General features: G+C 40.8%; 5 protein-coding genes, 3 long non-coding RNA genes and 1 other non-coding gene across 11 annotated transcripts; 5 read left to right on the plus strand and 4 right to left on the minus strand.

Annotated features, from left to right (window-relative positions):
- Nucleotides 1-1,282: 1,282 nt before the first annotated feature.
- On the minus strand, nt 1,283-69,303 carry LOC138967274 (G-protein coupled receptor 157-like). 2 transcript variants are annotated; one of them, XM_070339807.1, is made up of 7 exons: nt 68,614-69,303; nt 14,906-14,998; nt 4,680-5,004; nt 4,160-4,370; nt 2,915-3,126; nt 2,223-2,426; nt 1,283-1,802 (listed from the first exon to the last, which is right to left on the minus strand). In XM_070339807.1, exons 3-7 carry the CDS (start codon nt 4,896-4,898, stop codon nt 1,473-1,475), a joined length of 1,176 nt encoding a protein of 391 aa, XP_070195908.1. In that variant the 5' UTR covers nt 4,899-5,004; nt 14,906-14,998; nt 68,614-69,303; the 3' UTR covers nt 1,283-1,472. The 2 variants fall into 2 exon arrangements, with proteins under 2 accessions (XP_070195908.1, XP_070195907.1); XM_070339806.1 differs by having other exon boundaries at nt 14,902-14,998.
- Nucleotides 24,988-26,531, plus strand: LOC138965888 (uncharacterized). Its single transcript, XR_011455549.1, has 2 exons — nt 24,988-25,198; nt 26,133-26,531. It is a non-coding gene; the product is annotated as an uncharacterized lncRNA (long non-coding RNA).
- Nucleotides 27,426-37,145, plus strand: LOC138967251 (uncharacterized). Its single transcript, XR_011455886.1, has 4 exons — nt 27,426-27,734; nt 29,434-29,645; nt 30,492-30,649; nt 36,995-37,145. It is a non-coding gene; the product is annotated as an uncharacterized lncRNA (long non-coding RNA).
- On the plus strand, nt 40,197-46,323 carry LOC138967287 (uncharacterized). Its single transcript, XR_011455900.1, has 3 exons — nt 40,197-40,211; nt 42,962-43,188; nt 44,615-46,323. It is a non-coding gene; the product is annotated as an uncharacterized lncRNA (long non-coding RNA).
- Nucleotides 66,790-80,962, minus strand: LOC138967282 (ATP-dependent DNA helicase PIF1-like). Its single transcript, XM_070339816.1, has 13 exons — nt 80,719-80,962; nt 79,602-79,751; nt 78,946-79,116; nt 78,231-78,474; nt 77,465-77,554; nt 76,306-76,459; nt 75,771-75,882; nt 74,969-75,075; nt 74,431-74,570; nt 73,871-73,977; nt 72,920-73,007; nt 71,082-71,227; nt 66,790-70,500 (listed from the first exon to the last, which is right to left on the minus strand). The coding sequence occupies exons 1-13, from the start codon at nt 80,869-80,871 to the stop codon at nt 70,240-70,242; spliced, it is 1,923 nt and encodes a 640-aa protein (XP_070195917.1). The 5' UTR covers nt 80,872-80,962; the 3' UTR covers nt 66,790-70,239.
- Nucleotides 80,963-84,358: 3,396 nt separating this feature from the next.
- On the plus strand, nt 84,359-88,942 carry LOC138967277 (tetratricopeptide repeat protein 33-like). The gene is made up of 5 exons (XM_070339810.1): nt 84,359-84,475; nt 85,124-85,377; nt 86,190-86,271; nt 87,142-87,273; nt 87,956-88,942. Exons 2-5 carry the CDS (start codon nt 85,151-85,153, stop codon nt 88,286-88,288), a joined length of 774 nt encoding a protein of 257 aa, XP_070195911.1. The 5' UTR covers nt 84,359-84,475; nt 85,124-85,150; the 3' UTR covers nt 88,289-88,942.
- Nucleotides 88,943-89,415: 473 nt separating this feature from the next.
- LOC138967264 (histone H2A deubiquitinase MYSM1-like) lies at nt 89,416-120,722 on the minus strand. Of its 2 annotated transcripts, none has more exons than XM_070339791.1 (22): nt 120,588-120,722; nt 119,582-119,691; nt 117,587-117,764; nt 115,788-115,879; nt 111,994-114,313; nt 107,821-107,914; nt 106,462-106,532; nt 104,462-104,630; nt 103,076-103,174; nt 101,021-101,906; nt 99,912-100,095; nt 99,249-99,379; nt 99,011-99,120; nt 98,432-98,509; nt 98,114-98,224; nt 97,620-97,806; nt 96,947-97,074; nt 96,068-96,200; nt 95,216-95,376; nt 93,303-94,796; nt 91,593-92,328; nt 89,416-91,370 (listed from the first exon to the last, which is right to left on the minus strand). In XM_070339791.1, the coding sequence occupies exons 5-20, from the start codon at nt 112,041-112,043 to the stop codon at nt 94,593-94,595; spliced, it is 2,796 nt and encodes a 931-aa protein (XP_070195892.1). In that variant the 5' UTR covers nt 112,044-114,313; nt 115,788-115,879; nt 117,587-117,764; nt 119,582-119,691; nt 120,588-120,722; the 3' UTR covers nt 89,416-91,370; nt 91,593-92,328; nt 93,303-94,592. The 2 variants fall into 2 exon arrangements, with proteins under 2 accessions (XP_070195892.1, XP_070195893.1); XM_070339792.1 differs by having other exon boundaries at nt 120,508-120,722.
- Nucleotides 120,723-121,116: 394 nt separating this feature from the next.
- Nucleotides 121,117-121,189, plus strand: Trnar-ucg (transfer RNA arginine (anticodon UCG)). The gene has a single exon. It is a non-coding gene; the product is annotated as a tRNA-Arg (tRNA).
- A 2,565-nt stretch (nt 121,190-123,754) lies between these two features.
- LOC138967252 (GDP-fucose protein O-fucosyltransferase 1-like) lies at nt 123,755-134,107 on the minus strand. The gene is made up of 8 exons (XM_070339774.1): nt 133,827-134,107; nt 133,089-133,183; nt 132,502-132,685; nt 132,127-132,226; nt 131,370-131,565; nt 130,819-130,943; nt 129,795-129,897; nt 123,755-129,450 (listed from the first exon to the last, which is right to left on the minus strand). The coding sequence occupies exons 1-8, from the start codon at nt 134,020-134,022 to the stop codon at nt 129,283-129,285; spliced, it is 1,167 nt and encodes a 388-aa protein (XP_070195875.1). The 5' UTR covers nt 134,023-134,107; the 3' UTR covers nt 123,755-129,282.
- Nucleotides 134,108-141,039: the final 6,932 nt, after the last annotated feature.

Consider the following 141,039-nt stretch of genomic DNA (forward strand, 5'->3'; position numbering starts at 1 on the left):
TTCAATTTTGATTTGTACGATAATTATGGACACATTTTGACATTGACAATCCGCATAAGAAATTTGCGAGTGTAAAAAGTGTAGTTACGGAGTTAAGAGTTAAAGCCGCTCTAAAAGAGCAAATCTTGTGGCCACCCGCTGCTGTCAAGTCAATTTTTCGTTGTCGTGTTGTTTATGACACAGAGGCCTTTTTCTGCACATGGTTTTTAGCGTCCGAACGTCCACGCTCGCAAACACTATGACACCCGCACAAAGAGACAAACAGAAGGAAAGAGCAAAAGGGAGAGAGCAAGTGAGAAAAAGATAGAGGGGGGGGGGGGGGGGGCGGGGAACTAAGATAGACAGACGGAGAGGGAGAGACGGACAGACAGAAATTCAGACAGGACACGCAACTGCACTTAAAATCACACAAACTGTTACTAAAATGGTTTTATTTCTCTGTGAGCATCCACACCGTACCTCGTATGTAACATGATACATTGTTAAAACACAATTTCAGATTCCCCCATTTAAGACCTTGGTTTTTCAAATTTTCTGTCAATTACATCAGTAAATTTACCCCCATTTTAAGACACCTTAATTTTGAAGACATCATTCTGAGATTTGTAGAGGTCTTAAAAAGGCGGTTTCACAGTAATACAATTAAATACTGTATATTGAATTAGTTTTACTTTTTGCTGAGCCAACTTTTGTTGGCAAACCTGTCCTCATGGAAAAGTTGTCACAATTTGTTTGAGCCTTCTTGTAAGTCCGCATCGATCGGCTTTCTCTCAGTGTCCGTGTGTGTGTGTTTGTATTTTCATCAAGGTGGCCAGATGATTATGTAAATATCATATTGACATCCATTTACATCAAAAGTTAAAAAAAATAAAAAAAATAATGAGCGCATTAAATCATTAATTTTATTATACATTACTTCTGCACTAGAATTATGCAGTACATGCAGTTGAAAATAATTATGTCCATGCAATCGTGAAAGGAATTGTTCAGCACGTTTCATCTCCAAATGTTGTCAAACTAAACGGACGAGATCTTCGAACAAATCAGACATTCAGTCACACGCATACCCCTCCCACCCCCTCACACACACACACACATTCTCTCTCAAGCACACACACACACACACACACACACACTGACACACACACACACACACACACACACACGACACACACACACACGGCACACAATCATACACACACACGACATACACACAAAACGACACACTGACAATTGCTATACATTTGCTTAATTGGATAATTATAAATAAAAAAAAGGTCCGTTTGAGAGTATTGTACTCGTCTTCGCTGTTAAAAGTTACGAAATAGACGAAGTCCGCTCTGATTTCAAGAACTAGAAGTATAACCGCCAAGAGTACAATTTTAAAATCCAGTTTTAAGACCGAGTGGTCATCTTGACAAAACTGTCGCCAAGAAACAGACGACTGGTGTGACCTTCCGTGACCTTGACTTTCACCGTTCAAAGAGGACCTCATCCTCAGTGTACTTGACCTCTTCCAGCTCTTCCGCAGTTGAAGGTAGTTCAAGTGAAATACCAGAAATGTCAAGGTCACTTCCGTCAATCGATCTCCGCTTGTTGACTTTGTGGATGGTTCTGCGCATGCGCACGATGGGCTGTGGCATCCATTTTTCTTCCGCCAGGCGGCGCTGCTGCCTCTGACACCACGTGGTAAAGCAGGAGCAACACTTCCGCGTGCGTCGCGCCACCATGCGGCGAATCTTTTTGGTGGTTACGCAGAACAGGATGCAGTTGGCCAGACCTTGCGCATTGTCGCCGAAAGCCTGAAAGCAGAGAATTTTAATGAGCTAATATATATTTTGTATAAAAGACAAATCTCAGGGCTGGGTCTGAGGGGAGTTTCCTGGATTCCGGAATCCCCACCCCCCCCCCCCCCTCCCCTTACCCGGCAATTGTACCTTTTTTGTCTCAAGGAGAGATCCAAAATACCCCTTTCAGGCATAATTTTGATAGCAGCTAAATGCCATGGCCCCTCAGTCCCCCCCCCCCCCCCCCATCCCGCCTGGCCAGCCCCTGTACCCTTGCCTCATTTGGGAAGCCCCTCGAGTCCCTCTTATACACTAGGCCCTGTCCTGACAACAACAATACCGATTTTAACTTACTGTATCTATTGGGTGTCCAGCTTTTTTTCTTCTTTTCATTTTCTTTTTTAAATCAGTGACTAGAACTATGGGCAAACTTACCCGAATGATGAGCAGCCAATCAAAAGCGCGCAAGTGTCGCTTGGTGGGGTACTCTGTGAAGAGGAAGTGCCCGGTGCCCCAGACCCTCAGCAAGCAGTAGATGAGAGGGACGTAACGAAGCTGTCTGGCCGCCGTCTGGATAGCCATGTCCTCGATCACGTCGTCGTTGTCGCTCGCGTTGTTCAAGCCTTTTGTCTTCCGGGACTGAAACAGTTAACAACAAAACTTTCAGAGCTTTTGACTGCCGAGATTGAAACAGTTAAAACTAATTTAAATCAAAAACAAAAATTCAGACCTTTCGACTGCCGCAACTAAAACTGAGTTTACAATTCAAATACACATAAACAAAAAAAAACACCTTTTGAACTTTTGACTGCCGAGACTGAAACGTCAGACCTTTCGACTGTCGCCGTTGACAAAAACTTGAGACATTTCGACTGTCGGGATTAAACAAGTTTACAAAAGCTTCAGACCTTCGGCTTCCGAGACCGACTGAAACAGTTTTTAAAATCTTCAGACCTTTCGACTGCCGAGACTAAAACGGGTTGACAAAACCATCAGACTTTTCGATTGCTGGGACTGAAACGGTTTAAAAAGGTTTCAGACCTTTATTTGTCTTAGCACCGCGCGAAAGTTCCATGCAGCCAGTGGCACACAACTTTAGTGCACCGTGTATCAGGGGCCTAACTAACCTTGCAGTAGATGGAGCAGTTGATGACGACGAAGAGGACAATTGAGAGGTAGTAGGTCGCGATGACCCAGCCCTCCACAGTGACCAGATACCAGTCCACTGTGTTGGACACCCTGTCGCTGATCCAACACGTCGTAGGATGCTTAAAGTACAGGATGTCCGTCACGTCGTACCCGTACACGTCCGACACGCCGGCCGCTGTGGCCACGATCACTGAAAACAATGGATTTTGTTTAAGGATCGTCACAGGTCAAATCAGGTCATAGCTACCTCAGAGGACGTAAAACCCCAATAGTCAGTCAGAATTATCGTTGTGTAATATCAATAAAGGAATTAAGAAACAAAGAAATGTGTCTGATGACCTTTGCTGAAATTGGGAATTTATTAAATTGGAGGTTGTATAATTATTATTTGTTATTTGAAGTTAATCTACAAATTGTAATGTGTAGCTGTGATCAAAAATTCCGGTTTTTTGTTTTTGTTTTACATCAAAAGGGGTTATAAGGTGAGAGAGAAAAAACCTGTTATCTTATTTTGGCCAACTATCGGTGCTTGGGAAACATACAGCTATGATTTAGGTCTTTTGCTTCCTTCACCGTGCTTCCTGGGTCGTGGACGACCCAGAGCCTCACAAAAGTGTCTGTATCTCTAAAACTATTGGGAGTTTTGGATTGAGACTTCATGTAATCCTCAAAAACCATAGCACCTTCCTATCGACCAATGTTTAAAAGATTATCTATGTAAACAAACAAATAAACAATGACGTCCTTTGAACTACACAGTTCGGATGTTTTGGGTCGTGGACGACCCATATGGAATTAAAGAAGGTAATTTACGGTGTTTCTCCCTATTCGGAAGACGTGGGTCGTGTACGACCCATACTCTGCACAGAGGGGGTAAAGAGTTTATCCCTATTCGGGTGGCGTGGGTCGTGTACGACCCATACTTTCTACGTTGAATCCTTCTTTAGAAAGTATGGGTCGTATACGACCCACGTCACCCGGCGGACTGTGTAGTCCAAAGCGTGTTCAGGTGAAGGTTAAACCTTTGTCTTCGTTCTTAGTGTGAGTTGACTTAATTAGGCGGTTTTTTTTCCCTTTCACAATTCTGTCGTAAAGATTATTTTGTCAGTGTTTTGGTTGTTTGCTTGTTTACGAGTTTGTCACGTTTTGTTTTGTTTCTTGCTTTCATGCTTCAGATGTTTATATTGCATGGGCAAGGTCAAAGGGGTACATGTATAGCTTACGTGGCATCCCAAAGCAGAAGACATAGAAGAGGTAGACCAGTTTGTTTGCGAGAACTATCGCCCTCAAACTGACCGACAGGAACAGGTAGATGGTCACCGCGCATGTCCACAGAGCACTGGCCACCTGACCTATGACGTAAGTGGAAGCGGCGCCTTCGCAGAAGAACTTCCGCTCGTTTGGAAACTGTATGGTTTTGTAGTATGTGGCCGCCTGTACGGGAATAACGATTAATTTTGATGACGAATAAAAACAAAAGTGCTGGTTCTTTATCTTTTCTTTCATTTATTTAGCTTGGGACGAAAGCTAAAAAAAACAAGTTCTTAAAAATGATTTACTATGACTATCTTGGAAACATCTGAATAACATTCTAAAGATAAGTGGTATAGCATCATTATTCCTGTTTGTTGTGTACACACACACGCACGCGCGCGCGCACGCACGCACGGACGCACACACGCACGCGCGCATACATCACACATAAAACACATTTAGTGAACTTAACAAACACAGATGCCATACCTGCAATAGTCCTGCGACACACTGTATGAAATTAGCGACGCTGAGGCACACCAGCAGTTTGCGGGCCGTGGTTCTGATATCCGGGTACATGAGGTAGAGACCGATGATGCTCAGACATCCACAAATGGAGGTCACACACGTCAGATTGGTCGTGATGATGTAAGCCGCGTCCAATGACGTCAGCGTGAGGTTGGTGGGATACATGCTGACGTTACGCATTTTGGTTGGTTTGTAGCTTGCTGGTTATGCCAGAATGGTTACTGATGGCTGCTCATTGGTTGCTGGTCAGTCACTGAGTGACGATGCTTTTGAGTGAATCCTGTCCCTGTAAATAAAGCGGATTATACTTTCACAAGAAAAATCTAGTGCTACACGAAAGAGATGCTGTTTGTAAGAAGGTTGAGACGTGATTGCTGGTGATACCAGATTGCTGGGGAATTACTGATGGCTGGTTATTGATTGCTGGTTAGTCAGAGGCGATGATTGTCAGTGAGTCCTACCCCTGTGAATAAAGATTATTGTAAATTAACAAGAAACATAAAGTGCTACACAAAACATACGATGTTTGTAAGAAGGTTGAAATGTACAATGATTTGAGTTTAAAAGTGACTTTGTTCGACGTTTTTTAGTTAAGTTCATTATCTGTATCATAAGTGTGTGTCTGTCTGGTCTACTTAAAAGACCACTGGGTCGACGTACTGTAAATGTAACGTTTTTTGGGGTCAATAAATAAGCGTTTTAATAACCTACCTTTCTTGTTTTATGATAATGATTTGATAGAATCGCAGGTGTATGGCGTTGGGTGTGATAAGCCTTTGCCTGATGTTTCTTTGAGATCAAACAAATACCCAACTGAACCAGCAATGTGTAATTGAACACATTAATGACTGAAAAGTACCGGAACGTAAACCTAATTGTTTGAACGCAGGCTTCATGTAAAGCCACATACACCGATGGAGTAGTAAATCTGCAGTATCATTGTCAGATATTGGATACTGATTAAGAAAAGAAGAAAATTACAGGTCTGAAGTCGACGAAAGTCTTTGCAGAACAAGAATAATCTGTCATTTTACAAGAATTGGCGCTTGAATATGCATGTTTTGATGTAACCCATAAATATATATATTGATAAGACAAATTGATGACTATGTCTGCATGGCAGGGAGCAACGGCTAGTCCACTGTCGCAGTGTTTTTTCTAGACATACTGCGAACCCCCCCCCTGTGTGTTGTAATTGTCCACGTGTGATCTCGTTTGTGAGTTTGCTCCCTTGTCTGTGTCTTGTAGCGTAAAGCTTATATACATGTATATAATAAAATAAAATAAATAAACCTCCCCAAAAAGAGATTTTTTGTTTTTGATAAAATATAAATAATCTGTTCATGTTGGTGTGTGTTTTTCTGAGCACGAATTTAGCAACTAACACAACAGAACTGAAGAGACATTAAGAAGTTAGCAAGGCTTAAAAAGTCAGATAGAATCAGGGACAAGACTTGACAGCAATAAACAATTACTTGAAAAGGCCGACAACAGTAGACATGAACAAGTCGCGTAAGGCGAAATTACTACATTTAGTCAAGCTGTGGAACTCACAGAATGAAACTGAACGTAGTCCGCCGCTAGTGCAAAAGGCAGTGAAAGTTACGAGCCTGTTTGGCGCGGTAGCGGTTGCGCTGTGCTTCATAGCACGCTGTACTGTACCTCTCTTCGTTTTAACTTTCTGAGCGTGTTTTTAATCCAAACATATCATATCTATATGTTTTTAGAATCAGGAACCGACAAGGAATAAAATGAAATTGTTTTTAAATCGATTTCGGAAAGTTAATTTTGATCATAATTTTTATATTTTTAATTTTCAGAGATTGTTTTTAATCCAAATATAACATATTTATATGTTTTTGGAATCAGAAAATGATGAAGAATAAGATGAACGTAAATTTGGATCGTTTTATAAAAAATGATTTTAATTACAATTTTCAGATTTTTAATGACCAAAGTCATTAATTAATTTTTAAACCACCAAGCTGAAATGCAATACCAAACCCCCGCCTTCGTCGAAGATTGCTTGGCCAAAATTTCAATCAATTTGATTGAAAAATGAGGGTGTGACATTGCCGCCTCAACTTTTTAAAAAAGCCGGATATGACGTCATCAAAGACATTTATCGCAAAAATGAAAACACCGTCCGGGGATGTCATACCCAGGAACTCTCATGTCAAATTTCATAAAGATCGGTCCAGTAGTTTACTCTCAATCGCTCTACACACACACACGCACACACACACACACACACCACACCCTCGTCTCGATTCCCCCCTCTACGTTAAAACATTTAGTCAAAACTTGACTAAATGTAAAAAGACAGACAGAGATGGTCCAATTATGAAAAAGGATTGAAAATATGTACACAGAATCGGTGTAAAATGAACAGAAGGGGGGAATTATGAAGTACTGTGAGCTGAGAGATATGAAAACGAAAGAAATGACAAACGGCTTGCTGTATGGCGTTGGTGTGTGTGTGTGTGTGTGTGTGTGTGTGTGTGTGTGTGTGTGTGTGTGTGTGTGTGTGTGTGTGTGTGTGTGTGTCACGTTTCAATATATCACTCAAGGTGATTATGAACCGGTTAATTACTACTAATTAACTAACCACACCACGATCCACTCTCGCAGGCATACAATTAAATAGAGTCAACAAAAGTATAAGTTTCAGACGCCTGTTTATGTATAAACTCTCCACCTCCCTCGAGCCTTCACTCAAAATATGTTCCTTTTACGTTCTCAACACGTAAAAAACCAGTGTTCACTGACAAAATGCCAGTACTATGTAGAAAATTATAGTAACACGCTGAACCCGTGTAAATACAGTCGAAATGAGAATGTTCTGTTCGAAAAGCTCTAGTTCGTGCAGGTGTCACACACCCCACGTTGTCACTACTCCAATGAAATCATAGATACGAAAAGACAACGGTGGTCAACGGGGTGCGTACGACATGGTGCACTTAGCTTTATCTCTGCTGCTGCTGCTTAGCCGGTATGCTGGTTAGTCGGTTCGCTGGTTAGCCGGTCCGCTGGTTAGCCGGTTCGCTGGTTAGCCGGTCCGCTGGTTAGCCGGTCTCCTGGTTAGCCGGTCTCCTGGTTAGCGTAGCCTCAACAGTTCCCGCCAGAGTCAGCCGTGCCGATGTTACGGGAACGTAACGAACGAACGAAACGAACGAACGAAGGAAGGCTGCAAACAGAAAGCATCGGTGCACTAAACATGTCAGCTACCCCTCACCCACCACCTTAAAACATGTCATCTTTAAATATCTCATCGAGCACGTGGGCCTGCACAAAACTGACTTTTTACAACAACAAAACAGCCATTTTCCGTCCTTCTCTCCCTATCTGCAAAAACCATATACAGATTAGTATTTTAGCGTCACAGAGAGTAAATTATGCGCTAACCTGGAAAGAACAACAGAGAGTATTTCATTCCACAACACAGACTCATCAACAGCGTTAAATAATGATTTATTACCTCAAAAGCCTATGATTGTAACTCTCAATGGAAGCAAAGTCCGCCTCCTCCCTGGAACAGTCTCTGTTCGTCAACAGTGACCCAAAACGTCCAGAACCCCTTGTCGAATCCTTATGCGAAAGCCATCGCCGACGAAGGAAATGTGACGACTTGTCCTCAGCAAAATACGTGGCAGAGGAAAGGAATAACTTGTGGAAGTTCCCCTAGAGTGCCGAATATGATACTCGGTGAAAAACCATCATACTCTAGTAACTGTGTGTTAGGTCCTTCCCCTTCTGCCGCTGGGTGTCAAGTGTGTCGTCCTTGAGTCTCTGACAGACCACCTAGCCAAATACACGTGACTGACCTTGTCACCAAACCAGTCCAGCTATACACAGTTTTGCCTCCCCAAGCAGGAAAAAGACACGAGAAACTCAATCCCTGAAAATCCCGTGCGCGCTGTCAGCGAAAAAAACCGTCAGCCCTATGACAGCAGAAACCTGCACTGTGAAGCTCGTGCGTTTCAAAACATCCGTGCTCGGGAGCACTGTCAGCAAAAACTCTGCTGTGTCCAATATCACGCACAGGCGCTTTCTATCATACATTGACCCAGAACAGGCACTCCACTGAGTGACGCTTTCTTGGTCTCTGTCACCCGATCGTGACACACCTCCCCTCTTCAAGACGAAACCTCGGTTTCGCTCACAGTCATGTTCTCCTCTACAGCCCGAGAGAGAAAGTCAGCTCCAACATTGTTGGCGCCCGGAATGACGCGTACCGTGAATTGGTACGGTTGGAGAATCAACGCCCAGCGCATAAGTCTGGCGTTTGCCAACCTTGCAACCTGAAGATATTGCAGAGGCTGATGGTCTGTTTCCAGACAGAAAGGTCGTCCTCAAGAACGAGCAACCCCTCGTTTCACCCCTGATAACTGCAACCTTCTCTGTCTTCTTGTCTTTGTTCTTCTGGTCTTTGTTCTTCTCCCCGTAGGCTGTCCTCTCTATGTAGGCGCGCAGCAGGTTGGCATGGTACAGGCGTGCTTTCCCGTGCATCATGATCCTGTAGTCGTTCTGGCCCACTTTCGCTGTCACCTCAAAAGGTCCTTGCCACTGCAGTTGTAGCTTGTTGTGTTTGACAGGTAGAAGTAGCAACACCCGTTCTCCAATCTTGAAGCTGCGCGGCCGTGCCTTGCGGTCGAATCCTCGCGCGTAACGCTGTGCTGCTCTTCCCAGGTTCTCTTGAGCCAATTTGCAGGTCTCTTCAATCCTGTTCCTGAGTTCTACGATGTAGGTCGCTGTCGTCTGCACCTCCTCGTCAGCTTCTTCGTCCGTCCAAGCTTGACGCAGGATAGCCATGGGACCGCGTACCTGTCTGCCGTACAACAACTCAAATGGGGAAAAACCCAAGCTCTCCTGAGGAACCTCGCGGTATGCAAAAAGCAATGCTGGGATGTACCTGTCCCACGTGCGTGGTTTCTCCTGAGCTAGTTTCCTCAGCATGGTCTTCAAGGTGCCATTGAACCTTTCCACCAGTCCGTTGCACTGAGCATGGTAAGGAGTGGTGAAGTGCTGCTCCAGTGATAGCAGTCGTGCTGCCTCCGCCATCACTCCTCCCGTGAACTGCGTGCCTCTGTCGGTGAGTACCTCTGATGGAATTCCCAGCCGGGACCACATAGTAACCAGAGCCTCAGCTACTCGCGTGGCTTCAATCGATTTCAGAGGGATCGCCTCTGGGTATCGAGTAGCGTAGTCCACCATGGTCAAAATGTATCTGTTTCCGTCCTCAGACGCAGGCAAGATGGGCCCGATGATGTCCACTGCCACCCGACGAAAGGGTTCGTCGATGAGCGGCATCTTCTCTAAGGGGACCTTCCTCACCCTTCCTTTGGCAACCACCTTCTGGCACTTATCGCAGGACGCACAGAAACGTCGGACATCCGTGCAGATGCCTGGCCAGTAAAAGTGGCGCCAGACACGATCCGTGGTCTTCTTGGTACCAAGATGACCTCCCAGAATCGAGTCGTGTGCCGTTGCCATGACACCCTCGCGAAACTCGCGAGGCACGACAACCTGTTTGAATGTACCTTCTTGGTTGCTGAACTCACGGTAGAGCAACTTCTTGTCCCTGAGGAACTTTGACCTCCCATGCTTCCCGCTCAGCTTCACCTTCCCCGACTTCGCGTGCTCCCGAGGAGTAGCTAAGGTCGGGTCAGAATCCTGAGCCTTCGCGAGAAGCGCGGGGGTCACGTTCCCCAGGGCAGCTCGTGCAGCAGGTAGGGGTTTGAGAGGTTTGTCCTCTCGCTCCGCCTGTGCCCGCGTGAGCACTGAAATGACGTCGGGAGACCGATAAACGGGAACCTCCCTGGTGACGCCGTCCACAAACTGAACCCGGTTTCCAATGAGCAGGTCGCATGGAGGATCGTCCATGACGACGGCCACAATGGTCCCCGTGAACAACGGGGTTACGACCTTGATCACTGCCGTGTTCAAGTCGTAAGCGTGAGATGCCTCGGCCATTCTCACCCTGATGCTGTCTCCTGTGTAGGCCATAGCTGGAACTAGACTCGCCCGAACCACTATCATGTCTGCCCCTGTGTCCCGCAGACCTTCGCCCTTCACTCCGTTAACGTAGACGTTGCAGTGGGGCTGGAAATGTTTCCTGGAGCACGGAACGCAGAGTTGTGGGATGGTGCATGAGCTCGTGACGTCCCTGAACTCCTCACTGCCAACGAAGTGAACGCCCTTCTGGTCAGCCTGTCTCTTGTGGCAGTCCTTCTTCACGTGGCCCCGCTTGTTGCAGTAGTAACACTGGATGTCAGTTCTGGAACTCGATCCCTTGTGTCCCTGATCGTCCTTCCCGTCCTTGGGTCCTGAAGAACCCGAATTTCCCGTTTTTCCTGGCCGTGAGCCTGAAGATTTGCCGGAGATCGCCTGGGCGTCCTCGTGCACTCTGATCCAGTCGGCTGCCTCCTGAGTAGTCTTGGGCTGGTGCTCCTGCACGAAGGTCACCACCTCAGGTCGCAGGCTGGACATCAGTTGTTCCATGACTATGAGGTCGGCAAGGTCGTTGACGGTCCAGTCCTTTTCGGCCATCTCCACCCAGCGCCGCAGGTAGAGGTTAAGGCGTGCCACAAACTGATGACTCAGCTCGCCGCTCAGTCTCTTGCTGTTACGCAGACGTCGTCTGTAGGCTTCAGCAGTCAGGTTAAAGCGCTGGAGTAACGCCTTCTTAAGTGCCTGATAGTCTCTCGCCTCGTCGTCCTCCAAAGCGTTGTAGAGCTGCAATGCGCGTCCCTTTAAGCAGGTGCTAAGGCGGCTAGCCCACGTGGCCTCTTCCCACTTCTGGTCAGATGCGATGCGCTCAAACCGGCGTAAAAAGTCGTCGAGCTCGTCCTTGTCATCGTCGAACGTCGGCAGTCTCGTACGGTCGGCATCAAACGTCGGCGCGCTAGCCTGAGTAAGCGTACCCTTCTCGGCCTGCAGCCTAGCTAGTTCTAGCTGGTGATCGCGTTCGGCCTGTTTGTCCTGTCTGTCACGTTCGGCCTGCCGTTCCCTTTCTTGTCTGTCAAGTTCGGCCTGTCGTTCCTGTCTCTCAAGCTCGTCTTTCTTTTCCTGTCTGTCACGTTCGTCTTTCTCTTTCCGTTCTTGTCTGTCAAGCTCGTCTTTCCTTTCCTGTCTGTCTCGTTCTGCCTGTCGTTCCCTTTCTTGTCTGTCAAGTTCGTCTTTCTCTTTCTTGTCCTGTCTGTCACGTTCGGCCTGCCGTTCCCTTTCTTGTCTGTCAAGTTCGTCCTTCTTGTCCTGTCTGTCACGTTCTTCTTTTCTTGTCAGTCGCTCAAATTCTTCCTTCCGTTCTACTTCTAAGCGTTTTAGAACGCTTCGGGCTCTAACGCGTGCGTCTCGCTCAGTCGGTTGCTCACTACCAGGAGTCTCGAAAGTTATTCTCCTCGTCGGAGATCCCCCTGTAGCCATGGTTAGTTTTAGCAAAGCTTTATCACAAAAGTAAGTCTAACGCAGCTATAGCTAGAATACGCGGTGACGAAAGCGGTGGATACAAAAATCCAGCAACCGGAAAATGCAGAAGAAAAATCCAAACGGTGTAGAACAAATCGCGTAGCCTACTTTATGGCTGCTTTTTGCGGTGAAACAAAGTGTTTCCCACAGCCGTGACCTACTTTATCGGCTGCTTTTTGCGGTGAAACAGAGTGTCTCCCACAGCCTTGGTTAGGACAGAAGTCCTCGGACCCTTCCCCCCCAAAATTCCAACAAAGTCAAAATATGGAGAAAAATCCAAGTAAAACAAGACGGTAGAAAATGTAACCTGTTACGGAATGCGAAACAACAATGTAGAGAAAACTGAGTAAAACGAATAACAAATCCGCTAACCCCGCTCAGCTCTCTGCAACGGAAAACTCTGAACGTACAACAACAAAGATTCACAAACAAAGGAAAGGGAAGTAATCACAGTTAGCGCATACAATAACTCACAAATTACAATTTACATTTCCTGCAAGATGTGAATCGCTTAAGGTGTGGTATATGATCAAAACTATACAAAAAAGGGTAGCACCAAGCAGAAAATAAGTCGAGCACTGACGAGATTATCTGCTCTTAGTTATCCTTAATTGGTGGGTCTTTATCAGTTGGAAATTAACTGAGTAAATCCCGGCTTGGCCCCCACGTGTCACGTTTCAATATATCACTCAAGGTGATTATGAACCGGTTAATTACTACTAATTAACTAACCACACCACGATCCACTCTCGCAGGCATACAATTAAATAAAGTCAACAAAAGTATAAGTTTCAGACGCCTGTTTATGTATAAACTCTCCACCTCCCTCGAGCCTTCACTCAAAATATGTTCCTTTTACGTTCTCAACACGTAAAAAACCAGTGTTCACTGACAAAATGCCAGTACTATGTAGAAAATTATAGTAACACGCTGAACCCGTGTAAATACAGTCGAAATGAGAATGTTCTGTTCGAAAAGCTCTAGTTCGTGCAGGTGTCACACACCCCACGTTGTCACTACTCCAATGAAATCATAGATACGAAAAGACAACGGTGGTCAACGGGGTGCGTACGACATGGTGCACTTAGCTTTATCTCTGCTGCTGCTGCTTAGCCGGTATGCTGGTTAGTCGGTTCGCTGGTTAGCCGGTCCGCTGGTTAGCCGGTTCGCTGGTTAGCCGGTCCGCTGGTTAGCCGGTCTCCTGGTTAGCCGGTCTCCTGGTTAGCGTAGCCTCAACAGTTCCCGCCAGAGTCAGCCGTGCCGATGTTACGGGAACGTAACGAACGAACGAAACGAACGAACGAAGGAAGGCTGCAAACAGAAAGCATCGGTGCACTAAACATGTCAGCTACCCCTCACCCACCACCTTAAAACATGTCATCTTTAAATATCTCATCGAGCACGTGGGCCTGCACAAAACTGACTTTTTACAACAACAAAACAGCCATTTTCCGTCCTTCTCTCCCTATCTGCAAAAACCATATACAGATTAGTATTTTAGCGTCACAGAGAGTAAATTATGCGCTAACCTGGAAAGAACAACAGAGAGTATTTCATTCCACAACACAGACTCATCAACAGCGTTAAATAATGATTTATTACCTCAAAAGCCTATGATTGTAACTCTCAATGGAAGCAAAGTCCGCCTCCTCCCTGGAACAGTCTCTGTTCGTCAACAGTGACCCAAAACGTCCAGAACCCCTTGTCGAATCCTTATGCGAAAGCCATCGCCGACGAAGGAAATGTGACGACTTGTCCTCAGCAAAATACGTGGCAGAGGAAAGGAATAACTTGTGGAAGTTCCCCTAGAGTGCCGAATATGATACTCGGTGAAAAACCATCATACTCTAGTAACTGTGTGTTAGGTCCTTCCCCTTCTGCCGCTGGGTGTCAAGTGTGTCGTCCTTGAGTCTCTGACAGACCACCTAGCCAAATACACGTGACTGACCTTGTCACCAAACCAGTCCAGCTATACACAGTTTTGCCTCCCCAAGCAGGAAAAAGACACGAGAAACTCAATCCCTGAAAATCCCGTGCGCGCTGTCAGCGAAAAAAAACCGTCAGCCCTATGACAGCAGAAACCTGCACTGTGAAGCTCGTGCGTTTCAAAACATCCGTGCTCGGGAGCACTGTCAGCAAAAACTCTGCTGTGTCCAATATCACGCACAGGCGCTTTCTATCATACATTGACCCAGAACAGGCACTCCACTGAGTGACGCTTTCTTGGTCTCTGTCACCCGATCGTGACAGTGTGTGTGTGTGTATGTGTGTGTATGTGTGTGTCTGAGTGTGTTTGTGTGTGTGTGTGTTCAGCGCTCTTTCCGTTTTACTCGACTTCAAAATCACTACTTACCTCAAAACCAACCTGTTTGCCAAATTTCCCCATATATTTATGCGCATAAAGCCTTCAATGTCACTTCATTTATTCTAACATGTACCGGCCTTTTCTTTTCTTTTCTGTGTAATAATTAATGTACTCCCTCACAAAGATAACCAGTCCATGCTTGACAAACTTCTGTTATATAATGATATGCTACTGAACATAATGACCATAAATGTAGTCGACCTATTTACACGCAATCGGCACACACTCAAAGCAGCTGATCAAAAAATCAGACTAGAAGCAATATTTCATAAGCCACGGGTAAACTGACCAAAAAGGGAAAAAAAGCCTAAAGGGATGATCGTGATCACTATAAAAAGAAAGAAAACCAACCCACTGTCAACGGTGAAATGCGAAGTTCCAACCGCCGATGAATGAGATCACATCGCCAGGGTAGAGGCAGCCACGGCATACTTTTTGGGAAACAGTACTGAAATGTGTCGAACAGTTCAATTTCAGAGCGTTCAACATTTGAAGCGCAACCTGTATGATACAGTCGAACCTGTCTACAACGACCACTCATGGACCGACCAAAACTGGTCGTTTATGACAGGTGGTCGCTATGGAAAGGTGAACTGATGTATATAAAAACCAACCTTGTCGGGGGTCCGTTGGGGTGGTCGTAATAAGCAGGTGGTCGTGACGGGCGCTGTGGCGGGGTGGTAAGACGTCGGCCTCTTAATCGGAAGGTCGAGGGTTCGAATCCCGGCCGCGGCCGCCTGGTGGGTTAAGTGTGGAGATTTTTCCGATCTCCCAGGTCAACTTATGTGCAGACCTGCTAGTGGCTTATCCCCCTTCGTGTGTACACGCAAGCACAAGACCAAGTGCGCACGGAAAAGATCCTGTAATCCATGTCAGAGTTCGGTGGGTTATAGAAACACGAAAATATCCAGCATGCTTCCTCCGAAAACGGCGTATGGCTGCCTAAATGGCGGGGTAAAAACGGTCATGCACGTGGGAGTCTAAGCCCATGAACGAAGAAGAAGAAGAAGAAGAAGCAGGTGGTCGCTATCGAGAGGTTGTCGGGTTCGACTGTACCAGGGGAAATAAGCGTATCAGGTTTGACTCACAATATGTATGTCAGCGCTGTGACCAGAGAAAGTGTAGGTATCAGTGTGTCTTACATTTGATGCTGCTCAGCCCAGGCTGGTTATCAGGTAGTGTGATATTAGTAACGATATGAATGATAACTGAAATGCTCAAAGCGTGTTGACTAGGACTGATAGCGGAACTGTGCTAGCGGTCAGCCCACAGTGACAATGGCTTTAAAATTAACACTGACGAAGTGATTGTTGCGTGTGTGACTGTGTGTGTGTGATTGTGTGTGTGTGTGTGTGTGTGTGTGTGTTTGTGTGTGTGGTGTGTAGGTGTGTGTGTGTAGGTGTGTGTGTGTGTGTGCGAGCGTGCAAGTGTATGTCATTGTGTGTTTGTCTCAGTTTGTGTGTGTTTGTCTCAGTGTGTGTGTGTGTCTGTGTGTGTGTGCATGTGCGTGTATCTGTGTGTGTGCGCGTGTGCGTGTGTGTGAGTGTGCGTGCGTGCGTGCGTGTGTGTGAGTGTACAATACAATACAATACAATAATCTTTATTCATCTCTAAAAGAGAAATTACAAGCTTGACTGTGTGTCTGTAAAATCAATCAATTAATCAATCAATCAACCATGCATGTAGTAACATTCACATCGCATATTCACATCATATCGTTACACGCAAACATTGTACCCACACACTTACTAAAATAAGCCTACAAATAGAAGCAATGCATTGCCTGTTTAAAAATTATATCACATTATATCACATTATGTGCGTGCGTGCGTGCGTGTGTGTGTGTGTCTGTGTGTGTGTGTATGTGTGTGTGTGTGTGTGTGTGTGTGTGTGTGTGTGTGTGTGTGTGTGCTCTTGTCGGGCCGGCTCTTGTCCGCTGCTCCATAATGAGTACACTCGAACCTACAACTCTCCACTATAACGACCACCTGGCCACAACGACCACCCGAAAGATGTTCTATCTAATTCACCTTTCGACAGTGACCACCTGTCAAATGCGACAATAATAATACGAAAAACCGTGTCTCTCGGAAATTTATGTCCCAGTGTCCTGTCTGCGAAAATGCCAATACTATTGCAAAATGCTGACAAATAATAGTAACTCATGTTGTCAGTGACCGTAAGGTGGAGCAGAAATGATTTGTCGAGTCCGAGTTGGAATCAACACAAACACGTTGACACACACCGATTTAGGGCAGAATACTTCCTGTTAAAAATAAATAGCTCAAATAAAATTTTAAAAAGTTCAACACACATTCTCGGATCAGATAAGGCTTTTACTTGGGTTGATGAGGCCATCCTTTGACTTCAACACGTACCAAAAATCAACAACCTTTTTGAGGGATCAATCAATCAATCAATATGAGGCTTATATCGCGCGTATTCCGTGGGTACAGTTCTAAGCGCAGGGATTTATTTATTTTTTTCAATTTTTATTCAAGGCGCAGGGATTTATTTATGCCGAGTGAGATGGAATTTTTTTTACACAATACATCACGCATTCACATCGGCCAGCAGATCGCAGCCATTTCGGCGCACATCCTACTTTTCACGGCCTATTATTCCAAGTCACACGGGTATTTTGGTGGACATTTTTATCTATGCCTATACAATTTTGCCAGGAAAGACCCTTTTGTCAATCGTGGGATCTTTAACGTGCACACCCCAATGTGATGGGATGGTCTTATCCTGCATAAAAGTCTCACCAGATCTGAGATGGTGAGCGGAGTTGTTAACACGGGAAGGAGTGTGCCTTTAAAAGGTGTAAACTTGTACTTCGTATCAAACCCACACTGTGAAAATGTTATCAGTTGTGACTGCATAGAGCAAACACCAGTCGCTTATGCAAGGCTATGACAAACTGGGACTATAGCCTTTGCCCGGTGTAACACCCCACACACACTAACACGTGTGCACACACACACACACATACACACACACTCATACACACACACACACACATACACACACAAATATACTGTACGATAGCTGCTGGCAGGTTTCACAATCTTCAATCACAGACTTCCTTTTTTTTCAACAAAATCAATCTTGACAGAGATCTTTGAAATAGTGTTTTTATTAAAGCCTGACATCCTCCTGGATGGAATCAAGACAAAAACTTGTATGGAGACGCATTCTTGTCGACATAATGTGATAGCTTGTTACAGTACTCTATCAAACAAAGGGATAGACGTAAACAGAATTGGGTAACGATTTATTCAAAGAATATTGTCCAGAGGCTTTAATAAATTAAGCAATAACAATGCAAGCAAAATATCATTTCCGAGCTCAGTGAAAAAAGCAGCAAATAAGGACTAATTATGGGAATTCCGTTCTTCTGAACTGCTATTTCGCTGTGATGCACGTCATGAGCATACCTTCAAAAGTAACAATGTTAATTGCACTCCATTTCTCACTGTAAAAAAAAAGTAGAATCATTGACCAACAGAAAAAAACGAGTTTGGAATTTTTTTTGCATATTCTTGGGGAATAAATACCTGAAAATGTAACCCTACCCTCTAAATGGTGACATCATGACAGCGAAAAAAAAATATACAGAACAAGTCATGTGAAGTGATAATAAAACATTAAGTTGGTTTGAAACTAAAAGATCAACATTGGAATCAGGGACGAGTCATTAACAATGCTAGTGAGATTTGGCTAGCCGAAACCAGAAGACCGAGACGGGTTGCCTCCGCGAAGCATATGAACAAAACGGGCGATTTTTCTCATTTGAGCAGATTTTCACACTAAGCATGACATATATATCTGTTTATACATTGGGATCCAGGAAATCCAAAGGATACAATGCAATAACTTTTGAATCTGTAATCAAAAGTGTTATTGTTATTTGCAATTTTTAGAATGTTATGTACCAAATTTTATAATACATTTCATAACTTGACGAAATTTAAAACAAGTCGCGTAAAGCGATATAAAAACATGTAGTCAATCTATAGGCATCAAATTGAAGGATAAACTAAAAAAAAAACAGTCCGATCGGCGAGACTAAATTCAGATAGTCTCGGCTAACCATACCCGAAAACCGTCACGGATCACACTCATCTCCGCGAAGCATACTCAACCTGTTTTCTTTAATTCTGAACGCGTTTTTAAAGTAAACATAACATATGTATATATATATTTTAAATCAGGAGAAGATAAGAAGTACAATGCAGTAGTGTTTGAATCTGTAATGAAATATTCGTTTTTGATGACAATTTTAATGAGCGAACTAATTCACTTATTTTCAAGCTACCTGGCTCAAATGCAATATCAAAGTCCCGACTTAATCAAAAATTACTTAACAGGTCCGCCTCAACTATCACAAAAACGGAAATGACGTCATCAAAGACTGTGGCAGAGTACCTTAACGCAGTCCTAGTATATCCACTACTGACTGAACTGTGGCATAGTACCTGGACGCAGTCCCAGTATATCCACTACAGACTGAACTGTGGCATAGTACATGGACGCTGTCCCAGTATATCCACTACAGACTGAACTGTGGCATAGTACATGGACGCTGTCCCAGTATATCCACTACAGACTGAACCTTACTGTCTTGCATTTTCTACAACTACTCTGCACACATAAAAAAAAACCAACCCCTCTCGCACGCACACATGCAAGTACGCACGCATCAACACTCACGCATCAACACTCACACACACACACACACACACACACACACACACACATACGCTAACACAAACGAACACGTGCGCACAACGCTCGCGCGCACGCTTACACACACACACACACACACACACACACACACACACACACACACGCACGCACGCACGCACGCACACACACACACACACACACACACACAAACGAACACGTGCGCGCAACGCTCGGCCGCACGCTCACACACACACACACACACACACACACACACAGCTAGATAATACATCATCTGATATGTTTCCTTGTTCATATGCTTTTTTCAAGTCATAAACGTAAACAATGAATGGTTTTACTGGGATTTTGTGCAGCGTTTTGTATTATCTGCGTTGTTGTCGGATTTAAATACTCTCTCAAAAACTGGGTATCTAATCACGACCGATAAGATTTTCCCCTTTTCGATTAAAAAGTACAATGAGATTTAGTCAGAACCATAACATTATTCTTCCAAAAACACTTATTAACATCCATGTAAAAGAAACACAACTCTGTTCATCAAATTATCTCCCCCTTTGCAAGAAACGTATGGCGAAGGCACATTTCGCGCCGCGGTGCAGATGACGCAATTAACTCTCGTGACGAAACGATTGGTTCGTGACATCGCGTCATCAACCGTTCATGAATGGCCCTTGTATGAATGGCATTCTTTCTGTTGGGATGACGTGTGAACCTCATCATTAGTGACTTGGAAAATCGGTCGGATTTAGGTATCCCCGAAGTCGGTCGGAATTGGATACACTTACCAGGCTACACTCTTCCACACTGACAGGCGCGCACGCACGTACGCACGCACATATGCAACAATAACAATGACAAAAATCAAACTTTTAAAAGCACTTGAAAGTTAATACACAAAGCAACTATTGATTCCCTACGATTATATGATCGTGACTGGCTCTCTTTCCAAGTTGGAACGTTTTCAATCTGCTGTCTGACGTCATCAAAGTGTTGAAAACCGTACGGCAATGTCTATAAAACTCTCACTTGACCACAACATTCACAATGCAGTGCATTCAAGGATTGAAAAAAAACACTGGCGTTGATCAGACACAGTCACAGAATGTTGTTATTTTACAAATGAATCTGCTTAACATTTGGTAAGAAATGACCGTCAAAGTGCCGGGCGGTCGTGAGAATTCAAGGTTTTCAGAGACAGACAGTAAATAACGTGCTCTGAAATAAACACATGCAGAAAAATTCTTTAGTCAGCCAGTTGATCATCTGCCTGACAACGGATAGGAAGTATAAAATTGGTCGCATCATGGCAATTTGCTGTGTATGGCGGTCATAGCAGACGATTTGTCTTCAGGACGGTCGTGAGAAAAAATGAGACAGACACCTTGCCCGAGTGACTAGACAGTAAATAACGTGCTCTGAAATAAACACATGCCGAAAAATTCTTTAGTCAGCCAGTTGATCATCTGCCTGACAACGGATAGGAAGTGTAAAATTGGTTGAATCATGACAATTTGCTGTGTATGGCGGTTATAGCAGACGATTTTGTCTGCAGGGCGGTCGTGAGAAAAAATGAGACAGACACCTTGCCCGAGTTACTAGACAGTAAATAACGTGCTCTGAAATGAACACATGCCGAAAAATTCTTTAGTCAGCCAGTTGATTATCTGCCTGACAACGGATAGGAAGTGTAAAATTGGTTGCATCATGACAATTTGCTGTGTATGGCGGTTATAGCGGACGATTTGTCTGCAGGGCGGTCGTGAGAAAAAATGAGACAGACACCTTGCCCGAGTGACAAAATGACCAAGCGCAAGTAGAATAAGCCGTAGTTAGCCTTTCAAAACCCTTTCATGTCGTGATTTGATGGTAATTGCTACTTATTAAAAGCATGTTACGTCCAAACCTTTTAACAGCCATTCCAACTGAACAGATTTGTAATTAACGTTTTTGAGACAGACACATTTAGAAAAAAGACCGTTTACTTCACATGCGATTGTATCGACTAAACATAAACACATTCATTGTTTTTTTTAACTAAGTGTGTTCATCTATCTCTGTTCTTTGGTTTCTAATGTACTTTTAACTGGATTTCTTTGTGTGTTTTTGTACTGGTGCCTTTGTCTATTGCAATGTGGCTAAAAAGGGAAATCGTGTCTGTCTCATTTCTCACGACCGACCTACCTTTTTCGCTGGTGGGGAATACAAACTTGACTTAAATTCGATCAAAGTTTATTTTTCATATGTAAATTCCGAAGACATTCGACACAGACCAGTGAAAATTCACGACTCAACAAAACGAAACATTTTATTTGATATCAAAGTTAGGGACATACCCGACTCTGAAGACTGTGAAACCTGTCTGCTGTAAGTCGGTCCAGAAGTCCGTATTTCATTTGATTGTGGTCGGTCTGAATCGGCCCACTTCGGCCGACGTCCGCCTACTTCGTCCACAAAAAAAACGAATAAGGCCGACGACGGCTGAAGTGGGCCGATCCAGGCCGACTTGAGTCGACGTTAAGTACGCTTTATTGCCATATAAACTGCCAGTAAAATTTGTAAAATGTGTGCATTTCTGCGAAAATATACCCCGATTTGGCGACAGTTTTGACGAGGGGCAATATATGCAAACATCGACACATAGCTCGGCAGGTCAGGTCAAAAGCTCATCCCGGTCTGACATTTGACAAACAGACACGTGTTTATTGGGGTAAACGATCTCCTCCGACATCCTCAGTTTGCCCTTCCCTCCCAAAATGAAAAAAACATCTAGGGATATCATAGCCAGGAACTCTCATGTGAATATGCGCATACACAAACCCCTACACACACACACATACCCGCACACACTTTGTTTCCGCAGCTGCTGTTCGTTAACATACTTTATTGAATGACGTTGTTGGTTTAAACAGTGTTTATTCAACAATTCATAGATAGTTCAACATAATACATGTTAAGGATCAACAACAAGCTCAAGCTTATGGTGGCAGACTCTATTGAATGACGTTGTTTAAATGCAAATCTTCAGAGACAGAAAGCTTAGAAGCGAAGTATTTTGCATCGGTGTCCTCATTTGCTTGGTTTATTCTAATCAAGGAAGGCGAATAAGATTATTGGAATGATATTGTTATTTGAGTTTTAGTGCAATTGTTCTCAGCTCGCTGTCCCCAGTGTGAAAGCAGCCCCAATTTGCATGAGGGTAACCTCGACCACAGGACTTAGAAAGCGTGTCCCTATCTTATCCTTGCCTTATGTTCAAGCCGATGTGATGTGTTTATAATCTAAGCAAATGAGGTGAAGAAAGGGTTCCGCTGCATTAAACTAATCCCTTTCTTGGAGGTTTAAATTCTATGAGCTGTACAACACCTGTGCAGTCATTAAACCAAAAGTCTACCAAAATCGGACGGCGGTAATCCATGTAATAGCTGTTATTGTGAGTTTTATCCTTGTCCTTATCCGTAGTCCTGATCCTTTGCGCAAGAGTTTAAACCTGTCCGTGAATGCTATACCAACATATTGGGGTTGTGGTCTTAGCGAACGTATGATAATGCTTACACGCTTTATGAGGGCGGCACATGCACATCAAATTTGAGGCGAAACGGTTTGGAAATGCACGAGCTATAAGCGGAGGAAAGCAAAACTCAAAATCCTAATTAAAATTAAAGTTTTAGTAAGCGATCCGATTTTCACCCTATTCTTTATCATCTCCTGAATCCAAAACATATAGATATGCTATGTTTGGATTAAAAACAAGCTCAGAAAGTTAAAAAGAATACAGAAAAGCGTGCTTTCCATTAAAACGCAAACGCTACTGTGCTATTCTGGCTTGTCAATTTCACTACACTTTGCATGTAAACGTGTCAGCGGTTTCAGTCTTGGGTGCGTTCGTATCGACAAAGCTATATGTCGTCCTGGTGAGAGAACAACAAGTCGCGAAAGGCGAAAATACAACATTTAGTCAAGCTGTCGAACTCACAAAATGAAACTGAACGCAATGCAATTTTTCAGCAAGACCGTATACTCGTAGCATCGTCAGTCCACCGCTCATGGCAAAAGGCAGTGAAATTGACAAGAAGAGCGGGGTAGTAGTTGCGCTGAGAAGGATAGCACGCTTTTCTGTACCTCTCTTCGTTTTAACTTTCTGAGCGTGTTTTTAATCCAAACATTTCATTTTTCATTTCATTTTCATTACTTTATTGTCCCATCGCTGGGAAATTCGGGTCGCTTCCTCCCAGTGGAAAGCTAGCAACAACGGAGTCGCGCTACCCAGGTGTCTGCGTGTTTATGTGTATTCAGCCACCTGCACTTATGGCAGAATGACCAAGGTCTTTTACGTGCCATTGTGATGACACGGGGGTGGGACATGGCTTCCGTCTCTGGGTCTGCACATAAAGTTGACCCGTGTCCGTCCCGGCCCGAATTCGAACCTGCGACCTTTCGATCACAAGTCCAGTGCTCTACCAACTGAGCTACCGGGCCCCCATATGTTTTTGGAATCAGGAACCGACAAGAAATAAGATGAAAGTGTTTTTAAATTGATTTCGAAAATTTAATTTTGATCATAATTTTTATATTATTAATTTTCAGAGCTTGTTTTTAATCCAAATATAACATATTTATATGTTTTTGGAATCAGAAAATGATGAAGAATAAGATGAACGTAAATTTGGATCGTTTTATAAAAATTGTTTTTTTTTTACAATTTTCAGATTTTTAATGACCAAAGTCATTAACTATTTTTTAAGCCACCAAGCTGAAATGCAATACCGAAGTCCGGGCTTTGTCGAAGATTACTTGACCAAAATTTCAACCAATTTGGTTGAAAAATGAGAGCGTGACAGTGCCGCCTCAACATTCAAAAGCCGGATATGACGTCATCAAAGGCATTTATCAGAAAATTAATAAAAACGTCTGGGGATATCATACCCAGAAACTCTCATGTAAAATTACACAAAGATCGGTCCTGTGGTTTATTCTGAATCGCTCTACACACACACACAGACAGACACACATACACCACGACCCTACGTTAAAACATTTAGTCAAAACTTGACTAAATGTAAAAATGCAGTGCGTTCAATTTCATTCTGTGATTTGGACAGATTGACTAATTGTCGTAGTTTCGCTTTACCTGACTGGTTTTTGAATGTCTTATTGTGATTTGAATTTCAATTACAATTTAACAATTTTTATGAAAAAAATGATCAATTTGTTTTTAAGCTTCCGAGATTAAATGTTATTTAGTCTGGTCCAAACGAAACAGTGCGTGGCCAAAATTTCCATCAATTTCATTGAAAAATGAAGTCACCTTTGGTTTTGACAGTATTTTTTCAGATAGAATTTTACAAAGCCATGGACTGTATGGTTTAATAAGGAGCATAACAAGATAAACTTATGAATGTGCTCTTAGAGACAAAATAATAAATTGGCGGACGATATTGTAAATTCATCATTTAAACCAATCAAAACAACAATAAGAAGAATAACGAAAACAAAACTAGTACTTCAACAACACTAACAGCACAGAAACACGAAAATGGAGTATTCATATACAAAGAGAGAAAATGAGAAAGAGACTGAGAGAGAGAGAGAGAGAGAGAGAGAGAGAGAGAGAGAGAGAGAGAGAGAGAGAGAGAGAGAGAGAGAGAGAGAGAGAGAGAGAGAGAGAGAGAGAGAGTGCATCCACTACAGATCAATTCAAATTCTATCAAAAAATAGCATTAATAAGTCACCTTTGTGCGCCCTCACCTTTTTGTGAAAATGCAGATATGACGTCATCAAAAACAATATCTAAATAATGGAGAGCACCCGTCTTGGGATATTACCTGGCAGAGTGCACATGTCAGCTACTGGTGTATAATGCCTTGGCCGTGGCGTAGCAGCTTGTGTGCCCTGATGATCCAAAGAGCTATGCCGGCCGGAGCCTTCATAGTGCTTCTGGCAGGTTCTTTCTTTTTACACCCCCGGTATAGGGGTGTGTATAGGTTTCACTCGATGTGTGTGTTTGTTTGTTTGTGTTCGCATATAGATCACAAGAATGAACGGACCGATCGTCACCAAACTTGGTGAACAGGTTCTATACATTCCTGAGACGGTCCTTACAAAAGTTGGGACCAGTCAAACACACGGTTAGGGAGTTATTGCTGGATTAAGATTAAGAGTGACATATTAATGGTCAAAGGGAAATAACCTTCTCAGTTGGTGGCAGTGAGAATGGTTATTTCCCTTTGACCAACGGGGACGGGGGTGTTTTTCCTACTCGTCGGAATTTCTTGTTTTTATTTGGTGTTTAACGTCGTTTTCAACCACGAAGGTTATATCGCGACGAGGGAAAGGGGGGAGATGGGATAGGGGAAAGGGGGGAGATGGGATAGAGCCACTTGTTAAGTGTTTCTTGTTCACAAAAGCACTAATCAAAAAATTGCTCCAGGGGCTTGCAACGTAGTACAATATATGACCTTACTGGGAGAATGCAAGTTTCCAGTACAAAGGACTAAACATTTCTTACATACTGCTTGACTAAAATGTTTACAAACATTGACTATATTCTATACAAGAACCACTAAACAAGGGTAAAAGGAGAAACATAATCCGTTAGTCGCCTCTTACGACATGCGGGGTGCAGAGAAATAAGGATGTGGAAAAGAAGACTTTTGGTAAGTGAAATAAAGGTGATGGATCCAGTCAGATAGAAATAAGACAACAAGAAAAGAATTGGAAATCTGCAGGGAATAGTAGGGAGAGTTTTCTTGGAAGGAAATATAGGTGAAAGGACTGGTAAGGCAGAAATAAGACAAAAGAAGAGAAGTAAAGGGGTGGGGTAGCTCTGTGGAAACACTCCCGCCGCGTGAAGGCGACCCCATGGGAGCTTCTGGCAGGTGTAACCACGCCGGACAGGTCTGAGGTGAATGGGGCCAGACTAAGTATACACCCTGGCCCTCCAGGTTGGGGGGTTGTGCAAAGGGCTAACAACCCATCCATGGAAAAAAGTACTCGTTACAGAAACGCCAACAAGAGATAAGGCCCAGGATCGGAGTGCCTGGCGAGCTCTTGTTGGCGGCCTACGCCGGACGGGGTCAAAGGCATAAGGCCTAAAAAAAAAAAAAGGTGTGGTTACGGTAACCCGACCTACCCTATTTTTAGGGGCCGATCCTATAACTTTTTATTACATTTGTCAAAAAAAAAAAAAAAAAAAAAACCCGTGCAAAAAACGCAATGAAAGCGAAAGCGCCCGAGTCGCACACTTATTTCCCTGTCAAGTAGGTTTAATTTGTACACATTAGAAAAAAAAGTTTAAAAAAAAAAAAAAGTGATTGCCTCCCTACCTACCCTATTTTTTTTGGCTATGTTACCGTAACCACACCTTCTTTTTTTGGGCCTAAGTAAGTAAGTAAGTAAGTAAGAGTGCACATATAAATTTCATACACATATGTTCGGTAGTCTTTATGGTATTGCTCTACACTCACATGAGAACCTAATTGTACCTAATTTGCTTGCATAATTTAATGGTATGATAATATGACATATATTTTTTTGAATTCGGTGAATGATAACAATTTAGATTAAAAAAAACCAATTGAATCTCTTATTGAAATGTTTAATTTAGATTAGAATTGCAAGAATTTTAATGAACAGTTACCTACTTACTTAGGCCATTATGAACCCCCGGGGGAGCATAGGCCATCGACGACAATTCTCCATCCGACACGGTCCTGGGCTGGTTTTAATGAACAGTCTCAATCAATAATGCTTGAGCTTCCAAGCTAAAATGCAATCCCAGAGTCCGGACAAAGACTGCTTAACACACATTTCAATCAATTGATTGAAATAATTATGAGGGTGTGACAGTGTCGCCTCAACCTTTGTAAAAAACCGAATATTAGGTCGTCCAAGACATGAATGAAAGAACAGTTCCAGGGACTTAATCTCAAAGAAGCTGTATGTAAATTTCATGAGGATCTGCTAAGTAGTTTTTCAAGAATGGCTTTACACACACACACACACACACACACACACACACACACACACACACAGAGGAAATATCTTGTCGCCGAAAATTGGCCGGACCCTCTGTCCGTGTTTTCCTACGCGTCATGTGTGTGCGTGAGCGTTTTCTGGACAAAAAACTCAACACGTAGCCCATAAATATGTATATAACCAGGAATATCATTTGCCACGTTCAGTTCAACAGACGATTTCTTTTCGAAAACCAACAACTTTCAACAAAAACGGAAGAACAGAAGAAGAGGAGAAGCAAAGTCAAAAAGAAAAGAATTACGGTACTCAACCTTGTACTATCCGTTGGCGATACTAAACGATGATGATGAAAGTAAGAGCGACAACGCTGATAATGACCCTGACGATCACGATGGTGATGATGATGATGATGACGATGGAGACGAATGCGAGCGAATGGCGTGCTAATCAGCATCATCAACTACCCAAACGGTCGTACAAAATCTGCTCTGGACCCAGTAATGGTACGTAGAAAGAACGGAAGAAAGAAAGAGAATGAAAGAAAGAAAGAAAGAAAAAAAGAAAAGAAAGAATAATAGACAGATAGATAGATAGATAAATACATAGATAGATAGATAGTAAACAGATAGATAGATGGATAGATAGATAGATAGATAGAGAGATAGATAGATAAATAAATAGATAAATAGATATATATATATAGATAGAGAGAGAGAGAGAGAGAGAGAGAGAGAGAGAGAGAGAGAGAGAGAGAGAGACAGGCAGAAAAAACATAGAAAAAATGAAATAAAGAAAGACAGACTGAAAGAAAGAAAGATAGAGAGAAAGACAAAGACATAAAAAGAAAAAAAGAGAAAAAGAAAGAAACAAACAAACAAAGAAAGAACGACAGAAAAATAGAAAGTGGACGTCCATAATGTCAAGTATTGTAATCTGCATGCTATGTTAAGCTCCGGCCTTACTTGTAGGAGAACGGTATGTTATATGTCCGTCTGTCTGTTATGTCCTAATGCTGTGTGTTGTGTATAGCCTACTTGCCAAACATATCTATTATAAATGTTGATGGATGAATGATAAAAAAATATATAAATAAATAAATAAAAAGAAGAGCGTCTATCAAGCAGCATGGCTGTCTATAGGCACCAAAGAAGAGCGTCTATCAAGCAGCATGGCTGTCTAGGCACCAAAGAAGAGCGCGCTTTTTTCATTCAGCATCCATTAGAAATTGTATCAAGAAACCAAACAGTTCCTGATTATCATGGAAATCAGAGCGCGTCACTAGTTTTTAGGATTGCAAATGAAAGAAAAATGTCATGTACAAAGATGATAAGAAACACAAACTAAAAGCATTCTGTAATGTGTAAGGCTATCCATTAGTTTCACCTTCGAATCTACATTTTTGTTTGACAAAGATGAGAGTTCTCTGGTTTCAGAGTACTTGCCTTTGAAAAAAAAAATAGAAAGTAAGACAAAGAGATAGAAAGAAAGACAGACAGAAAGAAACAAAAAGTAACAACAAACGACAGTCCTTTTTAAAGACACGATTTTCTCAGATATTTGAAGGTTCTGACTTCATAGAAAAACACACGTCTGATTTCTTTGGACGACTAAATTGTTTTTTAAGATAGCTTCAAGAATTTTAAGTTAGTTTCAAATAAAACCCGGCCTTGGTCGTACAATAAAGTAAAACGTCGAGACCTCGGTGATACCTGAAACCCCTAGAACAGGTAAACGGCTAACGTTCCAAAATTCAGAATAAAAAAACCCACAGAAACGGTAGATTATTGGAAAGTTTAATTTATGACAAAACAAAACGTTGCACTGACTGCCCTTCGACCCAGTCATTCTTTTAATTGAACAGACAGACAAACACTTATGATACAGATAATGAACCTATCTCAAAATCTTACAAGAACCTGTCCGGCAAGACGTTGCTTGTTAAAATATTGAAATTCGAGAAAACAACTCGTGTTAATCTGGTATCACACAGCAAGCCATGTAGTATTCTCTCCATACATTGACAGGCTTCCATTTGAAACTTGGAGGTTGTCATCGTAGCGTTTCCTTTGTTGACATACATTTTCCCTTCTATTTAGACGGCAGGTTATCGGTGTTCATCGAGAATTAATAACATATAATCTGATCACAGAATCTGTTACATTCTAAACCCGGCGTGATTGAATTTCGATGTGCATTCCACAGTCCCTGCCCGTGTCTGTACGAACACGGGCTCTGGATTTTGGGGTGAGCTCGGTGACCATGGTACCGACTCCGTGATCACCATCTCGCTTGGCGGAAGTAAGTGCCATTCCACTTGGCAAGAACTCGACAACCCAGGGAATACTTTCACGCCAGGTGACTTTGACTGTTTCAACTTCAACACTCAGGACGTGGGCGCTGGCCCGTACAATACCGTAAGCACTTTCCTACATCCCCACAACTGCCCAAGCTTGCGAAAACGTTTTTTTCTTAAAACAAAGAAGAAGAAAAAACATAACAGAAAGCATTTGTGGAGGAAATGAAAATGGGTCCACACATAGGTATGATTGTATTGTACTTCTTGTCCACTGTATTGGGAATATTCTGAATTATTTCCGATTTGTTTCTTCTTCATCACCATCATCATCTTTTTCTTCCCGCCTCTCTCTTTCTCCATCTCTCTCTCTCTCATCTTGAACTCAGGTAAAATGAGTTCCTTCCCCTCGGGTCTCATTTATAAGCGAGAGCGTGGACCGATGATTATCAGAATGCTCTCTCTCTCTCTCTCTGCATTGTATGTTCTGAACATATTTTTGTTGTACTATTGCTACATGTTCGATTGCTACCAGCTTGTATTTATAATTACCTGCATAGTATGCATTTGATTTTATGAATAACCACATATGTATGCTCTTCATGCCTCATCTTCATCATTATCATCATCAACATCGTCATCATCATCATCATCATCTTTATTATCACGTGCTGAAGTTTTCCGACCTCTTTTTGTTGGTTAACTTTTTAACTTTTATTTTTTTAATTATATAATTGTGTGTCTATGCGTCCCAAGGACAGATTGTAAGAAAAGGCGTAGCCTTAAATCTTAATCCTTGTTAAATAAAGTTCAATTCAATTCAATTCTCTCTCTCTCTCTCTCTCTCTCTCTCTCTCTCTCTCTCTCTCTCTCTCTCTCTCTCTCTCTCTCTCTCTCTCTCTCTCTCGTCCTTTCTGTTACTTTCTTGAAAAAGAAGTCCTTCTCTCATGTGTGTTTTGCCAAACAGGTATCCAGCATCAGAATACATTCTGATATGTCTGGGGCTGGGCCGGGCTGGAAACTTGAGCACGTGACAACACAGTACAACGGATCATCAAAATGCAAATCTTTCCGCTACAGCATGTGGATCAACGACACCTATGACAAAGAACACAGACGACCAAAGTAAACTCTCTCCCACCTCCCCCCCCCCCCCTACCCTTCCTTTCAATCTATTTAAAGAGGTCGGACACCGATTGTCCAAAAATAAATAAATTTGTGTGTGATATTTTCAGAGTGTGATGAAACAAGTATGACAAAAATGTAAGAAATCAATCGGACACATTTTATGCTACAATTGTTTAAAAATGATATGTCAAGATTCTGATAAATGAGGGTTGAGTAGTTGAATGGGGTTTCTGCCCGATCAGTTACAACCACAAGACGTATTTTGGAAGTGATATTAAATCCCTGGTTTACGCGTGTTGTAATGATGTGTTTCTATTTGAATTATTGTAACGTGCCTTTCCGATATGGCTGGAAATAACGTCATTACGTCACGTTTTCTTAGGCTGAAATTAGATAAATTTCTCAATTCGCATGAAGATATTTCCTGAAGCTTCCATTGGATTTCAACCCAAAAATTACACAATGCCGAGCAGGATCCCCACAATCACAAGGAAAAACAAGAGGCGAAGCCTTCAAGGCTCACGTAAGAAATAGACAAACAGTAACACAAACTCAATCACTCCGTCACACATACACACCCACACACACAGTAAGCTTAGGTGACACTGTGCAAGAAAGAGAGACACTAGATCTAGATCTGTCTGTCTGCATGTAGCCTACTTTCAGGGACACGACTGCCAAATAGTCTCGGCCCGCTCAAAATAACAATGACCGAGACCACACACACCACGCGAGAGAGAAAGACTACAGGGAGGAATGCCGTCATGATGCATTAATTGACGTCAAACACTTTTGACCGTGACGTAATCTTATGCGAGCTTTATCCATAGTCTTGGATAACCACTCACACATAGACTCGGAAATGTTAAAGTTTCTACCACAGACATACACACGCACAAACACACACACACACGCACACACACACGCACAAACGCACAGACAGACAAAGTTACGATCGCATAGGCTACACTTCGTGAGCCAACAAGTCGCGTGAAGCGATATAAAGACATTTCGTCAAGATGAACACCACAAACCAATCATCGCCGAGACTACTTTCAGATAGTAGTATCGGCTAACCATACTGAAGATCGAGACGGGTCACGTTCGCCTCCGCGAAGCACGCGTCCGTAGTACTTACTGAACCTATTTCCTTTCATTTTAAGCATATGTTTAGAGTAAACATGACATATCCATATATTTGTGAATTCAGGAGAAGATGAGGAATACAACGCAATCAATTTGTAAGCTTCCAAGCTGAAATGCAATACCAAAGTCCGGGCTTCGTCGAAGATTACTTGACCAAAATGTCAACCAATTTAGTTGAAAAATGAGAGCGTGACAGTGCTGCCTCAACTTTCACAAAAAGCCGGATAGGATGTCACCAAAAACATTTATAAACAAGACATTCCTCCGATAGGAAAAACACCCCCGTTGGTCAAAGGGAAATAACCATTCTCACTGCACCCATTCTCACTGCCACCAACTGAGAAGGTTATTTCCCTTTGACCATGAATATGTTTCTGTATAAATCCTTGTAGAATCTTAATCCAGCAATAACTCCCTAACCGTGTGTTTGACTGGTCCCAATTTTTGTAAGGACCGTCTCAGGAATGTATAGAACCTGTTCACCAAGTTTGGTGACGATCAATCCGTTCATTCTTGAGATCTATATGCGAACACAAACACACAAACACACAAACAAACAAACAAACAAACAAACAAACAAACACATCGAGTGAAACCTATACACACCCCTATACCGGGGGTGTAACAAGTCGCGTAAGGCGAAAATACAACATTTAGTCAAGTAGCTGTCGAACTCACAGAATGAAACTGAACGCAATGCAACGCAGCAAGACCGTATACTCGTAGCATCGTCAGTCACCCGCTCACGGCAAAGACAGTGAAATGAGCGGTTTTGCTGCTAGCATTGGTCACCTCCCTTGGCCCAAGGGAGAGAAGCGTCTTACCTCCCTGGCGCGAGCGCGACAGGACACGGGTGAAAAATCTCTTCTTTGCGATGTGTAAATCGGTACTTTTCTATTTAATTTCTGCAGCTTGGGTAACTGCGCCATGTGTAAAAGATGGGTAGCATATGATTCGGACATACCTCGACACCACAAATTTAAAAAACAATAAAGACTATGCGCAGTTACCTAAGCTGCAGAATAAAATAGAAAAGTACTGATTTACACATCGCAAAGAAGCGATTGTTCACCCGTGTCCTGTCGCGCTCGCGCCAGGGGAGGTAAGCAGGGCTAGCAGCAAAAGCGCTCATTGACAAGAAGAGCGGGGTAGCAGTTGCGCTCAGAAGGATGGCACGCTTTTCTGTACCTCTGTTTGTTTTAACTTTCTGAGCGTGTTTTTAATCCAAACATATCATATCTATATGTTTTTGGAATCAGGAACCGACAAGGAATAAAATGAAAGTGTTTTTAAATTGATTTCGAAAATTTAATTTTGATCATAATTTTAATATATTTATGTTTCAGAGCTTGTTTTTAATCCAAATATAACATATTTATATGTTTTGGAATCAGCAAATGATGGAGAATAAGATGAACGTAAATTTGGATCGTTTAAGAAAAAGAAAAAAAATTACAATTTTCAGATTTTTAATGACCAAAGTCATCAATTAATTTTTAAGCCACCAAGCTGAAATGCAATACCGAAGTCCGGCCTTTGTCGAAGATTGCTTGGCCAAAATTTCAATCAATTTGATTGAAAAATGAGGGCGTGACAGTGCCGCCTCAACTTTTACAAAAAGCCGGATATGACGTCATCAAAGATATTTATCAAAAAAAGGAAAAAAACCGTTCGGGGATATCATTCCCAGGAACTCGCATGTCAAATTTCATAAAGATCGGTCCAGTAGTTTGGTCTGAATCGCTCTACACGCACACACGCACACACATACACCACGACCCTCGTTTCGATTCCCCGTCTATGTTAAACCATTTAGTCAAAATTTGACTAAATGCAAAAAGGGGATATTATACTGAGGAACTCTCATGTAAAGTTTCATGAAAATCGGCCCTGTAGTTTTCTCTGAATCGATGTACACACACACACACAGACACACACACACACACACACACACACACACACACACACACACACACACACACACCATGACCCTCATCTCTTCTTCTTCTTCTGCGTCCGTGGGCTGAAACTCCCACGTACACTCGTGTTTTTTTGCACGAGTGGAATTTTACGTGTATGACCGTTTTTTACCCCGCCATTTAGGCAGCCATACGCCGTTTTCGGAGGAAACCCTCATCTCGATCCCCCCTCAATGTTAAAACATTCAGTCAAATGTAAAAAAATGAAAACAATTAATCGTGAGATTTCTGCACCGATCTGCAAAACGTACCATTACCCCAATGTTAAAAATGGCATCAAAAGAGCTAAAATGTGATCGTACTCGGAATAATTTGCATGTTGAGTTATATTCAAGCACTGTTTTAAAGTGTTCATCATCTGCCATGTCTGAAAATAGATATAAACAAGTCGCGTAAGGCGAAAATACAACACTTAGTCAAGTAGCTGTCGAACTCACAGAATGAAACTGAACGCAATGCAGTTTGTCAGCAAGACCGTATACTCGTAGCATCGTCAGTCTACCGCTCATGGCAAAGGCAGTGAAATTAACAAGAAGAGCGGGGTAGTAGTTGCGCTGAGAAGGATAGCACGCTTTTCTGTACCTCTCTTCGTTTTAACTTTCTGAGCGTGTTTTTAATCCAAACATATCATATCTATATGTTTTTGGAATCAGGAACCGACAAGGAATAAGATGAAAGTGTTTTTAAATTGATTTCGACAATTTAATTTTAATAATAATTTTTATATTTTTAATTTTCAGAGCTTGGTTTTAATCCAAATATAACATATTTATATGTTTTTGGAATCAGCAAATGATGGAGATTAAGATGAACGTAAATATGGATCGTTTTATAAAAAAAATATTTTTTTTTACAATTTTCAGATTTTTAATGACCAAAGTCATCAATTAATTTTTAAGCCACCAAGCTGAAATACAATACCGAAGTCCGGGCTTCTTCGAAGATTACTTGACCAAAATTTCAACCAATTTGGTTGAAAAATGAGGGCGTGACAGTGCCGCCTCAACTTTCACAAAAAGCCGGATATGACGTCATCAAAGACATTTATCAAAAAAATGAAAAAATGGATTAAAAACACGCTCAGAAAGTTAAAACGAAGAGAGGTACAGAAAAGCGTGCTATCCTTCTCAGCGCAACTACTACCCCGCTCTTCTTGTCAATTTCACTGCCTTTGCCGTGAGCGGTGGACTGACGATGCTACGAGTATACGGTCTTGCTGCGTTGCATCAGTTGCGTTCAGTTTCATTCTGTGAGTTCGACAGCTACTTGACTAAATGTTGTATTTTCGCCTTACGCGACTTGTTTTCACTTTTGGCAGCGTTCCCTCTAAATTTGCCGCCTAAAACGGACTCGTTTCTGTTCACTGCCAAAGCTTTTATCACACAAAAATTGCTATATATGACAGCTAAAACCGTATTTGTTACATTTTAGCAGTGTTGACCCCGAGTTTCTACAGAGAGATGAAAAAAAATAGCAAAATCTCAAAGTATATGCGAGTCCCCTAATATGGACCACCTTCAACTAATCGAATAAAATAAAAGCTAAAGGCTTTTTTTTCATTCAAAAGCTTGCTGGAAATAACATAACTAGCCCTTGAGATTTAAACAAAATGCAACAAAAAGTCTTCTTTTCGTGGAAGTTGATAATTTCACTTATTTTCACTCTGTTTTTCATAAGCTTCTTTAGTTTTCTGGTGTGCTTCAAATAATGCTCTCATCAACCCAAAACAGATAAATCTAGAGCATATTTTAATTAGGCTGACTTGTACACCAAGTTGTATCATGTTATTTTGAAATATAGGGGGCTTTTTACAGTGATTCGTGAAGGCCGCTTCACTGGTCCATATTAGGCGCCCAGGCTCCTAATATGGACCTTTTGTGATTTTTTCTGTATTTAATTTTTGCTGAATGTCTATCAAAGCTATTTCACTCTGATTAGGCCTTACGGTTAACCTAAGAGAGAAGGACTACCAAACACAAAATGAAACTTCTTCGCAAGAAAACAAGCTAGTTATCAGCATGAAACAAAAAGTGGTCCATATTAGGAGCACTTCCCCTACGCGCGCGCACGGTTACGTCCTATAAATGCGAATGATTTTACTAGAACTTTTTTTATTTCAAACTTCCTGAAGATACGCTCATCTCTCATTTTCGACATGGCAGACTGATGATAAACATTTTAAAACAATGCTTACATATGACTCAACATGCATATTTACTAATCGGGCAGAAACCCCATCCAGCTACCCAACGGACTTTGTAAACTACCTAGGCTACTTTCGCTTTCAGCTTTGTAGCGATAACGTGCAGCACATAATTATATCATGGCCGCGATAACACGAAAGCGTAGTTATACATGATGTGCAGCCATCAACTGTACGAATTCTCATTCAAAGGGATTTAAATTTCCATAAGAAGAGAGGATTTGTTTCCCCATTTTCCTTTTATTTGGTTTTTAAAAGTGAAAGCGGTAACGCAGCGAACTGCGTGTATTCTACCGGAGCAGAGAGACTGCAGCCGCGTACACTCATTGTACACGCTACAGTTTCAAAACAGTCCAGACTATGAACTTTTACAATAGTTTCACATGTAGTTAACTCCTCAACATTATTCTTGTCTTGTCTAAATATCCGACCCTATGGCTACGCTTAAAACACGATAGCTGCGAATGTAGGCTACGTTGTTTAGTGTGTGTGTGTGTGTGTGTGTGTGTGTGTGTGCGTGCGTGCGTCTGGGTGTGTGTGTCAGTGTATGTTATGTATGTGTGTGTGTGTGTGTGTGTGTGTGTGTATGTGTGTGTGTGTGTGTGTGTGTGTGTGTGTGTTGTGTGGTGAGAGCGAATCAGTCGGACGTTTGTCAGTGCTCGACTGGCATCGCTTCACCGCTGGTTTGTCTGGCTTCCGTGCTTGACTGAATGGTTAATCACGCTTCACCGTCTGGTTTGTCTGGCTTCCGTGCTTGACTGAATGGTTAATCACGCTTCACCGTCTGGTTTGTCTGGCTTCCGTGCTTGACTGAATGGTTAATCACGCTTCACCGTCTGGTTTGTCTGGCTTCCGTGCTTGACTGAATGGTTAATCACGCTTCACCGTCTGGTTTGTCTGGCTTCCGTGCTTGACTGAATGGTTAATCACGCTTCACCGTCTGGTTTGTCTGGCTTCCGTGCTTGACTGAATGGTTAATCACGCTTCAGCGTTCTTGTTTCTTTTTATCTTCAGAACAACCTCATGTGTCTGATGATACTTGGTTTGCTGTCAACGGACGAACGTTAATCGTTCATGCTGACGAATTGATGGTCAAGCCAAGCCGGAACACTTTTGCCCCATATTGCATTGTTTCTTGTCAAAATAAATACCAATGAAACAAAGATGTTAAAGCATGTTTTCGTTATATATACGTTTTTTAGTCTGTTTTTTGTTTACTACCTATTATAAGCCCGAGTGTCTGTTTCAGTGTAAAGGCCTACTGTCTTTGTGTTTCAGTGTGTCTGCAGCCTGTCTTCATGCATCTGTCTGTCTGTCTGTCAACGTGTCTTGGTATGTGCCTGAACTTCTGTTTCAGTGTGCCTGTGTCTGCCGGCTATCTTCCTGTCTGTCTGTCTGTCTGTCTGCCTGTCAACGTATGTGCCTGTATTTATGTATATATATATATCGTAATTTGCATAACAAATTTTCTTCATTTCTGAGCTAGCTTGTTTTCAATACACAAAATATATTTTTGGATTCAGGATTTGTTTGTTTGTTTGTTTGTTTGCTTAACGCCCAGCCGACCACGAAGGGCCATATCAGGGCGGTGCTGCTTTGACATTTAACGTGCGCCACACACAAGACAGAAGTCGCAGCACAGGCTTCATGTCTCACCCAGTCACATTATTCTGACACCGGACCAACCAGTCCTAGCACTAACCCCATAATGCCAGACGCCAGGCGGAGCAGCCACTAGATTGCCAATTTTAAAGTCTTAGGTATGACCCGGCCGGGGTTCGAACCCACGACCTCCCGATCACGGGGCGGACGCCTTACCACTAGGCCAACCGTGCCGGTCTTTGGATTCAGGAGATGAAAAGGAACTCAATACAGTCCACAAAGTAATGATTAATTTTTAAAATTCTGTGTTGAAATGCAATCCCTTAGTCGAGACTTGAGTAAAATAACATTTTACTAAAATTTCGATCAGTTTGCTTAAAAATTGGATCTTTCTTTCTTTCTTTATTTGGTGTTTAACGTCGTTTTCAACCACGAAGGTTATATCGCGACGGGGGAAAGGGGGGAGATGGGATAGGGGAAAGGGGGGAGATGGGATAGAGCCACTTGTTAAGTGTTTCTTGTTCACAAAAGCACTAATCAAAAAATTGCTCCAGGGGCTTGCAACGTAGTACAATATATGACCTCACTGGGAGAATGCAAGTTTCCAGTACAAAGGACTAAACATTTCTTACATACTGCTTGACTAAAATCTTTACAAACATTGACTATATTCTATACAAGAACCACTTAACAAGGGTAAAAGGAGGAACATAATCCGTTAGTCGCCTCTTACGACATGCGGGGTGCAGAGAAATAAGGATGTGGAAAAGAAGACTTTTGGTAAGTGAAATAAAGGTGATGGATCCAGTCAGGTAGAAATAAGACAACAAGAAAAGAATTGGAAAACTGCAGGGAATAGTAGGGAGAGTTTTCTTGGAAGGAAATATAGGTGAAAGGACTGGTAAGGCAGAAATAAGACAAAAGAAGAGAAGTAAAGGGGTGGGGTAGCTTGGTAAAAACACTCCCGCCGCGTGAAGGCGACCCCATGGGAGCAAAAATTGGATTGCCACAGTGATTCCTTAACTATATATAAAACTCAGCCAGATATGCTATCATTGAGAACATTCAAACTATTTCATATACACTCTCGCCTCCTAGCTCTGCGAGCAAGTCTCACCTGTAAGAAACATGCTTGTGATAACGTATAGATGACTGTAACATTGGTGAAAGTCAGAAAAGAAAGAGGGAGAGAATTGAATTGAATTGAATTGAATTGAAATTTATTTTACGAGGGTGACAGAATAAGCAATGTATACATGCTTTTTTTCATCCGGCCCTCGCCCATTGATGGGTAACAAACAAGAAGAAATAAAAGATAAGTTTAACTATAGTACAAATGACATATTTACCACAAACAATGTTGAATACTATTCCTCTCATCTCAGCATAAATGACACATCACGTCCTCAACTACACCCATTTGTTTTAATATCACATTTGTTGCCCAATTTCCATGCACTACTCAGATTTGAAACCATTTAAGTTTCACTTCAGAAATTTTTGTTACATACTAAAATCATAGTTTCCAATCAACATAGCCTTCTAATTTACCTTCCCATGTTGTGCAACAATTTGGACACTTTCCATCCTGTAATCCTTTTTCATAATACAATTTTGCTCCTTCATTTGGGAATGAATGACTGACATGGATTTAATACCATCAATCATACTATTATTCTCCAAAACAATATCAAACGTTTTTATATATTTTTTAATTGCTCCCACACATCCTAAATAACTAAGAAAATTCGTTCTGATTTGATACTTTTCACAAAACTTGTTATAGGTATAAAAACTTCCATCGTCATTAACTAACTGACTAATGATATAAATGTTGTTATCAAACCAATTCTGAAAAAACAAGACTTTTTCCCAATCTTTATGTTATCATTAAAAAAAAGTGGTTCTGCTAATATTTCTTTGGAGAGTTCAGTGGGTCATAGAAACACGAAAATACCCAGTATACCTCCCCCGAAATCGGCGTATGCTGCCGAAATGGTAGGGTAAACACGATCATACATGTACAAATCCACTCGTGCTAAAAACATGAGTGAACGTGGGAGTCTAAGCCCATGAACGAAGAAGAAGAATAATTTCCAAAGTCGTTTAATATATACATTGTTTCCTCAAACGTCTCCACATCTCCTCTTTAAAATAATTCAGTATCGTCGACGAATTGTGACAACTTAAGTTATGTTTCACCGATAACATAACAATTCCCTTAATATATTTTTTTTCCTCAATCATAAGTGAACATACTTCGGCACACAAAATAAACAAATAAGGAGATATGGGATCGCCCTGTCAACATCCTCTTCCTACATTAAACCAGGGGCTAGGCTGACCGTTTACTAATACAGTGGACTTAATATTTAAAGGGATAGTGTCCGCCGGGAAAAGGCCTTCAGATCGCTTTCAAAGCTTCACCATAAGATTCTATGTTACAAATAATGCTACCATCCACGAGGAATAACTTTACTTTGCAAATTCAACAGTTTTGATAGCTAATTGACTGTCGCAAAAGAATCCAAGGAAAGAGCACTCTTGTAATGGTTGGGTGATTTCCCTTTGTCCAATTTGTGACAACAATCAAAATGGCGTCTCTCGGCGATTATTTTAGTCTGACAAGGTGAGTGTTACATAGTAAACGTTATCTGACAGAAAATAATGCTTTCAATGAGACAGTCAGTATCTGTTTACAAGTTGCTCTGAGCAGGACTGCAAAGCCTGAATCGATCATGCGAGTCAAATAGCTCTGGTGCACTCCGAATCATTCGCCTTGATAGAGATCATTCAGTACTGGTACTGTGGTAGTACATAGTCCGATTATCTTGGACATGTTTGTTGCCTGTTGGTGATCCTTTCAAATATATATTATGTCTCTGAAGTTGCACTTTTACTCCCTTACGTATATGTGTTCTGCGCGAAGTTAGAATCCGGTTTCATTCTAGAATGGACCGGGTCCAGGTTGGAATTCTAACCCTGCGCAAGTACAGGGGTGCCATTCTAGAATGAAACCACGTCATGTGAGGAAAGTTGACATGCGTGAAGCATCGCGAGAGTGAATAAAGGGGGCCGTAATGTTTGTAGGTAAGACAGAGTTGTCTTCCCTTGAATTATCTCCACCTGCACCTTCCCTTTGATAAAATGGGGCTGATTTGTCTACCCCTGAAAAAAATCCTTTGGCGATCTTGCGATGTCATGTCATGTCAAGAAAGTTGACACTCCTGAGTACGCAATAAACAAAGGCAGACCATAGCAAGGGGGACTACCAGGGCGGTAATGTTTGCAGGGCAGTTGTTTTTGTGATGAGAGCCGGTTGCGGCCGCTTGCAATGTCAGCGCTGTCTCCCTCTCGGAAATGTCCGGTTTTTTGACAATTGTTTTGACAGACAGACAGACAGACAGACGGTCAGACCGACTAACCGACAGACAGACCAACAGAAGGACAGAGTGAGTTATAGAGCTGTTGTCACAGGTTTAAAAAAAAGTTGACATTAACAAAAACAGAAATCAACAACAACTTTTGTCTGGTTTTATAATATTATGGGAAAACATTGAAAGCAATTCATAGTAGTAGTACTACCACAACAAATACTCTCAAAGGGGAATTCCATGCCTAAAAGTTTGACAGTTTTTATTTAATCTATCAGAATCCCTACCTTCCAAACTGTGATATGCCCACGTTTCAAACTCTTCATGTATATGAATAAGATTAAAAGTTACAAGCGAGATCGGCAAAACACTGTCAGTCCGGAAATTTCCGTTCGTAGCGATCAGTGCTGAGTGCCAGTCTCTCAAAATCGTAATCACTTTCAGAACATCACAATCCCAATTCACGATGTCTTTGAGTAAAGTGTAAAAAAACCGAAAAAAACCCAACCAAACACACAAAAAACAAAAACAAACAGAAAATCCACATTTGTGGCTTTGGCTGTGTGATAGCCTCTAACTGAAATGACTATTCCAACTTGGACCCAAATTCCAACCTTGCGCACGGCCGATTCTAGAATGGACCAGCAACAAGGGTTTCATTCTACAAGATACAAGATACAAGATACAAGATACAAGAAATTTTATTGTCCTCATCAATACAAGGAAATTTGGCATGTGTGTGGCAAGACATAATACACTGATACATAGACATTTACAAAGCAACAACTGAAGTTCAATATCAACACACCCTTACGCACACATACCCACTACTTCAGACACACAGGCTACATGTGCCCCTCGGACGTACGCAACCCACAATTCACCCAGCCATACAACTCCACATGCACTTATTCATGCAGCACTCTAGCGCCCGGCCATGCACAACTCACACACTGGAACCCTCGTACGGCTACATATGACACCCGCACAAACATTACAGCCTCAAACATCGTACTAAATCTACAACTAACAAGCATACATCCACTATCAAACACCGAATACATCATCACACATTACATCATAACATATTGCATTATAACACACGCACAAACATTACAACATCAAACATCGTACTATAATCTACAACTAACAAACAATCATACACTATCAAACACCAAATATATCATCGTACATTAAATTACATCATACCCCCCCACCCCACCATACATGCGCAATCAACACATAGTACATCATCATACATTACATTACAACATAACCCCCCCCCCCCCCATCATACAAAGTAAACAGACGTCAACATTCCACTCTTACCCCCCCCCCCCCGCCAATCACACGTCCTCTACTCTACCATCGCTCACACCTACTAAACATCACCCATAGTCCTCCAAGTCACAGTTCACAGCACTCATTGTCCTTCCGCAGTCACAGTTCACATCACCCATAGTCCTCACATCACAGTTCACATCACCCATAGTCCTCACAGTCACATTTTACAGCATGGCACCCCTGTACTTGCGCAGGGTTAGAATTCCAACCTGGACCCGGTCCATTCTAGAATGAAACCGGATTCTAAGTTCGCGCAGAACATATGCATTGTTAAAACTTCCATTCATGTCACTGATCGATCACTTGGAACAGTAAACGTGCGCTTTGCGTGCAAGACGGAGTTCGAAGCAGTATTTCACCGAACATGAGAGAGCTCTGAAAATCGTGTTTATTCTCAGAATAGTAACCCAAAAGACAAGACATGCTTATCCCACTGAACAGTGTCGAGGAAATCATTGTCTTGTGCATTTGTTATGTGTGTGTGTGTGTGTGTGTGTGTGTGTGTGTGTGTGTGTGCCTGTGTGTTTGTGTGTTCTCAGACTTGTGTATGCATGATCACTGTGTGTGTGCGTGTGCGCGTGTGTGTGTGTGCGCATGCAGGGGAGTATATATGTCAAACTCAAGTGAGCTTTTCTTGAAGTTGATGATGATTTATTTCCAGGCTATGGAAGTTTCATGTTCAAAACAACAACAGAGCTGCCCCTGCAAGAGAAAAGGTGCGAATGCAGGATAGGGAGAGGAATTAGCAGTCTCTATGTGTGGGCAGATGAAGAGGAAAGGACTGGTCTAAGTCCTCTCAAACTGAAATTGGTTTGCTGGGGAAGAAGGCTGATCCAAAAAACAACACCGCCCTCCAAGTCCAACCCTCCTCTAAACTCAATAATTCCAGTAAGTACCTTTTTATTCTGCAAGATTTGTTAGGTGGATGACTTTGTTGCAGGGTATATTAAATAATGACAAAAAGTGAGGTTTGCAGGTCTCAGTCGCAAATTATATTACTGGTGCCTATTGTTTTTTGCTATTCTAGTGAATGTGTAACATATATTTATTTCCTATTTTCAGAAGATAATGACAAATAATTAAAATTCAGCTTAGCATCCAGATTTTGTCGAGATATTTTGTGCAGTTAAATGTCACTACACACAACCTTTTAGTGTCTCATAAAGAGAAATACAAATGAACAGTCCCCACAATTGGGGTGCTGTACCATGAAACCCCTCTTTTAAAAACCTTTACAATTCAAGATCTCCCCTATTTTAAGACCTTGCGTTTCAGATGTTTAGGTCATAACCTCTGCAAATGTACCTTCATTGTAAGACTTCTTGCTTTTTAAGACCTTATTTTCTCAGATTTTGGGGGGTCGTAAAAGAGGGTTCCACTGTATTCTAAAATATGAATTCTTGTTTACTGTTTAAACTACACCCATTTGCTCTTTGTAAATGAAGGATATTTTTCAGATTGATTATTTCTGCCTCCATACTGATCTTTATAATATATGACACATTGGCGAGCAGATTCCATGATCATGCTAAAAATGTAGGAAGTCATAATTATGATGTTTAGGTTTTAGAATTGTGTATGCCTTGCAGTTCAAATTCATGTCTGCCTTCCTGTTCAATTGTTTAAAAATCAAGACAATCCCTGAGACACATTTTCCAACCACATGTCACACAGCAGTTCTGCTTGAAACATCAGAATCGAATAGTATACCAAACAGGCCTTTATGCGGTTTAGCACTTGACTACTGCTGCTTCAATACGACTTGTGGAGAAAAAAATTAGAGATACAGTGGAGCCCTTCTTTTAAGATATTACAAACTCAATTAAAGATCAAAACTTGACTAAATGTAAAAAGCAATATGTGTTAGAATGGAGGTTATAAACAGAAATCTGAGAAAGTAATGTCTTAAAAGACAAATGTTTAGAAAAAAGGCAGGGGGGGGAGGGGGGGGGAGGTTTTACTGTTCAATGCATGGGTAAACTGGGCATTCATTCCAAGTACCTAGAGATGTGTAACTGGCACTTTTGCTCATCGGTAGTACTGGAACACATTTTTACACAGTGCCACTGGTCAGTGTGTCTAAATGCCAACAATCTGGAAAGCCTATGCCTACAAGTAAATCCCCCCCCACCACCACACACACACACCTTTTACTCACACCTGCACCCCATTACATAGATGAATAGATTACAAATACTATTCTTTTACTTTTTATTTTCACACTTTTTCTTGCATTTGGTTCATGTTTATTATTTGAAGTTTGAATCTGAATCAAGCGTCTTTAGTGATGGGTGGTTTTCTGTTTATGCTCCAGGACTTCAAGGCACTGGTGCTTGATGACAGCAGGCTCCCACTGGCCCACACACAGAGAAGAGATTGGAGGTGCCCTCGCCCTGGAAGAAGAAGAGGATGGGAATATCAATAAAACAAAACGATACGCAACATTCACACAGCTTACATTGTGGACATACATGGGTGCCAGCTTATTCTTCTTGTCTCAGGCTAGGATTTGAGTTGTTCTCAGTTCAGGTTGATAGAAATGAGTCAGTCCTTGCAAACTTTGGATGTATATTGAATGTAGGTCAAATACATAGCCTAGCTGCCAGAACTGTATTTGATGTGGTACTATTGACCTAGTTTCTGTTGCAATGCTGATGCTTGTAACACAACTATGCCCCTGTGTTGTGTGTGTTGTTTATGCTTGTCCTAGTTGTGTGTTTGTCGTGTGCCTGTGTTGTATTTCTGTGTGTGTTCCCATCTCCCACCAATTGTGTGCTTTGAAGACTGATTGCCCTCATTTGTTACCTCCCTTGTTGTGGTAGGAAACTGCTGTACAGTTTGGTCAGTACATAGTGCCACTTACAGTAAAACCTGTCAAATAAGGACACCCTTGGGACCAGACAAAAGTGTCCTTATTCTGCAGGTGTCCTTATTAGACAGGTGCAAGTAAACGCGACAGTCAAGTTGAGAGAGAGAGAGAGAGTACTGCACATGTACATGTACATTTATAAGAAAAAACAGAAGCTGTTTAAATTAAATAGAGAAACATTTAATATTGACTGTTGTAAAACAAGTTTAAAAGCTTTTTATCATATCAACTGTATAAATTTAAATTGTTAAAAAGTTACTGGATTTCATTCACATTCACTTCATTCTGCACTCATCAGCTTTTGAAAGAATTTGTCCAGCGTTGTCTGATTGGCTTCCCCTGCTTGGCGAATGTAATCTTACCTGAATCAGTGGACCATTGATGGCAATGTGATTCGCACGTTTGGTTGAAAACCACTCGAACACGGCGTCATTTAGCTCTTCGTATTCGGTTGTCTTCTTCGAAACCCATTTCTGGTCAGCACGTCCGTCTCCCGATTCCCACAACTTCATTATTTTTTCCCGATCGACGCTGATTTTCGAAATCTGCGTTCTCCCACACCCAAGCTCTTGTGCAATCGTTCGGCATGATTTCCCACTTTCCAGTTGTTTGACAACATTTATCCTTTGTTCTAAAGTCAGCGCATTTCTTCCTTTTCTTGAATTTGAATTTCTTGCTGCCATCTTGTTAAACACGAATCACTCTTTCGAAGAGAAGATACATTCACTCATACACTTTCACTTCCGTTCCGCCGAACACGTTCCACGCGTTGGATTGGCTGCCTTGGAACTCTAGCAGCCAATCAAATGCGTCGACTTAAAACACTCACCAATAATATCAACTGATCGATTTATCGTCTTCTTCGTCGATCGAACTTCCCAGCTTGCTGTGGATGTCCGTATTTAGCAGGTATATGACTTATTATGGACCCAAAATACGTGTCCGCGTCCGTAATGCCGAGGTGGCCGTAACGTACAGGTGTTTTACAGTGTAAAGCAGTCCGTGCCGAGACTGACTGGATCTGGATCTGGATCTGGATGTAGTACATTGCAGTAGCCAATAATGGCTGTCGTCGCAATGGGCGAGAGAGCGCAGCGTGACGGAGTTTAAAAACTTTCTATACATGCATGCCCTTCCAGGTTGGTGGTGTCAACTGCTGGAATTTGGGCAGTGTTTAAAAGCAGGATAAAAACACCTGGCGGTGCGCCTATGGTGGTGGGGCCCTGCCAACACCTGATGTAAATGTGTTGGCAGTTGCTGAATGTACCACGGAGTCTTGTAGGCGGTTCCATTCAGTCGGCGTCCTGACAAAAAAAGAGTTTCTATACGGTTCAGATCGGCTATCCGGAATTTTGAAGGGTCTCGAGTTGTTGTAGACTCGCTTCTCAACGGGGTTTTCTGATGTGCACCCGTAAAACTTTGTTGATATAATTTTCCGCTTGGTCTTATCTGCGGGGGTGAGGAAACTTTCTGGGGGTATAGCTGGTACTTGTCCTCCCGTTATTTTATATAGCATTGTCAGGCGGAGTTGTTTGCGCCGATCTGCAAGTGTGGGTAGGTTTAGTCGCTGTAGCATTGCTGTGATGCAGCCAGGTTCTCTGGATCTGTAGTCTTTGCAGATGAATCTGGCTGCCTTGTGCTGTACCTTCTCGATTTTGTCGATGTCCTGTTTTAGATAAGGGTCCCACACAACTGCCCCATACTCAAGGGTCGATCGGACAAGAGTGACGTACGCCATGCGTCTGCACTCTTGCGGGCAGTTGTGCAGGTTTCTTCGTAGGAATCCGAGGACGGACCCTGCCTTGTTGCAGATGTTGCAGATGTGGGGTGACCATTTCAGGTCGGAGGATATTTGGATGCCGAGATAGGTACTCTGGCTGACGTGTTTAAGGATGGTATTGTCCAGTGTGTAGAAGTACTGGGATTTGGGTTTGGTGGATAAGATGTAGCATTTCTGCGCGTTGAATCTCATGCCCCATTGTTCTGCCCAGCACTCTAGGTTCTTAAAGTGTAACTAAACAAGCAAAAAGGAAAAACGTCGTTCAGCAACCTTTACACTTTGATATGAAGAAGGGCCTCATATACTGTCGAACTGCGAAAAAAAAAAATTTTTCTCTCACTCGGACACTGTTTGACGGACATGTGAAGTGCGCGCCAGGAACGACAATCTTCTTAGTTTACCTGATTAATGCCCTTAATTTTTGGTTCTGGTACTTTCAGTTCCGGCTGTTGTCATCAATCTACCAAAATAAAAGATCAAACGGAGTTTTCGATTTTTATTTCATGGTTCAGAAAAATATTGCTTATTTTCTGAAGTCAACCGTTTTAGCGAATCTTTCTTTGATTCTTAAAAGTCATTTCAGATTTTTGAAAAATAGTTAACGGTTAGTAATTACCAATACATCGTAAACAAACATATCGATTGGTTTTGGTAAGAAGACACAAGTGCGATGAATGTGGTACCAGTATTTTTGTGGTAAGTAAGGATGCATTTCTTTGCTGTAAGCACATTTACAATGCACATTTAATCTGTTTAGCAACATAAACGAAAGCATGGTACAGTGCCGCTTGTTTGTGGTCTATCTTTTCGCGGCAGATGCGTAACAATTAGGGTCTCAGTTGGAAAAAGCTGCTCGGAACCAGAGCAGATTTGGCTTGGGTTCTTTGAGTGTGAATGATCGACGAGTGGCTTGACATTTTTAACGAATCATTACTGTAGCCTACTTGAAACCATCATCTGTTTCTGAATTTGTCATCAGTTATGATTGAGCAGTCTCATAGGAATCGTCCATAAAATGTTAAACCGAAAAAGGGCAGACGATTCTGAATCACACAGGCTGCTGTACAAAATCAGATCTAAAACGATATTTTGAACTGCGACGTCTGCGTAAATGCCCTGTAACAAAATACCTTGTCCTGGTCATGTGTATACACATCAGCTTCTATTGGAAAGATCAGTATTTTATATTAATCACAAATACAAGATTAGAAATAGTTCTGAAGATCGCCTTTGATTTCAGTTTCAGCGGCAAACTAGCAGATCTGTCCAAACCGGCATCGTTTCATGGTTGAAACTTGAATAATCCCAAATAGATCTGAGTGGGGGTAAGTTTTATAGTATTTCAATTTTTTACGGCAGTTTTATTTAAAGATAGTGTAGTGGATGTCTCTGGTGAAGACTACAGTTATATGAATTTTTTTGTTGTAATATTAAAATGATTGTTCTTTATTTACACAATTGAATAATTTGTATTTATTTGTTTGCAGATGACGGCATACTGAGTGCTCCAAGAACATACGCCTGCTGGCATTTTGTGTCTTTTCTGAAGACGTCGAGGCAAGCAGAAGTCACGGTCCTGGCCACACACACACAATGACATGAACAAGAAATGATATTTTTTCATGGGCATATCCAGTATCAAAACTTTATTACCATGCAAACGCAACGATAAGAATTTAGAGAAGGTCATCGGTCACACACACACACTGGGCGGATCCGGCCTTTGTATTCTAAGTGACGATTTTGGAAAGAAGTTGGCTAATTAGTTTGCTCAGGTTGCGCCAGATCTATCAGTTGTCCTTGTTGTGATTCAAATTTTTCTTCTTAATATATTTACTTTTTTGGAAGGTGTATTAGGGGATGTTTCTTGGCTCGGATTGATCCATTTTCCTTGTTTTTATCAACATTTGTCGGACCCCCCCCCCCCCCCCCCCCCCCCCAAGGAGGTTGAACGCTTCGCGTCTTCAACTAAACGCTTCGCGTCGTCAAATTGTCCCTAAAAGAAATTTGGAATCTCCCCCTTAAAAATGATGTGATCCGCCCCTGCACACACACAAACACACACAAATAGAGAAGTAATAAATGGATACAGTTTTTCTTTATTTAAATTACAATCAGATGTGGTCGTAGAACAGGCACTGTAAACAAAACCTAGCATGATATACCACTTGTGTGATGTTTCGGTCAATATATATCTTTATTTTCCTTTCAGAAATACATTGGCGTTTTGAATGTCAAGGGAAGTGATACAAATGCTGCAGCGGGCTATCAAGAACGCGAAGGCAAACAAGGTAAATACCTACTTCTGACATTAGTTTACTTATTAACTCTTTCTATACTGGCCATTATCTCCCCAGTCTCTCCCCAGAAACTGGCCATTTGCATGGGTTTGCAAACAAATTCTCAAAAATAAACAAAACAAGATGCAGCCTTCAAACTCATAGGTTTTATTGTGAATATATTGCTAAAACATATGCCAAAGTTTGGTTTCATTGTTGTGAAAAAAAATAAAAATATGATGTCCAGAATTTATGGGTATATTTTACGCAATACGAACAAGGGGGTATGTATTTTGACTTAGAAGCATTTTTTCTTATGAAGGCTCTGTTTGCAACAAAACTGTTTCTGTTTACTTGTATGAAGATTGTGCTTACACAAAAACATAACAAATACAAACTGATTTTCCATTTGGTGGTCATGTAAGCATTGTGAATATGTCCGAAAAATCTTATCACACACCATGTGGTCGACATGCAGACCTGAACGGCCAGTGTATGGTGGCAGAGTTGGAAAATAGGAAAAGTCTTGATGCCAATCCTTCATCAAAAACCGAAGAAAATCGTCATTGTAATAAGTTTGCTTTATTCTAAATCAAACGACTAGGATAGATGACAGAAACAACGACAAACACATTCAATTCTATGTAAAACATACACAATGCTCACGTTAACAAGCTGGCCATAACAATGTGCCCATCGTGCATGAAGTGTGGCTTTGGTCGGATCAGTAGCCGTGCTTTGTCTGCGATACTAAACATGAAATTTTGTTAAAGCGACGATTTAGCAATGTTGTTGTTGCTGCTGCTGCAGTCTGTTCTTTTCACGACATCTCGTTTTTTCCCCTCCTGATTCTGAGAAGAAGCTGTTTAATTGTGATATCAGGCCTAGGAACCCCTGATTTTCACTTGGAGCATTCTCAAAGAAACTTAGCGTATGTTAAGACAAGAAGGGCAAAGCCCATACGACTCACATGCTTTACACATTTTTCCTACCAAAATACATGTGACCTTGACCCAAGGTCAAGGTCATCCAAGGTCATGCAACACAAAGCTGTTAATTCAAGACATAGGAAGTACAATGGTGCTTATTGGCTCTTTCTACCATGAGATATGGTCACTTTTAGTGGTTCACTACCTTATTTTGGTCACTTTTCATAAGGGTCAAAGTGACCTTGACCTTGATCATATGTGACCAAATGTGTCTCATGATGAAAGCATAACATGTGCCCCACATAATTTTTAAGTTTGAAACAGTTATCTTCCATAGTTCAGGGTCAAGGTCACTTCAAAATATGTATACAATTCAACTTTGAAGAGCTCCTGTGACCTTGACCTTGAAGCAAGGTAAACCAAACTGGTATCAAAAGATGGGGCTTACTTTGCCCTATATATCATATATAGGTGAGGTATTGAATCTCAAAAACTTCAGAGAAAATGGGAAAAATGTGAAAAATAGCTGTTTTTTAGGCAACATTTATGGCCCCTGCGACCTTGACCTTGAAGCAAGGTCAAGATGCTATGTATGTTTTTTGGGCCCTTGTCATCATACACCATCTTGCCAAATTTGGTACTGATAGACTGAATAGTGTCCAAGAAATATCCAACGTTAAAGTTTTCCGGACGTCCGGACGTCCGGACGGACGGACGGACGACTCGGGTGAGTACATAGACTCACTTTTGCTTCGCATGTGAGTCAAAAAATGAGTGTTCTCCACACTAACTTTGTCTTTTGTTGTTCGTTGTATGTCTACCGTTCCACAGCCACCTACTATAGCTGATGGGGTCTATGTCGACCAAAAGAATGGGATTCACTGTAGGTCGAGTTCCTGTAGGTGGATTCTCTGTATACCTAAGACTTTAAAATTGACAATCTTGTATACAGGGAATACCACAGGGTGTAGTTCCTGTAGCGTTTTGCTAATATCAATGAAAGTCACGTGATGCTTAGCGACATCGTTAGAATTTGATGTTTGTCGATCTTTTTTTTGATATTTCTTAGAAATTCGAGTATGGTTTGCAAGTTTTATTGAAAAACTGCACCCTGTGGGATTCCCTGTATACTAGATTGCCAATTTTAAAGTCTTAGGTATACAGGGAATCCACCTACAGGAACTCGACCTACAGAGAATACCACTCTTTTGGTCGACATAGACCCCATCAGCCCTACTATAAGTGCAAGTGTTAAATGACGTATAATAGTCTTTTGTGGAAATAGTATTTCCACAAAAGACTGCTTGCAGAGAATCATGTGATGCCAATGACAGGTAAGGACATGTGGTAATACATACTACGTTTTGGAACCAGGGAAAATGCAGCACAAATTATTTATCAACCAAATTGATTGACTTGTGCACCACGACAAAAGTTTTCTTTGATCCATAAAAGGTCTTTTGCCAGAAAAATTGCTCTGAACATCAAGTACCCTGCAAGGTGTCACACATTTACATTATTGAAATAAAAAGAAAACACACCAGTAACCAGGTTAGGTACGTTAATATCTATAATCAATATCTCGGCACGTTACTGCCTTCTTCGGGATGGTAAGCTGAACATTATTGAACAAAATAATCGGTTTAGATTGTATACTTTGATTCCTGAACGAAGAAGCAGAGGTACTGCATACAACTAGGACTGTAATATCAGCTTTTGCCTGAAACACACACACATACACTTATAAAATTAATGCAATGTCATTGTATGAAGCCAGAACAATCACTAACTTACATAGTTGGTCACACAATTACCCATCACTGAACAATAAATCGAAGTCGGGTGGATTCAATGACTAAAGCAGTAAAGGCTTTGAAAAAACCCTCATCACAAAACATCCCCCCCCAAAAAAAACAAAAAAAAATAAATGAAATAAAACAGGTTGTGTATATAGCGCAGTAAACACCATGCAGGTACAAGCAAAGATTTGACAGTGATTATCCTTGTTTTATATAGCACACATTTTCTAGTTTTGATCTCTCTCTCTCTCTCTCTCTCTCTCTCTCTCTCTCTCTCTCTCTCTCTCTCTCTCTCTCTCTCTCTCTCTCTCTCTCTCTCTCTCTCTCTCTCTCTCTCTCTCTCTCTCTCTCTCTCTCTCTCTCTCTCTCTGGAAAGTAATTTATTGACCTGTGGGTTATTTGCGTTTGTATACACATTGGTGATTCGTAAACTATGTTGAAAGAGATTGTCAAACAATATTATATGGGGTGTCTTAAAAAAAATTGTATATCAACAAAATCTGTCATTATTATCAGGCACACGGTTTTAACAAAGCTATGTCACGGAATGCAACATAAGTGGCTTAAAAAGTCGTGTTTTTGTGTGTGCAGGATATTCGCTAGGACAGGACCTCAAGCTGAACCAGCACAACAGCGATGCATTCTTCCATGGCTTCCACAAAAGTCTTTCACCTATAGCGGGCATTGCATACAGATAAATTCTTTAGACCAATTATACCTCTGTTCCCATGTTAAACATGGAATAATTCTGGACAAATGCGAGGACGTTAGCTTTTTTTTATTTTATTTTTTTTTATCATTTTACTTATCATTAAAACTTGTTTAGATTTCGATTCGTAAACCATTTACAGTAATCCTTTGTTTTTTAACTTTGTTCATCTTACCACAGTCACTTCGTTGTTTAGATTTATCATTAAATTTGTTACCATTATGCAGGAAAAATGTAGAATAAAACCAGGAGAGCTTTCGGTAGAAGATATTTCCTGTGTCAAAAGTTAATGCTTATTCTGATTGATGGGTGCTCCAAACTAAGTTATTTTGACTGCCTTATTCGAATTCATTTCCAAGACAGGGCTGAGAAGTGGAGAAGCTTAGGAGAATATCGTAAAAATTGTCTGGGTGTTTATGCAAAACTTTCGAATATGTCAGATTTTACTTTAGAGATTTTAAATACTGTTAACTGACAGAAATGCTATAACTTCTACACCAATTGACTGGATAACTTCATATTCAGCATACTTAAACTTGATTTTATGCATGTGCAGTTCACAAAGTGGCAAATTTGTAGGTTAAAATTATCTAACTTTTGCATTACCAATGACACCAACGCTTTCGTGTCTGAGGATTGCCCTGAACCTAGCTGTAACTGCATGCTTTCTTCAGGTCATCGATAGCCTGGGGGTTGAAGGGGATGTTTTTACATACTCAGACATTCAAAATAATCAAAAAGGTAAAAGCCTGAAGGGTTTAAATTAGGTAAAAATGGCTACCGCTCAATGTCAAAACTCGTTCTGTTTAGTCGACCCCCGAATTTGGAGAAAAAAATTAAAATTGCACAAAAGTCAGACCATTCAATTTACAAAATTGCCACTTACTGGAAAGGCAGAACATAAACTGAAGATAATGAATACCATATATAAAATAATTGGTTCAACAGATGCAGAAGTAATTTGTATGGTTGTGGGTGTCCTTTTTAGGGGGGTCAACCCTGTAGAAGAGACGATTTTCTTTAATTATCAATCCGTAATATATTGTTTGTTATGCATACAAGATTAACATTGACAAATACTTCAAGACTCCTCATTGATCTTAAGAAATGTTGTGGGTTTTTTTGTTACTGACTGATTCACTTTCTATTCACTTTACTCTACATAAGTCACGACAAGAAAAGCAAGGGAGGTAATTTCTTCGGAAGAGGTAATTCTCTCCCCTCAGAACGATTGTTGTAGTTTGTTTGATTTTGTTCCCTTCTAATAAGTATTATTTAAAATAGATCTTTACATCTTGATGTGAAAGGCGCAGTACCCCCCTCCCCCCAGGATGTTAAATTCTAGGTTGTGTCCATGTAAAATCCTGATCCTAGTCAAGATCCGAGTTGGTTTTTCATGCAACTGTGCCTCTTTATGCCACTCAATTAGACATACTTTGCAATCCATAATTGCACGAAACTAAGTACAGGAAATACGTTGTTGTCGTGTTTTTAATATTACATAATGAAATAAAAAATGTCACAACTGGTTTCGTGTTGGGCTTTCTCTCTCTGTCTGAATCTCATAATTACTTACTTCTGAGGCCTGAAATGTGTTGCAGGCATTGTTCAGCTTACATTTATTGTTACAGTTTTTGTGGATATGTTATTAAGTGTGTCTGTGTTTCTATCATTCGTTATCAGTGTGGTTAAAAAAAAAAGCACACGTCAAAGTAATTTACCCTTCATCATTATCAAAACATGCAGATACAGGTAATAAATATTTGTGATACTTTAAACAAATACAATGTTTGTTTGTTGCGTTTTTTCTTTTTTTCAGAGCAAACACACATCGTATTTGTTCAAACGTGTATATTCTGCACTTTCTAATACCCTGCATGGATCTCCAAATCAAGAATAATGAAAAGGCGTCTAATAGCCCTGCAGCACTCACACGAACATGATAGAAGCTTGCATGCATGCACCCAGGCTCGCTGTCTTCGGCTAAAAGAGCTTACCGTTGGATCTTCGCTCAGACAAATGTAGCTGTCTTGTCCACTTGCTCCTGTCGCATAGATCTGCAATGTGCAACATCATCTTTGATTAATAAGTCTGAGGCACAGACAAACACACACGCGCGCACATTTGCGAGAGAATGCACGTCAGTCTATTCAATCAAACAGTATAAAAACATACCACAGACGTGGTGGTGGGAACTGGACATTCGCCGTATAACAAAATCAATCAATCAATCAATGACGCTTAAATCGCGCATATTCCGTGGGTACAGTTCTAGGCGCTCTGCAGTGATGCCGTGTGAGATGAAATTTTATACGGCCAGTAGATTGCAGCCATTTCGGCGCATATTTACCTTTCACGGCCTATTATTCCAAGTCACACGGCTATAGGTAGACAATTATTAACTGTGCCGAAGCAATTTTGCCAGGAAAGACCCTTTTGTCAATCGTGGGATCTTTAACGTGCACACCCAATGTAGTGTACACGGGGGGAGGGTTCGGACACCGAAGAGAGTCTGCACACAAAGTTGACTCTGAAATAAATTTCCGCCGAACCTGGGATCGAACTCACGCTGACAGCGGCCAACTGAATACAAATCCAGCGCGCTACCAACTGAGCTATATCCCCCCCAAGAGATTCATTTGTGTGTGTATGTTTAATCAAAAGTTCATCTTGCGCACATTCAGTCTATATTGTAACAGGACCCATCCCGTAAAAACTTCGAACAGATCTATTAAATTCTGAAATCCTTGACAAGTTTTTTTTCAATCATCTGTATCTGACCGAAGTAAAAAAAATCAAACAATCAGCCAGTACACGCATCTACCCCCTTACACGACAATACATATGTGGCGAAAAAAGGAATCGAGAGGGGGGGAACAAGGAATAAATTAGATCCAGAAATAATTCCACTTCATCATTCCAAAATTCAAGTGTGAAGTGATCAGATACTGTGGTAAAGATACGTGCTTAGTATCACAAATGAAAATACAAGCCCTAGGGTTTTAAATCAAGGAAACATTAACGTTAAGGAAAGATCAACAGAAATGTCGAGAACATGTAAAATATTGTACTTACAATCTGTTTCAGCATGCTCTTCGAATAATAATCTTCCAGTCAGCCTCGTGCTTACGACTTCGACAGGATGTTGCCTCTCACGCTGAGCCAGTACATTTGGAGTGAATTCAAAGGCCAGAGATGCAGTACAAGCACATTAGTTAGATCCAATTCATTTACATTGCTACCTTGCCCAATTTATGGCTATTTCTGTTGGTAACATCACACATGTGGCAAGCAGTGCTTGTTGCCGACTCTGCTGGGACAGGCAGCAGACGATTTTATTTAGGAACCAAATTCTGATTGGTTAAAACATAAAACCGGAACTCAAAGTACCACTTGTTCTTTGGAAGTATCAAATCAAGAACAGATAATCAGGTAAATCTGAAATGGGTTCAGCACTTTTAAAAAATCGTAGTAAATCAGAAAACACAGTAAACGTTGGAAAAATCGTCCAGTATCGCTTCTACAGGTCTATACTTGGACAAAACATAAAGCAATTCAGTAAAGCTGACACTTCAAAATGTCTGTTTAGTTACACTTTAAGGTCTTTTTGAAGTTCGATGTGGTCCTGGAATGAGCGTATGTCACGGTAGAGTAGGCAGTCGTCTGCGAAGAGTCGTACGTTTGCCTTCACTTGATCGGGGAGGTCGTTTATGTGCACAAGGAAGAGAAGAGGTCCAAGGACCGTTCCCTGTGGGACTCCCGAAATGACTGGGACTTCGTCGCTTGCTTCTCCTTCCAGCACCACCTTCATCTTCCGCTTTGTCAGGAAATTGGAGAGCCAGGTGTGGATGGGTCCACGGACACCGTAGTGGTCCAGCTTGCCGAGCAGCTTGTGGTGGGGGACTGTGTCGAAGGCCTTACTGAAGTCCAAAATGGCAATGTCAGTTTGCCTTCCCTGGTCGTTTGAGTGGAGGAGGTCTTGCATAGTGGTAAGCAGTTGGGTCTCGCAGGAGTGTCCGGTTCTAAATCCATGGTTTCTGCTGGTAAGGATGTTGTGTTTCTCAAGGTGAGTGTGTAGGTGGCGGCAGATGATGTGTTCCAGCAACTTACAGGCTACCGAGGTTAGGGACACGGGGCGGTAGTTTTCTGCAAGTGTCCGCTAAGTCCAGTGACCGTATTTGACAGTTTTCACTGTACTGACTTAGTCCATTCAGGACTTTGGTTATTTTGAATACATATATTGTAGGTCTTTTGTATTCTTTTACTAGAATCCTTTTGTGTCATTTATGCGTTGTTGTTTGTTAACTGTCAGTTGTTTGTTTACTTGTTTGTTTTGTCGGTATTTGTATGTTTATTTGTTGTTCTTGTTTGTTTGGTTGGTCATTGTTTGTTCACCGATTAAGCGCTGGAGTATTTGATGTATAACCCATACCCAACAGTCCCTTGTTGATCCTGGCATAAAGTAACTTGTCGGTGATGTTGTGAGGAATGAGATTGAGAGTTTGCACTGTGCACGTTGACTTTCCATAAGCTTGTGTTCTGTTGTGCTAGAAACTCTGATAGCGACTTGAACTTACTTGTGTAATTTGCATTTGACTCTCTAGTCATGGTTTGTTCATGTTGTTTTTAGGACTGCGGTATGGTGTGTTGTGTCACTCTTTGCTCTAGTACTTATGGTGTTGTGAATAATTATGTAAATATTTCCGCTCTTGTTGTTTACAACATTGCTTCATTTCTATTGCCTATTTTCATGACTTGTTTCCTGAAACTTAATACAATTTTTGAGTCACTTGAGAAAAAGTGACTCTATGTAATCGGTCAGTGTTAGTCTGTCCGGCCGGCCGTCCGTCCGTAGACACCACCTTAACGTTGGACTTTTCTCGGAAACTATCAAAGCGATCGGGCTCATATTTTGTTTAGTCGTGACCTCCAATGACCTCTACACTTTAACGATGGTTTCGTTGACCTTTGACCTTTTTCAAGGTCACAGGTCAGCGTCAAAGGAAAAATTAGACATTTTATATCTTTGACAAAGTTCATCGGATGTGATTGAAACTTTGTAGGATTATTCTTTACATCAAAGTATTTACATCTGTAGCCTTTTACGAACGTTATCAGAAAAACAAGGGAGATAACTAGCCTTTTCTGTTCGGCAACACACAACTTAACGTTGGGCTTTTCTCGGAAACTATAAAAGTGACCGGGCTCAAATTTTATGTGAACGTGACTCCCAGTGACCTCTACACTTTGACGTCTGCTTTGGTGACCTTTGACCTTTTTCAAGGTCACAGGTATGTCTTGAAGGAAAAAAATTGAAATATCATATCTCTGAAACTATTCATCGGATTTGATTCAAACTTTATAGGATTATTCTTTACATCAAATTATTTACATCTGTAGCTTTTTACAAATGTTATCGGAAACACAGGGGAGATAACTAGCCTTTCCTGTTCGTCAACACACAACTTAACGTTGGGCTTAATATTCAGAACTGCGAAAGTGACTCGATCGAGCGTTTGCTCTTCTTGTTAAATGATGTGCACAGTTCTGCACCCTGTAGTGACATTGTCATTCTAGGGAATGCTGAAAGACAACTATAATGTTTATTTAATACTCTGGTCACTGGAGTATCTGGATAGCCCTGTGAAAAAAAGATGGAGATGAGAGAGCGTCTTCGGAAGTTGAAGAGGTCTGATTTTAGTGATATAAGGGAGCATGTGAAACGACCAGTGTTTGGTTACGCCATTTCCTATGGATTGGATCAGTATCAATGACTGACTGACTGACTATTTACTTTGTGGTTTGTAGGATGTGTGTTCATTCACTCTCAATGAATTTTTTGTTGGGTTTTTAGTGTTTTTTTCCTTCTGTTTAGACACTTGCATATCAGGCGAAAGATACTTACAGGGTGACTAATTGTGCACAGATACATCTCCTATTAAAATGTTCACACCAAGATACCAAATATCACCATTTCTAACGAGGAACTGATCCTGCACAGGCACAGTACCTAGTAAACGCCCCACCCCCTACTTTGGGCAAAATCTGTGCATAAAGCGGATGGACACTCAAAAGGCAGTTTACAGTACTAATATTTTTCCTCATTTTAATTTCTAGTCTCAGTATAGTTTTGTGTAGGTATTGGGATAATTGGAGTTACAGGTATATATACATGTGATTTCACTTGCAATTCTTTGCATAAAATAAACTCAAATGAGCAGACATAAAGGTGCACCTACAATTATTGTGACTGTTGCTGTAAATCAATTTCCTTGGTAGATGGAGGGCATTGTGGGGACCAGATGTGTAGACCGTGGGATTAGATAGACTTGGGGGTTCTGGCTTGTAGAAAACTTCCCTGCTGCTCCGCCTTTTGGGGACGAACTTTGTGTTCAGTGATGTGTGCATAGGACTTTGCAACGTCAACCTCCACTGCAAACCATCTTTGTATTGTAGACACTATATTGTACCTGCAGAGAAAGATCACTTTTAGCTGTGCAGTGGAACCCTCATTTACAGCCCCCCCCCTTCTTTAAGATCCTGTTTTTTTTTTATTTTCTGTTTATAATCTCTGTAAATTTACTCCCCCTGTTTAAGACGTAGCTGATTTTCTCCGAATTTTACAAGTTCCACTGTAGTATTTCCCTCTGCAGCATTATTGTCAGTCAAAAGGGATACACAATCTGGCACAAAGAACAGCTGACATGAACAATAAAGTCTGGGGAAGGGTCCTGAAAGTATCTTGATTAATGCGTTGAATTGACAGGTCTAGTAAACCTTGTGCAGAACAAATATGTGTTGAAGAGTACTCGTTGACATGTTGCAGCAAGCCAAGCCATAATTATACCCTGTTGAAGTAATACAAATCATGGGTGTGGGTTATATTAATTCACATCTTTTATATGATTGAAATGCAGAATTCTAAGACTTGTTTCTGAAAATGTGTACATTTGCATTTAACTTTTAAGATCTACATGGAATAAAACTGACACTGTTCTCGACAATTGAGTATGTTTTTGTGTGTGCATGTTGCTTAGTTTATTGATAATAATTGACTTTTGGTCAAGTTGTAACCACGAGTTTTGTAGCAAGGGTGCAATGATAAAAATAGACATCAGATAATCAGATAATAAGACACTGGGCTGCAAATTGCTTTCAATTGTCATATTGTATTTATCTGTAAAATCATCATGATTTCCATGGCATGTATAATGCAGTGGAACCCCCCCCCCCCCCCTTTTTAAGACCCCAAATTTAAAACTCCCTCCTTTTTAAAACCTTGTTTACTCACATTTTCTGTTCATAACGTCTGTAAAATTACCCCCATTATAAGACTCATTCCTTTTTAAGACTTGATTTTCTCAGATTGTTTGAGGTCTTAAAAGGGGGGTGCCACTGTCGTTATAATGCATCTTCAGAAATTGAAGACACATGCTGCAGTTTTGTTATAACCATGAAGAAGAAAAATACTGTTTCTAAACGTTTACAGTGTCTTATCCTCTAACTACATCTTTTTAAAGACTCCATAACTTGTAATCACTCAACAATTCCTCTCTGTATGGCTGCAGTTCAAGTAAACCAGAAATGGTAAACCATTGCCACACTCAAGGAATTGGTTCCTGGCAACTTATGTCGGGTGCGCAGCCTGAGAGAGACACGACAGAGATAGTTGCTCAAGATAAAAGATAAGCTTGACTTACACCAAAATTATGAACATTTAAACTCACCTTACTGATCTTTTTGTCTGAAATATGTTATGCCATTATTGCCACACATTGCAAGAATGTTTGATGTCCGGGTGCTTGGTCACTGAAAATGTCAGAAAATTGTTATAGTAATTATAGCAACATCTAAAACCACTAAGTGTAAACCAAAGGCTGGCCAATTACATAGTTCTACAGCAACATCAGTTCTGAACATGAAGCTTTGAACATGCACAGCGACACTTAAAATGGCAGTCAAAAAAGAAAGGATGAATGAAATTCTGCCACATTTAGTGTTTGCTTCAATGAACACTGAGGAAGAATGTGTTCTTCATTAAAAGTAACCCTTTCACAAAGCTTTACCAATAAACTTCAATCATAGTTCTTACTGGAATACTGCACAGAAAAACTCATTCCACTGACAATATAAAATGTCAGTTATAAATAACATGTTTTGTTGCACAACCTGCAAAGAAACAACTGCCCATAAAGCGTTAAAATATCAGAATCACCCTACTTTTTTTCCATCTCAAAATTTTTTTTAGGGGGATTACTCACAGACTGGCTACTCTGTTATTCTCTGTCTCACATACAGTGCATCACAGGAGCTTGTATTCAACCGCCGGTCGATCATTATTTACTTCTGCATGCTTACCCTTACTACGATGATAACTTTGCTACGATGATCGACCGGCGTTTTGATACAAGCTCCTGTGCAGTGCACAGACACACACGCACCGTAGTTGCAAACACACACACTGACACTGTCCGTGTTCAAACAAAAACAGGACACACTGCGGGACACATTCGGCCGCTTGATTGATCCTTCATTCGCACTACACACCAGCAGACACACATACAACACGGCAGCAAAATGTGTCGAGGTCTTTCCAAAGTATACACGACAACACTCGCTTTATTTAATACTTACATCTCCAGTAGCAGGATAGAGCTATGTCGCGGCGCACACTGAACGGTAAAACACTCAGTTGAATCCAGCTTTCCGTCTACTTGCTGATGATAACTTTGCATTTTGTGCGCCGAGCATGTCTTTCTCGTGATTCTGTGTCGTTCGGAGTCAGTCAGCTGTTTTCTGAACCACATGGAGTCGATTTCTTACTGAAACTTGCGGGCTTGTCCCACTGAGCGGCTATCCCATCCGCCATTGTTTTTAGTCGTCATGCTAACGGCACGCGCTCGCGACGAAAACCAGTCTATGACGGCCAATTTTAATCTTCAAATGGTGGAGAGCAGACGTCAAAAAACTCATTTTGATTTAATTATTTAGCATACTTGTGGTGCTTTATTGAGCAAACCGAGCCAGGTGCGTCTTAATTAAGGTACACTAAATTCCCCAAATTCTTCAAATCGGCCGAATTCGACAAAAAAAACTCCAAAATGGCGGCGTGGACACTATATGTTTAAATAAAACGTCTTAATCCACCTCAAAATATCATTTTTAAATCCAAATGCCTCAAGCGTTTTAATCATAAAACTGGCAGTCCAGCGAATCAATTAACGCCTTCTCGACTTTGGTAATTTAATTTGTCTTTGAATCATTCAAAGTGCACAGTGATATATCTTTGGCTTTATTTTGTGTTTTTAATGCAAAAGAGTTTCTGTGGCAGTAAACATCTACTTACATAAGTAAATAACAAGTCGCGTAAGGCGAAATTACTACATTTAGTCAAGCTGTGGAACTCACAGAATGAAACTGAACGCACTGCATTTTTTCACAATGACAGTAGTCCGCCGCTCGTGCAAAACGCAGTGAAACTGACGAGCCTGTTTAGCGCGGTAGTGGTTTCGCTGTGCTGCATAGTTCTCTTTTCTGTAGCTCTCTTCGTTTTAACTTTCTGAGTGTGTTTTTAATCCAAACATATCATATCTATATGTTTTTGGAATCAGGAACCGACAAGGAATAAGATGAAAGTGTTTTTAAATCGATTTCGGAAATTTAATTTTGATCATAGTTTTTATTATTTTTAATTTTCAGAGCTTGTTTTTAATCCGAATATAACATATGTATATGTTTTTGAAATCAAGAAATGATGAAGAATAAGATGAACGTAAATTTGAATCGTTTTATTTAAAAAAAAATATATTACAATTTTCAGATTTTTAATGACCAAAGTCATTAATTAATTTTTAAGCTACCAAACTGAAATGCAATACCGAAGTCCGGCCTTCGTCAAAGATTGCTTGGCCAAAATTTAAATCAATTTGATTGAAAAATGAGGGTGTGACAGTGCCGCCTCAACTTTTACAAAAAGCCGGATATGACGTCATCAAAGACATTTATCGAAAAAATGAAAAAAAACGTCTGGGGATATCATACCCAGAAACTCTCATGTAAAATTTCATAAAGATCGGTCCAGTAGTTTACTCTGAATCGCTCTACACACACACACACACACACACAGACAGACACACACACACACATACACCACGACCCTTGTCTCGATTCCCCCCTCTACGTTAAAACATTTAGTCAAAACTTGACTAAATGTAACAAGTCGCGTAAGGCGAAAATAACAACATTTAGTCAAGTAGCTGTCGAACTCACAGAATGAAACTGAACGCAATGCAATTTTTCAGCAAGACCGTATACTCGTAGCATCGTCAGTCCACCGCTCATGCTCATGGCAAAGGCAGTGAAATTGACAAGAAGAGCGGTTTAGTAGTTGCGCTGAGAAGGACTAGCACGCTTTTCTGTGACTCTCTTCATTTTAACTTTCTGAGCGTGTTTTTAATCCAAACATATCATATCTATATGTTTTTTGAATCAGGAACCGACAAAGAATAAGGTGAAAGTGTTTTTAAATTGATTTCGACAAATTAATTTTGATAATAATTTTTATATTTTTAATTTTTAGAACTTGTTTTCAATCCAAATATAACATATTTACATGTTTTTGGAATCAGAAAACGATGGAGAATAAGATAAACGTAAATTTGGATCGTTTTATAAAAAAATTTTTTTTTTTACAATTTTCAGATTTTTAATGACCAAAGTCATTAATGGAAATTTTCATTTGATTAATATACTTACCCGAATCACATTAGCATTGAGTCCACTTGAGATGCTAAGTACTGAAAAACGCTAACCTGTCTAAGGGAAGCAACCCCATCACCAAAACGAAAGCGAAAGTAGCCTTGGTAATGAGCAGTACACTGGGAGTTACCTCCCATATTGGTGTGTACCACGTCACCTCCTATAACTCCACGTGGCTTACCCTCATACGGCTTTTAAACAAACATCAAAACCATACGCGGGGCAGGCGGGAGGGCATACAATATGTGATTCGGGTAAGTATATTAATCAAATGAAAATTTACTTGAGAAATTTTCCATTAAATTACATATTCTTACTCCGAATCACATTAGCAGATAACATCAACAAGGCGGTGGGAAAGAAAAATCTAACTCACTCTAAAAATCTTGCCAGGAAGTGGCCCCATGCCAACAAGGCAGGAAGGGCCCGGTGGAAAGAAAATTCCAATTCAGGCTAATCCTTAGCCAGGAACTGGCCCGCTGCCAACAAATCAGGAAGGGATCGGAGAAACGTCCTGAATGACAGCCAAGGAGTCTCTAAATCAAAACTAGCCAAAGAAAAACCTCAGAAGGCTAGTAATTTGTGCCCAAACCCTCGTCCACACCCACGGACGAAAAGCAAAAAAGGCACAGAGACCAAAGCTCTGGATTAAATGAACCCGAGCAGAGTAGAGGGGAAAAACAATCTGCCCCCCCCCCCCCCCTTTTTCTTCTTGGAAGGAAAAGTCAACAAGAAGCGTGGAAAAAAGAGAGTCAGCTCAAAGGAAGAGCGACCAAACACCACGTAAGAGAAAGAGAGAGACATACGAGTACAAGGTACCAGAGTCCAACTCGATGACAAAAACTCAAAGAGCGTAAGCGTACCAGAAGTTCCAAGAACAAAGGAGTACGCAATACAGTCTGATCGTAGGAAAATTTGAAAAGGAATCCAACCCCAGACTGAAAGCAAGACTGGTAAGCATACACGAAAAACCGTGAAGCCAAGCCGTCAAGAAAATTCCCGAGGAAAAGAGTTCTCCGGAAAAACTGGAAGATACCTTCGTAGCCAAATCGAGAGAAACCTGAAATTTGGACGAAACAACCAGAAAATGTCTGTCCGTCTCTGAGAGACGGAAGGCCAGACAAAAAGCAAAAACGCCTTAGTCAATGTTGCCTGTGAAAGAAAGGTGACCGTAAAAGGAAACCCAACCGAAAACTTGACTAAATGTAAAAAGGTATAGCTACAGATCCAAGTTTCAAGTCAGTCTTTTGTATTTCAATGTCCAATTGATTCACAAACCCACACCTACAATCACTACCACACACATACACAAAAATCCACACACACACGCACACACACCATGGAAAATGTATAGCAGGATACAAAACAAATTAGGCACAGAGTTTCAAAATAGAAACAAAAAGGTTTTATTGCACTGAACAAGCGCACAAGATCAAGTCCTGAGAATATTCATGTGGATACGTAATGGTAGTTTAAGAAATATGACCAAGGTTTAAAATACCATAAAACTTCCAACCATCCCATGAAACACACACACACACACACACACACACACACACACACACACACGCATGCATCCATATTCCTTTTGCAGGAAAATCAAATGATTTATTTGAAAACAAACTCCCACTGAATGACCAAGATTTACCCTCCAATTGCTAATAACCTTCTTCTCCATACAAATGTGACAGGGTGACCAGTCACTAATTATAGAGTTAAGCTGTTGTCATTGTCCAGTTTAGTCTTTGTTGCCGATCATTTTGTGTTAGGTGTCTATTCATTGTTAACAAAAAGTACTGGTGTGTACCAGCCGTGCTCAAACACAGTTTGTTTACATCTGAGCGGTGGCCATGTTTGATTCCGTCTAAAAATAGATTGAGTGCACGAGCTATTTTATGCAATCTAAGGCTTTATATTACTTTTAGATGTTAATAATGCATGGATATAGATATTATGTTGCTGTATGTTCGTGCTAAAGTACTTTTTAAGGCCCTGTTGGTCCTTAAATTGTTTCAATGTTCGATCAGCTCCGACCCAAACGTCCCACGCTATCTGAATTTTAGCGCCCAGTAGGTGACGTCTGGAATTTCCCTATTATCTCCATAATTGTAACTTTTCCATAAATCTAACTTAGTGCACTTCATTTCTTATTCCCTTAAGATACTTTTTGAGTTAAAGTGCATTAATAACTGTTTGGATCGAGTAAATCAAAGTTTTCCCCTCAGTTCGACCGGCGGAAAACACGGCAGGTGGGCAGGTGCAGCGAAGGAAGTGGTTGGTTCATAATAATAACCAGTTCAGACTTTCGAAGGATACCCCCAAACACCCCATCCTGTCAGGCCCACCCCCATTCCTGAAATCGTCTGTGGCCAAATGGCTCTGAGGTTGCTGGAGGCATAGGCCCAGCCAGATCCAGTTCAGACCTTAGAAGGACCTCCCCCCAATCCTCCCTCCTGCTGCCAACCGTCGAAAGGACAAGGAACCCAGAGGTCTGTTGGTAGAGCCTTGGCCCTGGAAAGGACAGGGTTCCCGACCCTCTATCTTTTTTTTTTTTTTCCCTCGTACCACAACCATCTAAGGTTCCCCATATTAAACTATGTGTATCTATGTTTATATCAATAGTAAATGTCTATGTGTTTATTGTTAGTAAATGTTCTACGTTACATGTATTATGAGTGTATCTTAGGTCTACATATTAATCTAGCTGGATGATCTCGGCATAGCACATCTTACTTCATTAAGCTACAAACTATTTGCTATTACTATTATTATTGCTATTATTATTATTATTATTATTATGAACCAACCACTTCCTTCGCTGCACCTGCCCACCTGCCGTGTTTTCCGCCGACGGGGCCGAAATCGCGTGTGGCCCGTGCACTTGTAAGTTATTCCTTACTCTTTAATTATTTACTATTATTATTATTATTGTTATTACTATTATTTTTATTATGAACAAATCATTTCCTTCGCTGCACTCGCCCACCTGCCGTGTTTCCGCCGGCGGGGCCGAGGTCGCGTGTGTCCCGTGCGCTAGGCTTATAGTTAATGCCACGTTACATTCATATACTCCATGTGTCACCTTAGGTGTATATATTAGATTAGACAGCCAGCCTCTGCCTACCATATCTGAGACGTCCGTCTCTTTTGGGAGGAGGAGGGTGGCCTTTGTAGCTGTGCGAGAGTATGCGAACGACTGTGTATGACAGTGTAAATAGCCTATCCTCTTTTTCTCACCCCCACCCCAGAGGGGGTTACAGAGACACATCTCTGGCCTCCTCACCTGACCCCCTTCCCATGCCTCTGTAGACAGAGGGTGCCATAAAGGCGTTGATGAATAAACCGACATAAAGTCGCAGCCCTGTACATATGTTTTTAACCGGCCAGTATAGGTCCTAGGGAGGACCGGGTTTGCTTTTCGCCAGTTGACTAGCCGCCGAATCCACAAGTACGTAGAGGGTGCCTCGGCTTCTCCACCACGACCCTCCTTGGTCTGACACTCACTCCTTTGCCATGATCAGTCGGATGCCACTTTCACAATTTTATTCTAAAGTACCAACAAATCAAATCAATTCCCTTCCGGAATAGCAACGTTCCACGTTTCTTGAATACAAAAGCATTTCTGCCTCGGAATGAAAGAATAAATCTCTACAATCGTGTATCCCCTGCAAGGAATTGATTTTAAATCCTGTTCTTCCAGCATTTCCATTGCGGAAAGTAAAAGTTTTTTTTTTTTTTTGTTGCTCATCTTCACCCAGGCACACATCGTAGAGCTTCGGCTCTGATATCTTTGACCCAAATTGCTCTAAGCAGAGAGGTCGTTAAACTGTATTTTCGTCGCATAAGGGTCATTCAGTCATTCAGTCATTCATTTCGCGTCTCGCCACTGACTGAGGAGATGTAGTCAACTTTGTATTGTATGTTGTGGCTTGTAGCCACCGGCCTCGGTCGGGTTGGCGAAGAGGAGGAGGGAAGATAGAGAGACAGAGGAATAAAGTTTGTCATGCCAGTAACCTGCTGATGTTGTCACATGTGTCATCTGTTGTGTCCGAGAGAGTGAGTCCAGAAAGAGTCCGTAACACAAGAGAAGAGAACAAAAAGAACGGAACATTCTTTTTCGAACCTCTACACAAAAACTAAATTTCTTGTCTTTCTGGAAGGCGCCCTTGTTCAAGACGTGAGAATGACAAAACAAATGATCTTGTCATCATTTTGGAAAATAACTCTGTCGGGTTTGTATGCGTTCTCAAGGGGCGAGTATCCTTGCATTTGCGCAGACAAACTTGTGCCATGTGCTTCCTGAACACGTGGTCGAGACACGCCTTCTCGCTAGTGACTGGCCCTATAATGTCACGTGGGAATTAATTGTAACCGACAATCACCTTTGGAGGCGAAGTCCAACCAAACAGGATTGAGAATTTTAGAGCCAATTTCTTAGCCCTATAAAAACTGTTATGGTTACACTAAGGAAACCAAGAACATACAGGGAGACAGCAGCCGCCAGACCCCACCACAAACAGAACTCTACATACAATCGGCCACAGGTGTCTAGCCGGCGAGCTATAAATAGCTCGTGCTCAAAGGCCAACAACCCTGCAGAGCCTGTTGTGAAGGGTGACAGTAGTCTGCCTGTCACATAATGTCACGTGGGGAAACTTTCCTACGTGACATTACAGGCCAGTCACTAGCGGGTCACAACCTATACAAACCCGACAGAATTATTCCCGGAATTCATCTATTAGTTGTTAACACCAGTCACACAATTCAACATATACTTCCTATCAACATGCACATATGAAAACAGTGTATGTCAGTGTAAATGGTGATTCAAAATAAGTTAGAACATTAAATATACGGATGTTACTAAAAAATAAATGGACAAAATACTGTCCCTCAGTTTTGCAGTCCAATAATACTTTTTTATCGCATTTTTACTGATCACATGACAAAAACACATGTTGTCATTGGTCAACTAGGAACTATATATCAATTGATATCGCAGAGGAAGTTCCTAGTGAATTTGATATCGTGCAGGAAGTAGTTTTCCAATTGTAATTTTGAAGAAAAAAATCTCACTTGAAGGAAACACAAGTCTCCCATTTTTTTAAAGCGCAAATTTATAAAAAGGAAAGTAATTGCATCAGCAAGTTTAAGCTGTGTAATGAATAAATACACACTTTTTCCACCCACCTTTAACAGAGAAGTAGTAGAGTGGTATGTTTTAATCTTTGGAGCAAGAAGCGAGTTCTCTTGCAGGGTATCAGCGCTCATCACTCACGTAAAGGCTGGAAATGAGCAGCTGATTTAAACGTTTTGCTCCAGCATAGATCACTGTCCCATCCCTCTTTGTCGTAGCCATGCAAAATCCACACAAAAACCTGAACAGCTTCAAAACAGTCACGAAGGCTATCGGAAGACGCCATCTTTGAAAGTTGTCTTGGAATATTGTGTCGTCTGTAGTTGGCGATTCGACAAAATTATCAACACTGCAGTCCGTCGATAACGACTAAGAACTGGAAGCTGTCTTCTACACAGAAAATGAGCCAGAGGACTTCACTGATACAGTCCGGGGCACTTCAGTTCCTGCCATCGTTTAGAATTGCCAAATTAAAGCCTTTGAAGTCTAAAAGACTGCAAGTAACCGCAAAGGCTGTTCCGTGTTCCTCCACTAAACCTTTTTTGTGCGATCTGTTTACACAATATTTTTCTTTTCTTTGTTGTTTTTAGATGCCTTATTTAGGTCTTAGAAAACGAAAGAGTATTTGAATAATGAAAGTTATAGCAGCAAAGTTACGAAAGCAGGAACAGACAATCCAACATTTCCAACATGGCAGTAGCCTCCCTTGCGCTTGACCGATATCTTAGACTGGGGTCAATGGGTTTTTCTTACAAAATGGAATGCGATAAAATTGTTATCGTTAGATTTGACTGCGATATCCAGATTTATCAGTGCCAATGTCTCGAAAGCCTGAATCATATTAGATCTCGGCTCACGCCTCGATCTGATATTATTTCAGCTTTCTCGACATTGGCACTGATAAATCGCAGTCAAATCTAACGATAACTAATAATATAATGTATCAGTCATTTTCAGTCATGTTTATATGTCGGTTGATGTCATAACCACCAACTGATGTGGCACACATTGGCCCATGCACTATTGCTCCATATTCCTTCACTGGATAGAAAAGGTAGGCATTCATTCATAACCGCTCTTCTTGAGAAGTGGCTTTACTCATCAACACATTTTGACATTACATGTACATGTACAGTGGAACCCCCTTTTAAGACCCCCCTCCACCCAGTTTAATACTACCTCCTTTCTCAGCTGTTCAGTTCATAGCCTCTGGAAATTTACCTCCCTTAGTAGTAAAATTGATATTAAAAGTCCTACGTTTTTTTGCCATTAAGGACTTGAGTGTTTGTCCGCTTTCTTAAAAAAAAAAAAAAAAAAAAAAATTACCTCCATTTGAAGACTCCCTCCCTTTTAAGACCAGATTTTCTTACATTTTTGAAGGTCGTTGAACAGGGGTTCCCATTGTACTATGGCAAATACATAAGTCCCTCTTATGCACTAGCAAGTACAAAAGAATCCCACTCAAACTCAAGCAACATGTACACACTAAAACAGCAGCCATCACCATGCTTTCATGGGTCTAACAACACCACTGGAACTACCAGGTCTCTGTTCAACTGGTTGCGGGAGCGCAGACATTCTCTGAATGAGGTCCAGTTTCTGGTAGAATCGCAGGACGTCGCACTGAAGCCCACTCAAACATAAACAACATGTATACCGGTACACTAAATCAGCAGCCATCACCAGACTTTCATGGGTTTAACACCCCCACTAGAACTACCAGGTCTCTGTTCAACTGGTTGCGGCATGGCACCCATTCTCTGAATGAGGTCCAGTTTCTGGTAGAATCGCAGGACATCGCTGTTGGCACGGATACAGTTTGGAGAGAAGCCAAGCACTCGCAGACCCTCCAAACTCTTGGCTCGAGACAGCGCCACGTAAGACTGACCGCACTCAAACACTTTGGTCAGAGAGATTTCCACACAGTCCAGCGTCATACCCTGTGAAGGGGACAAAACGGTCAGTGTAATGAACATTGTCATGAAAGAGAGATCATGCTAAATGGTCATAGCTGGTAAGGCTTTGAATCAATGAGTGATTGCAAATACTGAACGTTAAGTAATGCATTGCACAGGTAGGTAACCATGTTGAAAACAATACAGATGAATATCCAAGACCTGTCATCTTATATATGCTTATGATAAAAGAACAAATGCCAACACTATTTTCAAGTGACGTATTCTTGACAAATTTATCCCGGTGTTTCCATTTTTCTCGGTCTTATTCTTTCCTGTCCAAGCTGTTATCTCTCACACAAAACACAATCAGCTGTGTGCAGTGAGAAATATTGACGTATTTCTAAAAACATGGACATTCAGTGGTATTCGTTAATTCTACGTAAGCAGTATAGTATGGATCTGCAAAAGGTCATTTGTTACTGCCCTGACATAACTCTGCAGAAGCAAATGTACAGCGCCAAAACCAGCCAGAAACTATGCCTGACACACATACGTACACATACACATATATGCACACACACACACACATATACACACACACACATACACACACACACACACACCTGACTCTTGTGTATAGAAATGGCCCAGGCCAGTTTGAGGGGCACTTGTTTCCGTGCCAACATCGCACCACCGGAGATCTTGAACACCCAGCGCACTGGCTTGATCACCTCTATGACACCGCACACAAACCTCACCACTGGAAAGCCTGCATAGAACACATGCTGTTTAAAAAACATCCCAGCGTACCAAATAAACAAGTCGCGTAAGGCGAAAATACAACATTTAGTCAAGTAGCTGTCGAACTCACAGAATGAAACTGAACGCAACGCAACGCAGCAAGACCGTATACTCGTAGCATCGTCACTCCACCGCCCGTGGCAAAGGCAGTGCCAGTGGAATTGACAAGAAGAGCGGGGTATTCGTTGCGCTGAGAAGGATAGCACGCTTTTCTGTACATCTCTTCGTTTTAACTTTCTGAGCGTGTTTTTAATCCAAACATATCATATCTATATGTTTTTGGAATCAGGAACCGACAAGGAATAAGATGAAAGTGTTTTTAAATTGATTTGGAAAAAAAAATTTTGATAATAATTTTTATATATTTAATTTTCAGAGCTTGTTTTTAATCCAAATATAACATATGTATATGTTTTTGGAATCAGAAAATGATGGGGAATAAGATGAACGTAAATTTGGATCGTTTTATAAAAAATTTTTTTTTTTTACAATTTTCAGATTTTTAATGACCAAAGTCATTAATTAATTTTTAAGCCACTAAGCTGAAATGCAATACCGAAGTCCGGGCTTTGTCGAAGATTACTTGACCAAAATTTCAACCAATTTGATTGAAAAATGAGAGCGTGACAGTGCCGCCTCAACTTTCACGAAAAGCCGGATATGATGTCATAAAAGACATTTAGGCCAAAAAAAAAAATAGGTCTGTTTACGGTAACCCGACCGACCCTAGTTTTTTCGCGCGACCCTAGACTTTTTTTTGGCATTTGGGAAAAAAAAATAAAAAAATCTTGGTTTTTTGGCAAAATAACGTAAAAATATGGTTTTTTGGAAAAAAAAAAAAAAAAAAAAAAAAATTTCCCGACCTACCGACCCTATTTTTTTGGCCTATGTTACCGTAAACAGACCTATTTTTTTTTTTGGCCTTATCAGAAAAATGAAAAAAACGTCTGGGGATTTCATACCCAGGAACTCTCATGTCAAATTTCATAAAGATCGGTCCAGTAGTTTAGTCTGAATCGCTCTACACACACACACAGACAGACAGACACACACACACACACACGCACATACACCACGACCCTCGTCTCGATTCCCCCCTCTACGTTAAAACATTTAGTCAAAACTTGAATAAATGTAAAAACAACTAAGCAAACAAGCAAAAAAACAGACACTAACAGTACAAGCATCATGCAAAAAGACATTCAATTCCATCCCCTGTCCCCTCAAAAATCTAGCAGCTAACAAACGTTGTATTTTAACCAAATCATGACATCTTACACAGACCGAGACAGCCATTTTTTAAGAGACTGAGCTGCCCGTTTGAGGTGAACTATGACTGTTGACATCTGTTTTAAATGTCATAGTTTGGTCAACAATACAAATAACATTTAATAATATGTATTGTTCGATTTCAGTTACTATTCCTGTATTTCTTTTCGATTGACCACATACATCATGCTTTTTTTTGTAGTCTCAGCCAGCTGTCTAAATATGAGTTTTTCACCTCTGACGTCACATGGCTCAAAGAAGAGAAATCCAGTGTTCAGTCGATACACATGCATAGAGAATTATTCAAGCTGTAAACGGTGATTGAATTTAATTTTAAAATCAAATCAAATCAAATTCTAAATTGTTAAATTGACAGCAAGTATCCCCTCACCTTCATTGGTAGAATCAAACCCAGTGATGATGCCTCTAGCTCCGTTCACCAGACCTCGGCCAACATCCAAGTTTTTACACAGCAGCACCTGGGAGAATGTAGCCATATTTGTGCAACAGTGATGACTTCATTCATGTTTCGTTTCAGCTGTTCCCACAAGCCTACTAATCATCACAATTTGAGCAATTGTGTAATAATTCCTCATAAAAATCAGTGTATACAACAAAAAATTCATTATGTCATTAATTTATTCAAAAGAATGCTCAATTTGTGAGCAAAAGTTTCTCAGACTCATACATACCACACAATATTGCCCAGGCATAAACCTCTTTGGCTTTCGCCACTGCTTTGATAACATATTGCCCAGGCATAAACCTCTTTGGCTTTCGTCACTGCTTTGATTACATATCAATCTACTGTGTAAGTGAATGCACAAACTAGGCGTGTATAGTACAGTTTCTTGTTTCATTTGTTTTGGGTAAGAGAACAACAACGTTGAACAGACCAAGTTCAGAAATAACTCTACTGGGTTTGTATGGATTGTGAAAAGGTTGTTTCTCTTAGCAATATTAGGGCAAGTTTTCCCATGTGACAATATCGGCAAATCACAAGCAAGTAGCGTGTCTCCTCTCATAAGAAAACTTGCCTCAAAGTTTCCAAGAGAAACAACTCTTTCTCAACCCATACAAACCCGACAGAGTAATTTCTGGAATTCGTCTACAGTGGAACCCCCCTTTAAAGACCTCCGAAAATCGGAGAAAATCAGGTCGTAAAAAGGAGGGAGTCCTAAAAGGGGGGTAAATCTAAAGAGCTTATGAACAGAAAAGCTCAAAAATGAAAATACTGGGTCTTAAAAGAGAGGGAGTCTTCATTTGGGGGGTCTTTAAGTGGGGGTTCCACTCTACTGATAATCCAACAATCTTGAGAGAACCTGACTTCACCTGCACTTACCTGAGCTCCAAGTTTGAGGTTCAGTTTGCCACTGGCAGGACACAGTTTGTCAAGGTTGTCTGCATACACAGAGTCCGAGTCAGTACCAATGAAGGTCTTCATTTCACCTGTGAAAGACATGAACAGTTAATACCAACTACACACAAATGCCATTCTTTCAATTGCTTTCCTCTACTCAGAATGTTTTCACTTATGTAACGAATCTCTCCCCTAAACTGTTATTACTGCATAAATGGCGGAAAAAAATGGCCATACGCGTAAAAGTCCATTCGTGAAAAAACACAAGTGTACATGAGAGTTGCAACCAAAAAATGCAGAAGAAGATGAAGAAGAAATAAATGTTGTTTTTGACAATCATGACTTTGCGGCAAGAGAAAATTAAGGATGGCCGTGAGAGGTATATATTCAAACTCTTGAAAAGGAATGCAATTGCAATACAGCCAGTTACTAAAGCCATTTTCATTGCAACTTATTTTCAGACATAAAAGAAATATTCCTGCTCCATATTATTCCAACATAATGGAGTGCTGTTACAACAGAAATACAAAAGTGGAGCATACCTTCCAAAGCGCTGAGTTTACTGGAGTTAATAACCGAGACGTCCTCCTTGTGCGTACAGAGCTTGGTGGCCAGGACTCCTTCACGCTCAATGTTGTTGTCCACAGTGTTGACTAGGGTGTCAATCACCATCTGGGGACAACTGCATTTGGACAAAATGTCATAAAAAGTAAGACGGTTATGTTTAGTAAAGATGTTCTGTAAAGCTCCAAATGAACTTGAATCACACCCTAGATCATGGTTCTCATAAAGATTAAAATAGTGTCTTTTTCAGTTTTTGGAAACTGGAATTGACCAATTTTATGCAAGTGAAAAAGGTTTGTCATCAGAATAAGTGAGAAAAAAAAAGAAAGTGGACAAAGACACCAAGCAGTTATGCTACAAATAATGATGTGATTTTTCACATAGAGAGAAAGAGAGAGAAAGAATTTGACAATTTGATCTGAATCCTAATTGTGCATCATCAACATGCTTTGTCTTTGATGACTGTTGCTCAAGCTGCTAGTAATTTTGTGCATTTGTAAAGTGATTGTTGCTTACCTTCCCAGGCGGATGGCTTGGAGCACTCTGATGAAATGGGTGTCAGACTGTCGCCTCACTTCCTTCAGCTCCATAGTCATCTGTATACACCTGTGCCACGCTGACGTCTGAGGAAACAAGAAAACAACCCCCCGAAAAGTCAAAAACAAAACATGTGACATTATTTAAATACAACTAATGCATACAGATATACAAATACAGAACCAGACAGCAAGGGATTTTCATGCAGCATTTTAAAGTAATGCGATGTGGTGCCAAAAGAAACATTTTCATGTGTATGTGCAATTAAAATGGGCATTAAAGTTGTCTTATCTTAAAAACAAAACTGCTGTCATTTTGGCTCCAAGAGGCAACATACACAGAGAATCTTACACATGGTTGCATACTGAAATTACAGTTCAGTTTCAATCAGGGACCAACTTTTAAAATGCACAAAAGAAATTGCTTTATTTATTTTTGTCAGTCAGCAAATACAGAATATATATAACATATTAGGTAATCAACCTCTAAAAATCAAAAGAAAGTAAGGACCAAAGAATGATTCAATAAATTAATCATACTAAATTTGGAAATTAGAACTCCTCCGAAATTGGTGTGTGGTTGCCTAAACGGTCATACAACGTTAAACCTCACTTGTGTAGAACCCTCCCCCCCCAACGACCCCCAAGACAGTGTACGTGGGAGTTTCAGCCCATGAACGCAGAAGAAGAACAACATTAATCTTGACGTTGCATCTTGAGCTCATTTTTCTCCACAGAAATGTTGTATTTAGACACAGATTGTGGATAACGGTAACACTGACCTGGAAGCAGAAGCGAGCAGTTCTATCCCTGGACACGGGAGGAAGCTGCAGAAAATCTCCGCACACAATCAGCTGAATGCCGCCAAATGGCTGATCAGACTTCCGTATCACGCTGCAAACATTATTGTAAGCATAAACAAATTAACCATTCACATTTTTGGCAAGTTTTATTCTGATACTTAGTAAGTCTCTGGTTTTGAGGAAGCATAGATAACAAATCATATTCAAGATGGGCCAAGGTAATTATAAACAGATTAAGAATATAAGAAATCTGACTACAATAAAAAGGTTAAATCTGTTTAAATATCCAGTCATTCATATGCAAATAATGGCACATTTTTTGTATAGAACTGAGGAAAAAAAAGTAGTTCTTATCTCAGTAATCTTTGTCTTCATGAGAGATTTTGATTAACCTATTGAAACTACAACTGTACAAGAAAAGCAACTGTTCACCCCATCCCCTCCCTTTTTAATAAGATTCAGTATTGTTTTCGAACTGCTACGATCAAATAGGATTAGAAATACAAAAACCCACCCAGCTACAGCCTCCAACTTTTTGAAGAAGTCCCCATCCACCATGGAAATCTCGTCGATAATGAGATGACGACATCTGCGCCACTGCTGTGCCACCTGGGGACGGCTTGCCAACTCAACACACTGAGGGAGCTCACTCTTTCCAGACCCAATACCTTTTCACAAAAAAGAAAAATGTTGAACAAAGTTCGAGTGATCTTATTTTTATGCTGCAACATTTGCATAGAAGTTTTACTTTCTTTTCACTGTCTAGATCAACTGCATGTGAAAACCACAACAACAAAAAAACAGCAGCCAGTTTTGGTAAATTCTTCATCAAATTTTTGTTAGACAGTTGCTGACTTGTTCAGGATGGTAATTCTTTCTTTCTTTATTTGGTGTTTAACGTCGTTTTCAACCATTCAAGGTTATATCGCGACGGGGAAAGGGGGGAGATGGGATAGAGCCACTTGTCAATTGTTTCTTGTTCACAAAAGCACTAATCAAAAATTTGCTCCAGGGGCTTGCAACGTAGTACAATATAATTATTACCTTACTGGGAGAATGCAAGTTTCCAGTACAAAGGACTTAACATTTCTTACATACTGCTTGACTAAAATCTTTACAAAAATTGACTATATTCTATACAAGAAACACTAAACAAGGGTAAAAGGAGAAACAGAATCCGTTAGTCGCCTCTTACGACATGCTGGGGAGCATCGGGTAAATTCTTTCCACTAACCCGCGGGGGGTTTCAGGATGGTAATGACAAGTAAGGAATGTGGTCTGAATACTTACTTCACCTATGCCAGCTAAGACCTAGGTTAAAATGATTTCTGCGACATGCAAACTGCAATGATCAAATCTAAGAAACAAAGGGGTGCAAACGTTCTGATGTCTAAATATAGACATGACTGAGCATCAAGAGTTAGTGAGAGTTATGCAGAACCAGTCTCCTGGCACCTGAGAGAATAACAAGCATTGAAATGAACAAGCAACGTTAATCACCTGCATTTATCGCGGTAACAAAACTCCTGAAAAATTGTACCGCGCTCTACACATTGACCAAAAATGGCTGTCAGTTGTTTATGTTTGTGTATACAGAAAGTCTGCAACCCGCAACCAGGCATATGCAGGTGTTAAACCAGTCAATGAGAGACAGAGTTGAAACTGTGACCAACCAGCAAAGGAATGGAGAGTGGTCCCCCCTATGTGACAGGCGGCGACACCTGTACTGGCCGTGGCAAAGGTGTGCTGTGGGGGAAGAGCACCTACAAAACAGAGAAAGTGAGACAACTCTTGTAAAGCATATGTCCAGTAAGCATATAAACCACTTCTCAATTCTACCAACCTCTGTAGCATTATTAAAACAAGAAAACTGAAGGCAATCTTAACATTCAAGCATGTATCTGGAACAAAAAGAAAGGTATGATGATTTTTAAAGTTTCATTTATTTTGCTAAGTACAGCAACAATGCACACACAGTTTATTTTACAGATTCTTTTATGACTTATGCAGTGATACATGTGTTCTTGGCCAACATGACTTCTGAATAGACACCCCCCCCCCCCCCCCCTTTGACACAGGTTGTCTAGCCCAGTTTGTTTGTTTGTTTGTTTGCTTAACGCCCAGCCGACCATGAAGGGCCATATCAGATCTAGCCCAGTAACTGAGCTGATGTTTCTGCAGCGTATAAAAAAAAAGTCTATAGAAAACAACACCAAGGTCTCCAACAACACTTACACAGATATCATTATCGGGAATAGAGTCATGGCAGCGCTGTAAAGAATGACGCTCACTCACAAATACAACATTCTTATTTAACCAGCAAAAACAGGCTCACCCTTCACATAGCATTATACCTCTACTTGTCCCAAAATAAGGCAATTTTTATTCCTTAGAGCCATAGAGGACATAACATTCAAATTGCCAGTCCGTCACACTCACCAATGATGCGTTTCAGCAAGAAGGACTTTCCGGTGCCAGCACTGCCGGTGAAGAAAACACTCTTGCCGCTCATCACCGCCTGTAGGACGGCATTCTGCTCTTTGTTCAGCGTCACAGGGCGAGCCACGATTTTAGACGGGCTGATGCCCTGGAAAGACTTCTGACGCTTGATTCCTCCATCAGTGGCTGTGCTGGTGCCGCTCCTTGCTTGGTTTTCTTGGCTGTCTCCCGAGGCACGTTTTCTCTTGACACCACCTTCAGAAATAAAACCAGGTACAGACTAACGATAAAATGTAAGCGATAAGCGTTAACACTCAAGTAGTAGTGTCCATCTTTACTTGTATCAATATACAGGTCTTTAATGTGATTCACTGATTATGAAAGTCTAGAGATGAGCAGACACCTCCCATGGAAAGAAACGTTTCGTTGTCCACTCCTGCATTAACTTAACCCATTTACCCCCATGGCATGGAAAGTAACTCTGTCATTTTTCACTGAAGTTCTTTGTAAAATTGAACTACATAACAACCAGCCAAGGGACCAACCAAAAGTGGTTATTATAGACGGGTGGTCGATATGGGAAGGTGAAATATATTGAAACATTTTTGTTGAGAATCCTTTGGGGTGGCCATTGTGGACAGGTGGTCGTTTTTGACAGGTGGTTGTTCTTGACAGGTGGTTGTTTTTGACAGGTGGTTGGTACAACAGGTTCAACTGTACCTGCAGCAGAAGCAGTAGTCCCAGCATTTTTTCCTGGGGCTTTGTTCACCGCCTGCAGATCCTTCAGAGTTAGGGGTGAGATTTCTGTGAATCCGCGTGGAGCTTCAGAAAGCAGTCGAGTTCGCTGATGGACAAAACCTTTCTGACGCAGAACTTCTAGCTTAGTCTGGAAGGAAAAAATATTAAACCCATGTATTTAAAAAAACAAAAACAATGTTAATTTAAAAAGCAAAATAAATGGATGAGGAAGTAGGATGAAGGGGTTTGGATGGGATTGCAGTGAGCGTTTTGGGAGGAGTGGGCAGGGAGAGGTTGAGAGAAAGAATGAAGTAAGAATGGCTTAGATTGTAAACCCTGACTCACTGAGCAACATCCAACTGACAAGGACATGATGAACACTTTTTCTAACACAGTAACACAATCACTATCAGTAACAACAATCAGAAAAATGAATGGAACATTAGTAAAAAAAAATGTATTCTCTCAGCTTCTTGATTTCAGAAATTGAATGTAAGCATTGTTGTCTGATTTTTACTAACACTGTAAGTGTAACGGTAAGTACACAAATTTAGAGCACTTACTTCCCTTTGTTTTTCAGATTCACTTGCGGTAATATCACAGTGTTCATGTTATTTCATTACTGTTTCTGACCTGAAGCGTTCTGATGAAGACGGCGAGCTGGTCCGGGGGGCAGTTGGACAGCATGAGCTGCAGGCGCTGGTCGGGTAGTTTGACCGTGGCCTTGCCGCTCGTCATGAACTTCTTGTGCACAAAGATCTCACGTACCTTCAGCTTGGTCACCTGAAAGGTAAACAGTAACAATGACTAAACATTAATAGTAAAAGTAAAAAACTAACAGCCAATGTAGGCAGGAAAAACAAAAACAATTGCAGTACAGTGGAAACTCCATTTCCAAGACCTAGCACAGTCGTACCTTTCAGAACGACCCCTCTATTTTACCCTTCCCTCAACATTACGACCCGTTTTTCTCTGACGGATTATTTCTTCTTCCATTTCTTAGTATTTTCTACCTCTATATTACGCTTAGGGCAAAACCTACCATAACATACACCGTTTTTCTCTTCAAGTCATTTGACCACAACATTCATGAAACAGAACTGTTTGTGTTAAAATTTGGTGTGCATCTGCTTCAATGTACGTTGAATGATAGTATATGGTCCCCAAAAATATTGCTCTTAGATTGACTTAATAAACTTAATGAATAGTTTTGAAAATATCTTGTCATCCGTGAACTAACATGTTTTGATCCATCGCTTTGCTTATTTTTTATTTGATAATTTTTACTAAGTCAATCTAAACGCAAATTTTGTTTTTGATCATATACTATTACTCTACATACATTATAATGAAGCAAAAGCAAACCGAATTTTAACACAAACAGTTCTGTTTCATGAATGTTGTACTTGTAGTCAAATGACTTGAATTTGTTGAAGAGAAAAACATATTGTATGTTGATTTCACTTTTCAGGAGCTCCTGCCCTTAAGCAGAGGTACCACTGTACCTCCCAAACAAGAAAAAAACACCCAAGAAAATCAGTTCTTAAAAAAAAAGTTTTAAAATAGAGGTACATTAATGATTAACAGAGGATATATAAATGAGAATTACCCCCCCCCCCCCCCCCCTACCCCCAGGAGCCATTTGAGGTCAGGACTGCTTCTCTATGAGATAAATGAGCAAACTTTTGTTATCTAACATTTGTCAAAATGCGTTATCTCCTAGAAAAATTACAACAGAACAATATTAAACCTTTTTAGGATGCTCAATTTGCAGCTGGATTTCACCAAACTCATCGCGCCCTAGAATGAGCGTCACATTTTTATGCAGCGTTTGTTTAATGACATTTCCTGTGGGTGAGACTTCCTGTAGCGACAGAGTACAGATGATGGTACTGTTCTGCATGATGAAGCTGTGCACTGCACTTCTGCTGCTCTACAGGATAGCTAGCGGTGCAGTGATTGTGTAGTACAGCGATAGCACAGAGACCCTCAGTATTTTCCTTCCATCTTCTCCTTTGTCTGCAATAGATCATTTTTGTTAGGCATGCTTCACTTTCAGTCACAGTTTCAACTCTTGAACTTGAAGTAGGCCTAATGATTATGATAATATGACTATTTTTGACATGCTTAAGTCACATTCTAAGCTAAGCTAAGATAAGAAAAGAAAACTTAAATGTCCATTTTCATTTAACACATATCGTTTCATTACTAAGGCGTGGTTTCTGTCGGTTTATACGTAAACACATTTACTATTTGTTTCCTCTTCAAACTGCAATCTTGACATAAAAATATTCATGTCCCTTTGTTCGGTGTAGCTTGATTCTCAGACGAACCATGTAGAGAAGGTAAACATAAAGTTAAAACAAACTTAGCCAGAATAAAAAGCATCCATGTTCTATTCAATCATGGCTAAAGGTTTGGTTGCTACCAGGATTACACAACTTTGTCATAACTAACTTATTTTCATTCAACTACCGTTTGGAGAGTCATGAAAACAAACCGCATGGGATTTTCAGGTTCAAAAGTCGGGCGTCTGCTTGCAATGGTTAATACACCAATCAACAGATTGTTTACAAGAAGAGCCAATCAAAGATTGCGTGTCAAGGATGTAGGGTTGGTTGAAAGTGACGGTCGGCAACGGTCGGCAACGGTCGGCGACGGTCGGCGACGGTCGGCAACGGTCGGCGACGGTCGGCAACGGTCGGCGACGGTCGGCAACGGTTGGCGACGGTCGGCAACGGTCGGCGACGGTCGGCAACTACAAACTTAGGAGAGGGGGTCAAATGGGGAAAACAACACCGAGAAGAGAGAGGGAGAGAGAGAGAGGCTTAGGAGAAGGTGTCAGGTGAGGGAGAAGAAAGAGAGAGATTCAGGGGGTTTAGGAGAGGGGGTGAAATGGGGAAAACAACACCGAGAAGAGAGAGGGAGAGAGAGAGAGGCTTAGGAGAAGGTGTCAGGTGAGGGAGAAGAAAAAGAGAGATTCAGGGGGCTTAGGAGAGGGGGTCAAATGGGGAAAACAACAGAGAGAGAGAGAGAGGGAGAGAGAGAGAGAGCAGGGGCGGATCAGTTCATTTTATGGGGGGGGTTTCCAAAAGTATATTGTGAAGATATGGGTGTGAAGGCGCGAAGCGCCGAGCCGACGGCGCAAGGCGCCTAGCTTGCTAGGGGGGTCCGGGGGCATGCCCCCCCGGAAAATTTTGTAAAAAAGGATGCAAAATGGTGCAATCTGGTGCATTTTGAGGATGATCATTACCAGTTTCAGGCAGCAGATTTTGTCACTGATTAATACCCAAAAAAAACACCATTTAAAAAAAAATTTTTTGGCTGGGGGGGGGTTTCCGGAAACCCCTGAAACCCCCCCCTCGTCCGCCCCTGGAGAGTGTTTACAAACACATACTGTGGGATTCAATGTAACACGCAAAATCTTTATTCGCTAAACAAAATCTAAGTTCAACGTTTGTTAATTCATCAATCGTACAGATCTTAACAATAAGCTACCGGTATGGGAAAAAACATTCCTGTCATTTTAGGTCAACTAATCTTAATTATCTAAGGCTAAATAGGGCTTGGCCAGATGTAAGCCTAAGTATCTAGTTTAATTTTATGGTCATTCTGTGAAATGGGGCCGAGGATGATCGCCGGTGACTCGTTGCTTCTTCGACGAAGGAGTTATGTGTACCCAACATGCTTTGGATTTTGTTGTTGTCAGTGTTATAGTTATATTTAACTATAACACTGACAAAAAAAATTTCCAAAGCATGTTGGGTCGGCCTGTGGCCGTAACCAGCAGCTCCCCAAGATTGTACGTCTTATCAATACTTACGACAACTTTCTACCCAGAGCAAAGTTCCCGTAAATCAGCCAGCTGCTCATCCAAAAACAAGATGATGGAGGGGGACAATTTTATGGCTCTTCCTCACGGTTCGAGGGTGACTATTCATTTCCAAGTTTCATCCTTTTTGCGGTGGCTGTCCTCTCTGCTCTTTTTCGTTTCCTCTGGCCGGGTTTCTTTCCTTTTGTTGGTGTTCCAGTGACGTGGAAGCATGATGAGCTGCTCTGAACAGAACCAGGGGGCCTGACAGATTGTCTGAGAGTCGCAATGTGCTTTCTTTTCTGTACTTCTGTCATGGCAACCCATAAGTTTCCTTGCAGCAGTTTGTGCGTATTGTGTGGAGCCAGTTGAAACTCTCCACGGCCAATGATGGCGCGTGCTATTTCCACTTGTTGAGCTTTGGCCAATGTTCTCAGCTTATTGATCAGGTCAGGAAGCTCTCTCGGTTTCCACTCAACCATGTGCTTCAGCGTATGGTTAAGCGACTCAGCATTATTGTTGGTCCAATGCGTGTCTTGTAGTTGGCCATTCCAGTGGAGCTTCAGGACATGGTCATGGATCTGCTGCGCTATCCTGTTGAGATAGCGTGTGTCTTGTTCAGGCCACATCGTTGTCAGGTTTTCCAATCTGACATCAAATGTGACCTCGTCCGATGAGTTTGATAGCCCTTCTGCTCCAAAGAGTTGGTGAATCAGTAAGTTCCTCTGTCTGGAAGCAACGCCAACTTTGTCTTTCAAGTGTCTGGCAACATTTTTCTTCAGATGGAGTGTGCACAATGCCAGGCTGGAGTTTGGAAAAGCACACTGAATTGCTCTTGTAATTGAGAGAGAGAGAGAGAGAGAGAGAGAGAGAGAGAGAGAGAGAGAGAGAGAGAGAGAGAGAGAGAGAGAGAGAGAGAGAGAGAGAGGTATGATACTGACTTCACATTCGATACTAATCCGATTTTCAGTGTCGTCGCAGCAGATGCCACATGGCCACGTCTGTTTCCTTCGAGGCATTATCATGGAGTGTTACAGAATGTAGCCAAGTAAAGACCGTGGCAATGCCGGGTATGTCATTAACTCGGGTATACAATAGAGTGAACTGTTTTATTGACTCATACTGTTTTATTATTCGCTTGTGAACAGACGCTCACTCAAAAGAAAAAAAAATTAAAGAGAGAGAAAGAGAGAGGGTTTGTTTCGGTGCAACACTTGTTTTTTGTCGTCGTAACTCGGGTATACAATAGAGTGAACTTTTTGAGTGAACTGATTTATTATTCACGTGTGAACAGACGCTCGCTCAAAATAAAAAAAATCAAAGAGGGAGAGAGGGTTTGTTTTGGTGCAACACTTGTTTTTTGTCGCCGACCGTCACCGACCGTTGCCGACCGTCCGACCGTTGCCGACCGTCACTTTCAACCAACCGAAGGATGTACGTGAATACGGAAGCGGAAGTAAGACTCGACAGTTTCGAAAGTAGAAACTGAAGTTTTTCAGACTCTCATTTCTCTCTGTCAGCTCAACTGGTATTGCCTAGGCGACTAAAAAAAACCCAAGAACATCACTAAGTTCAAATTGAAACTTAAAAAAAGCAGACTGGAAGAAGAGATCTCTTTATAAAATGTCTTTACATTCAGAGGTTAAAAGGGAGTTCACTCTTCTGGCATGTCCAGTGTTGATGATTCGTGCATGAGGTTTGTGTTTTGCTTCCTAATCTGACACAGTGCATGTATTCAAGTTAGTTAGTAGTCACCAAGGTTAAGGAGGGTAGCTTCTTTTTGATGTAATTATGTTTATTGCTAAAACAATCAATCAGCATCAACTGTGTTTGCAAAACTATAGTTAACCCAAAATAATTGCCAAAATAACAACACTACAGCTATACACAATCATCGAACATCACAAAACAAAACAACCACACACACACACACACACACACACACACACACACACACACACACACACACAAGTTGTTCTTGTTCTTGTTCTTGTTCACACGGCACACATCACACACACACACCCTTACACACACACTAACACTCATGCACCCACTATACACACACACTGACACACACACACACACACACAGAGACACTTACACACACACTAACACTCACACACTACACAAACACACTAACAATTAAACACACACACAAACACACACATGCGCACACACACTGCGACTATCACACACACATGCACATTAACAAACACACACACTAACAAACACACACACGCACGCACACACTAACACGCACACACATACATAATACATACCTCAGCGTTATCAAGTACAAATATATTTCTAAGTTTTCTGAAAGCCTTCTTTATGGTTGCTTCAGTCTGCTCAGAAAATCACCGCTTTCTCAATGACGACGTTTGGCTGGAAGCGGAAGGCAGGATCTGGGGTGGTGCGCAATGCTTCCCAGGCGTTTGAACAAGAATCCAAAGACGAGGACCTGGACAACGAAGTGACGCGCGGGGAAGTGGACTGGTTGACCCTTGCCCCGAAGAAACGAATGATCAGTCTTGAAGATGCCAAAGCCAAAAGTGAGCGTCTTCGAGAAGAAGGGTCAATCCTTGCTCACGCAGAAAGGTAAATTAAGAGAAATATTTCATAATATTAGTCTTTAGTCTTCCTTTTACTGACAATTCAGTGTGAAAGCTAAGCTCTGTGCAGTGAGCTTTGTGAAGTAGTCTAGTAGACTTCGCAAATTCGACTTTGTCCAATTAATACCAGGCTGAAACTGAAAGGATCAACAATTCCTGACGTCTTGTGCTGTTCTCTGCAATATTGCTGATTGTTTTTCAGTGCAAACGGCAGGAATGTCATTTGGTATTTGCAGGCAGCATAACTGATTTCAAATCGTCAAAAGCTGTGCTGTCATATCAGCAAACTTTTTTTTCGGTGGGGGAAAAGGGGATATCAGAGACTGTCTTTGACTTCGGAAAATTGCACACACTTTCATGACCATTTATGGCAAATTTGCTAAAGAGAATGAATCCTAGCAACAATCCTGCAGGGTCACTTTTGTGGAAAAAAAGTAAAGCTTTATTACAAAGTCTATTATTATTACTAATTTGATCTGTACTTCAGGTGTATAATTTAGTGCGATGGATGTAACACTGACATAATTTTGGTTTTGATTGAATTTCTTTTCAACATCCTAATGATACAAGTATGCAGCCACAAAACATTAAAAAAAAAAGAAGAAAAAAAAGAATGGTACGTAATTATTTTTCTTTACCAAATTCAAAACATTGTTATTTAACAGGGCACCTAATCATGTCTATGTGGACAAAGAAAGATGGGATACTCTTTACAAATATTTTAACAAACTATTGTTTGTATAATTTAAGCAGATTTTTTTCAATCAAAATTTGTTCTCATACTTATACTTGCTTCAGATATTGGGAAGCCATCAAGAAATGGGATGAAGCCCTGCTGCTCACACCTTCTGACAGTAAGATGCTGGAAATGAAAGCACAGGTAGAATTTTACATGTGTGTGTGTGTGTGTGCATGTTTGTGAAAGTGTGTGTGTGTGTGTGTGTGTGTGTTCTTTCTTCTTCAGCGTTCCAGAATTTTTTCTGGTTACGTGTGAGCTCGTTTGCCCATTTGGGTTCCCCACACTATGCTCTGAAAGCATAGTCAGCTCACTCCGCTTTCGTTGAGTAGGCATGCTGGGTATTTTCGTGTTTCCATAACCCACCGAACTCCGACATGGATTACAGGATCTTTTCCGTACGCACTTGGCCTTGTGGTTGCGTGTACACACGAAGGGGGTTAAGTCACTATAGCAGGCCTGCACATAAGTTTACCTGGGAGATCGGGAAAATCTCCACTTTTAACCCACCAGGCGGCAGCGACCGGGATTCGAACTCACGACCTCCCGATTAGGAGGCCGACGTCTTATCACCATGCTACTGCGCCCGTCTGTGTGTGTGTGTGTGTGTGTGTGTGTGTGTGAGCGAGTTGTTAATCTGTTTCAAAACTTTACAAAATGGGATACTGGGTGAGAGTGGGTCTTGAAGTTTTTTAATGACAGTCTCCATGAAGAAAATATATGAGAAAGTTTGGCCATAAAGAAAGCAAATGTCTCTCTTGCTGTCTGTAAATCTAGTTCTATTGCAGTTTATTGTTATTCAATCTGCTTTTATTTGAATTGATTGTGATCAGTGTGGCCATTATCATCTGGTTTTATTTCTGTCATTTTTTTAATTTGTTCGTGCAAGCAAATGGTTGTGTGTGTTTGTTAGTTGGACGTATTGTTAGCGTATATGTTTGTGTTGGGTGCAAACAATGTTAAAGCGTGTGTATGTGTCGGGGGTAAATGTTACGAGTGTGTGTTTTCTGCCAGGCACTGATGTCAGTGGGAGAGGTGTTCCCAGCGGTGCAGACAGCCCAGCAGGCGGTGAAGGCAGACCCCACGTGGTGGGAGGCACGCCAGACTTTGGGCCGAGCTCAGCTCAACCTGGGAGAAGTTAAAATGGTTTGTGTGGAGTTTTCCCCTTTTGTTTGTATTGTTCTATTTTTTGTCACCTTTGTTTTATAATAGCCGATGTTCAAAAATAACTCTGTCGGGTTTGTATGGGTTGTGAAAGAGTGAATGCCCTTGCTTTTCCTCTGACAAATACATTCACACGTGCTCCTGTCCACGTGTTTCAGACACACCCCTCGCTGGTGATTGGCCCCTCCAATGTTTGTCCTAGTAAAAGCAAGGGTGTTTACTCTTCCACAACCCATACTAACCTGACAGAGTTATGTTTAGAATTCATCTATTTTCAGTACATTGTACTATCTTTTGGAAAAGATTTTACTTTGGACATTTTACTGATTGTATGTTATGATACAGAGATTGTATCAGAGATCATAAGTCAGAGTAGTTGGATGTCACTGCTAACGTACTTATCATCATTAATCATTAAAAAAAAAGAAAAGAAAAGTAAACAATGGTTGCCTCGTAATTAATGCCATTTCACTATTAGAGTGGACGTCCACAAATCTGAGGAAATGAGGTCCGAAAAAGGAGCCTTAAGACGGATGTAAATTTACAGAACAGAAAATATGAAAAATCCAGGGGATTGGGGTGTGTGTGTGTGTGTGTGTGTGTGTGTGATAAAAGTGCGGTTCCTCTGTACCCTCAATTGACCAGCAAAAACTTGTGTGTCCAGGCTGTCCGCAGTTTCAGCAAGGCGGTGATGCTGAACCCTGCAGACAAGGAACTGTGGGAAGACGATCTCTTCTGGGCGTGCTCCGTCAGAGACAGAATGACGACGGTGAAAAGCACAGACATTGCAACGACAAGCAAACCCTCGTCGGTTTCAGTGAGCGTGGTCGCAGACAGTGTTTCCAGTGATTCAGAAGAGGAGGCTGCTTCAAAGTCGAGTGGAAGTGTTGTGCTGAGGACAAGTGTTAGTGCAGGGGAAGACCAGGTTGAAAGAGACGCTGAAGAGACAAAGAAGGTGCTTAGAGTGCCGCCGAACTATGTGCATTTGAGAGGATAGTTTGTGCTTGTTTTACTTCTGTGTGTGTGTGTGGGGGGGGGGAGGAATGGGTGTGTGTTTGTTTGTGTGTTCAATGAGACGCCAAAAACACACAAAAGGTGCTTGGAGTGCCTCCAAACTATGTGCATTTGAGAGGGTGGTTTGTCCTTGTTTTACTTCTATGTGTGTGTATGGGGATGGGAAGGGGGCTTGGTGTGTGTGCTTGTGTTTGTGTGTGTTTGGGCATGTGTGTGTGTTTAAACAGACGTTGAAGAGACACAGAAGGTGCTTAGAGTGCCACCGAACTATGTGTATTTGAGAGGGTAGTGAATGTTTGTTTTCCTTCTTCTGTGTGTGGGGGGTGGGTGGGTTGGTGGTGTGTGTGTGTGGGTTTGTGTAGGTGCTTGTGTATCTGTGTATGTGTGCTTGTTTGTGCATGTGTGTTTAAAGCGACGCAGATGACACACATAAGGTGCTCTGAGTGCCTCTGAACTCCATGTATGTGGATTTGAGAGGGTCGTTTATGCTTGTTCTCCTTTTTGTGTGTGTGTGTGATCGTGTGTGTTTGTGTGTTTACTCGTTCACAAAGCTAATTATGCTTTAATTCAGGCAAAAAGTCGACAAGTGCTGAGACTTAAGTTGTGCCCAGTCTGCGTCATTAAAGTTTAGATGGAAGAGTCTTGTTCTGAAAGAGCATTTTTTTCTTGTGGAATATACCACCTCACAGTTGAAAAAATATGCAACACAAAGATTAACACATACGCATTTCATATACATGGACAAGAAATAGCTACTTCATGTAAGCTATGTGTTTGTGTGTCTGGGTGTGAAACGTTGTGTGAATGTTTGATGACTCTTGTGTATGCCTGTATCAGTATGTGAGGCAAGATTTGCAATGTCTTGCTGTTAAAATTGCTCATAACCTGCAAATTTATAAACCTTTTATTCATATGTGGCTGCGCAACATCTGACTTATAAGTATTTGATAAATGAATGAGGCAGGAGGTATTACAAACTTGTGATAATGTGAACTTGGAATCACTTTTCACTTGTCTTCGACCCATTTCGTGAGATCTGCACATCATGCACATGTGCACATCAGTTATTTTCTCTATTGTATAGAATTCAAAGAATATTGCAACACAGAATAAATATCTCTGCATTTAATAATCTTCAATAAACAATCACTTGTACAAACAAAACGAATCAACATGAATTACACCAACATATTGTTAAGCTATTTCAGTTGCAAAAATAAAGTTAAACTAAAATTCACATACAAGTGTTTATCATGAACACAATGTCGGCAAGAACAGTACAACAATATGTACAACAACATGTGCAGAACACTGAGTAAAAAAAGAAAAAGTAAATACAAAAATAAAATAAAAGGACATTGATACCACCAGAGATAATGGTCAGACTAGCAAAAAACTGAGAATGTACAACAATGCATTATGCCACTTACAACATCGCACACAATCATCCAAATAGCAAATAATCTCAATGCATTAAAAATTCAGTGACACTGTAATTCTGAGTTCTTGGTTGATGTGCATGAAGTGAAACTGAGTGCCACCCAAAAGGGGGGAATGCAGTGGTGGTTTCGGATTGGTTGAAATTGAGTGTTGTTGTGATTTCAACCAGTCAGACCCCGCTGGTTTTGGCACCCTGACCCAGTTTTTGGTTTGTGCACCCCAGCCCTGGGCCAAGGTGCACAACAAAGTTACCAACTGGGTGGGAGCCAGCTGCCGGGTGGGATTGGTCAACATTGACCCAACGGCTGGCTCCCACCTAGTTGGTAACTTTCATGTGCACATCAGTCCGGGGAACCCTACTTCATTTATACACAAAAATCAATACAGCACCAAACAATTTGAGGTCAATGCTAAACTGTGTCAGCAAGGTACAAACTTCAACCAACACAAAAAGACATCAATTTGTTCAAGGAGATGAAATAAAGACATGCACAGAAGACAGAATGACACCTTCACAAAGACATTCAGTATTTGCATAAATGATATGAGCGGGTTTGTATCTTCTATACATGACTAGAAACAACATTACAATCCTACTTTCCCAAGAAATCTCATGATGGTAATTCTTTACGAATCTGGTTAAAATGAGCAAAAACCATAATCTTTCTAAACATAGAGTGGCATTTTATTTTTTTTATTTTTTAAACTTTTTTACCTTCCACCGATTGGGAAGGGATGGGGGTAGCAGGGGAGGGGAGGGGAGTAAACACGCCACTTCCACATTCTGAAGGTTATTTTTCTTTTATCTTGCTGAATTATTTAACGTAGGGACACACATTTTTGAATGCAGTGAAAGCTATGCGCAGCCAATCTCCTGGCTTCTTAGGCAAAAAGAAAAATTGAAGTAACAAGAGATCTTTATTTGGATATGACCCTTGCTCTATTTTTTCCCCCTACACTTATTCATATTTGCCATTATTCAGTTAGCCATCAGAACCCTGTACATCCATGTAATGTCATATAAAGACATCTGAAATGCCAGTTGTATGTCCTGACAATAACTGAATAAGTTATAAATCCCTGAGGAAGCTTTGGACAAAACAACGGAATACTTTTAATAGAACACCATTGAAATAAACTTATCTCAAATAAGCTCAATGAGGTCACAGCAATACAAAATGCATACTGGCCAAAAATATACATACACACTCACACAGTTTGAAATAGCCTGAAAAGACTCAATGCCTGTACCAGCTACTAAATGCAACATTCCCATATTCACACAGTGTGAAATAGCCTGAAAAGACTCCATGCCTGTACCAGCTACTAAATGCAACATTCTCATATTCACACAGTGTGAAATAGCCTGAAAAGACTCAATGCCTGCACCAGCTACTAAATGGCAAAATGCAACATTCCCATATTGTTCAGAACCAGATCAATTGCTCACCATTATCAATTCACATCACACTTGGACTGTTTTCTGGAAGGCAAGCACAGCAAATTACTTATCCTCTCATCAGAGGGGTCTGACATCGCTGATACAGCAGTACCCCCCTTTTTAAGACCTTGATATTTCACATTTTCTGTTCATTGCATCTGTCATTTTACCCCCGTTTTAAGACCTTAATATTTCACATTTTCTGTTCATTGCATCTGTCATTTTATCCCTCGTTTTAAGACTACCCCCTTTTTAAGACCTTGATATTTCACATTTTCTGTTCATTGCATCGGTCATTATACCCCCGTTTTAAGACTCCCCCCTTTTTCAGACCTTGATATTTCACATTTTCAGTTCGTTGCATCTGTCATTTTACCTCCGTTTTCAGACTCCCCATGTTTAAGACCTTGATATTTCACATTTTCTGTTCATTGCATCTGTCATTTTACCCTCGTTTTAAGACTCCCCCCTTTTTAAGACCTTGATATTTCATATTTTTTGTTCATTGCATCTGTCATTTTACCCTCGTTTTAAGACTCCCCCCTTTTTAAGACCTTGATATTTCATATTTTTTGTTCATTGCATCTGTCATTTTACCCTCGTTTTAAGACTCCCCCCTTTTTAAGACCTTGATATTTCACATTTTCTGATCATTGCATCTGTCATTTTACCCCCATTTTAAGACTCCCCCCTTTTTCAGACCTTGATATTTCACATTTTCTGTTCATTGCATCTGTCATTTTACCCCCGTTTTAAGACTCCCCCCTTTTTAAGACCTTGATATTTCACATTTTCTGTTCATTGCATCTGTCATTTTACCTCCGTTTTCAGACTCCCCATGTTTAAGACCTTGATATTTCACATTTTCTGTTCATTGCATCTGTCATTTTACCCCCGTTTTAAGACTCCCCCATTTTTAAGACCTTGATATTTTAGATTGTCTGTTCATTGCATCTGTCATTTTACCCCCGTTTTAAGACTCCCCCCTTTTTACCTTGATATTTCACATTTTCTGTTCATTGCATCTGTCATTTTACCCTCGTTTTAAGACTCCCCCCTTTTTAAGACCTTGATATTTCACATTTTCTGTTCATTGCATCTGTCATTTTACCCCCGTTTTAAGACTCCCCCCTTTTTAAGACCTTGATATTTCACATTTTCTGTTCATTGCATCTGTCATTTTACCCCCGTTTTAAGACTCCCCCATTTTTAAGACCTTGATATTTTAGATTGTCTGTTCATTGCATCTGTCATTTTACCCTCGTTTTAAGACTCCCCCCCTTTTAAGACCTTGATATTTCACATTTTCTGTTCATTGCATCTGTCATTTTACCCCCGTTTTAAGACTCCCCCCTTTTTGACTCACATGCGAAGCAAAAGTGAGTCTATGTACTCACCCGAGTCGTCCGTCCGTCCGTCCGGAAAACTTTAACGTTGGATATTTCTTGGACACTATTCAGTCTATCAGTACCAAATTTGGCAAGATGGTGTATGATGACAAGGCCCCAAAAAACATACATAGCATCTTGACCTTGCTTCAAGGTCAAGGTCGCAGGGGCCATAAATGTTGCCTAAAAAACAGCTATTTTTCACATTTTTCCCATTTTCTCTGAAGTTTTTGAGATTCAATACCTCACCTATATATGATATATAGGGCAAAGTAAGCCCCATCTTTTGATACCAGTTTGGTTTACCTTGCTTCAAGGTCAAGGTCACAGGAGCTCTTCAAAGTTGGATTGTATACATATTTTGAAGTGACCTTGACCCTGAACTATGGAAGATAACTGTTTCAAACTTAAAAATTATGTGGGGCACGTGTTATGCTTTCATCGTGAGACACATTTGGTCACATATGATCAAGGTCAAGGTCACTTTGACCCTTATGAAATGTGACCAAAATAAGGTAGTGAACCACTAAAAGTGACCATATCTCATGGTAGAAAGAGCCAATAAGCACCATTGTACTTCCTATGTCTTGAATTAACAGCTTTGTGTTGCATGACCTTGGATGACCTTGACCTTGGGTCAAGGTCACATGTATTTTGGTAGGAAAAGGTCATGTAAAGGTCAAGGTCAAGCATGTGAGTCGTATGGGCTTTGCCCTTCTTGTTAAGACCTGATTCTCTCAGATTTGTTTAGGTAGTAAAAAGGTGGTCCACTGTACTACTGTGCTATGAGGAACAGCTGCTACTGTGAGAGAGAAGACAGTTTTCATGAAACCGTTTCTGCTTCTTCAACAATGTAATGAAAACAAAATCTTGTCAGGCCCACCCACATCATAGACCCCTGCGCAAAAAGTGACACTGATGGAAAGTCCAAAGAATGGCAGTGAAAACATTAAATACGAAATAAAGTAAACAGCACAGATACTGTGACCCTGGTTTTTTTTTACACCCTCATGATCTACTGTCTCACAACAAAAGCATACGACAGATAAACACATACACATGAATGTAAGCCTTAACGCCTCATGGAACTCAGACTCATATGAAAACAGTACTTAAGTTATAAATAGTGCCATAAACCACAATTCTTCTAAAGTAAAAATGCAGATTTAAACACAATGTGCCTCACATTTAAATATCCCCTTCCCCCTCCTTTTCTTAACAATAAGCTTGAAAAGAATGAGCATGCATTGGTAACAAACTTATATATCGTTTTGTATTTGTTTTCGTTTTCGGTATTGACACAGATTGTGTTCGATAATTCAAACTAAGTTTTCCTTGTTGTTTTTCTCCTTTTCTTTTTTTTCTTCTCTTTTTTCAAAAATGTGTCGCATTGATCATATTCCGCCATGAAATTTCAGGCATGTTTATGTGAGCACTTATCATAAGTTTTAAACTTGTTGTGCTCCTTCTTAATGATGTTGTTATATTATCATGTGTCTGTTTATGAATAAAATACTGTTTAAACAAAAACAAACTTATATGGAATTTTTATAACTGAAAATAATAATAAACAAAGTTGTGCACAAACACACACAATAGTGCATGTCTCTCTCTCTACCTTCCTATCTTTTTTTCATGCATGCGCACACACACACACACATCCACTGAATCATTAACTGGTTTTAGCAAAGGTTCAATTCATACACTTCACTTAACCAACATGTTCATTATGCACCCTGTAACACTACCATGCATCATTCACCAAACCCTTCCCGTCCACTGCATACACCCACCCACCCACACACACAATAGTGCATGTCTCAATATCTTTTTGTCTATCTTTCTCTCATGCATGCACACACACACATTCACTGAATCATTAACTGGTTTTGGCAAAGGTTCAATACATACACCTTACTTCACCAAAATGTTCATTATGCACCCTATAACACTACCCTACCCTGTCTCATTCTCCAAACCCTTCCCGTCCACTGCATACACCCCCCCCCCCTCCCCTATCATAGCTGTTCCTCGTCATCCGTAGGGGGCTCATCGGTTGCCATGGAGGTTACATCTGTGGTGCCTGAAGATGATGCTGGAGAGAACTTCTCCAGGAAGATCTGCTCCAGCCAGTGAAGAACATCCTCCACTTTGCGTCGACTGCCAGGGATGGGGTGCTCCGGGTCGGGGGGTTCCAGTCTGTGCTTCACCGACTGAAGCATCTGGTGAATAATAATAATAATAATAATAAATTACTTTTTTAAGTCCAGATAACAGCTCAATGTTCTTTACAATTCCACTACAACAAATATAAGAACCACACCCGCACACACACACACACACACACAACAGCAATATACAAATCAATAAATTAAAGAAGAAATGTCTAAACCAAAATAACAATAGGACTAAGCACAAAACCCAAAACAGTGCACAAATCCTTTGGGAAAAAACAGTAGTGTAGGTGGGAGTTTCAGTCCATGAATGCAGAAGAAGAAGAAGAATGCAGGTACCTTAGAGAGACAGGTGATGCCGAGAGAGCGTGTGTGTGTGTGTGTGTGTGTGTGTGTGTGTGTGTGTGTGTGTGTGTGTGTGTGTGTGTGTGTGTGTGTGTGAAGAAGAAGAAGAAGAAAGTAAGTACCTTAGAAAGACAGGTGATGCCCAGAGAGGGTTTGTAGACACAGGACAGCGCCACACGACTGTTGTACGTGGAGTATTTTTCCGCTAACTCACTGGCTGGGCCCAGAATCTCTCGCAGGTTGTCTCTGTATGCCACCTCATAGCTGAACTGGTACGGCTGATCTGCATAAGATATACAAAATTCATCATCTACTTGTTATATTATGCCATATACCTTCCAGTTTCATGTCATACTCAGGACAGATATTGCACTGTTATTCGCAGGTACAATGAGTGAAAATATGTAGTGTTTTTCCCTGGCCTCGGTCTTCGATCATTTACGCATACTGTTTTGATCTGATGCATTGTTGTGACCTCAGGCCGGTCGAATGTCTGATAGTTTTGACATAGGAGATGTCTTCCGACACAACAATTTCTTTATGGCCAGGACATTTTAACAAATACATAATTATGTTGTCTTCTGTGTCCAGGAACAACAATGAATATGAATATGCAGCCCTGAAAGTAAAAATAAATGGCATACTAGCCTTTGGCTAGTGATTCTGAACATTTACTAGCCAGAGGGCAAACTTTACTAGCCGAACCAACAATTTGTTTCAGCAACTTTACTCGCATTTGGTGAGTAGATGAACATTTCTACTCGCCAGTTACATGTTTCTACTCGCCATGGCGAGTAAAATACTCACCACTTTCAGGCCTGATAGGTCTAAATATCCTGGCTACAAAAAAAAACATCCATCAATAATTTCTTGCACCAAACACAATCTTTTAAGTCAAAATCAAAGCAAATAAAACTCAGGTTTGGTTGCTGAGTTTTCACCATAAGTTTTGCAAGCAGCAACAGTTTACTTACTGCAAAGAAACTCTTTGGCGACATCATCTCCGATGGTGAGACAGCGTATGTCAGAATTGACGTCGGCATTCTGGGGGCTGTACGGACTGATGATCATTCCAACAAAATGGCTGCCACCCTTCGCAAACCAGTACTAAAACCGACAACATAAATGCTGTTTCCAAATGTGATCAAAAATAAAGTCTGTTACATGCTCTCTTGGAGATAACTTCCCCATCATCTATTGCAACTTGGAACATTATCACCACACACACAACAAGAAGAGAAAATGCTCATACGACTCACCTTTCTCATACCTAATATAAGAAAGGATCTGCCCCTCTAGCTTCGTAAGCGTGCACAAAACTAATGAGTTCCAATTTGATTTATTGACCTGAAATTGATCCCCTCGTGACCTTCAAATTTGTACTAGATCAACCAGACTTTGGTCATATCTGGAGGTCATCAAACTCTAGCAGCGTGCAAAGTTTCATAGGTCCAGTTTTATTAACATTCGAGACAACTTCAAAATTGATATTTTTCATCTACCAAAGACCTGGCCGTCTGGACCATCTAACACTCCTCATTACAAAAACTTTTCTGAATGTTCAGGTGAGTCAAATCCTGGATGTTCCCCAGGACAAGATTTTTTAACTTTTTAAAGGAGATCAAGATTTTTATCAAGATTTGAAGTAACAAATGTGAAAGTTTTGAACTTTTAGAACTTTCTTTTTACATTGAGAGACCTGATTGTAAATAGTTTTAAGCATGGCGCTTGCCGTGTGAACTGATAAAGAAAACAAACTTCTCGAATAGCAATATCAGCTGAAGAGACGATAAAAAATACCAACCAACCAACCAATCAGGTGAGCCAAAAGTTAACCAAGTTGAAAGGCATACCTGGAACTTCTGCTGTGTTTCAATGTCGCGTACGGAGGGGTTGGGTGCGAAGGTCGGATGAGAGTGGTACCAGCCGACCACCTGCATGCCCACGTCTTCTATCTGTTCACTGGCGTGAGTCTGCGACACTGCACACACAATCACCACAATTGCTTCATCAGAAATAAGCTGTAAGCAGTAATTGCCAGATGAGCTAAAGGTAATACTAGTACTACCAACACACACCTTAAACTGGCTGATACACGTTTACAAAGGCTCTTCTCTTTTGTTTTCTTTGATCTGCACTGTGCAAAAAGTACAAACACAAGGTCATAATTTGTCCACTAAGCTTGCACAGTCTAAGGACTTGAAAACACACAGATACAAAGCATGCACTCCCACCTCCCGGCCTCACCCCCACCCACTCAACTTTTTCCTAGCATATAACCACGTCATGTCCCAAATAGACACTAGTTCTGGGGACAGAAAAACCAAGTTAGCATAGCATAGCATGCACTCCCTCTACGATGGTGCCACGCTGCCCGACTGTCTGTAAAAAATGTGGCATGCAACACTCTCACCATAAGGTGAACCTGAGAGCAGAAAGCTCTGAAACAACAGAAGAAGGAGAAGAAGACGCAGAAGAAGACAAAGGAGACGAAGAAGAAAAAGAGAAAAAAAAAACCACACTGACCAGGGTCCATTTCGCACTGCATACCAGTGCTGATACTCTTGCAGGGAACGGCCATGCTGACAGTCAGACAGAGCGAATGTGGGTCAAAATGACCTCCCAGCATGCCAATCACCTCCGTGCGAGAGATGTGAGCGTGGATATCCATCACCGCCAGCGCTGTGCTGAACATTTCCAGACGAAAAGGAGCCTGGAAATGAAAGCGACCAAATAAATTAGTGGTTGAAAGATATATAAAAAAATATTTCTGACCTGTTTGTCGACTGTAACGGCCGACAAAGTAACAGTGTCTTACAACTTTCTCTATTTTCACATTTAGTCAAGTTTTGATTTTCTTTCTTTTTCTCTTTAGTTTGAGATAAAGCCAAGCATCATTCTTTCCTACCTGTTTGTCAACTGTAAATTGCTGACAAGACAAAAGGGTCTTAGAAATTTCTATGTGTTTTCTGTCTTTTTCTCTTTTGTTTGAGACAAGGCCAAGCATCACCATTTCCTACCTGTTTGTCGACTGTAAAGGGTTGACAAGGCACCAGTTTAAAAGGGTCGTAGACCCCCTTCGGGCCTCGGCTGCTTTTTGATCTCCCTGCAAGCTCCTTCTCTGGTTTGTGCTGCAACACATTCAGTCCCGCTCTGTCAGTCACTTTGCACATTTGGAGCACATCATTTCTTAAAATCGAAAATGATAGGATCTTAGAAACAAAGGGATGTGCGTGCTATAAATATACACATGATGTGCAACAAGAAAGACAGACAGACAGACACACACAGACACACACACACAGAGGACAGATCCACATGGTTGACTGTAAACTCACCTCAATGGTTTTCCCTTCCAGCTCTTTTTCGTCCACCCAGTGTCCACTTGCGTCACGGATTCTTCTCTTCCTTGGTCGCTGAAAAGTGACCACATTAAGACAATCTTCAATTAGATTTCTGTTTTAGCATTTCACCGTCTTCTTCAATCTTTTTGGGCTAACTGTTACATTAGTGAGAACAGATAAGTGTGCCATCTCACATCAAGCATGCAGCTAGAAATATAAAACCCAACGCTTTACAATTAGTACGTATAGAAACACCTTTGATTCAAGAAAGAAAACAAAGAAAGAAAGAGAGAAAGACAAAAAGCAGCAAAAGGAATTCCCATTTTGTCTGAGTGGTTTCCCATGTGACATTATAGGCCAGTCACTTGCAAAGGGGTGTGTCTGGACCAAGTGGGGAAGGAGCACTTGTGGAAAGTTTGGCTCACTAAAAGAGTATTCACTCTTTTACTACCCATGCAAACCTGACAGTGACAGAGCTATTTCCGAAAATCGTGAAAGTGTATTCACATTATCAACAAGCACCTTACTTTATAAATGTGTGACATACAAAGTTTAGCAATAGAGTGTGCTCACCATTGCGTCCAGTTTTGCAGCAGACATAATGGGGTAGTGGTCTTTAGACACATGCTTGGTCTTGGTCAACGCTGTTGTACCCCTTCCTGGGTTGTTGTAGGCTGCTTGTTCTGTTGAGAAAAAAAATATTTTAAACGAAATACCACAAAGTCAGTTGCACAAGAGTATATATATATTACCATAGAAAACTAGCTATGCTGTCCCATTCATGTGTACACGAATAAGCAGAGATACATACCACATCCAAAGTTGATGGCACCAATACACTCCAGGTAAGCATGAATCCTGCCGATACAGTTGACGTCGCCGCAATTCTTAAGACCTGGGCGAACGGACGTCTTGTTCAGATAGCCAGGTCTACTCTTTCTCCTGCACGTGCAAACACATATTTTGTATTCACAGACTTCATCGCTGAAACACAGATGTTAAAAATACATTTTTGAGATAAGTAAAGGCAGGTGCAAAAGGTGATTCCCTTTCATTATTGACTCCTTCACTTTTTGGGTGCATGTCCATTGCAGTGTTTATAACTCCTGTAACAAAGACTCACACACATCCCACGCAATAAGACAGAGCGTTGTCGTTTGAAGTACAACATGACACAATGTGCACACATACACACACTAACACATACACACACTAACACTAACACACACACAAACACTAACACACACACTAACACACACACACAAACACTAACACACACACACACTAACACTAACACTAACACACACAGTGACACTAACACTAACACACACACTAACACTAACACACACACACTAACACACACACTAACACTAACACACACACACTAACACACACACACACACACACTAACACTAACAAACAACTGCTCTAAATGACCTGCACTTTACTAAACGCTTACAATTACAATACATACCAACAATCCAAGATGTAGTTTCGGATCTTCAGGTATCTCTCCGGGGTTTTAAGAGGCCGGCCGTCAAAAAACTCGGAATGCACCATTTTTTCTTCCTCCAGAATACTGTCAGCCAGCAACTCCTTGTCCTCAATAGGGATGGGGAACTCAAACACCTCGCCGCTCGATGCTACCACACCGTTCACTGTAAAACAATGTTATCAAAGATCTGTCAGAATTTGAGGAAAATGCCAGCGATGCAGTTATGCATGTACTATTCAAATAAAAAATCACAGTAGAAAGATACATCAGTTAGTGATATCAATACAGTGAACCCCCCCCTCCCCCTTTAAGACTCCCAATTTAAGACTTTGTCATTATTTAGACCTACATTTTTCAGATTTTCTGTTCACATCCTCTGTGAATTTACCCCATTTTATGACCCGATTTTTGAAGGTCTTAAAAAAGGGGTTCCACTGTAACACAATAAATATTAAACTTGCGTCTCCTCATGCCAATCCCTGTATTCTTTCTTTCTTTATTTATTTGGTATTTAACGTCGTTTTCAACCACGAAGGTTATATCGCGACGGGGAAAGGGGGGGGGGAGATGGGATAGAGCCACTTGTTAATTGTTTCTTGTTCACAAAAGCACTCATCAAAAAATTGCTCCAGGGGCTTGCAACGTAGTACAATATATATGACCTTACTGGGAGAATGCAAGTTTCCAGTACAAAGGACTTAACATTTCTTACATACTGCTTGACTAAAATCTTTACAAACATTGAGTATATTCTATACAAGAAACACTTAACAAGGGTAAAAGGAGAAACAGAATCCGTTAGTCGCCTCTTACGACATGCTGGGGAGCATCGGGTAAATTCTTCCCCCTAACCCGCGGGGGGAGGCAAGTGTATACAAAATACAATGTAATATCTTTGACTTCTCTTTCGAAACCTTATCTTCTTCAAGTTCTTGACCCCCCCCCCCCCCCTTCCAATATACACACACACAAAATACTAACCTTACTTACAGATTCCTCTCTTTAAGACCCATTTCCTTCAGTTTCCGTAAGGTCATAAAGTAGCTGAAGCATTACTCACTATTAACCTACGTAACAGCAAGACGTACCTATCTGTTTGACTTCCTGGTAGTCGGTCAGTTTATCCTCGTCCAGATCGCCCTCCTCCTCCATCGTCCACTCTGCTCTGTGGCTACTTCCAGACGACGAATAGATGGTGTCTGAATGTTGCGTCAAGCCGTCATCACTCTCCACCGCACTGCTGCTCGCTTCATCCAGAGCATCTGCTGTCACTTCACACTCATCTTCCTCCTCCTCCTCCTCTTTCTCTACACTTGGGATCTGATTGGTCAATGCACGAGGGTCACTGTGTGTCCGTACGTTCGCTTGCCGAAGAAGTTTGTCGTAGACCGAACTGGGCGAGGCTGAACGACTCTGCAGAATGGCGTTTTCGTCGCCGTCGTCGTTTTCTATGTCAATGTCGATTTCTTCACTCTCTGAATCTGCAGTTCTCGCTTTGATTTCAGCTTCTGAGGCTAACATTTTCGCGGCACTGTAACTGCTGACCACTGCCTCAACACTTTCCTGCTTAATTTCCTGTGCCACATCTCCGCTGTTCACAGGTAACATTGCACCACTTTCATTCTTCACACCATTTATCACAGAAAACAGTGAGCCGAGACGTGTGTTGTCGATCTTGAAATCTCCACCGAAGTTTCCCACATTCACAACCTTGGGTCTCCCATTTTTAGAAGGAGAAGAAGTCTTGCGCTTGACCAGTTTAGGTTTGGGTTTGACCGGTGACGAGAGTGGGCGAGCGGTCACTGTGGGCTGGGCGGTGGACACAGCAGCGGCAGTGTCGAGGAGGGAGCAGGAGATTGTTGCAGTGGTAGCCGTTGCTGATGGCGGAATGGGCCGTGACGTCTCCAAGACTGCAGACGAGATGTCGGCACACGTGATGGTGGCTTCGCGGTGTTTCTGTTCAGCCCTTTTAGCCTGCAACAGCAAAGTTGAGTCAAGCAAAACAATCTTCAACTAAAAGATGAGTAACGACTAATATATTGTAAGAAAGTAAAATAACTTGCATCTTGCATTTGAATTTTTTTCAGTTTCATGGCAAATACCATCAAACAAACCAAACAAAAAACAAATGAATAAAACAATTTTTTTCCAAAGCAAAAGTTGAGAGGAAGCGAAATCTGTTTCAGGCTGAAGAACAGTTGAGGTAAAAATCTTGTAAAACTGGCCGAGGTCCACGTTTGGCCTCAGTGGGGTTAAGGGCAATGTCTCAATAGATGGCTGGCAACATGGAATTTAGCAAGTATAAAGGCAGTTTGATGGTCTCTCTTACTTCTTCTTCTGCGTTCGTGGGCTGAAACTCCCACGTACACTCGTGTTTTTTGAACGAGTGGAATTTTACGTGTATGACCGTTTTTTACCCCGCCATTTAGGCAGCCATACGCCGTTTTCGGAGGAAGCATGCTGGGTATTTTCGTGTTTCTATAACCCATCGAACTCTCACATGGATTACAGGATCTTTTTCGTGCGCACTTGGTCTTGTGCTTGCGTGTACACACGGGGGTGTTCGGACACCGAGGAGAGTCTGCACACAAAGTTGACTCTGAGAAATAAATCTCTCGCCGAACGTGGGGACGAACTCACGCTGACAGCGGCCAACTGGATACAAATCCAGCGCGCTACCAACTGAGCTACATCCCCGCCCGTCTCTCTTACAAAACAGAACACACACAGAGTAAAATCCAAAAAGAGAAAGAGGCAACAATAAAGAAACAAAAGAACGAGAAGGTCAATTCCTACTTACCATCATGGCATTTTATTTCAATTTATTTAATCCATAACATTCATGACATATTTAAAACCTTCAAGCACACACATAAAGATGCCAGAGCAAAGAGCAAAGAGTCCAGAGGTGATGGTTTTTTCCTGCTCACAATTCTGAATGTTTGTGTTACCCTGTAAGGTCCGGCATTCACAACACTTCTCACCACTCAGAGTGACAGACGGCAGACAAATTTACCCCCCCCCCCACACCTCCCCGGAGCATCCAATATCGCCTGCTCAAGCTCCAATATGCAGATCCCTGAAGCAATTGCAAAACACAATGCTACCTATGACATATTTGGGGGAAAGAGTTAAGCTTTTACCAGGTTCTTCATGTACTGCTGAGCGTAGTTTTTCACTTGCATTGAGGTTCGGGAAGGAATGAGGCGAGCGATCTTGCTCCAGCTACGACCAAACTGCTCCTGTTCCACAGAAAACAAAACAAGATGACGATCTTAACTGTTTTGTCAGGTTTGTGCAAACAGAGAATCATATGTGTCCTTATTCTTCTTCTTCAGCGTTCCAGAATTTTCTGGTTACGTGTGAGCTCGTTTGCCCATTTGTGTTCCCCAAACTATACTCTGAGAGCACATTCAGCTTCACTCCGCTTTCGTTGAGTAGGCATGCTGGGTATTTTCGTGTTTCCATAACCCACCGAACTCTGACATGGATTACAGGATCTTTTCCATGCGCACTTGGTCCTGTGCTTGCGTGTACAGACGAAGGGGGTTAAGTCACTAGCAGGTCTGCACATAAGTTGACCTGGGAGATCGGAAAAATCTCCACTCTTAACCCACCAGGCGGCAGCGACCGGGATTCGAACTCACGACCTCCTGATAAAGAGGCCGACGTCTTACCACCACGCCACTGTGCCCGTCGGTAATGCTCACCACAGAAGGTGGAAGGATTGACACATTTTTGTTCTCTTTTCTTTTTCTCTAGCACACTCACTGTCTAACAACCAAATCTGTTATCATGCTGATTCTTATGGTCTTTCAGCAAGTGTAGCATTGTGCACCCTTACCATTGAAACGAAAAATGATTTTAATGCACTCAAGCAAATGTGAAACAAAATTAAGACATGTTCTCTCAAGAAGAAAACGCTTCTATCAACATGGCAATGCATGCATGAATAACACTGATGATTGTGCTTCTTAAGTCAATAACAACAATCCTATCCAAACCAAGAATCAGATAAGGGAACACAGATACATTAAAAAGTCTATAAAGTAATCCTACGACTCCAAAACAATAATTAAATACATTCTGAAGACGGAACACAAACCCTGCTCTGAAAGTGAAATCATGCCTTTGAGCACACCAAAATGTGTGATTCCAGCCACAAGACTAAAGTTTCTCTAGTGTAATAGATGAATTCCGGAAATGACTCTGTCGATTTCGTATGGGTTGTGAAAGCGTGAGTACCCTTGCATTTGCACAGACAAACTTTGCCATGTGCTTCTCCTGTACATGTGGTTGAGACATTATTTCCCATGTGACAGTATAGGCCAGTCACTAGCAAGAGTGTGTGTCTCAACCACGTGTACAGGAAGCACAATAGCAAAGTTTGTCTGACAAACAAACAAAAAAAAAAAAAAAAAAAAGTTTGTCTGCCCAAATGCAAGAATACTCACTCTTTCACAACCCATGCAAACCCGACAGAGCTATTTCCGAAAATCGTCTATTAGAAGGGTCAAAGGACATCGTACCAGGCCTTTAAGAAACATTTTCTTTTCCTCGTCAGTCCACTGGCGCTTATGTGTGTGCTCCTGTCCCGCCTGGGAGGTGGAGGTGGAGGAGGAGGAGGAGGAGGTGATGAGCAGCACTGACTTGTTGATACCCAGGTACTTCCCCTTCTTCCGCCCGTTGATGTACTGTCTGCACTCAGGTCAAGGTCAGCCAACACTTTTGGGTGTACTGTGGTAGCCACCTTTAAAGATCCTCAAATTCAGACTCTGTACAGTCGAACCCACTTAAAACGAACACGCTAGTTACGAATTTTGACTTATAACGTATTAGTTTTAAGTTCCCAACTGAATACCTCTTTCTTCATGCTTAAAAAAAATGCTTAAAACGAATTCTTTGTAACGAATTTATGCTTATAACGAGCACTTTTTGGATTCCCAAGCATGCATAATGTCTGTAATTTACTCACGCTTATGACGAAATCTTTAAACTCGTCCCGAGATCGACATATCATGGGAATTTGAGAAGTTTGAATACATGTGTCAAAGTCTTCCCTTGCGTCGACTGCTTGAACCATTGCTCAACCAATCACTGAGTAAAGTTAAACTGATTACACTGTACTCACAAAACAATTTCAAATTTAGAATCAAAGTGATTGATAGCTCAGACACTGAACATGAATGACTGACTGACGTTTATTTCCTTCGCGAATACCAAAAACGAAACATCAATGTTTTGAACGGACGCCATTGCCAAAAAATATAGATGCCAGAGTGGTTTCCCTTGGACAAGGGAAACCACACTCTCAACGTTTGCGTTCGCCGGTTCGCGATAGTTTATCAGTCAGTCAGTGCTATCGATTTGGATTTGAACATCATGTTGCAACAAAACAAAAAAAACTAAATTGGCCAAGGTTTGCTACCCGTCGCCAAGGTAAGTGATTCCGGACAAATGATAGGAACACCGCGAATGTGGACAGTGTCAGTGTGTGCGTGTGTGTGACCAAAAACGTAACAACTGGATGAAACATCTGTGTGCTCACTCTCACTCAACAATCATCACTCAACATGAGACACACATGAACATGTAACTGAATATGTCACTTTATTGTCTAAACGTGAAGCAGCATGAAAGTTGCGAAAGAAACAAATTGAAACACCATAAAATGTACAAGACTTAAAGAAAAAAGAAAAAAAATCAATCAATTTTCTTAATACGAATTTTGGTTAAGACGAACTTTTTTTCTGATCCCCAGTGATTCGTCTTAAGCGAGTTCGACTGTATTTTGGTAAAACCCTCTGATTTTAGACTCCCTCCCTTTTATGACCCCGTTTTTTCACTCTCAGAGTTTCTGTTCATTAAGTCCAGGAATATGCCTCCATTTTAGGACCTTACTTTCTCAGATATTTGGAGGTTTTTCTTCTTCTTCTTCTGCATTTGTGGGCTGAAACTCCCACGTACACTTGTGTTTTTTTGCACAAGTGGAATTTTACGTGTGTGACCGTTTTTTACCCCTCCATTTAGGCAGCCATACGCCGTTTTCGGAGGAAGCATGCTGGGTATTTTCGTGTTTCTATAACCCACCGAACTCTGACATGGATTACAGGATCTTTTTCGTGCGCACTTGGTCTTGTGCTTGCGTGTACACACAGGGGTGTTCGGACACCGAGGAGAGTCTGCACACAAAGTTGACTCTGAGAAATAAATCTCTCGCCAAACGTGGGAACGAACTCACGCTGACAGCGGCCAACTGGATACAAATCCAGCGCGCTACCGACTGAGCTACATCCCCGCCCATTTGGAGGTTTTAAAAGGGGGGTTCCACTGTATCTGTGATGAAGGCACTCTTCTTCACATCTTTTGGCCTCATAAGCGTACTGGATCATGTGCGCCTTCCACTATGTCACCCTAAAACTTTGGTCAAATGACCAATAGTCTTTTCCCCTCAAATCAGCCCTGGTCACAACCAAAGCTACTGGTAACCATGACAATGTGTGTCAAGGCGACGGTCAGAAAAGGATACTGTTCCTCAAGCAGCATTTTCTCGATGGTGGCCTTGGACTTCTCATCCATGCAGTTGTCCAGTGTCCAGCCCTGCAACAACACCAGGAATACAAAAACCATTCAGCATTGAACACCATGCAATTTCATGTAATGAGACATCCATTTCTTTTCAAGCAACAGTTTTACACTGCACACACAACGGCTTCCCATACGAACGGGTCCAAGGGCGCACTAAAAATATGTTATAATGCGTACTCTGTCGATACTGTTTTCAGAAAACGTTCTACCTGATCTGTGCTGATACAAATTTACAAAGTTAATCCAACAGTTTATTCTACATACGTGAGAGAGACCACTCATGAGATAACAATATTGTTGAAACCACACGTGTGTATATCATGTAAATGAGGTCGTGTCAAACTAGTCTGGCAGGGACCTGCTTTTTCACTGCTTATGATGCCAAAGTCATCGAGACAAAGGTCATTATGGAAACACTTTTTCGCCTGCTGTGTTCCCTAGAAGAGTTTTCAGAACTAACACGTCAGGCTAAACTTTCTAAAGTGACGTTTCTTTGCTTTGACGTGAAAGATTGCACGAGGCTTTGAAGAGATCGAGGTTCCAAAAGAAGTGTCTTCAATTTGAACGCCTCGACTGCGGGACGTTTTGAGTAAAATACACATAAGTACAGTATGTAGGATAAACAGAATACTACACAGCTAGCCATTTTAGTATTCTGTATTCGTCCCTGTAAAATAACAGATTTCAGGTGAGAACCGGAAAGGTGTTAGCCCTGCATAGATTATACAGGAACTATTAACAAGGTATCAGACTAAGACTGGCACCAGCTCTTCTAAAAATAGACAAAGTCAAAAACAATAACAACAGTAAACTTGGCAAAATATATAATGCAAGGGAAGGGGAGGGGGAGAGGCAGTTTGTACTGCCCTAGCACTGACTGAAAATCCTTTTACATTGATTCAAGTTGCTGAAAATGCTATTCACATAATATATGACTTGTGTAAATAGCCTAACCCCACTGACAAATACTATTTACAAATGCACATGTGTATATAGCCTCTAATGGCTATTCACACATAAACTTGTGTAAATAGCATTTTCAGCAAGGCCAAGCTATTTAAACAAGTGAGAAAAGTCATTTATTGTGCAAATAGCGTTGTTTCATGTTTCCCTTGGCTCCAAGTAGCTTGAGTACATAGCTTCTCGTGTTGAGGCCCGGCTATTTACACAAATATACCTTGAGTAAAAAGTGATTTATTTATTTTGAGGGTCAAGCCAAACAATAGAATGCAATGAACTAGTCAATCAAAATTGCAGGAATTGTTTTTCATCTAATAGTAATAGTGCACTTTTTCCACACCTGTTCAAGCATCCAAGGAGGATTCGTAAATTCTGGCAACAAGTTTGCGCTTTTGGATGGAAGCTCATTTGCATCGTAAAGTCCATCCCCTGTCCTGCAACAAAAAACACCAAAGAATAGGACAATCAAGAACACGAAGATCACAGTAGCTAGGGACATGTATTGTATACAAGATTGTAATTGAGGCTACTACAGACTCCCTTTTAATTCAAGAACTTGTATTCTCAGACTTCCAGTTAAGAACCTCTGTTAGTGTTAGGCCTAAAAAAAAAATAGGTGTGGTTACGGTAACCCGACCTACCCTATTTTTAGGGGCCGACCCTATAACTTTTTATTACATTTGTCAAAAAAAAACCCCTCACAGTGCAGAAAACGCAATGAAAGCGGAAGCGCTCGAGTCGCACACTTATTTCCCTGTCAAGTAGGTTTAATTTGTACACATTAAAAAAAAAAGTTAAAAAAAATAAAAAGTGATTGCCTACCTTCCTACCCTATTTTTTTGGGCTATGTTACCTTAACCACACCTATTTTTTTTTTGGCCTTAGTGTAATTGTAAATTTAACCCCATTTTAAGACCCCCTCCTTTTTAATAAATTTTAAGACCTGATTTTCTCTGATTTTTGGAGGTCTAAAAGGTGAGATCCACTGTAGCAGCAGTATGCAAGCCGGACTGGAGGCCTCTTTACAAGCAACATTCGTGCCTGGTCGGGTCATGCAGCATTTTTTTTTTTTAAATTCTTGAACTGGAAAGCTGGGAAACTATCACAAGCCCTGTCTGGACCCTTGTTCCTAACCCCCCCCCCCCCCAACACACAGCTAGACAGCAACCAACAACACACAAAATGCACAATAACAAAACAAACAACAACAACAACAAAATACAACCCAAAACAAAAACAACCATGTCAACAACAACAAAGAGCGGGGCCAGGAATTTGGGGTTACATTTGATGTTGTGACAAAAGGTCGTGGCAAAAAAAGTAGAAAAATCAAAAATCAAAAAATATTTTTTAACACAAGTGCATTTTTATGCTGAATGTTTCATATTTTCATTACATAAAATAAAATAGGAAAAGATAGTTTGGTCAGCGGGTTCTGTAGAATAAGCATATTTTGTTAACAATCTGACAGATGTTGGTCGTGATGCTGGACATACCATTTGATTGATTTACCTCCATAAATGAAACTTCTGCAATCCAAATACCTTTTATAAATCAAAAGAAAGTACAACACCAGTGAATTACACGCAAACAATTCCAAAACCAACTTACATTATTTATTTTTTTCTACATGATGTTATGTCCAACATCACGACCGACATAAACATCACGTTTCCGTTTGATGTGTTTACAAAATAAATGACAAAAGAACACTTCTGTCAGTTAAAATCAAGGATATGTAATTCCTTTTACATAAAAACACACACAAAAGAGCTCACAAACTTCAAATTACCATGATCATGGCACTTTTTGAGTCGGTTGTGATGATTAGGCGATGGACAAACTTGATGCTTGTCATTTCATTTTCAACAAAAGAGAATACAAAAAACAATTTTGGGGGGCTATTACCTTAACTACTACAGATCTAGTATTTGCAAAAAAACATAAAGGGGACTGGAAGAGCCTTTGTTACGATGACTGTGCTTAATCTTATGGTCGGTTGTGATGACATAGCGATGGACAAACAAAATTAAACATAACACTTAAAGTTAAAACTAAAAGACAGACAACTCTTTTTCTGTCTTATTTTGCATTCTCTCTCTCTCTCTCTCTCCATATATAATACTAATAAATATGCAAAACAAAACCCATAAAGAGGACTGGAAGAGCCTTTGGTTTATGGCTTAGCATGTTATCGTAGCGAACGTTCGCAAGCTCTTTCCTCTGTGCAACTCACGACAGGCCTGGAAAAAGTCATAATTAATTTGTAGCTTAAGTTAAATAAACTGAAAATGGGAAAATGCTGTAGAGTGGGAAAGCATCTTAAATGCACCTTCATCAGCGATGATCAGGACTCTGCAGTAATCTGGACTACAACATAAATTGTTTAGGCTACGTTAATTCAATATAAGTTATAAGCCCATAACTATAGCTTATGTAACTCTGTAAGCAAGCACACACACACACACACACATACACATACACACACACACACACACACACACACACACACACACACACACACACAGAGCCTGCACTGACAGTGACACCCAACATTTTTTTTTTACTTAAAAGTTAAACTGAGTTTTTAGGCCATGACCTACTGGTAGGCCTACTACAACCAGTGTCGTCTGATAATCAATTGACAACTGACCTACTTCTTTACTACTACTTTAAAAGAATGGAAAACAGCTTACAACAACAACAAAAATTCCAAAAAATATACCAAAGAAATGTAAGGTAAGTTGGTTATGACAGTGAACATAGCAAGTTTGTCTCCTGGAAAAATCATCACAACCAACATAGCAAAGACAGTAAACTATGTGTGGATTGGAAATATTCATGCAGAAATTCATTCAGTTGCTTGTCGTCAATAATTAGCTGCTGTACAAAACATCGAACGAACATTTTCAAATTGTTTGCTTTCTCGAAACAGCCGTGAATTACATTTCGTATGTCGGTCATGTTCGGTTGTGACTTTGGACATACAAAATAATTTGTCCTCTCTCAGCTTTTTACCTATCGCACTCATTCGATGAGCGCGAACAACAAACAGAGAGCAGTGTGTCGTATTTTGATGCGCTCTGTTTCGTTTGAATAACATGCAAATTCGAAATGAGTTCAATGAAAAATTATTTCTAACAGATTGTTTGTCGGTTGTGATGTAGATGTCGGTTGTGACGTCAACTTGTAATTCAGAAAATACGGACAAACGAAGCTCTTTTACCTTCCCTTCTTCGACGCGCCATTTCCAAGAAAAACAAGCCTTGGTTTGAAATCAGTTGGGAGCGATGATATAACAACGTACGATCGGAAGTCAACGGAGAGTGTCAGTTGTTGAAAAATTCGTGATTGCTCGGTTGTGACATCCGGACAAATGATTCGATGCTTAGCAAATTATTCGGAATATCTCTGTCATGTTTGTAAATTTCAAATGCCCAGCGATCTCAACTAATACATTAATTCTTTTTGTGTTCTGGAAACTGCAAAAGTTCGGACCGGAGCATAGATGATACATACACACGATGTCAAAACATCGTTGTCACTTCGGACAAACATCATCACAACCAACAACCTGAAGTTAATTTCTCCGTTTCTAATTAAATATTTTTATATAGAAGCAGGTTTGTTTACACACATATTGATTTATTATTCTTATTTCCAGATTTACAATGCAGTTTGGTTTTGTGCATTAAAAAGAGTGTTCTGGGTTGATAACAAAAGTATGAGTTCATACTTATTGGTTTCGGCGGGAAATTTTTCCGCAGTTTTTCACTTTCATCGTAGATTTAATTCACAAAGCTGTTGTTAAAACACACAATTTTATCGTAGGTATCTCTTCATCCTATTTTCAATCCAACAAACAAACACAGACACATACATGTTTTTGATAATGTTGTTTAATTGCTTACAAACACACATGGGGTCTGGAGCACGACCTTTTGTCACAGCATCATTTACAACTGACAATTAATGATTATGTATCCACTCCTATTCCTGAAGCCTGTGAAGGGTCCATAAGTATATATATGTCTCCGATTGAGGAACAAAAACAATATGAAGAAGAAAGGAACAAGATGATACTTGTGACCAACGAATCAGGTCCTTGGAATCAACATGTTCAGTAAATATTTATAAAATTTACTAATTTAGTGATGTTTGAACTATTGAATCCTTTCTTGTGATTATGTCAAACCCAAAGGACAACGCATAAATAGCAAAACGCACGTATATGTGAACAGCAGCACACAATGAAATTTTAGTTCTGATAGACGTGGTTAGTGGCAGAACAAAAAGAAAGATTTACTGTAGACAGATCTATAGGCCTACTGTGACTGTACTCCAGCAAAATAGCAGACTACAACTTGTACAAGCACAATGGATGCTGTTGTAGTATGAAATTGACCACTGATCACACCAATGAGGCAATAGACTGCTTTACAGAAAATGCTGGCTAATGTTTGTTGAAATATGATGAATTGAAGACGAATAAATCTGCTATAGATGCACTTACTCAAGCTTAAAATCGAATTCCCCTTCGATGTCAATATCGTCGTCCGCCATCTTGAACGTTGAACTGGGTTATCTTTTCTTAGTTCCGGTCGGTCGGATTCCTGAAATAATTATTACCAAATGGTAAAGTAAAGTGAGAAAACGAAAGTAGAGATTTATTTACAAGGGATTAGTGCATCAAAATGGCACACGCTCAAGAAAGGTCCAACCGCGCTTTGATCAAGGAAAATAATGAAAAGAATCTTGATTTCGATCAGAGTTGCAACAGCTGTCGTTTTATCACCGAGTACGCTAGTACAAGGGTCCAGCAGACTTTAATTGTGTGTCTGTCTGTGTGTCTGGACTTAACAGCTTATTGCTGGGAAACTACTGCGAGTGTGTGTGCCTGTGTGTGTGTGTGTGTGTATGAGTGTGTGTCTGAGCACACATTGGGAAGAAACTTCATTGTTAAGATAATTGGAGACTTCTACAAAAAATAAAATTAAAAAAATTCACAGATCTTCAATCCCCCACTTTTCTTGAGCCCCTGAATTAATATTAATAACGGATATAATAACAGAGTCAACGGGAAGAACTGAAATATGTTCATTTTTGTTTTTTTCTTGTACATGATATTGTGCTTGCACTAATGATATATATTATGAGAAAAACAATCTGTCCCAAAACTGCAAATCATGTGTGCACACAAATGTGGCCACTAACACACTTCCATGTACATATAGAAACTTGTTCAAATACACACACACACACACACACTCACTCACACACACATATGTATACACTTGTTCAAGAGAAAAAAAAAGTTCTTTTTTGTCAGTAATTAAATTTAATTGCTTGAATTAAAATAACTCTGCAACACCAAAGAACAAGATTATGAAATGATAACAGTTGAGAATGTAACTCATTGCAAACTATTTGCTATATATATATGGTTCTTTACTGTACTATCTAACGACTCATGTTTTATATTCTTTCTTTCTTTCTTTCTTTGGTGTTTAACGTCGTTTTCAACCACGAAGGTTATATCGCGACGGGGGAAATGGGATAGAGCCACTTGTCAATTGTTTCTTGTTCACAAAAGCACTAATAAAAAAATTGCTCCAGGGGCTTGCAACGTAGTACAATATATATGACCTTACTGGGAGAATGCAAGTTTCCATTACAAAGGACTTAACATTTCTTACATACTGCTTGACTAAAATCTTTACAAACATTGACTATATTCTATACAAGAAACACTTAACAAGGGTAAAAGGAGAAACAGAATCCGTTAGTCGCCTCTTACGACATGCTGGGGAGCATCGGGTAAATTCTTCCCCCTAATCCGCGGAGGGTGCATAAAAAGTAGGAAGATATATAGAACAGTACCCAATATTGATGGACTGTGTGATATCTTCTGCTATGGTCTGTTGAGACAGTGATATCAAAATCGAGACCGGAGGTCGAGATTTTGATATCACTGTCGAAACAGACCAATGGCAGAAGATATCATCACACAGTCAGTCAATGTTAGATAAATTGCTAATTCTCTGGACATTTTGTATTTTCTGTAAAGAAATTACAAAAGTATTTGTCTCAGTTTTGGCTGTTCCATATTCCTCCCTCTGATTATTATTTCTTTTTGTTGACTCTTTTCTTGTACTTTTCAGTATTTTAAAATGTCTTTCCTTTCAAAAAGTGTTCAGTCACTTGCTCAACTAAATTCTGGGATAATTACATTTTCATATATATTTGTTTGTTTTTAAATTTAGGTGTTTTTGTTTTTGAAGTGGGGAAGCAATAAAGAGGTCGTCGATATCAAAACTGATATCGACGGAAATGTCGTCGATATCACTTTTGCACTGAGCTCAGTTTTGCCCAATTGACCAATGGAAATTCACTTAACATATGAAATAGCAATATCAAAAGATTGAGTTGCCGGTACAGTGAAAAAGCCCTTTTCAGTCCTTCACAAATCTGAGAAATCCGGTCTCAAAAGAAGGGGGGTCTTAAAATGGGGGTACATTTACAGAGATTATGAGCAGAAAATCTGAGAAAACGTGTCTCAAAAGGGAGGAATTTTTAAAGGGGGGTTCCACTGAATTAAACAAAGCAAAGCAGAAATGAGAAGATATCAAGGCAAAAAATAGCTCCTGGCAGAAAGAATGCTCATCAAAACAGTCAAGGCAAAGTTTGAGATCACTGCATGTCCCCCGTTTCCTGTGAATGTAGTTCTGGCATCACATGCTTTGGGTGGAAGGTCTGATGTATCAGAGGTGTCGGTGATGAAATCGGAAATGGTTGTAGTCCAGAAAACAAAGGCTGACTGTACAAAAGTGGCCCTGAAAAAAAGACAAAAGGGGGTATATCTTTACAGTGATCAAGACCTAGCCTTTTACAACAAACAGATAAACCCAAAACAACGAGAGAGCTCTCTTAATTAACTTAAAAAAAACCTAACAAACCTTTGCATCAAATGTAAATGTATATTAACAAAAAACATTGCGAAATATTGTGTTCTTATCAATGTTTGCTTATCAATGCATTCCTCCAGGTACATTGTATAAACATATAAGTTTGGCTGACAGTCTCCGATCTGGCCAGGCTTTTACATGGGATAAGACCATCATTCCCCTTGGTCACATACCAACTTGCTTTTGAGAGTTTGAATGTGATAACTTCATTACTGAGAAAAAACCAATAGTAGCTTTTACAAAATAAATTCATCAACAATTAAATGTTCACATAGAGCACCCAGCTGCCCTACACGCCACCAGGCGTGAAAGGCAGTAAGTAAGTAATACAGCACCCAGGCTGTTCATTATATTTAGTCAAGTTTTGACTAAATATTTTAACATCGAGGGGGAATCGAAACGAGGGTCGTGGTGTATGTGCGTGCGTGTGTGTGTGTGTCTGTGTGTGTGTGTAGAGCGATTCAGACTAAACTACTGGACCGATCTTTATGAAATTTGACATGAGAGTTCCTGGGTATGAAATCCCCGAACGTTTTTTTTCATTTTTTTGATAAATGTCTTTGATGACGTCATATCCGGCTTTTCGTGAAAGTTGAGGCGGCACTGTCACGCCCTCATTTTTCAACCAAATTGGTTGAAATTTTGGTCAAGTAATCTTCGACGAAGCCCGGACTTCGGTATTGCATTTCAGCTTGGTGGCTTAAAAATTAATTAATGACTTTGGTCATTAAAAATCTGAAAATTGTAAAAAAAAATAAAAAAAATTTATAAAACGATCCAAATTTACGTTTATCTTATTCTCCATCATTTGCTGATTCCAAAAACATATAAATATGTTATATTCGGATTAAAAACAAGCTCTGAAAATTAAATATATAAAAATTATTATCAAAATTAAATTGTCCAAATCAATTTAAAAACACTTTCATCTTATTCCTTGTCGTTTCCTGATTCCAAAAACATATAGATATGATATGTTTGGATTAAAAACACGCTCAGAAAGTTAAAACAAAGAGACGTACAGAAAAGCGTGCTATCCTTCTTAGCGCAACTACTACCACGCTCTTCTTGTCAATTTCACTGCCTTTGCCATGAGCGGTGGACTGACGATGCTACGAGTATACGGTCTTGCTGAAAAATGGCATTGCGTTCAGTTTCATTCTGTGAGTTCGACAGCTACTTGACTAAATATTGTATTTTCGCCTTACGCGACTTGTTTTTGGCATGTGACCAAGTTCAGGGATGGTCTTATCCTGTGTAAAAACCTGGCGGGATCTGAGACTGTGAGCCAAACAGTGTTAATACAGGAAAGAGTGGGCCTGTAATAACAAACACAACCCACCTGAAGTACAGGTGTCCAGGGGACCGGGAAGGAGCGGTCCAAGAGAAAGACTTGAGCGTCTTGGTCACGCTACTGTTGTGACCCACTGAGTCCTGCACAATGGAAAGAGCAACGAATGACACACATTTGTTCATGACACTGATCTGATGAACAAGGGGAAGTAAGCGCTCTGAATGTGTACGACATGTGTAATAAAGTATAAGTGAAAGTTATGCGGAACCAGTGTCCTGGCACCGGAGAGAATAACAAGCATTGAAATGAACAAGCGACTTTCGTCCTCATACGATAACAATAGAAATGTACTCATCTGAAAACAGCAACAAGAACAAATGAACATGGACTAGTTTTGACTTTCGTCTTCATCTGCAAAAGAACAAGAAGAGTAGACAGAGAAAGAAAATGAAGAGAATATGAGCAGAAGAATAGAGACAGAGTATATCGTCACCTAACCTAACCTTTCATCCTCGTTGTTTTCCATCTTTGCCCTGTGGTTTACAGTGGAACCCCTAATTTGTCGTTTTCCATCTTTGCCCTGTGGTTTACAGTGGAACCCCCAATTTGTCGTTTTCCATCTTTGCCCTGTGGTTTACAGTGGAACCCCCAATTTGTCGTTTTCCATCTTTGCCCTGTGGTTTACAGTGGAACCCCCAATTTGTCGTTTTCCATCTTTGCCCTGTGGTTTACAGTGGAACCCCTAATTTAAGACCTCTCTTTTAAGACCTTGATTTTTTAAATCTTCTGTTCTTAACGTTTGTAAATTCACCCCAAATTTAAGACTCCCTCCTTTTTAAGACCTGATTTGCTCAGATTTTTGGACGTCTATAAAGGGGGGGCGCCGGAGCAGGTGAGTAGCTGCAGCTCAGACTCGCCTGGCTGCAGTGTGAATGTGCCCATGGGAGCGACGTCTGAACAGTTCAGGAGACTGCGCGCTTGCAGGAACAAGCCTTTGAAGCTGCCGCTGCTGCTGTTTACGGTGACTGCAGACACAACATTAATGTTACTTTCTCTTTACTGCAGAGACAACATGGTTGTTGACTCTCTCTTCACAGCAGACACATTGTGGTTGTTAATGTTCCCTTTTCTACAGAGACAACATGGTTGTTAGCTTTCTCTTTATATCAGACAACATGGTTGTTTGCTTTCTCTTTACATCAGAGACAACATGGTTGTTTACTTTCTCTTTACATCAGAGACAACATGGTTGTTAACTTTCTCTTTACTGCAGAGACAACATGGTAGTCTACTGCAGAAACAACATGGTACTTAACATTGCCTTAAGATTTACTTCACTGGTTACTTTCTTTTTTTCATACTGTCTGACGGACCTCAGTGGGAGACAAATTAAGTAGTATCCTAGTTTTACTGTATATATTATTACAAAAGAGAGGGAAGTTACTTTTTTGTATGACTGCACAGGCAGGCTGTACCTGGCTTGACTTTTAGTCGGGGAATGGGCGAGTTAAAAATAGCCAGAACAGAGAGAATCATTTTGCTACCAATAGGTACAAAAGAATGTGAGCTAAAATCAGCTTAGCCTTCGAGCAGCAGAAGAGACACAAATCAAGCCCAGGGTTGATCAACACAATTTTGGTTGAAACAGTATTTTATTCAAATACATGTTCACAAAGCCATGGCTTTTATGATATAACTTTGGTAATAAAAGAGCAGAACAAGAGAAATTTATAAATATCAACACAATTTTATTTCTGTCTTCAAAACGTAAGCATCTCATAATCTTTACTCATTATGCACTTTGTCTGCAAAACATTAGCATCTCAGAATGTTTACTGATTACGCACCCTGAATACTGCCCCCAGCAGAGAACACGGTGTTGGATACGCTGATGGTGTAGGGGGGTGGGGTCAGCTGGGCGTCTACCTGGTGACCTTGGGGGAACAAGTCCTGACAGCGACTAACTGGGGGACCTGATGGGTACCCCGACACCAGCGCCAACAGACACCATGACGTCACAAAGCCCTGCACACAAAAAGGAATTACAGTGTTACCTCCCTTTTGAGACATCTTAGCCCTTTTTTGACCATAGTGTTCTAGATTTTCCATTATTGAAGTCTGTAAATTCAACTCTACTTTAAGACTCTCTCCCTTTTAATACCTAGTTCTCTAAGATTTGTGGAGGTCTTAAAAGAAAGAAGGATGGGGGGTGGGGGAGGGGGTCTTTGTAATGCATTAAGCCATATATACCCCTATCCACCTATCATCCTCTTTCCTAATCCTCAAATCCTGCAGACACAGTGGTCCTACACACAGAGGAACCCCCCTTTTAATACTTCCAAAAATCTGACAAAAAACATGTCCTAAGAAGGAAGGAGTCTTAAAATGGAGGCATATTAACAGAGGCTCTATAAACAGAAAATCTAAGACAGTAAAGACCTCTACATGTAAATTAGATACAACTTGATGTATTCCATTTTAGGAATTCAAATCTGAAGTAGAAAGGCAACATCTCAGCCAAATAAGAATTAAAACAATGGGGAACAAAACAGGCTTTTCAGAAACACATCAAAGAAAAGGCATCTGCAAATATATATCGTTTTGAATTTCTGTAACAAGTTCAATAATAAACTGAAGCACTCTTATGGTGATAAACAATTACCACAACAAACACAAAAATAAACGCTGCAAGCAAATATGACTTAACCTCCCATCCCCAAAGAAAAAAAAATCAAAACTCCTTAGCTTACCAACATTTTCTTGACCACAAGTTTGTAGGACAGCTTGCACAGCAAATGAACAGAAAACTTCTCAGTTACTCAGACTAACCCAAAGTCCAAAGTGAAATAATTCAATGACTTTTATGGTCTGCAAACACAGGGACCTCTCAGGCTCATAACAGAGGGGTGTATACATTTTTTTTATTGAAATAACCCTTCAGCGTAAGGGAGCCGAGTCATAAATTAGGACACCACTAGGCTAAAGGTACCTGGGGTGGGGTTGGAGTGGGGTGGTGGTGGGGCAGGGGATGGTATGCCCTAAGATAGAAACTTGTTTGTGTGCTAGGCTTTTAGTTTTAGTTTCATATATATGCTTCAAAAGTTTTGTTGATTTGATAGGAACTCTTCTGTAGGTTGCTGTGAAGGCATAACAAAAATTCAGAGAGAGAGAGAGAGAGAGAGAGAGAGAGAGAGAGAGAGAGAGAGAGAGAGAGAGAGAGAGAGAGAGAGAGAGAGAGAGAGAGAGAGAGAGAGAGAGAGAGAGAGAGAGAGAGAGAGAGAGAGAGAGAGAGAGAGAGAGAGAGAGAGAGAGAGAGAGAGAGATTCATGATGTGAAATTCACAGAGTAGTTGAACATACATAGACTGCAAGAAGTGTGTTTGGTTGGTAAAAGAGCTATACAGTCAACCATTACTGAAATCTGAAGGCAGGAACAAATTCATTTCTTAAATTACAATTTAACTAGAGGCTGCCATGCACTTACTCAGTAAAAAAGGACAATTATGTACAATTGATTTACTTTTGAGAAAGACCTAATGAAGTAATTTTTTTTTGCAACACATATTAACCACTGAAACCAGCTCCCGAAAACCTTTAAACTCCAGCCAAGTCTGCAGCATCAGAAAATCCATTGTACAGTGGAACCCACGTTTTAAGACCTCCCAGTTCAAGACTTCCTCCCTTTTAAGACCTTGATTGTTCAGATTTTCCGTTCTAAACCACTGTAAATTTACTCCATTTTAAGACCTTGCTTTCTCCGACAGTTGGAGGTCTTAAACTGGGGGTGCCACTGTACCTACAATAATGCAAGCTAGCTCCTCTGATGACAGGGCATTAACTCACCAGAAATGACACTTCCCAACATGCATTCCTCAGTCTATCCCTGGGTCACCCCCATTGTAGGATCGACCCATTAATTGGCTGGTCCCAATGTCCATGTATTGGAGGCATCCCTGTAATAAGAACAGTTATAATTAATATAGTGACCCCCCCCCCCCCCCCCCATTTATGACTTACCGTAAAAGTCGACCTATAAGCCGCGACTTTTTTCTAATGAACAGACCCCTGCGGCTTATAACCCAGTGCAGAATAAGTAGGAATTTCTTCTTTTTTCTGAAATTTTGTTAAAAATCAGGGGGTGCGGCTTGTATTCAGGTGCGTCTTATAGGCCAACTTTTACGGTACTCGATTTTAAGACCTTGCTTTTTCAGATTTTCTGTTTGTAACCTCTGTAAATTCTCTTCTATTGACTGCCACCTGTTTTATAATTAAGACCAGGTCCTGATGTTCTCTTCAATTTTGTTGTTGTCAGGTGCGTGGGGGTGGGGGGGGGGGGGGGAGGTCCATTGTTAGTGACAAAATAAAACTTTTGGCAAGATCAGCAAAGACCTTCAAAGAAAACGTTAAGTGAAGTTCAAAGAAGAGTCTAGATAGGGTTTAATATGAATTAAGGTAGGGGTGGGGATGTAAAGTTGGGAGAGGGGGATAATCAAGGTATCTGAATGGAATAAGATCGAGTTTGATAGCAAAGAAAACATGATATATATTCCAAAAATCTCTCCAAGATGGGCCAGCAGAAGAAGAATGGTCAACACAATATTGAACCTAATGTCTGGGTTTCTTCTGATGCTGAGAAATGGATCTCTGTTTAGCTTGCAAGGCTACTTTCGCATTCTTGACAGGACAACTCGAATATATATATGTGACATGTGAATAATATGTCTGCAGAACAGCAAAGCAATTTATCATTCAGTTTACAAGCTGTCCACCTGAAAGGCTCTTCGGTGTCCATTATCATGCCACCTACTACACAGTACTATTCTCTTATATAACACAAAAGTACAAGTACTGTCAGAACAGGCCTACTTGAGCTCAAGTCCCTTAGCTCTACGCTGAAGCAAACACTGTACATAAGGAAGTCCCATTGTAGTTTCTTTGGCTGAAGTGCTAGCAGAAGTCTCTGCTCTTGATAGCCATAGTCACGAACAGTGACTTCCCTTGGTTTGCCTTTTTACTCAAATTTGCCTCATAAAAAGAAATCAAATTCAGATCAGTCCTTTGTTTAAGTTTATATACACATTTTGTGTCAACGAAAATGCTTGAAGGAAAACAGTATAAATTTACAAGAAAGTGCTATCATGTAAAAGCAAATTACGCAGACATGTGAAAAACATGCATTTCGACAATAAACCGGAAAACATACAAAAATAAATTTTCCTGTTTACCGCAAGAGAGTGCCACGACCAGCAGAAATCAATGGGGAAGATATTTAGACGTTTATAACAGTAGAAAAATTATATGCAAAATCGCGGAGAAACGAAATATAAAGTGCATCTCAGGTGTTTGGTATATAATAATTCATTTTCCTTGTCTATGTTGGCCCCGTGGCCTAATGGATAAGGCGTCTGACTTCGGATCAGAAGATTGCGAGTTCGAGTCTCGTCGGGGTCGCATGATTACTTTTTTTGTGCCGACAATCGTTCAAAATGGTTCAACCTACTCTTCAAACTCTCTTTCATCTATCATCGATTAAGAATTAGATCAGCATTGTACTCATTAGCATGTAATATTGTATTATTTTGACTATGTAACATACTCAAGTTTGTTCTCCCTTTTTTAAAAACTATTAAATTAAAGTATTTGCACATAAGTGTGAAAATGTACAGCTCAGCAGCAGAAAGCTAAAAGCTATAGTGGACTTGTAATTCCGAAGGGGTAGGATGGTAATACCAGTCTGCAGTGTGAGTAAAGCTGACTTCTCTTTCTTTTTACATTTATAGTAAAGATTTGACGCAAGGGTGGTGGTTGTGGTGATGGTATGTGTGTGTGTGTGTGTGTGTGTGTATATATATGTGTGCAGGCTACTGGACAATACAAGAATTTGCATTTATGATCAGAGTATTATTTTCACTGGCTACATACGCTTGTTTCCGTCTGATGGGTGGAAAGTGTTGGTTTTCATTGATTCAGTGTTGATGAGAGCAATTATGTCATTTATTCGCATGTACCTTTTAGATAATCTAATTTTAGGTGTTTTACATAGTTAACCCTGAGTAATTTTAATCAATTTTAATTTCAATTATGGAAAAGGGAGACGAGAGAGGAAGAGTCCTGATTACGTGCGTGCGCATGCATGCGTGTGTGAGTGCATGTGTATACATGTGTGTCTGTTTCTGTGAGTGATTGCTTAGAAAGTTAATCTGGTTGTTTTTTATGCAATTCTGAACAGTTATATTTATAGTAAATGAGATGTATTTTGTGTTTTAAACCGCCTGACACTGCAAGGCAATTTTCCTTGTTTTTATAAGTGCAGTAAAATGTTTGAGTCTTCAGTTGAGTTGAGTATCCACTTTCGGAAGATTTATCTGTGTGGTGGAGCGCATGCGGGTGTTAGCAATATTTTACAAAAAAAAACGGAGAGGGAGAGAGTACACAAACAATAAAAAGTTGGTAGAATACATTGAATGATGTTCTCTGTCCTCTTTATTGCATAACACTCACGCACACAATCACCAAGCATTTAAAATAAAAGTTAAAAATAAGGTTCGTCAGACTAATGCTACTTTTCAATAAACATTTTCAACACTTAGTCTGAATACTCCAAAATGTGGTGTCAGAAGTGGGGTGAGGCAAATCTCTACTACGAAAAAGTTCTGTTGCCACAACACTATAAAGTCACTGGTGTAACGTGTGCTCTAAAACACGCTATTAAACACGGTAGTAAAACACTACCTAGAACTAACACGCTATGCTAAACATACACGGTAGTAAAACACGCTATGCTATACATACACGGTGGTAAAACACGCTATGGTATACATGCACGGTAGTAAAACACGCTATGCTATACCTACACGGTAGTAAAACACGCTATGCTATACACGCTATCCCACCAAGAGTCCGCTCGGCTGGTCTACATCATCTCTGGACACGAAACACTCCCTGGTTCACAGCATTCGGTTCCAGGACATCCAGCCAACACACACTCCATCACTCCAATTGGTACACACCAACACACACTTTTTCACTTTACAAATGCATCACAAATGCATAATTCATCCAAAGGCCGGCAAGGCTTGACATGTTCTTTCTCTGCCAGTCCAGGCCACAAGTGCGCGTTTGTTTCAACTTTGGCCGAGTTCATTACAACTTTTACTCATTTTAGTCGGGAAAAGGGGAAGGGGGGAGAGGGTCCTACATGACGCTGCTTGATTATGCGTCGCCACCCCAAACATTCTTTTATCAATACGATCTAAACTAATTTAACTTATTAAGAACAAAACTAAGCATTCCCCATTCAGGAATATTCAAACAAATGCATAGTCTGTGTGTTTTCATTCAAACCGAACACGCAGACGTAACCGATAGACACAAGCTGACACCCCTGTCTGTGAAATGACGAAACCCTGAAACCTACGTCATACCTACGATAACAGCCTACGACGCAATACAGGCGCTAGAAATTATAATTCTATTGACACAGTCACACAATGTCAATACAGATTTCTCTCACTCACCACATCTGCATGAATTATAAAGATTTGGCAGCGGCAAGACCTTTGTGTGTGAAAAAGTCTTCTGGTCTTTCTGTCTGTCTATCTGGTACTCTCTTTTACACACACACACACAAACACACATGAAACACACGCACACACACAAACTGATCTTTTTTTTCTTCTGTCTCTGGTCACTTTAGTCCGTTCAATGACCCTGTCGTTGGACTGGTCAGTTTTTGAGAAATTGTTAACGAACCATAAAAAAGTCAAACAAGGTTTTGACCAACCAAGGTTGTTATGGGGAGAATTCATTCAATTTTAATAGACAAACTCCGAAAATAACTTTGTTGGGTTTGTATTGGTTGTGAAAGAGTGAATACCCTTGCTTTTTGTGAGACAAATAATTCACATGTTTCTGTACACCCGTCTCAGAAACAATGCTCGCCAGTGACTGGCCTATAATATCACGTTTGAAAGTTTGACTCACGCACAACAAAACAGCCAGGGAACACAACTTGAGTAAAAAATATCAAAAAGCTTTATTGCTATTGTGCAGAAATTATTATTTGATGGCTTAGACCACCTCCTGGAGCATCGATCGTCACCTTGACTCAATTTTTTTCTTTTTTTCTTTTTCAAAATGTACAATACATTGTATATTCACAATGAGACAGAATTTGCATAATAACTGAGTGACATGTACTTTGAAACATTTTGAAATTGAAGATCTAATCATGCATATCAATCTGAACGTTGACAACCTTAGAATATTTGAATCGCTGAAAATATTTCAAGCAATTTACAACAAAAAAACCGCTCTCTTTTAAGTTTTTACATTTGTTTGAACATAGAGGGGGAATCGAGACGAGGGTTGTGGTGTATGTGTGTCTGTGTGTGTGTGTGTGTGTAGAGCGATTCAGAGTAAACTACTGGACCGATCTTTATGAAATTTTACATGGGAGTTCCTGGGTATGATATCCCCAGACGTTTTTTTCATTTTTTCGATAAATGTCTTTGATGACGTCATATCCGGCTTTTTGTAAAAGTTGAGGCGGCACTGTCACACCCTCATTTTTCAATCAAATTGATTGAAAGTTTTGTAAAGCAATCTTCGACAAAGGCCGGACTTTGGTATTGCATTTCAGCTTGATGGCTTAAAAATTAATTAATGACTTTGGTCATTAAAAATCTGAAAATTGTAAATAAACTTTTTTTTTATATAAAACGATCCAAATTTACGTTCATCTTATTCTTCATCATTTTCTGATTCCAAAAACATATAAATATGTTATATTCGGATTAAAAACAAACTCTGAAAATTAAAAATATAAAAATTATGATCAAAATTAAATTTCCGAAATCGATTTAAAAACAATTTCATCTTATTCCTTGTCGGTTCCTGATTCCAAAAACATATAGATATGATATGTTTGGATTAAAAACACGCTCAGAAAGTTAAAACGAAGAGAGGTACAGAAAAGCGTGCTATGCAGCACAGCGAAACCACTACCGCGCTAAACAGGCTCGTCAGTTTCACTGCGTTTTGCACGAGCGGCGGAATACGGTCATTGTGAAAAAATGCAGTGCGTTCAGTTTCATTCTGTGCGTTCCACAGCTTGACTAAATGGGATCCATCTCCAGTTGTTTCACTGACATCAAGAACTGGATGACAGAACAAGTTGAAGCTGAACAGTGAGAAGACGGAGGCCCTTCTCGCTGGAACACGACAGAAGATTGCTTCCCTCACTGTGACCGACCTCCAGCTGGATGACGCGACTGTTCCGTTCTCCCCTGCTGTCAAGAGCCTTGGTGTCTTTCTCGACTCCACTCTCTCCATGCAGACACACATCTCCTTCATCATCAAGACCTGCTTTTTCCACCTACGACGCATCGCCTCCATCCGTCGCTACCTCACCCACGACGCCTGTGTCAAGCTGGTTGTCTCCCTCATCTTCAGTCGTCTGGACTACTGCAACTCCCTTCTGGCTGGCCTCCCCGCCTCATCCATTCATGGCCTACAACGAGTCCAGAACTCTGCTGCCAGACTGACGTTGAGGAAGACGAAGCGAGACCACATCACCCCCCTACTTCGCTCCTTGCACTGGCTCCCTGTCAACACCCGAATCTCCTACAAACTGTCCACTCTGGTCTACAAGTGTCTCAACGACTCTGCTCCCGAGTACCTTCAATCCTCCCTGGACCTGTACACCCAGCCCTCCGACCGTCCCCTTCGTTCTGCTGCTGACCCACTCCGCCTTCACATCCCTCGCTCGAAACTCGCATCTGCTGGTCAGCGTGCATTTCCCTCCGCGGGCCCCTCCGTCTGGAACTCCCTGCCGCTTGAGCTTCGCCAGAGCCCCTCTCTTGACGCGTTCAAGAGTAGGTTGAAGACTCAGTTCTTCCCGTAGCTGGCTGCGACCTTCATGTTCGACGTGATGTGTTGTGCCCCAAAAGACATTCTTGTGCTGTGCTCTGTGAGAGGTGTTTTCTTTGTGTTTAATATTATTTTGTTTGGACCTAGCTATTGATGTGTACATTGTTGTTAAACAGTTGTTTGTTGTATGTTTATCAGGGTTTGCTAGTGTGTGATAGGGTTCGTGTCCGTCTGTAGATGTTAGTTTCTTTGTTAGTCCTGTGTTGACAACTCTTCGACAAGCGCTTAGAACTGTACCCACGGAATACGCGCTATATAAGCTTCATATTGATTGATTGATTGATTGATTAATTTCGCCTTACGCGACTTGTTTATTACATGTTGAAAGCATATACATTGTACATGCGCACATTACAGACACAGTGTTCAGTAATCTCTTCATGATCTTCCACACTGAACATTGTCAAAGTTCTACAAAACGTATCTGAGAAACAAAGGGACATAAGCGATTAAAAATGCATATAAATATTATATGCAACAAGAGTAAGTGAAAGATAAGCGGAACCAATCTCCTGGCACCTGAGTGAATGATCTGTCACTGAAATGAACAATGGACTTTCATTTAAAAACAAACAAACCGAAAGCGACGTATGCATGGCTGCCTAAAAGCGGTCATACACGTAAAAACCCACACGTGCAAAAACATGAGTGTACATGGGAGTTTCTGCCCATGAACGCAGAAGAAGAAGAAGGTTTCCAAAACGTAGGTTTTAATTTCACAGCAGAGGAGATTCAAACCATAAAACAACCATGACAAAAAGCAATACTGCTAGCGAAGCTCGATCATTGTATACACACCCACACCAAGGCTAATAGACGGCCACACAAAAAGTGACACCAACACCCAAGCTTACAAAACCCATGCCACACACGGCATTTGCACCAGCACCAGTTCAGCTGCGCTGCACACATTTACTCTTGGTGTACATGCACTCTTGATTATAAGCAAGTTAAAATTAAGTCCTGGAATGTACTACCTATAGACATGCAACACAGTTTAAAACAAGAAGTTTTTGCAACAAGTCTACAAACAACACATTTGTGTTGTTCTCCACTTCAGTAAAACTGTGAATGTGTATTTTGTGTTGATTTTAGATTCTCTTATACAGCACACACACACTGATTATGCAAACACTTGATCTTATCTTCTATCTCTTATACAACACACAGGGATTATCACAGCTCTTATAAAAAATCCAAACAACGAAGAGACTGTGGTAAGATGAACAAAGTTAAAAAACAAAGGATTACTGTACTCTTTGTATCGGTGAGTACAGTAATCCATGGTTTTTTTAATTTTACTACAGCTCTTATATATATATACTTTTGTAAAATGTTCACTACAGTAATAAAAAAAATTCCGAAAATAACTGTCTGGTTTGTATGGCTTGTGTAAGAGTGAATACCCTTGCTTTTAGTGAGACAAACAATCCACGGGCCAGTCACTAGCGGAGAGTGTGTCTAATAAATGTGGACAAGGAGCACGTGTGGATTGTTTGCCTCATTAAAAGCAAGGGTATTCACTCTTTCACAACCAATACAAACCCGACAGAGTAATTTCCGAAAAAAATCGTCTATTGAAAACTGCTATGACCTAAACAAGAATTTAAAAGATGCAGACACTGACACAAAGACAATGGACAGGGTGAGCCAAAAAAAATGCAACCCTCAAAAATGCTTCTACAACGGTTAACCGAATCACTTCATATTTGGGGGACATAATCTTCAGCCAATGCGTGACCCTTCCACAAAGTGAAAGTTTTACATGTACATTTCAAAGGGTCTGACTTTTGTGCAATTTCAAAATAAGTTGCCAAATTCGGGGATGGTTCGACATTTACCGTTTCTCCAAAATGTGTTCCAAATTACACCTCTGAACTTGTCATTTGCACGAAAGCTTTCCTGTCTAGGGATTGCCCTGAACCTAGCTGTAACTTTTCTTCAGGTCACTGATGATCTAGAGGGTGAAGGGGGTGTTTGTGTATACTGAGACATTCAGATAATCCAAAAGGTAAAAGTCTGGAGGTTTTAAATCAGGTAAGAATTGCTACCGCTCAATGTCAAATCCCATTCTGTTGAGTCGATGAATTTGGCAACTTTTTTTTAAAATTTGCACTTAAGTCAGAACATTCAAAGTACAAAATCGCCACTTTGTGGAAGGGTCATGCATAGGCAGAAGTTTATGTCATTCAAATTTATAGTGATTCTGTCAACAGATGTAGAAGTTATTAGCATTTTCGAGGGTTGCATTTTTTGGGGTCACCCTGTACATGATCAATGTAAAGGCTCAATAACTAGCCCTATCAAACCTGCTTTACTGAACACAAAGGAGCAATAGCAATAGCATACCAGGAGACAACAACTCTCTAAAACCCACAGGTGTCTAACCCGCAGTGTTTGAGCTATAGATACCTCAGTGCTCAAAGGCTGGCAGACAACTCTGCAGAGCAGCCGCTGTGTAAAGGGAGGCTACTGTGTCACCCTGTCAAAAGTACAAAAGGTAAAACAGATGGTTACACCGTGTATCACAGATAAACAAAAGCAATGGCGTTTTGTGTGAAGACAGTAGCAGGATAATCTCAGCTCAGGTATACAGTGCAACCCCTTTCAAAACCTTCAAAAATCGGGTCTCCAAAAAGACGTAGTATTAAAATGGGAGTAAATTTACAGACGTTATGGAAAGAAAATCTGAAAAAAACATGGTCTTAAAAAGGAGGGAGTCTTAAATCAGGGTGTCTTAAAAGCCTTAATTAGGTGGGTGTTTCTTTTTACTCTATCCCAAGCATTGACAGCAGTTTGTTCTTGATGGTTTTAGACAATCACAGGCAAAAAGTGAGTTCGGGAAACAAACAGCACAGGGAAAAAAGAACTGGAATGCTAAATATCAAGACATTAATATCATAGTATGAATAACATACAGCTGTACTCTGTAGCGATACTAATGTCATTTTAGTAGTCTTTAAAGCAAACTTACAGAGAATTTACAGTGTAAATACACCAAAGCAAGTACAATGTATAAGGAAGAACATCTTTGGTTCAACAAGATCTGTTGTCATGTACTTAAGAATAAAAAAGTCTACCTCTGGTGTAAAATGAAACAAACAAAAAATAATAAAATTGACAAGAAAAAAGTCGAACACTCTTGTGGGAAAAAATAAATTGACAAGAAAATCATAAACTTGTATGTTACTTGACAAGAATGGGTCCAAAACTAATGGAAAACAAATCAAAAAGTACCACCTTAACCCACCAACAAAGCAAAACCAGGTAAACAAACTTCAGTTGTATCAGGAAAAAACATCCATGGTTCAACAAGATCTGCCGTCATGTACTTGACAATACACAAAAGTCTAACACTGGTGTAAAATGAAATAAAAAGAAAATCATACACTTGACAAGACAACGTCCATGGCACTCTGGTAGAACATTAAATCACCTTAAGCCATCAACAAAGAAAAAAACAGGCGCACAAACTCCTCAATCTTATTCATTCAGGAGAGAAGCCCCAAAAGGACGTTGGCTTGTTTGTGACCAGTCTTTCAGGGTCTTAAAACGGAGGGGGTCCAAAATCAGGGGGTCTTAAGATGGGGGTTCCATTGTATCTTCAAACTCATTCATTCAGGTGAAAAGCCCCAAAAGGATGTTGGCTTGTTGGTGACCAGTCTCTCGCGAGTTACAAAGGCGGTGAATGAGGAAACACAGTTTCCGATGAAATGGTCCGACTTTCCCAGGATTATCAGATCCAGCTGTGGTAGCCAAGGGTCTTGATGGATTACTTTCACCTAAAAAAGACGAACAGAATTAAAAACAACATGCCGGTAAATGTTGAGACACATGATGCATACAAGTGTTCAGGTACACACACATGTGCATGCATACATGTACAAGCACACACACACGCGTGCACACATGAATGTGCACACACACACACACACACACACACACACACACACACACACTCATAGGAAAGATCTCTTTGATTTCTTCTTCTAAAAAGAACTTGCACCTTGAAAGTGTACAACAGGTTAACCTAGCCACACACACACACACACACACACACACACACACACACACACACAACCTACCCACCCCCACCCACACAGCAAACCACTCCCAGCACACCTACCTTATCCCCCAGAGTATTTTTCAGTGTGTCCAGCATGGGGTCTTTGTCAGTGGCTACGTACACTGTTGTAGCCTTGGTAGACTCAACCACTTCTTTTGTCAAACTGTCACAAGAAATACAAGTCTTCACAATCAACAAACTAATCACAACATTTTTCATCACTGAAAAGAAGAAGATCATTTCATTCTGAGAAGATATCCCCCTCCCCCTCCTCCACCGACCCTTTGTAGGTGTTTTTGAGTATTGTATGTCAGTTTTAAATAAGCTACGCCTAGTATATAAGCTAAAGTGATTGTAGGCACTGCATTTAACACAAACAATTCTCTTTTTTCAATAAATCAATCAATCAATCAATCAATCAATCAACAAACCAATTAATCAATTCTGAAATCACATAACAGGCACTAGCTGGCATTATCTTTAAGTTCAGATATATCCATAAAGTTCTGTTCAAAAATGACAAGTACTCAAACATTGACACACTCACTCATTCACTCAATCAATAAATCATTCAATCAACCAACCATTTTACCAATCGATCAATCAATACTGAAATCACACAAGCACTGGCATGATTTTTAAGTTCAGATTTATCCATAAAGCTCATTTAAAAAAAACAAATGCCAGACATGCAATCACAGACACACTCAATCAATCAATTAATCCATCCATCCATCCATCAATCATCCAATTAAGAATAAAGCACACAACAAACACTAGCATGATTTTTAAGTTCACATATACTCATAAAGTTTTGTTCAAAAATGACAAGCACTTAAACAATCAACTTACCTACCAACCAACCAGTACATTCTGAAATCACACAACAATTAAGCACTGGCATGATTTTTAAGTTCAGATATATCCATAAAGCTCGTTTAAAATAACAAGTGCCAGGCATGCAATCACTGACACACTCACTCACCCATCCACCCCCACCTATATACACCTCAAACAGCAACCCACCCACCCATCTATCAACCACCCATTCATCCATCCATCAATAAATAGTAATCATTCTTACCTGAGGATGATGTCAACAGAGGGGATGCAGATTTCCTTGGTGACCTCTTTGTTGTTCTTGTATCCCAGGCACTGCGGTGAAGCCATGAAACTCGTGCTCCCTTTAATATGGCTGCAGGCATTCACCTGCAACACCACACCAGAGAGACCAGAGATTTAAAGAAGCACACAAAACACAGACAAAACTGGCAAAATGTCAATCAACCGTAGAAATGAAACATATATACTTTGCCATCCATGTCTTAAACATTACCAGCTGAGGTCATAGAGTAATTCAGTTTAATTGCTACAGTTGAACCTGTGTATAACGACCACCCAAAGGACCAACCAAAAGTGGTCGTAAGAGACAGGTACTAGTTATAGACAGGTGGTTGCTATGGAATTATATGGACATAACCTCCCTGACGATCTTATGGGATGGTCGTTATGGGCAGGTGGTCAACATGACTGGTTCTACTGTATAACTGTATAGCATTACTCTGAAATCACCACATGCATTATGCTTCACTTCAAAATTATACTGTATACAATCAAAGGAAATAATCTACTTACCCAGTCCGGACCGTTGCGCAGGTGAATGCCAACAAACGTTTCCCCTGGGAAGTGGGTGTTGATGTAGTCGTTGGCTTGTGACTCCATCAGATCAGACCACTGCAGATACCTGTGAAGGGGAACGTGGTGTTCTCGCACGGGGAAACTGGCAGGTGCTCCCTTCAGTGCTATCACTGGGAATTTGTCACCTGGGTACCTGCAATTAATTCACAATACAGTGGACCCCGCTTTTAAGGTCCCCAAATTTCAGACTCCCTAATTCCTTTTAAGACCCTTTTTTATCAGACTCTCTGTTCAAAACCATTGCAAACTAATCCCCATTTTAAACTTTCTCCTTTTTTAGACCTGAGATTCTCAGATTATTCTAGGTCAGTCTTATAAAAGGGGAATTCCCCTGTTCAAGTTTTCAATATAAATGAGAAAAATTCACACAGTAGGCGCTTCGGGTATGTTGGGCACAAGCCAAAGGCATTACAGTGAGAAAACAAGTTTTTCCCCAGATGTGTGGTGAGATTGAAGCCACTGCACTCTAACAGCTGCATACCCTTGTAGTTAAAAAGACGCTTGCATCTGAAGATAGAGTACGTATGGCTACCTATATGGCAGGGTGATAAAAAACAGTTAACACAATCTTCCGATTGGGAGGACAGGGGGGAGGGTGGAGTGATCACAGAACAGCCCTCAAATCTCATTTCACCGAAATCTCAACACTAAGGAAAGTTACAACGCATATTTTATGCGTGCTTTTTTCACTTACTCATTCTTCCACTTGTCCACCTCTGTGTAGCTGAACTTGTACACCATGTGACGGTCAAAGTTCACTCCGAGCCCGTCCCAGAACGGCCCGAAAGGATTACCTGAGAGTGATAAGAGAAGTATTTGAGTGGAAGTAACCCAAACCAACCATCACAAAGAGTGCTGTTTCTTTTCCTATACCACAACATTTAATTACGTGTTTAAAACACTTTCCTTGGAAAAGTGATGGCAGTCCTCCTGCATAGTGGCATTATTTTTAACGCAGAATCTTATCGTATAACTTTGGAAGCGATCTGAGGGCATTTTTCCTTATGTATTATCCCTTTAACAGGAGGCCAACAACAAGAAAACATCAAAATTCAATGTAAAATCTCACCCTCTTTCATGGGGCAGTAGCTTTCCCCGTCGTCCTTCGTCTTCTGCAGCCAGCACCAGCCAATGCGACTCCCCTCTGGCCATACCGTGGGGGCCAAATCTCGCATGAAATTCTCTGCTGTGATGACACGGTAATACAGCTGCACTGCCTCCACTCGAAACCATTCATCGAAAGGAACATTTTTCTGAAGAAAGGAATGTAATAATGTACTTTCCACTGGATTATATATTATAGTACATGTATCATCAATCATATAATATAATCAATCAATTTTGAAAACATACACCACACACTACAACAGACAATAGCATGATGTTTAAGTCAAAATATACTATGCGTATGTATAGTTAAGTTCTGGTGAGAAGGACACACGTCTATATTATGTCATTCGTTTATTGAAACTCTCTTAACTAATTTTAGCATTTTATTCACATATTTTACATGGTTCAGGTAGGTCAACAAGGTTTTATATAAAAACACAAAAATGAATTTTGTCCATGACATAATATAGTGCATAACTGATATCTAGTAAGTTGATTGTCTCATGATCAGGACAATTATGCTAATATGCTATCACATGAACTTACATAAGTTCGCCATGGTGGGATAATAAGGGTACGATTCAGCTGTTTGGCAAATCCCAAGGAACCCAGAAAGTGGTCGGCTTGATTGCCAAATCGACCTGTGAAATAAAATGAAAAAATAGCCTGACATATTTGTAGTTTTCATTGTCATTATATACTGTGTAACCCTGATTGTGTGCTAATGTGCATACACAAACAGAGACAGACAGACAGATGGGCGAAAACAAAACACACACACACATCAACAGAGGAAAATAAGAATGTCCACAACACTGACAATACAAACTACCAATAAGCTGTCATCTAATACAAACCATGAAGGCAGCATCTGCCAGACAGATTAGCAACAGCAGCAACAATAATAACAACAACAATACACGCACACACAAGCTGAAAAAAGGCAACTCAGAGAAGTTGCCAAGGCTCAAAGTAAACTCAGCAGCAATTGCAATGACAATGCAGTCGCTGTTTCTACAGTCAACAACAGTGTAAACGGGTGCAGCAGCATTCCTGCACAGGTTACTGCAACCTTGCATAGCTAACTTCGGACACGCTCAAATGTCAAGTTGCAGCAGTGCAAACATAGCAGTTTTTGTTTTGCATCCTCATCCCAATCGCAGTTCTCACACACTAACACACAAGTTGCGTTGTATCACATACAAAATGATGCACACGTTTGAAAAGAACAATAAAAGTGTCAAACAATGGTATATATTCGAGCGTAGAAACAAAAGAACGCACCCATACAGGGACAGTAGATGATGTATCCTTTTGGGTCTACCTCAAGTACGGTGCCATCATCACTGGTAGTAGCAGACGATGCTGATGAAACGTCGTCTGCATCGCTCGATTCATTTCCCCGCGCTGGAAGACACGTCCACAGCACGAACAATAGACAGAGGAAGCTTACGTGCTGCCTTCTTCTTAACAGATTCATGAAAATAAAAAACAAGATACACCCCCACAGCGTCTAGAGTTTTGACGTATCAATGCGCGCTTTGATTGCGACCCGACGCTTTGCAGATGTTGCTAAGGGAGTGAACCCTCGAGAGTCCCGTGGAGTTGTGCCTCGTGGATTGCGAACGTTGACTGAGTAGTTTCCCTTGTTCCGTCAATGGAAAGGGTGGTTTGGGTAGATTAGAAGGAAGTCCAACAACAAACAAGTCGCATAAGGCGAAAATACAATATTTAGTCAAGTAGCTGTCGAACTCACAGAATGAAACTGAACGCAATGCCATTTTACTCGTAGCATCGTCAGCCCACCGCTCATGGCAAAGGCAGTGAAATTGACAAGAAGAGCGGGGTAGTAGTTGCGCTAAGAAGGATAGCACGCTTTTCTGTACCTCTCTTTGTTTTAACTTTCTGAGCGTGTTTTTAATCCAAACATATCATATCTATATGTTTTTGGAATCAGGAACCGACAAGGAATAAGATGAAAGTGTTTTTAAATTGATTTGGACAATTTAATTTTGATAATAATTTTTATATATTTAATTTTCAGAGCTTGTTTTTAATCCGAATATAACATATTTATATGCTTTTGGAATCAGCAAATGATGGAGAATAAGATAAACGTAAATTTGGATCGTTTTATAAATTTTTTTTTTTTTTACAATTTTCCGATTTTTAATGACCAAAGTCATTAATTAATTTTTAAGCCACCAAGCTGAAATGCAATACCGAACCCCGGGCTTCGTCGAAGATTACTTGACCAAAATTTGAACCAATTTGGTTGAAAAATGAGGGCGTGACAGTGCCGCCTCAACTTTCACGAAAAGCCGGATATGACGTCATCAAAGACATTTATCAAAAAAAAAGAAAAAAACGTTCGGGGATTTCATACCCAGGAACTCTCATGTCAAATTTCATAAAGATCGGTCCAGTAGTTTAGTCTGAATCGCTCTACACACACACACACACACACACACACACACGCACGCACACACACACGCACGCACATACACCACGACCCTCGTTTCGATTCCCCCTCGATGTTAAAATATTTAGTCAAAACTTGACTAAATATAAAAAAGCAAAAGTAAAAAACCCATGAAGCACAAACAAACATGAAATTTAACGTGTAAAAGTGATACTAAATTTTAAATACTTTGTAACTACCTTAAAAATGATGTGCCAAATTATGAACTCTGGACTGACTGAACGTCTTTTACCCCTACCCAGTATCCAGGTTGACAGAGAACTTGCATGCTTCTTGTCGACTAAGCATGAGAAAAAGGAATTAAAAGTGACAAGATATGTTTGAAAAGATACAGTAGTTGTCATGTGATTTCAGTCTAATGAGAGAAGTAATAAGAAAAGGAAGCGTTAAACACCCTACCCCCTCCCTACCCCAGTATTCGTCTGAACTTGGTTGATAATAAATGTTTGTTTTTGATTAGTGCATACAATTTGCTGCACAATAAAAAAAATATTGTCTCTCTGATCTTCAGCGGCAAGCCCCTTCCCCAACCCCAACCCTATCTCCACCCCCTGCCTTTCCCCCAGTTCTTCAGTCGGACCATTTTATTTCAATTTTATCGGTTTGCTATAATTATATATAGGCTACGTCTCTGGCGATTTACCCCCCAAAACAGTAATGAACCCATATCAAAAGTCGAAACAAGATCCACCAGGAAGTTCGTATATATATCCAACTGATTTTTCAAATTCTTCATATCATGATTTTTTTCAGTCCGCACTTTAATGTTTTTTGGAGTGTAAATCATTCAAATAAGGCCAACAAGAAAAATATGTCTGTTTCCGGTAACCCAACCGACCCTATTTTTAAGCGCTGACCCTAAAGTGTTTTTTCTCCGCTTTTCGCACCAAAAAAAAAGTATACTTTATTTAGTTTCAATATATCTAGGTCAAAAACATGTGCTAAATAATTGTAAGTAAACTAAGGAAGCGTTTAAAAGAAAAAGAAAAAAACCGTAAAAAGACGTTAACAAAACGTAAGAAAAAGGTTAAAAAACAAAAATTAAAAATTTTTTAAAAAACCCCACCGACCGACCTTAGTTTTTTCGGCGATGTTACCGGAAACAGACATATTTTTCTTTTTGGCCTAAAGAGAAATTATGGCAGAATTATAAATAAAATGTTTTTTTTTAAACATTGGTGTTGCACCGACAAAACAGTGTTTTGTTAAGAAACTGAGGAAAAGTCTATAGCAAGAAAAAGTACGTATATCAGTTTTAGGATCGAATTTGACATTTTAGTGTATGCTGTCCTTGTATTGGTGAGTACAGAATTTTTTTATTTTTTTTTTAAACTTTGCTCACCTCAACCACAGTCATTTTGTTGTTTTGGTACTAACATTTTGCACAATGATTTGTGATCAGGGAAACTATTTTAGTTGAAGGCCTGCCCGCCAGAGCTGAGAGGCTGCAATACCTTAAACTTTTATCGTACAACTCTTAATTATTTTTTTCGGCCCTTCCCCGTTATCTCCCCTTAGCCCGTCCCCCCACTTTCTCTCCTTTCTCATCATTTTCATTTAATGTCCCTTATAGGTACTAATTCCTGTGAGGACGTAAACCCCTATTAGTCAGTCAGTCAGATCTGAGAGGAGACTTACATGTGTTCAGCCGCTGGTAACAATGCTTTCCGATGGCCGAATGGCCAGAACAGCTTTCGTTTTAGAGTAACCCGATCCTGAGTATTGTCTGAGTAAAGTGATCACAATCTAGCTGTCATTTTTCACGCGTGCGTTTTGCCCTGGTTTCCTTGCGGGAGGGTTGAATGCTGACTGTCTTGGGGAGGTGCCGAAAAAAGGTATGGGGTTTTGAACATTGTCGTTTGTGTGTGTGTGTGTGTGTGTGTGGTGTGTGTGTGTGTGTCTGTCTGTGTGTGTGTTTGTGTGTGAGAGAGAGAGAGAGAGAGAGAGAGAGAGAGAGAGAGAGAGAGAGAAAGATAGAGAGACAGAGATAATAGAGGGACAGAGATAAATAGAGTGACAGAGATCGGGAGATAAAGACCGAGAGGGAGATTCACTTTGCAAAACGTGATGTAATTACCGCCGGTTATTTTCTTTGCTACGGGATTAAAGTTCCATTTCTGACAATCATCGATCAATTATGATTGCATTTTCAGCCCCCCCCCTCCCCCTCTCCACCCACACCCCCAATCCGTCAGCAGTTTTAACATCGCTACAACTCTTACGGTCCCAAAACACAGACTGAGTAACAGATCAAAGACGCAGTCCTTCAAAATAGACGATGTTCGGAAATAACTCTGTCGGGTTTTGTATAGGTTGTGTTAAAGTGAATACCCTTGCATTCGGTGAGACAAATAATCCACAGGCCAGTCACTAGCGAGGGGTGTGTCTGAAACACGTGGACAAGGAGCACGTGTGGATTGTTTGACTCATCAAAAGCAAGGGTATTGATCACTCTTTTACAACACATGCAAACCCGACAGAGTTATTTCCGAACATCGTCTATTACGTTCACCGCCTCAGAACTGTCAAGACGGTTGGAAATGATATAAGCATCTATCCACTTGAACAGATAAAATAAAACAACAACAACACAAAAACCAACAATAACTAACAACAAAGTGTCAAAATACATAATAATGAACACTGCCTGGGTACTTTCCGTACACAGTGGCAACTGTTTGATCAAATTGATTCCGTTAATAAATAAATAAATAAATTCATAAATATTCCAACCACAACAAGCCGTCATGGTGGTGTGCTTTTGCTACCGTGATGTGTAGTGTTTTTGTTGGCAGTGGAGGGATGGTCTTATCCTATGTAAAAGGTTGACCAGATCTGATATGGTGAGCCGAACTTTACACAAGAAGAAGCGTGCCTTTAAAACTCAGTAAAGTGTGCAAGACAGCCAGGGTACAACAAGATGGCGAGAGTCTTTAGTGGGTACACCGGGGGGGGGGGGGGGGGGAAGGGGGGGGGGGGGGGGAGGGGGGGGGGGAGGATGGGAGGACAGAAATAGAAAGGAGAAAATGAGTGTCCCTTGTCCGCCCGGAGGAAACGAAGAGGAAGCATCTTCTTCTCAACTGCTGAAGATGACAGCTTTTGCTGAAACTACTGCCGATTTTTTTTTGTGTCCGGCTTTTTTGAGAGTGACTTTTTGTCTTGTTTCTTGCAAAACAGGTTGTGTCTTGTGAGAAGTGGGCTCTCGTCAGTCATTATTATCAGGGAAGTGCGTAAGAGTCTTCTTTGGTACGAAGGTGGTGGTGGTAGGTACTCTGTGTGTGAGAGTCTGTGTGTTTGTGTGTGTGTGTGTGTGTGTGTGTGTGTGATTTATGAAAGGAGTATAGGAACTAGTGGGTCAAGAAATTTCCTGGTTCATAGATCTGTTCTTTTTGCTAGGTATAGCCAGAGTGCCTCTAGGCTATACCATCTTTTCCGGGGCAAATAGTGAAGGTTCAGATACAACTTTTGCAAAGCGCTTTGTTTCTGAATGCAGAGCGTACGCGCATTTTCTACGTTTGTTTTGATCTGTTATATGTTTGTGAAGTGAGAGATTGAAAAGAGGTTATAGGAGGGCGTGGAGGGGAGGGGGGGGGGGGGGGGTAAGAAAGGGACAGGCCAGGGGAAGTGGCAGTATAGGAAGAAAAGCCTGGGGCAGTCTCGACTGATTACAGCCATTTACCTTCGAAACAAACAAACAAACAAACAAACAAACCACATGCGATGGGAGTATAACGTCTTTGGGCAGACATCCTCCGACTTTCTTCCTGCGCACCTGGTAGGGAACTGAAGACGTAGAATAGGGGTGATGGGGAAGGGGGATGGTGTGTGTGTTTACTGACGTCAGAGTAGAGATGGGGGAGGAGGGGGGGGGTAACTGGTAAGACTGCAGGTCAACAAAAATTAAGCCGCAAGAAAAGAGCATTGCAATCACAAGTAGTTGAGGAAAAGGTCAGGTAAACTGCAGGTGGAAAAGGAAAATGAAGGTGGGAGGTAGCTTAGGGTACCAGGTAGTAAACAGCTAAGTCATGATGAGCCGAACAGGATTCCAGTGAAAGATCGACTTTAGCGTCCACTCCAGACCTTAAAGTAGGAAGATATAAACAGTTAAAATAACAATCAGGTAACCTATATCCAATACATTAAAAGGTTTCCATACAGAAATAACCAAAACATGATTACGAAGTCAGCGAAAGTAGATTCGTAGAATCGCCCAAATCAACGAAAGTCGTTTGTGTTTTTGGTGTGAACTTCGTCAGTTTCACCGCCAACCGGAAATGACGTGTACGCAACATTTGTAATGTAGCACTTCCTTATATGGCACGAAACGAATGTGGTTGGTTGAAAAAAAGCTGTACTAAATAAGCCTAATGTCCTCGCGCTACCACCAGTGACTTTAGTGTACCTCCATTCAGTGTGGAAACCACCAGATATACACAGCTTTTTACACTGTCAACTCGATACAGACTAGAAGTTGATCTGTAGAACCCATCCCCATCTCTTAGCCCTCCCCCCCCCCCCCCCCCACCCCCGCGTCACAACCCATGCAACCCCTCCCTCTCTTGATCGAACTATGATTTGAAAACAGAAGCATGTTTGGTTTCGACGATGTAGCACCAATAATAAACGGACTCGGGACACAGATTAAGAAGGTAATTAAGATGGTAAATTTCTCCCCGTTAGCAACACCACCCTTTCCCCATCCCTGCCGCGGCCCCGCCCCGCCCCGCCCCGCCCCCCCCCCCCCATCTCAATCGAATGCTATTTTGAAAACATAGGCATTGACAGCTTGTTTAGACACTAAGGTAATCTGCATGTAGAGTACAGAGTTCACAGGGCTAGGGAGGGTACGTAAACATCCTCACAAAGCACACCTGTTGTTACCTGTAGAGTGATCCCGTCAGAAAGGAATCTCCTTTGAAACTACCCAGGCCCTTGCGAAACGCAACCCTTGGAATAGCTTTTTTGTTTTAGTCAACAATTTATTAGATACAACTTATATACATTGTGTCATGGTGTGACCGTGTCGTTGTTTAGAGGATACAATGATCGTTTTTGCAGATAATTTGAAAGCGCCCAGTTTGTGACTTTACTCACTCGTGACTTATTCGGAATGTAACCGAACGGTTCATTTTGCCGAGTTAGCGCAAAGTGCAACTGTGAAAGTGCTCTAGAAGCCACGAAAAGCGCAAACAAAAAAGTCTCAGATTAATTTGTTTTAAATTTTCATTTCTCCTTTTTAAAAAATTCTTCATTTAGAGTAAAAAACAAAAAGCTTCTGGATATTATAATAGTTACGTTAAATTGTTATCTAAAAATAGCCCTGGAAGTCTAACAAATAAATCTGTCAAGAAGTACAGGAAAATAGCAGTGTTTTCAAGCATCGACAAGGATGATATTTATACCCTTCCACTCTCTTTCCATTCACTCTTGGTTGACGTTGTGCATGATGCTGAGTGTTCTGGGTCTTTCGACGTCTGGGCAATGCGTCATAGTAAGAAGGCATCTCTGCTTATCTTCCAGGCAACAAGCTAAAACGGGGGGAACTCTGGGAGACCTTTCCCTTTGGCGCATGCCAGATTTTTGACAACGAAAATGTCTGGAATGAGAAAATTCTTTTTTTTCCGGGGAAAGCAAACAGCTAAAAGTGAAAAAGAGATGAATATTTCAAACATGATTTTGATATACGTAATAATTGATATGTACGTATCTGAGAATTTCTGGACTTCAAATTTTTTGGATCATTTCCCGGTATGCAAAATTTAAGAAGAGCGCATGAGAGCACTTGCTATTCTTTTTTTATCCTCCTTCTTATAAGTGTATTATTTATCTGTCAAGTGAGTGAATAATTATGAATACAATTTGGATTAAGCCAAAAGAATTCACCACCCGAGCCAAAAACGAGCATCGATGATAAGTATTGTTTAACGCTCTCACGGTAAAACCATTAGGGGCATGTTCCCGGGTTTGACCCTGATTTCAGATGGTTAAAAAAAAAGGGAGACAGATTTTTTTTTT

This window comes from Littorina saxatilis, linkage group LG5 (genome assembly GCF_037325665.1).
Source record: "Littorina saxatilis isolate snail1 linkage group LG5, US_GU_Lsax_2.0, whole genome shotgun sequence".
In the NCBI taxonomy this organism is placed as follows: Eukaryota; Metazoa; Mollusca; class Gastropoda; order Littorinimorpha; family Littorinidae; genus Littorina; species Littorina saxatilis.

Excerpts from the sequence above, each read along its gene's own strand:
- LOC138967274 (XM_070339807.1), bottom strand. The coding sequence starts at position 4,898 with ATGCGTAACGTCAGCATGTATCCCACCAACCTCACGCTGACGTCATTG. Across the intron at positions 4,371-4,679 it reads GTGTCGCAGGACTATTGCAG|GCGGCCACATACTACAAAAC; the intron begins GTATGGCATCTG and ends ATTCCCGTACAG. Across the intron at positions 1,803-2,222 it reads ATTGGCTGCTCATCATTCGG|GCTTTCGGCGACAATGCGCA; the intron begins GTAAGTTTGCCC and ends CTCTGCTTTCAG.
- LOC138967282 (XM_070339816.1), bottom strand. The coding sequence starts at position 80,871 with ATGCAGAACAGTACCATCATCTGTACTCTGTCGCTACAGGAAGTCTCA. Across the intron at positions 71,228-72,919 it reads GTTTGATTCTACCAATGAAG|GCTTTCCAGTGGTGAGGTTT; the intron begins GTGAGGGGATAC and ends TGTTCTATGCAG. Across the intron at positions 70,501-71,081 it reads TTTCTATACACAAGAGTCAG|GGTATGACGCTGGACTGTGT; the intron begins GTGTGTGTGTGT and ends TCCCCTTCACAG.
- LOC138967277 (XM_070339810.1), top strand. The coding sequence starts at position 85,151 with ATGACGACGTTTGGCTGGAAGCGGAAGGCAGGATCTGGGGTGGTGCGC. Across the intron at positions 85,378-86,189 it reads ATCCTTGCTCACGCAGAAAG|ATATTGGGAAGCCATCAAGA; the intron begins GTAAATTAAGAG and ends TACTTGCTTCAG. Across the intron at positions 86,272-87,141 it reads TGCTGGAAATGAAAGCACAG|GCACTGATGTCAGTGGGAGA; the intron begins GTAGAATTTTAC and ends GTTTTCTGCCAG.
- LOC138967264 (XM_070339791.1), bottom strand. The coding sequence starts at position 112,043 with ATGGCGGACGACGATATTGACATCGAAGGGGAATTCGATTTTAAGCTT. Across the intron at positions 103,175-104,461 it reads AAATGTTTCTTAAAGGCCTG|GAGCAGTTTGGTCGTAGCTG; the intron begins GTACGATGTCCT and ends TCTGTGGAACAG. Across the intron at positions 96,201-96,946 it reads AAACACAGCAGAAGTTCCAG|TACTGGTTTGCGAAGGGTGG; the intron begins GTATGCCTTTCA and ends TGTCGGTTTTAG.
- LOC138967252 (XM_070339774.1), bottom strand. The coding sequence starts at position 134,022 with ATGAATCTGTTAAGAAGAAGGCAGCACGTAAGCTTCCTCTGTCTATTG. Across the intron at positions 132,686-133,088 it reads TCCCACCATGGCGAACTTAT|AAAAATGTTCCTTTCGATGA; the intron begins GTAAGTTCATGT and ends TCCTTTCTTCAG. Across the intron at positions 130,944-131,369 it reads TGCGCAACGGTCCGGACTGG|GTGAATGCCTGCAGCCATAT; the intron begins GTAAGTAGATTA and ends GTGGTGTTGCAG.